This window comes from Canis lupus, chromosome 12 (genome assembly GCF_011100685.1).
Source record: "Canis lupus familiaris isolate Mischka breed German Shepherd chromosome 12, alternate assembly UU_Cfam_GSD_1.0, whole genome shotgun sequence".
Classification (NCBI taxonomy): domain Eukaryota; kingdom Metazoa; phylum Chordata; class Mammalia; order Carnivora; family Canidae; genus Canis; species Canis lupus.
Genome location: NC_049233.1, coordinates 54362764 through 54506942, shown reverse-complemented (window position 1 = coordinate 54506942; position 144179 = coordinate 54362764). Strand labels below are relative to the sequence as shown.

At 35.0% G+C, this 144179-nt stretch overlaps 1 protein-coding gene and 2 long non-coding RNA genes across 10 annotated transcripts; all 3 read right to left on the bottom strand.

Moving 5' to 3' along the window:
- Positions 1 to 22433: 22433 nt before the first annotated feature.
- LOC119874217 lies at positions 22434 to 24664 on the bottom strand. Its single transcript, XR_005368034.1, has 3 exons — positions 24545 to 24664; positions 23083 to 23211; positions 22434 to 22947 (listed from the first exon to the last, which is right to left on the bottom strand). It is a non-coding gene; the product is annotated as an uncharacterized LOC119874217 (long non-coding RNA).
- Positions 24665 to 52690: 28026 nt separating this feature from the next.
- On the bottom strand, positions 52691 to 59613 carry LOC111098367. The gene is made up of 3 exons (XR_005368033.1): positions 59561 to 59613; positions 54953 to 55015; positions 52691 to 53100 (listed from the first exon to the last, which is right to left on the bottom strand). It is a non-coding gene; the product is annotated as an uncharacterized LOC111098367 (long non-coding RNA).
- A 2634-nt stretch (positions 59614 to 62247) lies between these two features.
- Positions 62248 to 135804, bottom strand: MANEA (mannosidase endo-alpha). 8 transcript variants are annotated; one of them, XM_038554748.1, is made up of 6 exons: positions 135593 to 135803; positions 121477 to 121565; positions 111385 to 111963; positions 93504 to 93613; positions 68095 to 68171; positions 62248 to 67083 (listed from the first exon to the last, which is right to left on the bottom strand). In XM_038554748.1, the coding sequence occupies exons 3-6, from the start codon at positions 111923 to 111925 to the stop codon at positions 66426 to 66428; spliced, it is 1386 nt and encodes a 461-aa protein (XP_038410676.1). In that variant the 5' UTR covers positions 111926 to 111963; positions 121477 to 121565; positions 135593 to 135803; the 3' UTR covers positions 62248 to 66425. The 8 variants fall into 8 exon arrangements, with proteins under 8 accessions (XP_038410676.1, XP_038410680.1, XP_038410677.1 ...); XM_038554752.1 differs by lacking the exon at positions 135593 to 135803 and adding an exon at positions 125830 to 125955; XM_038554749.1 differs by lacking the exon at positions 135593 to 135803 and adding an exon at positions 125616 to 125686.
- Positions 135805 to 144179: the final 8375 nt, after the last annotated feature.

Genomic DNA, 144179 nt, shown 5'->3' with positions numbered 1-144179 from the left:
ATAATTCAGCCTATTATTGTGTTTTGTTTTTATTATATCAACCCATGCACAAAAATTTCAGGGTATATCCATTTGCTATAGATGTGCAGTAAGTCATTTGTAAACAACTTTAGATTATTTACATACTATCTATCCACTTTTGTGGTTAAAAAATTCCAGATTTGTCATTGTCCAGATTTGTTGTCATTAAAATTCCTAACCCCTTATATGTTTCTCAAACTGTTCAGAGCCTTTCTTGCGATATGTGTAAAGGTAATGCAAAGCCTCCTTAATCTTTATGTAAATCATAATTAGTAATATACATTTTCTGATTTCTGTAAAAGGTCATACTATTGATTCTAAACCCAAATGGAAATAATTTTATTTGGAGTGTCCCATTTATAGCTTATCTATTTTCTCCTGAGACTAAATAAAAAGAAAAATTCTTTCATTTCTCTTAAATAAATATTACTAAAATGCTGAAAGGCAAAAATTAGAAATTCAAAATAAACAACTTTTTCATGATAAAAAAATCCAAAGTTACTCTTTAAAAAGTTTATCAGTTTTAATTGACTTGAAGCCTTGAAGAACTGAAACCACTCCCTATTTCTCCTAACTTCATCCTCAATTCCTGTCCCTCTTTGTTTCTCTGCAGATACACTAAACATATATATGAGTGTGTAATTGGTATGTAGGACAGCATTGTTATTATAGACAGAACAAGATTACATATTAACTCAATGGACAAAAAAACATGCTCTGTACTTTCACTCATCCTCCAATAAACATTAAGTGTCCATATATGCCAAGTATTGTGCTAGATATTAGAGATAAGGAGAAAGAAAGGAATGCTCATAAGTGATATGGTGGAAAGGCACCAGGAGCAAGGGGGACAAATTATCTGAGTCTGTGCAGAGGGAATGAGGAAGCTACAATAGTGGTTTCATTGAAAAAGGGACTTAAATTGAGAGCTAAATGATCAATACAAGCTAGCTGCATGAAGAGGAGAATATTCAGGTAGGAGAAAAAGCAAGTAAAGAACAAAGGGAGGTAGGGGAGTAGCAGGAGAAAGGCTGGAGAAATAGGAGTCAGAGCTGGCAGGTGTGGTTTTCATCCCAGTGGCAATGAAAAAACACTTAGGAGGTTTTTTTTTGTTGTTGTTTGTTTGTTTGTTTTTAAAGATTTTATTTATTCATTCATGAGAGACAGAGACAGAGAGAGAGGCAGAGACACAGGCAGAGGGAGAAACAGGCTCCATGCAGGAAGCCTGACGTGGGACTTGATCCCTCCAGGATCACGCCCTGGGCTGAAGGCGACACTAAACCGCTGAGCCACTCAGGCTGCCCAACACTTAGGAGTTTAAGAAAATCGATGTAATAAAATGTTTTTAAAATTATTAGGATTCTTTGTGAAGAATCAGTGGGGCAATGTAGTACTGGGTATCAATGAAAGCAAGGCTGTTGTAGCAATTCAGTAAGAGCTGACAGTGGCTGTACTGAGTTCATGGTGCTAAAGGTAAAAATAAGTGAAAACATCCAGTATCTATTCAGAATCTTCCATGGACAGGAAATGGTGAATTTCTGTGATGGATTATTGGGGGAAAATGTGGTTGTTGATGGCATGAAGAATGACTGCCAGAAGTTTGATGTGGCTAACTATGGATATCATCTTTTTTCTTTGAAAGTAAATATTGAGATGAGGATAAAGAGACATATGTGTGTGTATGCATGTGTTGAGAAGTACAGTGATGGGTTCAGTTTTGGATATGTTGATTTGCAGGGCCAGCAAGACACTAAGGCATAAATGCTAAAAAGGTGGTTGGACAGTTGAGACATGAGTTTTGGAAAGTAGTTGGAGTAAGTCATTAGGACATAAGGAATAACTGGGCTTGAGAACAGGCAAAACCACAGGCAATGTAGAGTGGAGAGAGAAGAGAATCTGGCATAGAAGGCTGAGGGAAACTATCATTTAAGGGTTATATATATGAAGTGATGAAAGAAAAGAATAATGTGGTTTCATAAAACCACAACGAGAGTGTGCTTTCAGACAAAAAAGAATTTAAGAATTAGAATTGCAATTTGGATTTAGTAATAATGGGGTCATTAGTGCCTAATAAAATATTTGTAGCTCTAATAGGAAAATTCTCAGCAACAGAAAAATAACAAGAACGAAGTGAATGATGAGAAAATTAATGTCTTCAATAGTGACTACAATACATATTTATAAAAATAAACCCACTCCCTAGAAAGTATCAACAACGCTCTAAACATGAGGAAGTGGAGAAAAGTGTAGAGAGAAGTGTTTACAGAGACATCAGTTCTTAACAAACAGCACAGATAGGGCCTTTGAGCACCTCGTTTGCAGTGACATTTATCATTGTTATTGCTATTGTTTTTGTTATTGCTATTGTTTTTGTTATTGCTATTGCTCATGACCCGAGGCCTATACATGCTCAATTGTCTTCCTTCATGCTGTAGACAGTTTGAAACTCAGGGAAAGAGATTGGGTATGATGATTATGATCATAGCATTGTTGGGGAACTCCAAAGTGCATCTTAGAACTACCTCTTAGGAATTCATATTAGGACAACCTTCTACTCTGAGTAAGGTGAGAAGCAAATGTAAATAAAATATGAGATAGAGACTCAAATTTCCACTAGGCACATAATTTCACATTTCAGGGAATTTTTGGGAGACATCATATAGCACAAGCAGAGACCAAGGTTAGTAGTTTTAGGGGCCAAAAAATCATGCACTGCCTATCTGAGAGGAGCCAGGGATCCAACTGCAGTTTGCAATCTTGATTCTATGTGCATCATAGAGAATATTTCCAATTAGAATACAATGTACCTACTCCAGAAAAATGAACAGCAAAGCAGCCAAGGCCATTTGGAATAATTATGTGCATAACTTCTATGCATATCTATTTTCAAGTGTATAACAGTTGAATGAAGAGATATTTGTACATGGAGGGACTGTAGATAGAGACTGTCTTCTAAATATGCAGTAACTCACACAATAAAAGGTGATTCTGCCTTTTTTTGTCCACAAGTGTCCATTTCACATAGGCCCCAGCTTAAAGCTGAACTGTAATGCCTATCTAGTTTTCCTATATCCACAGGGTGAATTTTACTTAATTTTCTCTAGATAATTTTATTCTTTTGGTTGACAATTATACTATTTCACACTACTCTACTTTAAGTTTTTGGAAGGAAATATAACTAGGGACACAACAACCAAAGATTTTGCTCTATTTTTTTTTAATTTTTTTATTTATTTATGATAGTCACACAGAGAGAGAGAGAGAGAGAGGCAGAGACATAGGCAGAGGGAGAAGCAGGCTCCATGCAGGGAGCCCGACGTGGGACTCGATCCTGGGTCTCCAGGATCGCGCCCTGGGCCAAAGACAGGCGCTAAACCGCTGTGCCACCCAGGGATCCCTGCTCTATTTTTTTAAAAAAAGATTTTATTTAATTATTTCGGGGGGGAGAGAGAGAGAGAGAGCAAGAGCAAAGGGGAGGAGCAGAAAGAGGGAACCAGAGACTCCCTAATGAACAGGGAGCCCAATGCGGGGCTTGATCCCAGGACCCTGCCATCATGACTTGAGCTGAAGGCAGATGCTTAACTAACTGAGCCACCCAGGCACTCCTCTTGATTTAATTTTTTAAAACATATAAGGAGTATTACTTTTAAGAAAAGCAAAATAGTTATAAATAAATTTAAATCTGTTTCTCCTAGTGATGTGAATTGTTCATCTTAAGTTCAATTGTGGTTATAAATAAGATTTTCTCAAAGCTACCTTATGCTGTTATGTTTTTTAAATGGTTGCATATCTTTCATAGCTTTCTCCAGGCTCCTGCAACACAAAGTTAGATACTGCTCTATGTAACCACTTAGGAGAGGATTTTGTAGCAGATCTATATTTAGCACTGATTCCTCAGCACCATGGACAGCACACTCCAGTCTACTAGGACAACTCCAACTTCTGCAGAGAGTCATGACATCTAGAATAAGCTTGGGGTAGCATTGGTAGCCCCTCCAGCGACCTGGTCCTTCTTATGGAGCATGGCATACTTTAGGAAAAATGAAAAAGGAACAAATCTTGTTTTATCTATAGCACTATGTTATAAATAGCATCTCAAGTTTTGTCCTTCTTTCTTAACTTTTATATGACAATACGCATCAGAACTTGAGAAGAACTGATAGTCACAAAGGCAAGCCAGATTTAGAGGATGAGATCTGTTCTAGGCCACTCTCATTACACCTGTTTGGATGAACCTCTCTGTACTCCAGGTAGATTGAGTGATAAGGGGTTTGGGAAATGATTGCAGAAGAAGAAACAACTTATGTGAATATGGAAAGATTTTCCTAAGTCTTTGGAGTATTAATGCTATGTGATATGATGGAGGAGGCACTGAACTCATCCAAGATTCCTAGGAACCAAAAGATTAGATATTTATGTAACCTTTAGAGAGTCATTTAATCTCCTATATTTGATTCTTCATGAGAAAAATAAAGGACTAAATAATAATGATATTATCACATAGTTTTTAAAGGAATTTTATACATATATCATTCCATATCCACATAATTTTTAATGCATTGTCTGCTATATGTTTGTCAGATTTTATTCTCCCTTGAATGAGAGAAGAAAAAAAAATCACTATTAGGACAAAAAACTTAGATGACAAGCAATTAAACAACCAGAGAAAGAAATTACACTCAAAATTAAAAGCTTTAATTTTGCATATTTTTTTGCTATTAGACTGAATAACAATCTGTCATCTATCTGCATCTGTCCTATGATTTAGACATAGCAGCATCCTTAGAATTTATCATATATTCTGGGAACCAAATTTCATTGAAAAAATTAAGAAATAAACTTTGTCTCTCATTAGGCAGAAGAAGAAAATACCAGACTGTCTATAGTGTCTGACGTGCTCATGTGGGGGACTATGAACATTCATTTAGTAGTCACTCCTTACCAAAAGATTCCTCATTCAAACTTGTTCCTGGGGGGGGGGGGGCAGTGGGGGACAGTGAAGGATTTGGGACAATGGAAGAAGTATGCTTTAGAGAGGAGATTTTCTAAACAAAATTTGGAGCAAAGAGACCCCAAAGAGTAGAAAGAGGCTTTAATCCAGCAAGAGCATTTTTGACTGGGGTTTGATGACAGCAAACAAGGTTTCCAGTTTTTATGCCTAAATTTTTATGCATTTGTATTTTTATTCTCAAGTCTAGTAGCAAATGAAACACACGTGCAAGTCTTTAAACCCAGACTTACTAAATCAGAAGTTATAGTCTTAATGTCCTAGTGAAACTCCTTCTAAAAATCAAACCTGGTATAAAAGAATATGAAGAAATCAGAGTTTATGGGTATTTACTTGTTTCCTTTAAGAGAATACTCTCTTTAAAAGTCTAAGAAGTAGTAGCATAGTATGAACATAATCCTAAGTGGGAAGCCAACAACAATCAGCTCCTCCAGATGTCCTTCTTCCAGGATTTTTTGTTTTTGTTTTCTGTCAATTCCTGCCTAATATTTCTTAGATTCCTAGCTGGGCTTAGCTGCTGGCAGCACCATAAATGTTTTACCATTGTACATCTATGACTTTCTCCCTCTGATCTCATGACCACCCAAAATTAAGCAAAATCCTCTGATATTGAGGTTTGTTTTTCTTTTTTTTTAACTGCAAAATCATGCTGGAAAAGCACCTCAGGACAGATAATCTGTTAAAACACTAGCCCAAACCTATGTAGACATATTGCATATTAGAATAGGAAAGAAAACAAAATATTTCTAAAATTTAAGTTTTAGTTATCAAAATGTATTAACATTATCTCCGATTCCACTAATACCTATGGCAAATACTTTCAATTTTTCCAAAATCTTTATTTAAACTATTTTCCACCAAACACATATTATTTAAATTATTTTAGACATATTTTATTCATACAGCTTAAGGACTATAACGTGTCTTCTCACACTTTAATTCAAAAAACAAATGTAATGTCTTCTGTTTATGGAGATATGAGCTCAGCATGATAATTCAGTGTTCTATTCAGTGGCTAAAAATAGTGTCATATTATGTGTTGTTTACCAAAAACGCATGTTCAAGATCCCCTTCTGCTTAGCTCTGTCTGCGATAATAGTTAATGATTTCAAGTGAGCAATTTCTAGGCAGTCTAGTCAGGTCATAAACATGTTATACAAATTAATAAATAAATTAAACAAGGTTAAGAGTGTTCAAATGTGCCTTATGTCATTTCTTAAAATATGAAGAATTGAGCAAAAAGCTCTGTTAACACAGATAATGAAGTTATTATGAAGTTAAGTAAAATTTATTTTTAATTGAAGTATAATTAATATACAGTATTATATTAATTTCAAGTATACAATATAATGATCCAACAATTCTATATATCACTTAGGGCTCATCACCATAAGGGTACTTTTAATCCCCTTTATCTATTTCGCCCATTCTACCCACCTCCCCCTAAAAAGTAAAACTTATAACACATTTAATCCTCTTTTGGTAAGAATTCTCAGAAGAAACTACAGAAATCTTTTGATGGAATAGACTTAGGTTTTCCTAAATAATGACAATTTCCGGGTTTTACTTGATCCTTTTTTTCTCACCTGCTTCCCCTCTGATGTTCATCAGCAAAGTCAACAAAAACATTCTATATTTTTCTTATTCTTTTTCGTAATCTCTAAATGTACCCTAGTCCAAATAAAACTCATCTCTTATGTAAGGAATCAAATTGTCTCTCTTTCCTTTCACTCTTACCCTTAAATAGATTTTCCCTTTAAAAATAATCTTTTATAAAAGAATGTGCTGTTTACCTTTTTAAAATCCTCCAAAGCTCCCCATTACACATGAAAGCTAAACATCTTGAACTGTTCAAGTCCTTCATAATCCTGTGCCTGATTACAACCAAAATTCACCCTCTTCTCCTCTAGCCTGGGCCTATTCTGATTCCTCAAACATGCCATATTTATCCCATCTCATGGTCCTGGCATCAGCTCTTCTTTCTGCTTTAAGCACTGTTCCCTTCATGTTTGGTTTGCTGGCCCCTTGTGTTCCAGATCTCTCAGCTTAAACAGAAGAGTTTATCACCCAGCCTAAAGCAACTACCTCATTTTTTTTTTATTCAGCATGCATATTTTAATTCTCATCACAGCAGTTGTATGTGATCATTTGCAGAGAGATCTCTTGCTTGTCTATTTGTTTATTGTCCACCTTCCTCTATGTAATATTATAGCCCAAGACTGTTCTCTCCATGGGAGAAATGGTTACGGTGGCAGAGGGCAGTAATAGGCATCAAATGGCCAAGCTTTGAAGCTGGGGTTATAACTGTTCATATCTCTGGAAAGTTATTAAAATGTACTTTGCCTCAGTTTCTTACATATAAAATAGGGGTTACATTAGTATTTACCTCATAAAGCTCTTGTGAATATTAAATGAGTTAAATGGGGACTAGTGCATTTTAAAGATCTGAGAAATGCTATCTCTTATGCATCTCTGGACCTCAACACCTGGAACAGTACTTAGTTCAAGTGGAAATCTAATAAATATAAAACAAAAAAGAATGAAAAAAAGTGAGCACATATGCTCCCTTATTTATACTGAAGTGATTATTTTTTCTTTTAGAAAAGATTCATTATTTTATCTCTGTCCTAAGATATACATGGGAACTCAAATGGGAATTAATTTTTTAATTTGTAATCTAACTTATCATAGATGTTAATATTAGGTTACACTGAAGCTTCAGTGGTCTTATAAAATGAAACTAGTAATCCCTGGCCTTTAGCAGTTTATAGAAATGTAAAGCAAAAGAGAAATGAAATGGCAATAATTTACTAGTTGTTTGTTAATTTATCTGCTGTCTCTGGGTAACACCACAACTGCAATAAAGATAGTTTTGTTTGTAAACTGGGAAGAATATAAATTATGGCTAATTAAAAGTGCCAGGGAGATCTGAAATATGAAAGAATTCAATTACCCAAATTGAGCATCAGCCAGGCCAGTACTGGTATCTGCTCTTAGAAATAATGTGGAGTTTGTTTTTCTAAAATTTTTTAATTATTTTTTTAATGTGGAGTTTTATGTGATTAAAATAACTTCGTAAAATATGGCTGCTAGAATTCGCTAGTGTCCCACAGTTTCCCACTCTGTGCTCCTACCACTGTGTATTCCTGGGACAGGAGTTTATGGAAGCTTCTTTCTCACAAATGACCACATATTTGCATGGGTCTAACTTTATAGTGCCTAAAACCCAAGAGCATCCCTGGTTTCTTGATCTGGGATATCTGCTGTCCGTTTGGGATGATTTATCTCAGAAACCATAGGCTGTTAATTTGGTTTTAAGTTGGAAACTGTTGGTTTCTTAGTATTGGGGATTGAATAAAATGCAATTTGGTCCTCCCTTTAACCAAGAAGATGGAATTTAATATAATATTTTTCTTTTATGTATCCTTTATGTATCTTGGGCTTTAATTTCATGCATATAAAGAATACTTGCAAGATTTTTTTAATACTTTTTATTAGGTTTGCTTTCACTCTGAGCTGTGAGTATATGAGTTCATTAATTTATTTCAAAGGTGGAAGAAAAGTAGATTTCATTCTAATACCTACCTGCCTTATAGTAGTTTTCATTATTCCCACTTAATACAGTGTTAGGGAAGTTAAATTCATTCCACACAATCCTTCACCTTGTCCCTGACCAAGTCGAGATTCCAGCTCAGACCCAGGTGATAACAGAGCCACTACTCTTTTCTACAATACCTCACTGGTTTTCAAGGATGACTAAATGAAAAATTATAAAGAATGTTGAGAAAATGTATCTAACCTTACCCAAGACCTTAAAATTTTACCACTTGGTTATGGAAAATGCTATATAACTATATAGCATATAAATATATGAGGACACTCCTCCCTACTACATCTACCCTTTTCCTAGAGCCCAATCTATGATTTTTGCCAGGATTCATGCACAACTGGCAGTGTATATACACAGGTAAGTGAGCCTAAAGGAAGTCTGTGAGCATAAGGGGCTGAGTGGCTGGAAGAGGAGTTATTGTTTTGGGGAAAGAACCACACATGACAAATTAGCCTCCAGGAGGCAGAGCTGGTTTCAGCCTCCCTGCTACAAATGTACTTCTTGTTTTTCCACTAGAACACATTCCATATTGTGTGATATTTGCCAATTATTACATGATGTTTTTGCTAAGAGGCTGTTTCACTCATTTGTGTCAATAGTATGTTGCATAGGGCTTGAGGCAGGACCTGAAAAACTGTTGGTAGTGTATAGCTAGGAGCCTTCCCTAGCTCCGGGGCCAGTTCTATGTTCAGTTCTGCTTTACCACTTACTGTCTGTATGATCTTATACAAATTAAGCTTTCTATGCCTTGGGTATCTCATCTGTAAAATAGACATACTACCTGCTTTCAACCCCCAAATAAGAATGAAATGCATTAATATCTGTGAAGTGCATAGATGCAGTCAACCGGGTGTCTCAGTTGGTTAAGCATCTGCCTTCAGCTCAGGTCATGATCTCAGGGTCCTGAGATCCAGCTCTACCTCCAGCTCCGGCTCAGTGGAGAACCTGCTTCCTCCTCTCCCACTCTCCCTGCTTGTGCTCTTTCTATCAAATAAATCTTAAAAAAAAAAAAAAGATAGTAGAGGAGCACCGGGGTTGAGCATCAGTTAATTGAGCATCCAACTCTTGGTTTTGGCTCAAGTCATTATCTCATGAGTCCAGGGATTGAACCCTGCACTGGGCTCTGTGCTCAGAAGGGAATCTGCTTGAAGATTCTCTCTCTCTGCCCCTCTCTCCCCACTCATGCACCCTCTCTCTCTCATAAATAAAATGAATCTTTATAAGGTGGTAGTAGAAACATTTGAAAAGTTAAATATATTTTCATGTGAATAGATACTTATTTTTATTATCAATACTAGACTAAATCATATTCTATAATGTGCTGTCTCATAATTTAATCAGACTTTTTTTTAATGAACACTAAGTTATTCCAATTTTCATCATTATTTGAAACAATATTTTTGTAAAAACACTCATACATACATTTTAATGCTCATCTCAGATTATAGCCTTGGGATAAATTTCTAAAATGTTTTTGCTAGGATAAATGTTTTGCAGGTTTTGTGGCTTTCTACACATATAACCAAATTCCTTCTAGAAAACTAAACAAATATATACTCTATATAACAATGTGTGAGGGGCACCTGGGTGGCTCAATTTCTTAAGTGTCTGTCTTGGCTCAGGTCATGATCCTGGAGTCCTGGTATGGAAGCCCCTTACCAGGGAGTCTGCTTCTCCTTCTCCCTCTTCTGTCCCTTAGCTTGTATGCAAGTTTGTTTTTTGTTTTGTTTGTTTGCTTGCTTCTTACCTCTCTTTATGGTCATCTGCTCTTTGACTTCTAAGATTCAGTGTTCTCATGAATTATCTTCTCTACCTTTACCTTTAGAATCCTGCTTTTGTGGATGACAGCTGTCAGGTGTACTTTGCCATCAATAGTTCTCACTGATCTTTGTTGGTTATTTTATCTGTGAATATGGACAATTACTTCGTTTTAAGAAGGTAGTGTGGAAGTAGAAGGAAGAAAGATTAGTAATATCTATAGGGGAAGGAGAGCAGTATTTCTTCCCACAGAGTATTTTCTTATGAGTAGAAAGAAGCTGCAGATCCTTTATATACTGTTAAGCCCTGCATAAAGATGGCCAGTGACGAGCATTTACAGGAGTTGAAATTCATCCCTTTCCATCAACCAAGCCATGTGTTCTTCATCAGCTTGGATAAAGAATGCCTTTTGGCTGTTTGCACAACAGCGTTATATGTGCTAACAGTAGCCCAGTTTTTACTGTTTATCTACTATATATAAATAGGATCCTAATTATATAGACTTTTGTACCTGGCTTCTTTCAACATTATATTGTCATCTTCATTCATAATATTGTATGTGGTTGTAATTTATTCTTTCTCAGTGTTATACAGTGTTTATACAATTCATTTATGTATTTTATTATGAATGTTTGAGTAGTTTTCAGTTTGGAGCATATAAATATTTTTACTATGACAATTACAGTAGATGTTTTAGGGAAATATATTTGCTTATTTCTGTTAAATATATTCTTAGAGGTATAATTGCTAGATCATAGTATGTATGTTATATAGTTACATATAATTACATGTATAGTCATAGTTGTATTTATGCATATATATATTAGTTTTAGTAGTATGAGCATATAGTTCTCCAAAGTGTTTTACTAGTGGACGCTCCCATCATTTGTGTTTTAGGCTTCTGCTTATTTCATAATTTTCGCCATTACCTAGCCCTCTGATGGGTATGCAATGGGTTTTTATTAGGGTTTAATTATCAAGTCCCCAGTAATCAACAAAGTTGAGCATCTTTTAGGATATGTATTAACCTTTTGGATATGCTCTTTTATTAAGTGTTGATGCCTTTTACCAATTTTTCTATTTTTTAAAAAGATTTATTATTTATTTATTTGAGAGAGAGCATGATCAGGGAGCAGGGGCAAAGCGAGAAGGAGAAGCAGACTCCCCACTGAGCAGGGAGCTTGATGTGGGCTCTATCCCAGGATTCTGGGATCATGAGCTGAAGGTAGACACTTAACTGACTAAGCCACCCATATGCCCCCAATTTTTCTATTGAATGGTCTCTTTTTTCTTAGTTATAGGGGTTCTTTATACAATCTTTTGTTGAATATATGTTTTGTGAAAATGTTTTCTTATTTGAAGATTGTTTTAACACTCTCCTAAAGTTGGTTTTTGATAACAGAAATTCTTAATTTTACTCTAATACATTTTATTAAGTTTTTATTTTGTAAATACTACCTTGGGGGTCCCATTTAAGAAATCCTTGTATAGCCCAAGTTAACAAAGTTTTCTTTTGAACAAACTTTATTATTTTACCTTTAACTTTTATTTTTATTTTTTTTTACCTTTAACTTTTAGATATGTATTTTTGAACTGGTTATTTTTCTATGGTAGTTTGTCCAGACACATTTTTCTTACAGATACTCAATTGATCTCCCAACTCCTCTATTGAAAAATTCATCTTTTACCCACTGTAATAGAGTACTACCTTTCTCATAAATCCTAGGCAAATTTTAAAGTTGAAAACATTTTAAAAAATGACATGATGTGTACTAAGTGCACTATAAACGTCCATATTTGAAATGGCTTTTTCTTTTTCTGGAGTTAAAAGTATTTAAAAACATATTTGATTTTATTAACTTCTTATTTCTTTATTCAATTCAGTGAGAAGCAGTAACGATACTTCCTTGGGTAATCTGATTTTTATTAAGCTTTCTTGCCATGTGCAAATGACAAACATTTAAAAATAGGTGAGGTGTGCTTCTTCTCATAGCTATAGAGGTCACTCACTGTGACCTCTTACACATGCAGAGAAATGTCTATCTCCAAGTAACCTTAGACATATATTTATTTTAATATAAGAAAATTTTAGTTCCAGAAAAATGAAGTGACTTGTCACAGTACTGGTTAGAGAAGAAGCCTGGAATTTAAAACCAGAAATCCTAAGCTTTATTTTCTTAGAGCCTCTTTATTTTATTTTTTTTTAAGATTTATTTATTTATTTATTCATAGAGACACAGAGAGAGAGAGAGAGGCAGAGACACAGGCAGAGGGAGAAGCAGGCACCACGCAGAGAGCCCGACGTGGGACTCCTGGATCCAGGGTCTCCAGGATCACGCCCTAGGCTGCAGGCGGCGCTAAACCGCTGCGCTACCAGGGCTGCCCAGAGCCCCTTTATTAAAATAATAAAAAAAATAAAATAAAATAAAATAAAATAAAATAAAATAAAATAAATAAAATAAAATAAATAAATAGTAAAGTAAAATTAAATAAATAAATAAAATAAATAAAATAAAATAAAATAAAATAAAATAAAATAATAAAATAAAATATCCGACTTACCTAATCATTTTTGAAAACCTGGCAACTCAACATACAATTTTACTAGTTTCTTTGCTCTCCATATAATTGAAGATCATTGGGTCTCTGGACTTTGAGCTTGAAATAATGGAAGCCCTATACCAGTCTCCTGAGGATTCCTGTTACGGTCTGAATGTTGTGTTCCCCCAAAATTCACATGTTGAAATCCTACCCCCCAAAGATGGTGCTATTAAGAAGTAGGACTTTTGGGAGGTTCTTAAGTCATGGGGTCAGAGCCCTGTAGAATGCAGTTAAGAGAGGGGAAGTAGGAGGTGACTAAAATAGATAATGGGGATTAAAGATTGCACTTGCTGTGATGAGCACCAGGTGTTGTAGGGAAGTGTTGACTCACTATATTGTACCCCTGGAACTAATATTATACTGTATGCTAATTAATTGGAATTTAAATAAGAACCTAAAAAAAAAAAAAAAAAAAAGCTCCCTAGTCCCTTTTGCTGTGTAAGGACACAGAGAAGGCACTGGCTGTGAACCAGCAAGAGAACCTTTATCAAAATATGACCATGCTGACTGATGCCTTGATCTCAAACTTCCATCCTCCAAACTGAGAAATAAGTTTCAGTTGATTTAAGGCACCTAATCTGTAGTGTAGCCTGAACAGACTAAAACAACACTTAACCTCCTAGTGACAAATTAGGCAAGCAAGAGAAAATGGTATAAAGGGGGCTGCCTGTGTGAATTCTTGATAATACCCAGATTGATGACTCTAAACTACCATTCACTGTGTAGATTTTGGAAAATTATAAAACAATTTGTGAGGAAAACCAAGTTTCTCTTTCAATGTATCTGTGTATATATACGTGTGTGATTGGGTATTTCTAATTTCAGTACATTGTATAATCCTTCATTTATCTTTCTTGATCTTTTTACTTGGACTTTATATAAAGTAAAAAAAAAAAATACAGAGATGCCTGGGTGGGTCAGTCAGTTAAGTGTCTGCCTTCAGCTCAGGTCATGATCCTGGGTTCCTGGGATCGGCCCCCTTGTCATGCTCCCTGCTTGGTAGAGTCTGCTTTTCCTCTATCTGCCCTTCTTTAGTGCTCTCTCTTCCTCTCTCTCTCAAGTAAATCAATAAAATCTTTTTAAAAATACAAATTAAGTTTAATTGATAGTCATTCCATATTTTTTTTCATCCAGAGGTCAGTATCTAATGTAGCCACATATTTCCTCTTTTTGAAAATGGAGACATTTGCTCCTTTATGGTTGTCCTGCAGTTTTCCTTCCTGCATAATTAAAATATTTCTGGCAATGAATCTGAGATCATATTTGTACATTTCTACAGCTCCCTAGAGTATAAATCTTTACAGTTTCAAGACTTGGGTTAAAGTAACTAGGAGTGCCTCAGACCATTTACATATTACCTCAAGCAGCAATATCTTTTTTTATATTGTTCTTTTTTGGCTCAAAGGTCATTTTATTTGCTAGAAAAGATGGAATTCAAAGAATGTTTGGATAGTCTTCCTTCTTTCATTTGTAATAATAAATTTTCACTAGCAGTGTGTCTATTCTTCTCATCTCTCTACGAGTAAAACTTCAGAAGGGTATGGATTTTCTTCTTTTGAAATAGGGTGGCTTAATGGATTCAAGAAAGCAGGGATGTGAATTCTAATTTTGTTTCATTTATTAGTTTGGGCAAGTTTCTTAACTTTTAGAAGCTTTTTTCATATCTAATTCTGAAAAACGTATAAACACTCAAGATTTACGATAAAGACTTAAAGGACATGCAATATAAATATAAAATATTTAGCAGTACTTGGCATATAGTATACATACAAATTGTTAATTTCATTAAGTCATAACTTCAATTTATACTGTGTTTTTAGGAAAACATTATCACAGAGTGATGAAGAGTGATTGTGTATGAATTGTGTCTTGGGAAAGCAGACTGTGAGCTGGAGTTAAAAGTGCAGGGGTTTAATTAGGGACGGGGGCAAGAAGACATTCAGACTTCAATACAGATCTGTCTTTTGTGAAAAGAGAGTCTTAGACTAAAATGGAGATCTGTGACATTCTCATCTGGCCAAAGGAGCTTTGGAGCAAAATTATTCATTAGAGGAGACTCACAATAGGCAGAAATGCCAGACTTTAACATATCTGCTATACTCATCATTGCCTGGGAGAAAGCCTGAAGGTTGTAGCTTTGGTCCAAAAATTTAGACATTGTAGTTGGACACTGTCAGTCAACTGTGTTACTTGCAGCCAAACAGCAAGCTTTCTTGCAGGGAAATGCAAGCAGTGCCTCTCACGCTGCCCCATAGGGTTGTAGAGCAAGACTACCTGTGTTCATTCAATGTGTTCATTCAAATATGACTTCTCCCCTTACTAACTGGTGGGCTATAAGGGAACTCACTCCTCTGCCCTTGGTTTCTTCATCTGTAACATCAGGAAAGTAATGGTAGCTACTATAATGTTATTGTGAAAGTTACATAGTATGAATAGAGTACTTTGGATAGCATCTGGAAAAGAGCCTTAATAAATATTTATTATTATTGGCAAATTCCTACATATTTTATGACTTCCTTTGATTTATTTTTGCCTCTAGATTCCCCTCTTGCATCTTATGTACCTATTGTTAAAAAAAATATATAGGTTTTATTGTGAACTTAAAATTCCTCTAAAAAAAGAAAAACCTTTAAAAAGCTCTTCAAAGAGTATCCTGAGTAAATACTCATTGATTATGTGCTTTTCCTTCCTCTGGTTTCTCACTGTTGATTGTTGTCAGTCCAGGTAATTGCACTTATTAATATTTCATTTAAAAATCCCATTTGGTATAGGTAAAAAGAGAGTCTACATGAGATTTTCATGTAAAAAGCTTGCAAAGTCGATGTACTGGTTCCACAATATGAACAAAATAAGCTTCTCTGAGAGAAAGTCATAAGCGTTATGTGCTCTATCCTTCCCAGGTAAAACGGAGCTCTTTTATGTCCATCAAAGTTGAAATAAGGTTTAGTTTAGTGGACCAGAAAAATATTACCTGTTTTGAAATAAATACAATGGAACAATTCCAAAGAAATCCAATTTTGATCAGCATTGCATGCAAGGATTAGAAAGTTTCAGAAGATTTGGATATTCTGAATGCTCTTTGTTGTTTGAGGTGCTCTCCTGAGATTAACTGAGCATATTATGTAAAGATGAACGAGCTTTATGCCTGTGCTCTTTCAATCTCTTCAGAAATGAAAATTTAATAATGAGTCATCATATTCAGATTCTCATCCACTCCAAGAATCTGTTTTTTTTAAAAGCTGTAGCATATTTTATTTCTTAATTATTATAAAAATGTCTACATTAGTTGTTGAGATTTAAAACTATTTTGAAGTCATTTTTAAAAATATAGTTAACACAGGACACCTGAGTGGCTTAGCAGTTGAGCGTGTCTGCTTTTGGCTCAGGGCCTGATCCTGGAGTCCTGGGTTGAGTCCCACACTGGGCTTCCTGAAGAGAGCCTGCTTCTCCTTCTGCCTATGTCTCTGCCTCTCTCCCTGTGTCTCTCATGAATAAATAAATAAAATCTTTAAAAAAATAAAAATATAGTTAATACTAGTAAACCGATATGCCACTGTGAGCCCTGTTTTGACAAGGAAGTCCCATAAAAAGCCTTCAGCCTTTTTTCCCCCCATTAAATTGTCTTTTATGTAACAACACATAAAATGTCAACAAAGGTTGAAGTTTTTAGGTGTATCATTCTCTTAAGAAGATACTCCTTTACAGCTGTCCCAGGGCCACTGTTAGTACTCTTACTCAGAAATAGAAACTATAGGAATGCATGGGTGGCTCAATCAGTTAAGCATCTGACTCTTGATTCCACTCAGGTCATCTCAGGGCTGTGAGATCAAGCCCCACATCGGGCTCTGTGCTAGGCATGGAGCCTGCTGAAGAATTTCTCTCTCTCCCTTTGCCCCTCCCCTACATCTCTCTCCCTCTCTCTCTCTCTTAAAAAAAAAAAAAAAAAAACTATTAAATAAGATTGTAGAAAAGAAATTGGATTGTTTTGTTTTAGCTGGCTTAAATGATCATATATTTGTTTTCTTTTAAAATGTCATTTTTTTAAGTAATGTAATATGACATATGGAGAATGTAAGTAATGAATCTGAGCGCTCTTTTCATGATCCTTCAATCACCACTCTTCAAACACTGCCATAGGACTCATTTATCCACTGTAAATATTTATTGAGCAACTCCTTTGTGGCTGCCCTACTTCTCAGAAAAATGATATAGAAGTGAACAATTGACATAGGATTTATTCTTCAGCTTAAAATTCTCCATTATAATTAAAGTAAGAATTCTCACATTCCCTCAAGGCTAAATCAATACACAAGCCTCTATATCTATGAGCTTAAGTCATACAAGATTCCCTGAGCTTATTTTCCTATAAGCCACAATTTTCCACTACCCTTTTTGTTGTTTCTGAGTATGTCAAGCTTTTTCCTGCCTCAGGCCATTTGTACTAGCTGTTATCTTTATCTGGCATGCCCTTCCTTCAGATCCTGTGGTTTCTTTTCATTATCTCTGTCAAAAATTCAACCTCACAGGCCTAAGTAAAAGATCTTCCAGCCCCTCTCTCATCACTATCTATCCCTTAGTATTCCTTTTTCTTTTTCTTATCCAAAGTAAGAATTATTGGAAGTTATCTTACTTGTTTTTAAAAATATATTGACTGTTAGGGGCACTTGGGTGGCTAGGTGGTTGAGTGTCTGCCTTTACCTCAGGTCGTGATTCCCTGGAATCTTGGGATCAAGTCCCACAACAGGCTCCCCATGGGAGCTGCTTCTCCCTCTGCCATGTCTCTGCCTCTCTCTGTGTCTCTCATGAAAAAATAAATCAAATATTTGTATTGACCTTTATAAATTGTCCATGGTCTTTCCGATATTATGACTCCATTTGACAGCTACATCCCAAATTTTTGCCCTGTTTCTAAGAACCTACCATATGTTGTTCCTGGATCTCTTTGTTGTTAGTTTTATCATAGCGCTGAATTCTCTATTAGTGATCTTTATATTTGATTGCCCCTGGTGCTAATATGCAGGCTATTTGACAGTAGGAACTACAGCTTTACATTTATAGTTATAACTCTCAGAGCAATGCAGTATGCAGTGATTTCTCAAAAAAAAAATTTATTGAGAAAGTTAATTTTTAAATTTGCACAGTATTTGTCATTCAATTACTACATGCTGTTTCAACTGTTTCACATACACAAGGGAGAAAGGATGTAAGCTTAATATAGCTTATTTTTTAAAAAGTGTTGCAGTGTTACACTCACTCTTATCGTAAAACTCTCAGAGCTGTGTATTCTTACAAGCCACTTATGAGTTCTAGGGTATCAAATCTCTTTCTCATAAGAGGTCTACAGGATAGAAAGAAAGTAGCAAGAACTATGGAAGTTTGGGATACTATCATTTGGAATTTCTGTTGTAGGTCACATAATTCCCTTAAATTAACTATGGAGAAAATCTCTGACATTTCATAGGAAGGGATTCATTTGCATATATGGATGAGAGGATGAGGGAATTTTATGTACTAATATTGCAATTATTATCTGGATGTCTGACTTCTTTTTTTCTTTTTTAAAGATTTTATATATTTATTCATGGGAGACAGAGAGAGAAGCAGAGACAGGCAGAGGGAGAAGCAGGCTCCATGAAGGGAGCCCGATGCAGGACTCGATCCCAGGATCCCGGGATCACGACCTGAGTCAAAGGCAGATGCTCAATCACTGACCCACCCAAGTGCCCCTGTCAGACTTATTTCTATAACTACTTAAATATATGCCCCTTCTGTTAGCAAAGAACAGATGAATTTCTTCCAACAGTGACAACACTGTTGGAATTTCTTCCAACATTGATTATAGTTCTTCAGTATCATGAAACCCATTTATTTATTAATTTCTCAGAGAAGTGTGCTTGCTACTTATCACATCATAACAGGTAATTTCTCCTATGCAGATAGACTTCTGGAGTAGATATTAGATAAGAAAAAAACAGAATGCTTAATGATCTAATTATATGCAGAGAACAAAACATAAATCTATTATTTGATTATGGTTATTTTCATAAAAATTCTGTTTCAAAATGTAATTTAAGTCCTCAAATACTTATAAAAAAACAGAATAAAATAGAATACCAATTAATGCAGCTACAATCTGTATCACTGAAGTAACTTACTCATATATCACTAGAATTAGCCAGAATAGACACTATTGCTTAACTCGTTACCTTAACATTATACAAAGAAAAATAATTCAGCTTTATATTCATATATTATTCTTCCATATGTGGTTAGAAATACATATCAATGACATGAACATCAGAAATTTTATTAAATAAACAACTAAAGTAGGCCAAATATTAAGTAAAGCCATTACTTAACTCTCTAAGAACCTTATTCTAGAATCAAATTTTTGAGAAATATTAATCTAATTCCTCATAAAAGGACGCCTTTTATTGATTTTTCTAGAATGTCATTCTCCCCTACAATTTATTCTCAAGAGCATAGTAGTTTTTATGCTCTGGAAAAAGGCATGGGTTGGCATTGCTTTTGCTTTCTATCACTTTTACTGAAGCAGGCCAGGCAACCTGAACTGAAATTCATTCAAGAAGGAAAAATCAGCATCATTCAATGGAAATTTCTATGCACCATGGTCTGTGGTGTTCTTTGTAGCAATCTAGGGTGAAATGGGCAGTGATTTCCATTCTAAAAAGTTTTTTCAACATTGGTCCTTTGATAGTGCATGAAAAGATATATTCCAGTCACTGGCAGCCACACAGGCCCAAATATTCACAGTGATTACACCTTACATAGATTTATATGTCAAGGCTTTTGCACACTGAGATAGTCAAATTTATGTCCAGATTCCTCCAATGCAGAAAAAAAATTGTGCCAACTACATGCCAAATGGTTATGTATAATACCTCAACTTAAGGTAGCACTGCTTTAAAAGAAAGATGAACTCAAGAGCATACTGAAAAGAAATGAAAATGTGGTCTCCTGAAAAGGCCAGAGTAAGGGAAGGACAGTATGGATAAGGCTGTAGAATGCTGAAATGAGTAAAGGAGTAAAAAGGAAAAATGGTGGATGGGCCAGATTTTATCTTTGAGTCCTATAACAAATTTAGGTTCATTTTCTTATTACCTCCTCTAGCTCCCCACACATTTATCATACTCAATCCATATTGTTTACCAGATCATTTTATTTTCTTATTAAAACCAGTACAAGAATCAGTTCCAGAAAGAGGCATTTTGTTTTCACATAAGCAAAGATAGTACTTTAGGACAGCAAGTAATAATCTCTGGCATATCATGTAAAAGAATTCTAAATAGTAAAAAGTTTGGCAGAAATACTAATTTAGGGATAAGTGAGGACATCCAGTAAATGAGATAACAGCTCCATTTTCCCCTGCACATGAATGAAGCAAGTTATCATGAGAATAGGTAGGATGTGGCCAGCCTCCCCCACCTTGGTGAGAGAATTCCTCTCCCACAGTGTATCCTGGGACGTATTCTTGTTTTATAAAGCCTCCAAAGGTTTATGATCATGAGGAGAGCCATGTTGGATGAAAACAAACAACTGACGATGCTGGAACCATAATGTTTTTCCTATTTCAAGTCTATATACCGAAGATGATCCTTGAATTCTGTTCGGCTGATGTGTCCAATTATGGCCTAAATATGCAAGTATAACTGTTGGATAAAGTATGGCTTTGATGACAGAAGCATGTGGGATGAAACTGATCTGTATTAACAGTTATTATTTTACCTTCTATAATCCTAGGCCCTAGATTTTAATGTAATTTTTAATAAATAAAGACTCCTAATCTTGCACCTTTCCTATTACTCCATATTTTCCCATTAGAACCTTTAACCTATTAATCTTTAACTTTTCCTATTAGCCTATTTTTTTTTTTTTGAGGACATGGACCTTTAAAGTCAATAATAAAATTGCTTTTTCTAGACTAATTCATGTGCTTTTTATTCATGAAAATATGCCATACAATGTAGGGGATTGACAGTTCCCCACATTTTTGGGATGAATTCTGGATTCAAAATGAGACTTTCTCATGAGGAATCAAAATGAAGGTCTTATTTCTCTTCCTCTCTGGAGGCCAAGAAATAATAATTTTAAAACATGGTGTTGTATTCAGAAAGGAAGAAGGTGATAAATAAGGTTGATTTTAAGTGACTAAATAATAAACTGAAGGACAGCAACAACAGGAGCAATCATTGTGCTCTTTTGTGATTAGAACAGAGATTGTTTGATATACCTCCTCCTTTCAAAGATCTGCATTTTAAAATAATCATCTTCTGTTTAGCTAGCATAGTAATCTTTTGCTTTTCTGCTGTATTACTGACATTCTAAAAAATATTCTTTTATCCTCCTATTTCTCTTTTAGAAACTAGAATCTCAAAAGAAGGATTTAAACATGGATACATTTAGACAATACAATGTATAAAAATTTTACTTTTAGTTAATTCCTATACATGATGTGGGGCTTGAACTCACAATCCCAAGATCAAGAATCACTTTCTCTAGCAACTGAGTCAACCAGGTACCACTTCTTTAAATAAAAAAAATTTAAAGATTTTTAAGTAATACCGATGAGTAGTTTTAAAAAATGGAAAAAAATCCTTTTTCACCCATTGATCATCCTTTTCCCATCTCACCTGACCATCACATCAGTGAGCGCATGCATACCTTTATCTTAGAAACATACCAAGTTACAGCTTTTTCTCTCAGAATAGGTGGAGCAGTAGAGATGATAAAGAGATAAGAATGAGAAACATGAAATTATAAATTATGTATTACTATGTAAACATAAATATTGCCATTCTTTTCCCCATGATTATTATTATTGTTGATGCTGCAGCTACTACTACTACCACAGTTAATAGTTGGATTTTCTGGAATCTAAAGGAGCCTCAAAGATCCTATTTGTCCATGAGAGGAGACATAGTACCATCAATTGATAACAGGTCTTGTCACAGAATTCCATTTCTGAATTCTGGCTCAGTATTCAATATCTACATGATTTGAGGCAGATTATCTTAATTACCTGTGCCTCAAGTTGTTTATGTGTAAAATGGGAATAAATATTGTATCTGAGTTTCAATTTAAAAAATGTATCTGAGGGCAGCCCGGTGGCCCAGAGGTTTAGTGCTGCCATCAGCACAGGGCCTGATTCTGGAGACCTGGGATCAAGTCCCACATCGGGCTCCCTGCATGGGGCCTGCTTCTCCCTCTGCCTGTGTCTCTGACTCTCTCTCTTTGTGTCTCTCATGAATAAATAAAATCTTTAAAAAAAAATAAAAAATAAAAATAAATAAATAAATAAATAAATAAATAAATAAAGTATCTGAGTAATCCCACTTCTGGTCATGATGGAGTAAATATTACCAGACTTTCCTTCCTCTGTAAAGAACTAGATAAATACGTACAAATCACCTATATAAAACAACTGTTTCCAGACACTGATCCATGCCAAAAGCTGACTGCCCTTAAAGAAGGAAAAAAAATCATTTCAGCTTTCTGCCTGGATGCATGTTCCAAATTATGGAGCAGGGAGAGAGAATCTATGCACGGGTGACATTTTTGCTCAGTTGAGGAATTAGCAAGCAGAGATCAGGGAAGCTAAGGCAGCTGGAACTTTCAGGGCACAACTGTAGGTAAGGGAGCAACACGAGAAAAGAGCACTAAAATTTACAGAGGGGTTCCACTGGTGTTTAAATCTGAAACTGTCACATGTGATCAAACTCTATGAGGACATCAAAGAAAAGTTACTGAACAGGACAACTTCTGGGAACTATTCACAAAACAAAACAAAACAAAAAACCCACCTTTGAACAATTTAGCCTGTATTGCTTCTCTCCAAGGAGCCCCTTGTTGTTCCTGTTTCATTTTCTCAAGTTTGATGTGGGGATGGAGGTAAACTTTTCTAAAAGGGAAGTGGAGATATGACCGTCTTCTTAGAAGAGGAAAAAAAAGGAAAAGAAGGAGATAGAAAATACACATAGGATACACATGAATCTAAAAGGAATCTGACAAATTTCATAAAATAAGAGTTCAGAACCACTTTAACACTCATGACAAGTGCTCTTACCTCTCAGAACTATGGCCTAATAATGTTCTTCGATATGACTCCCGATGTTGCTTCTTCTTCTTAAGAGGTAGAATACAGAGGGCCTGAATTCAGCTGGCAAGACTGAAGTTTTCCATTAGTAATCATGGCCTGAACTCCAGTAATGGCAACATGGGGAAAAAAAAGGAAATAAATTGAGAGATGCTGCAGAGGGATAAATTAAAGATGGGAGTTTCAAGAATTAAAACGAAAGAAAATTGTGGCACCATTTATGGTATATGGAACTTATATATAATTGACAAGGATACAAAAATATGAAATGTCTTGGATGTGTGGAAATGGGTCTAATTTTGCATGTACTGAATTGGAAGTGCTACTGTAGCACTGAGGTGAAGTTGTGCAGCTGATAACAGAATAAAGAGACATATATTATGTGAGCTGTTGGAATGGAATATATAGATTTTAAAGTGATCTGCTTGAAGGTGACTATAGATATTTAGAAGGTAATCAATGAAGAGATTGACATTAAAGGAAACAAAAGAAAGCTTGAGATAAAATATGGAGTAAATTGGACAGCTGAGTCAAATGGAAGATGAGCTGGCCAACATAGATAAAGGGTGGTGAGAAGTGAGATTTCCAGTGTTCAGTGGGTAAATTAGCTTGCTTGTGTGATATTGATATTGTGATATATAGGAAATATATGTTTTTGACATCCTTTCAGCACAGAGCTCCTAAAACCCTTAGGTTTTCTCTAAGTGATGGGAGCAACAAATGTGTTTTCATTATGGTAATGAGATGGCTTTTGGAACACACCTAAAGAAGAGGGCTGGTTGCCAGGAGAACCAGGCAGAAGGTTAGAACTTTAAGTCCCACTCCCCAAAAAAACATCCTGGGAAGGGAGAGGGGCTGGAAATTGAGTTCAGTCACCAATGGCCAATGACTTAATCAAGCATGCCTATGTAATGAAGCCTCCAATAAAAACCCCCAAAAGATGGGGCTTGGAGACCTTCCAGGTTAATGAACATGATATTAGCAGAGTGGCAAAGCATGGTAGCTCCACATGCTTCCCCCATGCCTTGTCCTATGCATCTCTTTCATCTGTTTCTGAGTTATATTGCTTTATAACGATCCTGGTTATCTAGTAGGTAAGATATTTCTCTGAGTTCTGTGAGCCTGCCCTAGAAAATTGATCAAACCCAAGGGAGGGGGTCATGGGACTCTCCAATCTGTAGCCAGTGAGTCAGAACTCAGATGACAAGTGTCAGATGACACTGCGAGTTGGCACTGAAGCAAGCATGGGGGAGCAGGGCAATCTGGCAGGACTGAGCCCTTAACCTATGGAATATGATGCTATCTCTAGGTAGATAGTGTCAGAATTGAGTAGGACTCCTAGCTATTGTCAGAAAATTGGTGGTGGTATGGGGAATACACACACACACACACTAATTGGGTATAATACCCTTAGGCTGCTGTAACAACATACCATAGATAGGTGGCTTAAACAACAGACATTTGTTTTCTTAACCTTCTGGAGGCTAGAAGTCCAAGACTAGGGTGTCAGCCAAGTGTGAAATTCTTCTGAAGCCTCTGTCCTTGGTTTGCAGATGGCTGCCTTTTCACTGTCATTTAGGGGCTTTTCTCTGTGAAGGAAAATCCCCGCTGTGTCTCTGTATGTCCTAATAGCTCTTTCTTATAAAAACACCAGTCAGATTGGATTAGGGCCTACCCTAACAGCCTCATTTTTACTTAATTACATCTTTTAGGCCCTATCTTCAAATATAGGCTCATTCTGGGAACTAGGACTCAACATATAAATTTTGAGGGAATACAATCAGACCTTAACAGTGAGGGAGAAAAAAAGCATTTCAAGAAAAAAGCATTGAAGAAATATCTACAATTAATTATAGGGTGATCAAGGATGAAGGGATTATAAAATATAAGCTATGGAATTCATAAACAGAATAGTGTGATAGGGATAGAGCACAAAGTAAAGGGTTTATGGTTCAGTGGTTGAATGGGCAATGATGACATAGTTGTTGAAGTTTGAGACTAGAAGTACTATTTTTTCAAGTGCAAAGATTTGAGCATATTCTGTTGAACGGGGGGAAGTTGATGCTACACAACAAAATAGATATAGTTGGAAAAATTGTGAAGGACTTTGGAAGAAAATGGATTAAAAAGAAAGGGGTTGGGGCATTTAATTTGCATTATATATAATATAAAAAATATATATATTATATATATATATTTTCTGAGTTATGGGTGAGAGAAGTTGAATATGCCAGTTGGTCTCAACCTTCATTAAAATAGGTTGCTAAGCCATCTTGAAATAAAATGAAAAGTGTTTGTCTTTCTCTGACTAGCTTATTTCACTTAGCAACTTGTATGAGGTATCTAAAATAGTCAAATACAAAGAAACAGAGTAGAATGCTGGTTATCCAGAGGCTGGGGGAATGGGAAATGGGAAGTTGCTGTTCAACCAGGTATAAAGTTACCATTATATGAGATGATTATATTTTAAAGATCTGCTATACAACATTGTATTGATAGTTACAATACTGTTTTTTACACTTAAAAATTTAAGAGGTATTTTTCATTTTAAGTGCTCTAACAACAACAACAACAACAGCAGCAGCTCTACCTTACTGGTAATGCAAACAAGTAGGGAATGATGGAGAGAATATAAAAGTTAATATAATGTTGGCGTTGGGTAGGTTTAATAGGATGGAATGAATGGGAGGTTGAAAATAGGAAATTGTATCTAAAGATGTGTTCGGTGGAATGCTGGAGAAATCATAGGAATAGAATTTTTTCTCCTTCAGAAGAAACAATGCTAATACTATGGGTTTCAAGGATTTGGCAAATAAAGAAAAGTAGTTTAATTTTACTGAAGGATGGGTGAGAGATGAGCTAATATCAGGCAGCTGACATTAACAGAAGTAATCACTTTCTTTTTTTCTGTCTCTCTTAGTGGCTCTGCTCACTATAATAAAACCACATTAGGAGCTAAGGGGTTATTTTAATTCTGTAACAGTGCCTCATCTTTGAATTATCTGAGTGGTTTTCATTATAAACTTTTGTTGCAAATTTTAATAGGCTGAATATACAGAGCCTTAGGAAAGCTAATTTGTTTCTAAGGAATTCTTTAATAGCTATTACAAAAACTAAGAAAAAAAACAGGCCTTAAAAAAAGGATTAAAGTTGATTTATTTATGTCTCAGAAATTGCAAGCTAACTGAAAATACAACATGCCTCAATGCATGGAAATTGTTGTCATAAAAATAAATTATCTCAGTGGATATGCATTCAGAAAGTGGTAAATAATGCTATTCACTCATAGGAACACATTTTAAACTGGCAAAAATTACAGACATCTCCCATTAAGAAAGATAGCCTCTTATGTTCTTGTAATATAGACGCAGTAAATGGTATAAAATCACAACACAGTCAGCAAGTCTGGAAACTCATGAGGTCATATCTACATAATGATAGTACTAGGATCCAGGTTCAAAAATTATATTGTGCTCATGTTTGTTCTCATTCTAGAACAAAATAGTGTAGCTAAAATAGAAATAGATGAGCAGATTTTTTTATCTATGGTTTCCTAGGATCAGAAAAATTTGGTACATAATCACACTCACAAGGACATAAATTTGGCAGGGTAAAATATTCACTTCCATTGCAGTGCAAAAGCAAAAAGAGTGCATAAACCTTCTATTCTTTTTCTCTGATCTGTTCTTCCTTAGAAGCCCCGACCCCTCGCTGGGCAGGTGAAAGAAAGAAAACTAAATTTACCTAGTCCAGTAATCTTAGTTTGAGTCAATAATATCAAATGACTCTTCAAGTTATTCCATTTCTTTGGACCAAAAGGTTTTCTTTCAAATGGCCATCTCTTCCCTTTTGAGAGAAGGTGGCCATTTATGCACTCTCATGTCAGCAGAGGAGATTTAGGCTGTAAACTCACATGTTATATGTAGGAGTTCTGATAATACTAACTCCACTTTGTTCATGTCTCAACCATGACCTCCCTTGGGACTAAGTGTTCCAGGCTCTTTGGAGGTTGATGCATACCTGACCAGAATTCAGGAAGGCTTGTTCTGATCTTCCCTAAAGTTTAGATAACTAGTAGAGAGAACATAGTTTCTTCCCCTCTGGCACACAGACCGTGCCACTTTAGATAACTACCCTTTGACTTCACCATAATGCTCCTACTCTATAAAATCCGGATATTAAGGTCCAGACTTTGTGGAGAATAGCTGTGTACTGCCCTGCCCATTGTCCACCCAATCTTTCCGTAAGTTACCCTAAACAAAACTCTGTGTAAGTGGTATGGAGTGGCTTGATTACATTTTTTTTTTTTTTTTTTAATCTCAAAGTGACTTCTCAGTCTGGAGAATTTTTTACTCTCCCTTCTCTACCTTCTAACTGTGCCCCATGCATCCTCTCTGATCTTGGCTGTGGAGGGTCTTAGACTGGTCAACTCTCGAGTTCAGTAAAGTACGACTAATCATATATCACTCTATGTGTGTCGTGCTGGCACCCACTTTTGGATTATGGTGACAGATACTTGTTCTAGATCTCAAATTTTCAATCTGTAATAGCTCTGTCAGAAAACTGCAGGTTGGACACGACATATCCTATCCCCCTTTGCACATCTGCTTTCCCTTTCAAGGTATGTCTGAAGGCACAGAGCCTTAGTACAACAAATAAAAGCCTAGAGGAACATGTGCATGCACATCTTCAAGTCTGTCTACATACCTCTGGCCATCACCGTTGAACCAGTACTTTTATACCACCTTGACCCATTGGATCCAGGGCATTTTACCAGGGATTTACAGTTCCCATCACAATTCCTATGGAACTATGCCATTTGCTACAATGTTTCCAAATTCTAACTTACAGGAATGCATGTTTTTTAAAACCCTCACCTTAAAGTTTGGGTACTGAGTGATAAAGAAAGGAGTTTTGACCTCGAAACTACCTTATCTTCCTTAGGAAACTATCTTACCTTCCTATAAACTCAGTTTATAATGTTCAAAATAGTATTTTGATGAAAAACAATTATCTTCTCTGCAATATGAAAGAAAAATATGAATGGAGTCTATTAGGGTTATTGCTTAATATACTAAAAAGATTTAGAAAATTATGTCTCTCTGGAAAAGTTTAGATATCTAGATAATTGTTTTTCATCAAAATACTATTTTGAACATTATAAACTGAGTACAGCATTAATTCTTTAATTCCCTTTGCATTCCTGCTGCATCAACTATTACTCTCCACACATAAACTGAAAAGAATGCCTTGATATACTAGTGAGACAATTACAAACCTATTACAGAAAAAAATGGTGCCTTAATATATTTCAAAACATCAGATCCGGGATCCCTGGGTGGTGCAGCGGTTTGGCGCCTGCCTTTGCCCCAGGGCGTGATCCTGGAGACCCGGGATCAAATCCCACATTGGGCTCCCAGTGCATGGAGCCTGCTTCTCCCTCTGCCTGTGTCTCTGCCTCTCTCTCTCTCTCTGTATCTGTCATAAATAAATAAAATATTAAAAAAAAACAAAAACATCAGATCCACTACACTTGAAAGTGAAACTGTAGACTTAGGGTGGAACTGATTTGAATTTGGAATGTATTATCTACTAATTTCCTCCAGACTTTCCACTAACTTCTTTTGGATTGAGAGAACCATGCAAGTAGAATTCATATTTTATCATTTCCCTATTACCAAATCAGAAATTGACTCCCTTGCGTAGCATGAGCTATCCTTGAGAACCTGTAACTCTAAGATGATCCACTACCTGATGAAAAAACAAAATTTTAAGAATCCATTTTTTGATGTATGGTAGGATTCTATTAATGTCTATTAATTGTCTACCTTTGTTACTGTTCTTACAAAAACCTAGACCTCATTCGTCTCTCATATGGCTGTGTTTTCTTTATCACCTTCACCCTAAATTTGACCTTTATAACCTGTACCAGTCATACCTATTTGTATCTGTTCAAAATAATTTCTGTATTAGTTTTCAATAACTGAGTAACAAATTACCTCATAATTTAGTTCTTAAAACGAAAGACATTATCATACCACTCTGTGTATCAAGAACTGGAGAGCCCTTGAGGGTACTTCTGGCTCAAAGTTTCTCATGAAGTTGCCATCAAGATTTCAGCTAGGCTGCAGTTGTCTGGAGGATTTGCTGGAGCTGAAGGATTTGCTTGGAACCTCACTCATACAGCTGTTGGCAAGAAGCCTTAGTTTCCTTGCGGTTGTTTGTCAGAGGCCTCCATTCCTCAGGATAGGGGCCATAGGAAAGCTCTAGTGTTCTTATGACATGGAGAAAGCTGCATACCTTTTATGATCTAGTCTCAGAACTGTGACTGTCTATTACTTTCACTTTCAACATATTCTATTTGTCAGGAGCAAGTGATTAAATCCAGCCCACATTTAAGGAGAGGGGGAAGTAAGCTTTACTTCTCTAAAGGGGGGACATCAGATAATTTGTGGATATATTTTGAAACCACAACACCCTCCTCCAGAGAACTACTTTTCTGCCATAATAATGCATTTGATTTTCATAATGCTCTCCTGAACCCAGGAGTTATGTAATCAGATAAAGCCAGTGACTTCCATCCACTGGACAATGATGGTGCATTTTAGAGTTTATTGCAAAAGCTTTTCCACTCTTCAACCCAAGAGATGTGTCTATACTTACTTGTTATAATCCCCTTACCAATATGCTCTTTGCTTTCCCAAATCTATAGATTTGTCCACTAGATTCCTGCCTGAAGTACATTTCTAAATAATTTCTTCATCTTACTATATCTTCTTAATCTTTATGTATAAAATCCTAATATATCTCTGAATTCTAGTTCAAATACTACCTCATATTAAGGTGCTCTGTATTAAGAGTACCTTACCCCCCCTTTCTCATCCTCTTATATTCTCTCAGTCTACCCTTTGTTTCAGCCATTGCCACAGATTCACACAGGTACCCCCATGAGCTATACCAGTGATCTTTTACTTTCTGTCCCAAGCTTCTCTGACACAGAACACCTGTTGGAACCAATCTGGGCAACCTGGGAGTATGAGAGCATTAATGTCCCAATGGGCCACTATTAATAGAGAGGAAATAATTGTTATTAAGTTCTGACTTCTTTTGTCCTTCAGACAGGCAGTTCTGGGACATACCCTCCATGGCTCCACAGAAGGTCAAGGGAGAATCAAGCCAAGTTGCCATCAGTAGTGACTGATGTAAGAATGTACTCTGGGGTTAGCATTTCCTTCTTCCCTATTTCCCTCAGCCTGATCTGACACTCCTCTTCCCTGTGACTATTCCTGAAAATAAACTATCCTCTTAGCAATATTCTCTACTTCTGTTTCTAGGTCAGTAGCTTGAGGAAGACATTCTACTTGGTGATAATGAAAAGCAATCACTTCTTTCTTTTCTATCACAGTAGGTCTTCTATGTTGTCCTTATTATGCCCCCCTGTACTTGGCTGTAAAATTTTTTAAAGTGGAAACAGTATGCCATTTATCTTCACAGCCATGATGCTTACCCCAGTGTTTTTAACATCATAGGTTTTTAATCATTTCTTGAATGAAGACGTAACTCTTAAATTCCTTAAAAGGAGATGACATAGTGAATACATATGCATGTTGTCCACAAAACCAGATAAGTAACTTCGCTGAAATGTGCACTATAACATTTAGTCAATGAGACAAGTCAATTTCAACTTGTTTATATTCTCAAAACAGATGCAAACTCTGGCAGTTTGGATTTTGGGAGGCATCTCTTCTGGCAAATTATAGCTGTAGATTTATGGGGAACTTTCAGGGCTTTTAAGGACTTAATAAAGCCCAAACATCTTGGGAGAATCATCTGAGGCTGTGTTATATGACACACACACACACACACACACACAAAAGAAAGAAAATAACTTACAGCATAGCCAGATTAATATAAAATTGAAAAGCATTATTTTAACATAGAAACCAGCCCTATCATTTCCCTTTGCCTGTGTTTCACAATGTTCTGCTGTAATGAAGGAGATTTCTAGAAAAAAACTCCTTATCTTTTGGTTGGTCTGTTTTCTAAATCTTCACAAAGTCAACATCTTTCATTTTAAAGAGTTATAAGGTATAAATATTTTCCCTGTTCTCATTTGACTTAAAATTAATTTCCCACACACAGTGCCAAAATATTTTTGAAAATGCCTATCAGATCATGTCATCATCCTGCTTAAAAAAGGGAATGTTAGAATAAATCCACCTCTTACCCAAATTACATAGCTCTGTATCATCTGACTCTTGTCTCTCCCAGGTTTCATACCATTCTCACTGTTGATTATGGTGCTAGGCACACAGTCCAGTATTCTTTAACATTCCAGTTTTTTCTCATGTTGGGATCTTCACCTTACTTCCCTCTATCTGGAGTGCTCTTTTTGCATGTCTGAGTCCTTATTATCCATCAGTATCAGTTCAATGTTATCTTCTTAAGATAATTCTCCCCTATAATTGTATCTAATGAAACCATACTTGATCATTTCTTTCACAGCACCTTTTACAATCTAACATTAAATTACATGTTTATTTGATTATTATACATTTTCCATGTCTCTCTCCACCTCCATTAGGTCCATTAAAGCAGAAGTGTCTTTTGCTATATCCCTCTTGATCTTCCCATAGCAGGGGGTATTCAGTAATTCTATATTGAATAAATCAATGAAAATTAGTATATAGCATGGTAGGAAGAGGATGGGGTCTTAGAGTCAGACTGCCTGGTTTTGAATATCAGCCACACTGCCCACTAGCTATACACCATAAGCAATTTACTTGGTCTCATTATGCCTCAGCAATATGGAATTGATTAAAAAAACAAAAAAACTCAACATTATTGTGAAGATTAAATGCCTAGAACACAGCTCAGATTAACAAGCACTCAATGAACTTAGATTTGTCAAATTAGGGAGAAATATGGCCTTATTTTAAAAGATGAAAACTGCCTATATCTTTACTACTCATTTTCAAAATTAGGGATGCTAGTAATTAGAGGAAAAGAGAGTGGTGGTGGATATTCTTTGTTATCTTTACGTCGAAAGGGAAAATTTGAAATGTTTCTATCAGCAAGACCCCTGAAAAACTGGGCATAATCATGGGGTGATGTAGGCTTGCCTAAGAAAAATGTCTAGGAGGCAGTGATGATTCTTCATGGAGTACCACGCATAATGACATGAAAGATTCTCAGAAAGAAAGGTCAAGATGGGTAAATGCTAGAATTTCCTTAGACTAGCTTATGAAAAGACTGAATAATTTTCCGAAAGTGGTTTTGTACAAATGAAAAACACTATTTTGAACCAGAAGTAATGGATAAGCCAAATTCAAGGTTTGTTTTTTTACTTTATTTCAGTCTTTTGAAACTAGGGTTAGGATAGCATGATGAAATCAGTAATAGGAAATAAGATTACAGGATTTGTGAATGTATTATAACATATACATTTTGAAATTCTAGATGCACCCAATACACTCATTTTGAAGATTTTAAAAAATATTCTATGAAAAAATTCACCAATTATGCCATATCTAACACCAAGGAAAAGGTCCTCAAACTTCAATAGGTAAAATAATTGTATGGTAATATTATGCAGCTATAGATATGCAGTATTTAACTTCAAATAGTCTGATTCAGTAAGGTTGAGTAGGCTTGGAAATCCGTTTTAAAAAAAACTCTTTCAATGACCAGTCATATGACAGACAGGCTGCATGAGGACTAAACTTAAAACTCTTTGCGTTAAAGATCTGTCAAACTGGTAGTACCAACAAATTAAGAAGGCATTTTCACAGGGCTTATTCCACAAGGGAGTAACAAGCCCAGATTTTAGATGGTATGGAAAGAGGGGAATAAATCATTGAAAATATAAATGCCATCTGTTCACAATCTAAAAACCTGATAACTAACATTGGTTGTATTAACTGATAACCAGAAAAAGTTGAAATACTTTAGAGAATGCAAGCTCTGTATAATTACAAAGCTTACAAAGCTTACAAATTACAAAGCTTACAAAGCTTACAAATTACAAATTACAAAGAAATATTACAATGAAATGAAGACAAAATTTCATATCTTTCTTTCTTCTACCCTTCCTGAGTATTTAATTTCCAAATAGCTACATTATACCTGACGTAAATACGAGGTGTGCTAACTGCTCACATGTACCTTAATTTTATACCTATGAATGTGCATAATCAAGGGCAAATATGTTCCCATTGGAGCCTCAAGTGACATGAGCCAATTTGTCATTTCAAAAAGAATTTTCTTCCCACTGTGTGATTCTTTCTGTGTTTTACATTCAGCAACAGGTAAAACTAATCTATATTGTTAGAGGTCAGGATTGTGGTTGGAGGGGTAGAGACTGGGGTTGGAGGTCTGGGGAGAATGAGGAGGCTTTGGTGGTGCTTGTGATATTCTACTTCATGATCTGGGAGCTAGATACACGGGTACTTTCTAAAAAATGTTTTGTAAAATAACTTTTGTTGTTGTTTTAGAATAGTTTTAGATTTATAGAAAGATTATAAAGATAGTACTGAGAATTTCCATATACCTCACAACCAGTTTCCCCTATTAGTAACATCTTATATTTGCCATAATTAGTTTATTCAGATTTTCTGTTCCAGGATTCTATCCAGAATTCTACATTGAATTTAGACATCATGTCTCCTTAGCTGTAACAGTTTATCAACGTTTTTTGAGTTTTGATGACCTTGACAATTTCAAGAATATGGTCAAGTATTTTGCAAACTATCCCTCAATTAGAATTTGTCTCATTTTTCTCATTATAGATTGAGGTTATGGGTTTTTTGGGGAGAAAGTGCCATTCTCATCACATCATATCGAGAGTACATACTATCAACCTGATTTACCACAGTTGATGTTAACCATCTTTACTTGTCTAAGATAGTTATTGTCACTGTAAAGTCATCTTTTTTTCTTCCTTTCTCTACTGTGCTCTATGATGGAAGTCACTATGTGTACCCACACTTAATGAGTAGGAAGTTATGCTCTAACTACTTGAATTTAGGTATCCTAAATTATTATTTAGGTATTATTAGGTATACCTAAATTATTTTAGGTATCCTAAATAAATTATTTGGAATTCTTCCACACAGGAGTTTTATCTATTTTCTTCTGTTTATTTGTTTATTATGTTAATTATATCAACATAAACTCATAAATATTTATATTATACTTTGGATTGAACTAATATTACTTTGTTTATTATTTGCTCAAACTTTACCAGCTTTGGTCACTGGGACGCATTTTAGCTGATTCCAGTGCCCTTTATATGTATCCATACAGTGTACCTTTTTTTGTTTTGTTTTTGTTGCATTTGTTTATTTGTTTTGGTGAGCATTTCCTTCCTTCCTGGCATGACAAAAAGCTCCAGGCTCCTCATATATTTCCTGCCTCAGGTGTAGAATCAGCTATTTCTTCAAGGAGCAACTGGCTCTTTTTATTGGAGAAAAATAAAACCAAGATTTGAGAGCTAAACGTGATCACTATTACTAGGATGTCATTGATTCTAATCCTTTTCAGCTTACACAAAAACGTGTGTGTGTACCAGCTTTATGCATGTTTAAATATCCATAAATATTTCTATATGTCATCACCTATATCTACATTAATCTGAATATAAATATAACATAAATATAAGAAAACTCTATTCTATTACTCCATGAATCCTTCCAGCTCTTCTTCTTACCTGTAACCTCTCACTCTAATAATAAGAATCTTGGTTCACAATGTATGCAATCTATTAATTGGTCAGTTGAAGTATACATGTAAAACATTATCAGAATTATTAACCAGTTATGCTGTGTGAAACAGTTTTATCAATTAGGGTACAGTACTTACATGCAGTTTCTTTCGCCTTTTGTCTTACAGACTTCACACTTTTCCAAAGTCACTTCAGTCAGCGCCTGTCACTCCATCCCCTTTAGTGAAATTGTTTTATACATTTAACTCTGCATTCTATCCTATGGTATCCTTTTAAATATTTAAATGATTAAAAGTTTTCATACATAAAGGTTCATTCTTTTTGCTATAAAGTTCTATGGGTTCTGCTAAATATGCAGTTTCATATATCTATCATTACAGTATCATACCGAACAGTTTTGCCTCCCCTCAAAATTCCATCCCCCTCCCCTTCAAAATTCCATCCCCCATCATCTTCCCCCACAACCACTGAACCCCTAGAAGACACTGATCTGTTTATTGTCTTTATAATTTTGCCCTTTCCAGAATATTATATAATTGTAAGTATATGTATGTAGCCTTTCAGACTGGCTTCTTTTCTTTAGTAATATGCATTTTAGATCCAACTATGTGTTTGTGTGGCTTGATACTTTGCTCCTTTTTATTCTTGAGAGTATTCTGTTGTATGAACATAAAACAGCTTGTTTTCAATTTACCTATTGAAGAACATCTTAGTTGTTTCTAGTCTTTGGTGATTATATGTAAAGCTACTATAAAAAATTGTATGTGGGTTTTTTTGTGGATATACATTTTTAAATTATTTGAGCAAATGTCTAAGAGTTTGATTGCTGAATCACAAATTAAGGTTATGTTAGGCTTTGAAAGAAACTGAAATGTCTTCCAAAGTGGCTGTGCCATTTTGATTTCCCTTCAGTGATGAATGAGAGTTTCTGTTGTTGTATATCCTAACCAGCATTGGTAAATGTCACTTGTTTGGATTTTAGCCATTCTAATATGTGTATAGTGGTATCTCATTATAGTTTTAGTTTCTTTGTCTTAATGACATACAACATTGAGCATTTTTTCAGGTGCGTATTTGCTATTACTATATCTTCTTTGATGAGGTATTTGTTCAGCTCTTGTGCTCATTATGTACCAATTTAACTTAATTTTGTGTTTGAAGAGTTCTTGTATATTTGTCATTTGTTCTTTATCATATATGTGTTTTACAAACATTTTCTCCTAGTCTGTGGCTTGTCTTTCATTCTCTTAATATTATCTCTTGCAAAAGCTTTTTATTTTTTTAAAGATTTTATTTATTTATTCATGAGAGACAGAGAGAGAGAGAGAGAGAGAGAGAGGCAGAGACATAGGCAGAGGGAGAAGCAGGCTCCATGCAGGGAGCCTGACATGGGACTCAATCCCAGGTCTCCAGGATCACGCCCTGGGCTGAAGGTGGCTCTAAACTGCTGAGCCACCTGGGCTGCCCGAAAAGCTTTTCATTTTATTAAAGACCAGCTTACCATGTTTTTTCCTTTATAGATTGTGCTTTTAGTGTTGCATCAAAAATTAATCACCAAATTTAAGGTCACCCAGACTTTCTCATATATTTTCTTCCAACAGTTCTGTAATTTTTCATTTTACATTTGGTATCTACATTTTTTATGTAAGATATACATCAAGGAAAAAATCTTTTTGTTTTTTGTTGTTAGTTTTGTTAAGATGGATCTTCTATTCCAAAACATTTTTACCAAGGGCTCAGCCACCAGGGATTGAGCTGGATTAAAGAAAAGTTGTCTCCAGGAGTTGTCTGACCTCAATTACATGTACCAAAACTTCGGCAACATTTCCTCTAAGTGTGATAGCTGTGTTGGCTGCCAAGACCAAGCTCCAACTTGGTGCTATGAGACCCCAGAGTTCCAGTCCATTGCTCATTGTCCATGCTTCCATGCTTCTGGATGCGGATCTTCTCTGGCTTTAGGTGAACTTGAGGGCTCCTAAAATCTTAGGTTGAATTTTTAAGGCTGTATCATGGAGAAGGAAGGTAGAAGGTAGTGGTGTGTTCTACATGGCATACACTTGTATCCTTAGTTGCCATGTTTGAGGTTCAATCCTATAAATGGTTTTATGCTAAAGAAAAGACAAAATAGCTTGACCTGATTATATAAATGAAATTTACTTTGTTCTTGTGCAAATCTTACTTCAGCAATTGATACCAGGAGGTCAGATTGATAGACAGCTCTTTGGAAACCATAGCACAGTTAGAAACGCAGGTGGGTGGGCATGGCTGACATTTTAAAAACTAGATTTATTATACAGCTAATTCTAAGGTTCAAGTACTCTCCCTTAGGTTGGAATTCAGTTTTTTGTTAATTAAAAACCCATTTATTTAAATTGTATTAGGTTTCCCACAAATCTGAAATGTGAACACCTGCAAGTGATATTGACATTCTAAAGCTCTGGCTGCATAAGGGTGGGTGAGTTATTTTTCATTGTCAGAAATGCCCTTTTTCCAGATCTCTATATGAAGAAAATAAGTATGTAACAGAGAAAAAGAATGAAGCCCAGCATTATCCTCTGAGAAGATGGATATTTTTTAGAGGCAAGGGAATGTCACTATATTGATAAATCCTTATTCTGAATTATTTTGCAGTGGATATTTAGAAGTAGTAGAACATTATGATACATGAAAGCTCTGAAGCCAAACTACATGGGTTTGTATCCCAGGTCCAAAAATGACTGAATAGTTGATCTTGCACAAGTTACTTAATCTCAGTTTCTTAATGAAAATAGTATGTTAATTACATACATTATAATGAGTCTAATGTTACCTATGCTCACGGGGAAATATGCTGGCTTAACTTAGTGCTGCTTTGGTCAGGGGTAAGGGTCTTGCTTCGGCCCTGTTTCCATCAGGATGTCCAAATTTCCTACTATCATTTTAAGAGGGAGCTTACAAACATCCAAACTGTGAAAGAGCAAGTTGTTTACCGTTGATACATTGGTAGGAATAGGGGAAATTAATAACCAACCACAATTTCCATCTTAGAGGTCTCTCCAAACAATCCAGTCTCTCCTTTAGGTTTTAATGTCACATCATTTTTTATCTCTCGTTTCCACAGGCTATTTTATCTCATAAAAAGCCTGTTTCTGAAAAACAAAACAAACCAAAAAAACAAAAACATGTTTTTATATTTAGATTGGCAGTTTTTTTATTTTATTTTATTTATTTTATTTTATTTTATTTTTATTTATTTATGATAGTCACAGAGAGAGAAAGAGACATAGGCAGAGGGAGAAGCAGGCTCCATGCACCAGGAGCCCGATGTGGGACTCGATCCTGGGTCTCCAGGATCGCGCCCTGGGCCAAAGGCAGGCGCCAAACCGTTGCGCCACCCAGGGATCCCTGGCAGTTTTTTTATATTTCTTTTCCCTTTAGTGTAAGATAGACAGAAAGAAAATAACCCCTGGGTTACAGGTGTGAGAGAAGAGGGAAGAGAAGCATGGAAGATACCTATATTAATTAATACTTCAGGATATAATTTGACAATACATATAATGCCCAAAGTTCAGTGACTGGCACCAGTAAAAAGACTAGTAACAGACTTGTTATTATATAATCATATCACCACTATTAGGATGACTGTCTTAGTCAGTTTGGGCTGCTGTAACAAAATACCACAGATTGAGTAGCTTATAAACAACAGAAATTTAGTGCCAGCATGGTCAGGCAGGGTCCCTATCACAGACTTCTTATTGTATCTTCCTTTGGTGGAAGGGGCAAAGGTACTTCCTGAGGACTCTTTTTTAAGAACACTATCTCATTCATGAGGGCTCTACCTGCATGACCTAAGCAACTCCCAGTGTCCCCACTTCCTAATACCACCATTTTGAGGCTTTATATTTTTAACATATAAATTTGGATGGGTAGGTGGTGGATGGGACACAAACATTCAGACCATAGAAATAACCCAGAAAGTTTCCCTGACATAGGGTTTGGAAAAGGTTATAAATAAGAATTCCTGACTAGAGAGACTTTAAAAAAAAAGAAAGAAAGGAAGAAAGAAAGAAAGAAAGAAAGAAAGAAAGAAAGAAAGAAAGAAAGAAAGGAAGAAAGAAAGAGAAAAAAGAGAGAAAACTGTCCTGACCACTTCAAATAGCCACCAAACCAATAATAGAGACCAAAAAGAGAGTGACCCATCGGATGAAAGGAATCAGAATTGTCCTGAATGCTTTCTTTGACTAGTTTGTACATCACTCTCAATAGCACCTTGATCTCAGATCCAGGAAAGACAAAATCAGTCCTACTTAGGCACCCAAATACATTTTGGTAAGTGACAACAGATCATTGTGCAATGAACAGCAAGATAAGTAACACACATAACTTTCACATCAGTCTGGTCTTGAGTGTTGGTCGCCTCCGAGCCTCAGATGGTGCCAAGACCAGGGCTCACTACAAGGTCCAGGCTGGGTGACCCCTAATATTTTCCTTTTTTTTTTTCAGGACAAATGATTTCCAAGTCATTTGGAATAAAGCAAATTTAATAAATAGGAAACCCTTATGCAACTGGCTAATGTTTATTAACCAGAAATGGTGAGGTAGTTAGAAGATTGATCCTATATTAAGGGTTTAAACAATTTGAGAAATCATTTTTTTATTTCTTGGGTCACTTTTACATGTTGTAACCAGAAGCTAGCATTATTCCTGTTACTAGTCATCAAGCCTAGTCCTTTTTCTGACAGGATAGTCTCTGAAGCTACTCTGCAGCTACAATGACTTAATCATAATTTTTTATTTGTTTTCACTAAACATGCAGATTTTTAGCACTGAACCTCAACTTGACTTTTACATAATAATGGCCTATTTGCATATGTTTACATGTTAATTATTATGCTGCTAATCTCTTTGCTATAATTAAAGTTAGCACTTCATTATAAAAATCCTATTTTCTAAGTTTTATAGCATGACAGTAAATATTTCCTGAAGCTAATATTAACCTACCCACTTATTTGCAGTTACTTTTTATGTATTGAGATGGATGCATGTGTATGTGTGTGTGTGTGTGTGTGTGTGTGTGTGTTTACCCAAGTGTGAGGATGGTAAAGTTTAGAAAGTTTTGCATTTTTGTTGTTTTCATTACTTAACTTAGAGTTAGTTCACGTGTTTCACAGTGATTGCACATATTCATTAATAGTTGTTTTATCTTTATATTAGTTTGTGTTACATATATCTGATGCAATATTTCCTATATTCCATTTATATTCCTATAAAATAAAACCTTTTATTTTAAATCACTTCTACCATCATATGATTTGTGTGCGTTTTGAATAATCTAACTATTTGAGTGTCTTCTTCCAATGGAAATAGACTCTCCCAGAACTTTGCTAAGGGCTGACACCAATATTGACTCTGCCAGTCTTACTAAATTTAGAGACTCCAGGAGAAACACAAAGCACAGATATTATTTGCTTTCCATCTAATTTCCAAACATAAGCCATATCTATTGTCTCTTCAAATCCATCTTTACTAACTGAAGAAAATATTCTGAAAGGAATTTGTAACAATATGATTGGTTGTCAAGAGACCAAAGTTTTGTCTAGCAGTTTGACCAGCTACATGCCTCTTAACTTCTCTGGTATTTGGTTCAAAATATGAGGTTTTTGATGAGATCATTTATAGGATCTACATGCTTTAAAATTCTGAGATTCTGAGACTGAAATTTTAAAGGCCTATGCTCAAATCCCAAATCTACTCTGATAAGCTGTTAATTGGCCAATTGATCTCCCTGGGGTTAGGTTTCTCATCTGTGAAACAAAAGAAAGGGCAGCTTGGCTGGCTCCACGGTTTAGCACTGCCTTCCACCCAGGGTGTGATCCTGGAGACCCGGGATCAAGTCCCACATTGGACTCCCTGCATGGAGCCTGTTTCTCCCTCTGCCTGTGTCTCTGCCTCTCTCTCTCTGTGTCTCTCATGGATGGATGGATGGATGGATGGATAGATAGATAAATAAATAAATAAATAAATAAAATCTTAAAAAAAAGAAACAAAAGAAAGAAGCATCTGATATCTATAGGCTTTTTCAAATGTAACATTAAGGATTATAAATTACAAGTGCAGCAAAATAAAGAATGAAACCAGAAACAATGGCATGTTGAATGGATGTATTATGTTCTGCTTCTTCCTAAAATCCCATTAAATGACCCCAAAAGAATGTTTATAAGATTTGGAGATTTGAAGATTTGGAAAGAAAATCTTATAAGAAAATGACAAGAACAATGAGAATGGGAAAAGACACAATAGCAACAAAATTTGGAAGTTGGAAAATTACGGTGGAAGGAGCAAATGACTTGGTACACCCAAGAAAACTGAACCCTAAGCAATGGTAGGGAAAGCAGAACAGCAACTATATTTATACTGTGACCCTTGAAAAGGTTCCAGAATTCATTTTACTAGTTAATTCTGAAAATGGGGCAGATAGTAGGGCTATACAAGGTTGATCGGATATCTCTTTAAGATATTGGTAGACTTCCACATGCCCTTCTCAGTTTTACAACTGAACAATGCCTCCTCCTCTATCTAGAGAGTGACTGAAGTTCTGTTTAAGGATTGAATCATAGTGAGGGTTTCTGAACTGGGGGAGAGCAGACCAAGTTGAAAGTTAGATTCTATACAGAAAAGAGGCAGAAAATTAAAGTACACATATTGATTAAGTCCTCAAATTTTATCCCTCACTTGGTCCCTAGAATGCTAGCAGCCAAGTCAGGAGATAGAAAGAATCCAACTACTCTTGATCAATCAAGAGGAAAAACCTAATGATATTGACAGAAAATGTCTCAATAAATAAATAGTCCACATGAACATCCCACATTAAAGCTACACTCAATACAATCTTACCTAGATGTCCCTATCAGTGTGTTATTTTCTACTCTAAAACATAAATGGACAGCCAAGGATTAGTAATGTGACATTTTAGGGATGCATTTAATATGAAAGGGAAGGCCAAAAATAAACACAGAAACAGAATAAAAGGATAATTTGGAAAAAAACAATCTTTTTAAAAGCAACGTGATAAGGAATTACCAAAAAGATTTGAAAAGATGAGGGGGAAGTATAGGGATAGAGAGATGAAGAGCAGGAGGGGGAAGAGAAGCCATTCTCTGGATAACTGATGTAGTAAACTGAGCCGAATTTCAACCAATCAATACCCAGAAAGGAAACTTTCTAAGCTATTGACCAATTCATTCCTTTCTTTAATATGAAGAAATCAAGAGGTAAATTTCAAGCTTAAGGAGTATTCAAACATAAGATCCTAAAATAAGAACTTACAATGAACTTTTATTTAAAAGGCTGTTTTAGTCATGGTTATTTGGATTCATTGTCTCAATTTTCTACTCAATTCTCTTAGCTAAATTCTGGCTGCAGTGACACAAACATGCTGAATTCTTTCTCTGATTGTTTTGGAACTGATTCAGAGGGAAGTCTCTTTCATATCTCTAGAGGTCCTCTTGGGGACTAACAAGGGCAATCCCAGGTGTTTGAACCACACATACATTGGGGGACCCACTGATTTACTCCTGTCATTCTCAGAACATTGTGGTAAATGGGTGTATTAGAAGTATGAATTGGCAAGGACTGTGGCAGATCTGTCTGAAACAATGGCACAGTCACCAGATGGAGAGGAGGGACTCACTTAATGGTCTGGGACCCCAGTGGAGAGCATATGGCTGTGCTCATGAAAGGAAATCCACATGTACGTGGATCCATATGTTTCATCTCCTTCCCGTTATGAAAACCAGGGAAAACCAGGAGCCCAGGCCCAGCTTATCACTTTACGTGCTTACTCTAACACAGTGGCCTGCTTGGTATGTGCGATTCACAGGCTGAATTGCTCACTTTTCTTTCAACTTTGTAGGTGTCCAGTTTCTATATTTTAACCCAATGGTTGGCCTGGCCTAGGAGCTCCCAGCTAAGGGAGGAGGCTATGCTGCGTGAAGTAGCCCCTCTGTTTTGTGAAGTAGATTTGAGAGCAAGTGGAAGAGGCAGGACACAGCTATTCTAACCTATTTTGTGGGAAAGGAAACTAATATGCATCCTGTGTTTGTTTCTCTGCTACTGCTTTTTTTTTTATTAGTATGCAGGAGGGTAATTATTCTTAAAACACCAATTTTTAATTTGATTGGTATTTACTTTGTATTTTTAGGTGTGGAAATACTATTTAACTATATAGCATGCCAGTGATATCTCTTCTTGTTCCAATATTCCCTACTTACTTCACAGAGGTGAAAGAGATTGTCACACTTCAATGAAGGATCCTTCATAAACTGCAAGTGCTAGTTTGAGAAAGCTGACATTTGAGAAGTCATGCTGTGTTTCCATGGAAACTACTTGCAGTTTTAAGAAAAATTCTTAGAGCCAGATTTTAATCTCAAATGCAAGAAGCACAGAACTACACATTCTAAATGGAGAAGAGAGATGGAGGGATGGAAAAAAATGCTAATTTGAATGCACAAAATGATTGTTCTTTGCAAATTTAAAACCTCATCCTAAAGTTATATTTGTTGTATGTATATAGTTTGCTAATAGTGCATCCAAGTTTGATTTTGTCAGAGGTCCAAGCGCATTGATTTAAAATGAAGCATTTTAATACGAGACTCATCTTCAATTTTGGAGGGAATTTGAGAAAGCTATTTAAAAGGAAGAACTCTGTGAAGGGATACTTTTGCAGTAACCCACGATGAAGCTATGAAAGTTTGGCATAAACTCATCTCTGTGGAAATATAGCACCATTCTTAGGCACTAAATGACAAATTGGCTGTGTGTTAAAAATTTATTACAAGGATGGGCAGGGTGTGATAAATAAAGACTTAGAATAAAGGAGTAGGATTCTTTTGTAATATTAATAATGAAAAAGAAATGGGAAAAGGGAAAAGCTTTGTGATAGTCTCAAAAACATTCATACATATGTTGGCACATTTAAAAAGTAAGTTGGAAGGAGATATGAGGTATTGCTAGCTAAGACAAAATGTCTTTCAAAAGTTTTGAAAGGTCTTTTGAATGTTCTTGCCATCTGTGAAAGATCAAAGCCAACTAGAGGATTAGTGAATAGGTGATGAATGTTATAAAATGTCCTAAAAAAAAAAAAAAAAAAAAAAAAATAAAATAAAATAAAATAAAATGTCCTAAATAATTCTTTTTCCTAGTGAAGTTTTCAGAAAAGGATAAGTTAATGAGAATGTCTTAAAAGCCTAGATAAATACTGCTATGATAGTTGAAAAAGGAGAATGGAGAAAAGGTCCCTTATTTCCCAGAAGAAAAATAATGAATCTATCAGAAATGTGATAAATCATCAAAACCATGTATATAGCTACAAATAAATCATAACACTAGGTGATAGATCTATTGCATAACAAAATTCTTTATCAAGATATAAACATTTTAATGGAAAACTGTCTTTTTTACAACCCAACAAATGGTAGTATTTTGATATTTTAATTTTTATGATTTGCTGCTTTGCTAATGCTTCACCTAACCCCGAGAACTTCTATGCATTGAGATGTAGTAGTGAGTAAACAAATAGGGGACCTAACAGGACATGGAGCTTAAATTCTAGAAGGAATGACAGACTATAAAACAGCTATACAATATTGTCTTTTGGTAAAAGATCCTTGAAGCAAAGTGATATACTACAAGGAAATAGAAAGTGATATGGCTGCTATTTTAAATAGTATAGTCAGGGAAGGAATTTACAAATATCTTGGGGAAGATCATTCTGGACAAAAGAAACAGCAAGTACAGAGAAAGGAGGAGCCTGAGGAGCACACCCGTATAGAGCACTCTAGAGACAGCAAAAAAGGTCTGTGTGGCTAGGGTGGAGTGAGCAAAGTAAGACTGAAGTAAAGATGATCAGGACAGGCTAGATCATGTAGGGTTAGATGCCTACTAAATACTTTAGATTTTATTCCTAGTGTGAGGGGAGTCTTTGGATGGTTTTATGAAATATCATGATATAACTTAACATATTAAAAAGAATCACTCACTCAGCTACTAGGGAGGAGATAGACTGCATGCTTCCAGAAATAGAAACAAGGTGAGAAATTACATTCAGGAAAGAAAAGATGGTGCCTATCCAAAGTGGCCCTAGTAAATGAGTGAGAAAGGTTCATATTTGGGACATATTTTAAGACTGCATTGGCATATTCTCCATTAAAAAAAATGGATGTGGGATGTGAAGTAAAGATTGAGTCTAAGGATTTTGGTATGAAGAACAGAAAGTATGCTGGAAAAGCAAATGTTTGTGGGATGCGGGAAATTGAATTCAGTTTTTAAAAAGTTAAATTTAAGTTACCTATTAGACATCCAAAATCAGATTAGCTATATAAGCTTAGTCATTCAGGTGAAAAGTCAGGGCTTATAGATACAATTTTGGAAGTTATATCCTATAGATATAGTTTTGGACGTTATATGCATATCCATGAGATTTAAAGACATGGAACTAGACAAGTTTGCCTAGAAAAAGAATGTGGATAAAAAACAGAGATGTACAAGAACAGAGCCCGGAGCCTTGTAACTTTCATGAATATGCAGCAAGGTAGAATGCTAAAGAGCAATGATTGTTAGAAGGAAAACCAGAAGTGGATGATATCACGAAAACTAAGATAAGAAAGTTCTTTGGGGTGCCTTGGTGGCTCAGTTGGTTAAACATCTGCCTTCCGCTCTGGTCATGACCCCAGGGTCCTGGGATAGAGCCCCATGTCAGGTTCCCTGCTCAGCGGGGAGTCTGCTTCTGCTTCTTCCTCTGCTTCTGTTCCTTCTCTCTCCCTCTCTCTCTCTCTTTCTCCTTCAAATAAAATCTTTTTTAAAAAAAGTTCTTCAAGGAGGAGGAAGTGATTCACTGTGTCACTGCTGAATTTGAATAAGATGGAGACTGAGAATTACTTTTTAAATTTGGCAATTTGGAGGTCATTAAAAACTCTAATAAGAGCATTTTTAGTGGAAAGAAAGATTAATTGGATCTAAAAGAGAATATCAAGAGATGAACTATATAAGAGAGTATAAACAACTTCCTGAGTTATTTGCTATATAAAGGAACAGAGGGCTATAACTGGTAGGAAAGAAAGTCAAAGGAAAGTTTTATTGTTTTATGATGGGTATATTATATATTCTTTTATGAAAATAAGAACCATCCAATAGATTAAAAAAATGGAAGATAGGGTATAAATAATTCTGGAAGCAAAGTCTTTGAGGTGAAGAGAAGGAATTGGGTTAATTGCACAATTCAAAAGATGGCCTTAGGAGCATGGAAAGTTTATACATTGTAACAGGAAAGACAGTTGAATAATCAAGGAATAAAAAATTAGGTAGATTGGAATACTTGCTATTGGATGTAGAAATTCTCTTTAGACAGCCTCCGTTTCCTCAATGAATTCCAGAGGTCATGTACAAAGAGTTTTGGGGATTCAGGGGTGCATTAGTTGCATATTGCTGTATAACAATATTACAAATTTAGCAGCTGAAACAATGCAGATTTATCATCTTCCAATTTCTGTGGGTCAAGAGTCTAAGCATGGTTTATCTGATCCTTTAAAAGGTTGCAATAAGATAAAAATAAAAATAATAAACAAAAACAAACAAACAAACAAAAAGGGTTGCAATCAAGGTTCCAGCCAAAGTTGTGTTCTCAAGATTTGACTAGGGAAGGATTCACTTTCATACTCATGTAGCTGTTGGCAGGATTCAGATACTTGCAGGCTGATGGATTAAGGGCCTTAGTTTCTTGTTAGTCTCTCGCTTCTGTCAGGGGATTCCCTTCAGTTCTTTGTCATGTAGACTTTCCAAGTAAATCCGCTTGCTTCATCAAAACCAGCAAAGGGGAGTCTTCTAGCAAAGCAGAAATCATAACCTCATATCATAACCACGGAAATGAACATCTATTAACTTTTGCAGTATTTTCTTGGTTAGAAGCAAGTCCCAGGCCCCCACACACACTGAAGAGGAGATTATACAAAAATTTGAGTATCAGGAACTTGGGATAGCTGAGGTTGTCTTAGAGTATGTGGACCGCAGGAAAGAATGGGAGTTTGTGTCAGATTAAAAAATATTTAGTCCCATGTGCAGACAAATTGAGAGGGGATATGGGGTATGCACTTTTTGTCAGGGGGACTAAGATAAACAGGAAAAAGACACATGTTATTTATACTGATAGTATCTTATGAAGAGATGGATGATTAGGTCTAATTATAGACCTATCTAGGAACTGGGTCAAGGTTAGGTTTGGATAATTGGAGGATGGAAAGTTATGGTCATAGTGAAAGTTAAGCCAACTCTGTCATCTCCCCCCCTTACCCCGACAATACCTGATCTAATGGATGGTTCTTTCCAGCAGCAGTTAGCTTTTAGTATGTCATTATAGCACAATTAAGCACGGAAGCTCTAGAGTTGAGCATGTCTAGGTTTAAATCCTGGTCCTATAATTGTTAGCTCTAGAACCCTGTGCAGGTTACTGTGAATCATTTTCCTCAACTAATACACATACCTCCAGGAGGTAAGTGCTACTATTATTTGCATTTTTACAGATGAAGAAACTAAAACTGGAGTTAAATTTAGCTCCTTTAACCTCACACAAATGATTTGAAGCTTAAGGAGACAACAAACTTAAAATAGAGCCAGTAGATACTAAAAAACTACTAGTCATAAATGTTATTCTCATCCAAGATGGACCAACATGCTCTAATCAAATTACATGTAGGAAGAGTAATACAAGTTCAAATATTACCTAACTTAGAGTTTGTAACTTATGAAAAATATGATAGATCATTACCACTAAAACTTACTTTCAAAGACCACAAAGTTCAAGGCAGTTTATAACATGTGAAAGTTGCTTTGGTATTTATATTTAACAATTGAAAAGAGAATTTAAAAATGTGTGGCATCATACTTTGTATCCCAATAATTCTATCTATAAGAAAAAAATCTGATCTGGAGAGATGTTATTTGTAGCATTTAGTTTTTATTTTATTTTGTCTTATTTTATTTCATTTTATTTTTAGAAAGGAAGGAAGGAAGGAAACTGGGAAGGAAAAAAGAAGGAAGGGAGGAAGGGAGAGGGAAGGAAAAGGGAAAGACAGAAAGCAAGAAAGAAGTGAAGAGAAAAAAGAAGAAAAGAAGAGGAGACCCTAGAGAAATTTTTAAAACTTTGAAAATGAAGTACATGTAAGCTTATTTCCAACTTGATTATCAAGCTTTCAGTGAAAGTGTCACTATAAATTGTCAGCTCACTTGAAACTAGTTAGTTAAAATAGGTTTCTCAAATTCATAGTTGAAAACATTTTATTTCTTAGAACACAGTAATTACCACTAAGAAAGCATGATGCTTATAAATGGTGAATAAAAACACATTTCTCTGGAGTTCTTGGAAATCAGTGCACAATAAAGTAGAAATATTTCAGTTTATGAATTCTTGGATTGATGCCTGCAAAAGGCAAAAAGTCAAAAAGACTGAAATGTTCCAGGGTATCATTAAAGAAAATCAATATTTTCTCAGCTATCTTAATAATATATAATGCCATAATGCTGAGCAACAAAAGAACAGTTGTCAATTAGTGAAAGATACCTTAATTAAAGAAAAGTTTTGGGTGTTTCACTAATGATAGAGAGATTACTGAGATCAATCTCCATGACTTTATAATACATCTGCAGAATATCAGATATTACTTGAAGAAAGTGAATGTTTGAAAATGTGGAGAAAAGGGAACCCTTGCGCATTGTTGATGGGAATGTAAATTGGTATAGCCGTTACCGAAAACTGTATGGAGGCTCCTCAGAGAATTGAAAATAAAACTGCTATATGATCCAGTAATTCCACTTCTGGGTATTGGTTTGAAGAAAACAAAAGCACTAATTCAGAAAGATATTTGTACCCCTATATTCACTTCAGCATTATTTACAACAGACAAGATATGGATATATCCATAGTCTATACATAGATGAATATAGAAAGAAGATGTAATACACACACACACACACACACACACACACAATGGAGTATTAGTGATAAAAAAACAATGAAATCTTGCCATTTGATATGACATGAACCTAGAGGGTATTATGCTAAGTGAAATAAGTCAGAGAAAGACAAATACTATATGATTTGAAACAAAACAGAACAGGACTCACAGATACCAGAAACAAACTGATGTTTGAGGGAGATGGGGGGATGAGGAACAGGTGAAATAGTTAGGGGATTAAAATGTACAAACTTCTAGTTATAAGATAAATAAGTCATGTAAAGTACAGGATAGGGAATATAGTCAATTATAGTATAATAACTATATGGTAACAGATGGTAACTAGACTTAAACTCCATCATTTTCTAAAGTATTTAAATTACCTTAGTTAAGCCAAAGTTAGAACATTTGAAACTGCTATCATATTGTATATCATCTATATGTCAATGAAAGATTAAATTAAAATGAAATAAAATAGAATAAAATAAAACCATTTTTAAGTGAATCCAGGTCTCACTTAACCATAAAAGAAGGAATTTTAAGTTTATTCATACTTATGTAATGTAAGAAATCTAAGGATAAAGAAACTTATTATATGTGAAAATATCCATTATTAAATGTGTTTCATATAATTATCAAATACTATAATTATCAAATACTATAATCATGAAATTTCCCAAATATGAGTCTGTGGCAGCTGACACGGAGAAAAATATATAAAATAATGGGTTTTCAATTATTAGTCATCCCTGCATAAATGTATTTTCTTATTTTTTAAATTTTCTCAATTTATAAATTATTGAATGAAACTTTATAAAAACAGCTGACTTTATGTGGTTTTTTAATTATAACAAAACAATTTACAGCATCCTTTCTTGATTAAAACTCTTCACAGTGTAGGAATAGAAGGAACATACCTCAATATCATAAAGGTCATATGTGAAAAGCCCACAGTGAATATAATTCTCAATGGAAAAAAAACAGAGCTTTTCCCCTAAGGTCAGGAACATGACAGGGATGTCCATTATCTAGTATTATGTTCAACATACTAGAAGTTCTAGCCTCAGCAATCAAACAAAAAGAAATAAAAGGGATCTGAATTTGCAAAGAAGAAGTCAAGCTCTCACTCTTTGCAGATGACATGATAATATATATGGAAATCCCAAAGACTCCACCCCAAAATTGCTAGAACTCATACAGGAATTCAGCAAAGTGGCAGGATATAAAATCGATACACAAAAATCAGTTGCATTTCTATATATTAACAATGAGACAGAAGAAAGAGAAATTAAGGAGTCAATCCCATTTACAATTGTACCCAAAACATAAGATACCTAGGAATAAGCCTAACCAAAAAGGCAAAGGATCTGTACTCAGAAACTATAGAACCTTCATGAAAGAAATTGAGGAAGACACAAAGAAATGGAAAAATGTTCTATCTTCATGGATTGGAAGAACAAATACTGTTAAAAATGTCTATGCTACCTAGAGCAATCTACACATTCAATGCGATCTCTATCAAAATACCATCAATTTATTTCAGATTTGGAACAAATAATCCTAAAATTTGTATGGAACCAGGATAGACCCTGGATATCCAAAGGAATGTTGAAAAAGAAAACCAAAGCGGAGGCATCACAATTCCAGACTTCAAGCTCTATTACAAAGCTGTAATCAGCAAGATGGTATAGTACTGGCACAAAAACAAACACATAGATCAATGGAACAGAATAGAGAACCCAGAAACAGACCCTCAACTCTCTGGTTAACTAATCTTTTACAAAGCAGGAAAGAATATCCAATGGAAAAAAGACAGTTTCTTCAATTAACACAGATTTAAACAAAAGATCTGTGTGTATGTTTTTGTTATTCAGTCCTCCTTACTATTGAATTAATTTAATATTCATTAATAAGCACCCCTTTTAACATGGGCAGAAAATTATTGGGTTATATTGTAAATGTAGCATATTAAGAAATAATGTCCTTATTGAAGCTAAACAGGCCATGCTTACTTGAGGCAACAAAATCAACATACTTAATTTAAATGTTTTTTTCCTCTTTGTAAAAATATACAATGGTTAAATAAATAAATCATGAATAATTTACATATTAAGCTTAAAATGGATTTATAAGAAAAATATTCATAAGAGAAAAAGTTCAAGAAGCTGCAGCATGTAGAAAATTCTATATCACTTGGTGTTAGATGTTATTAGATTTTGTGAGCAAATCAATCTGAAGTTTTATCAAAACTGCCAATTCTTAGAGGATTATTCATGCATCCTCAAAAATACTTGCCACTTTTCCTTATAGAAATCAACATATTTTTGGTAAAAAGTATCTTGCTATTCTATTATTCAGAAATAAAGCGCTTTAAAACTGGCACACTTAAGTGTCTCAAACTCCTTTTTGCTTGACTAAGTTCACTCATGGAGGGAACACCCACTAACTCATCCAAGCAGTTGTCACCAACTCTACCTGACTCCGTGGTTCAACCACTGTAGGGCAAATACTTGATTACCATAAGAAGTTTTTCAAATTGTAGATGCTTAGAAATAACTGCTCCACCTAGGGATCAGCAGTCCACAGGTAGTAGACCACTAGCCAATAAACTCAGTTATTCTTCTTAAGCCCCATTTCTGTTTTATCTATCAGTCCTTAGTATATTAGTCACCTTAATTAAGCCAAAGTTGGATGGTTTCAGGGCTCAAATTATATACCCTTTACAGGAAATCCAATCCACAACAAATAAAGTTTTGTGTATTAATTTATAATTCTCAGAAGGTGGCAAAATGTCAAAAATTATATATAATAAAACTTGTTTTCCTAAAAGGTGCGCACAGTGGAATTTGGCTCTTGATTCAGTTATTTGATGTAAACTTGGGCAATTTATTAACTGCTTTCTCTCTCCATTAAGAAATTGATGCCAATAACAGAATCTATTTCCTAACGTATGTGATGTACTTCAGACAAAGCTGGCTCATAGTAAGAACTCAGAAATTCAATAAGGTATTTTCTTGGTTAGCCCATGTGTTGGGTTCTTAGGCTTTAAAACTTAAGAGTGACTCCTCTGTGAATGTTTCCTAGCCTTTCAGAGAGGATGTCTTTTTCCTTATCTACCTCTATGTTGAGACTTACAACAGTATATGCAGTTGTATTAATCAGAACTATTTCAGTTCCGTGAATGAAATCTAACTAAAATTAGCTTAATCATAAAGGAAGGTTTACTGGCTTATGGAATGAAGCCGAAAGGCAGACATAGATTAGGGTAGAATTTGAGAGTTCCAAATATGTTATCAAGGCTATTTTTTTCCACTTCTTGCATCCCTCTGCATATTTTTTTCTCAGATCAAAGACTTCCATGTAGGACAAAATATATCTATGGAGTGCTCCACGCCTATATTATTAGAGCACAACTGAGCTTGGTTCACATGCCTAGCCCTGGAGCAATCACTGAAGCAAAGAGAGTAGATTCATTTGCTAGTTTATACTAACCCAAAGATACAGGGATTAATAATACTGCCAGGACCACACAGAATAGGGAACGGTTGTCCCTCAAATACAAAGCCAGACCTTTTATCATAAGAGTCAAGGGACACTGGGCAGGCAGAAATGACAATTGTGAAGAAATTATTCTTTGGCTTCTAACATGTGAACTCCTTCGGCATGGAGATATTACCTTCATTTTATTTCCTCATTATCTAAAAGTAGGTACATTATATATGTGTTTGATGAAAATAATGGGTGTAATCTAAACTAAAATAGACTAGTCAAAGGCAGCCTGCCTGGAAAGCCCTCACTGATACTTCAGCAAATTGAAGAAGGTGAGGGACCACCATGGTATATTTGTCAAAACTAAGAAAGGAACACTGATTACTTCAGACTTTATTCAGGCTTTATTTATCAATTTATTCAGCAATTGTTCCCTTAATGTCCTTTTCTTGTTACAAGGTCCAGCCCCAGAAACCATTTGCATGTAGTTGCCAAGTTGACTCAGTCTCTGCTGGCCCAGGACAGCTAGCCTTTTTGTTTCATGACCTTGGGAGTTTTGTGGAGTAATGCTTAGATATTTTGTTGAAAGTCCCTCAGGACTAGACTGGGATTATTGTTTCTTGAAGAGGGGACCACAGAAGCAGTGTATTTTTTGAAGTCAGAAGAAAACAGATCCTATTTGCTGATGAAATGAGTCAGCAGAGAAGGGGAGATTTAATGCTGTTCAAGTGAGAAAGGACTACTTACTGTCAGAGTCGTGCCTTTGAGCACACAAGAAAAAATAGGATTTCGAACCTGGAGAGAGAAATTGGCCTTAGATGAAACAAGGATGGTTTATTCATAATTAAAAGAAGGTCTGATAGAGTTTATGAGCATAGCGGCTTGCAGGGCAGTGCACGTGGTGGCAGTAGCTTATGCGCATTTTCTTTTGATTGTGTGTTAGTTTTCCATGGCTATGTAACACATTATCACAAATTTAGCAGTCTAAGATGAATATTTTATGATCTTACAGTTTCTGTGAGTCAGGATACCTGGCATGGCCTACCTGGATTCTCAGCTCCAGGGTCTCATAGGGCTGTACTTAATATGTCAGCTGGTGCTGAGGCAAATGTAAAGCTGAGTCTTCCCAGCTCATGGGCTGTTAGGGGATTCATTTCCTTGTAGCTGTAGACAGGGCTCACCTGATTAGATTAGCCTACCAAGGATTAATTGCCTTTTGATTAACTTAAAATCAACTGAGTAGGTATCTCAATTATATCCTCAAAAATCCCTTCACCTTTGCCATATAATAATTGTGGGAATGGTAGCGCATTAACTGTGATGTATTCTGTTTAGAAATAAATTAGAGAGCCTGCTCACACTTATGGGGAGGGGATTATATAAGAGCATGGCTCATTGGGCATCATCTTCAATTGCTTCTACTTAGTTAAGTAGGAAGCAAGGTCACAAATTGGATAGAAAAGGTAGTGGAGGTTTCAGGAAATGGGAAAAAGGATGACCTACATCTAAAAATGTGTACCTTTTGACTAAACAATCTCTTCAATATTTCTCCAAAATGTGGTTTCCTTGGATAATGGCTTACTCAACCCAATTATCATACTTTTGTATGATAATTACTTAATATTATTAAGTAATTATTATTAATTACTTAATATTTTGAATGGTATTTCACAAATAGTTAAGAAAAAATTGACTCTACTGTCTTTCTTAAGGTTGAATGATCTATGAGGAATTATGATTAATGGAGAAATGAGGTTAATATTCAACACATGGTTTTCTTAATCTTAATATTGATTGAAAAGCATGTCAATATTTACTTTTAAAAAATTTCTGGTGCATGTTCTCTTTTAATAGCTGTGTTAAATTTAGCAAAACATTTAGTGGAAAGAGCACAGGGATTATGCAAATAGCTTAGAAGCTATGACTATCTCAAACATTATACTGTTAGGGTAAATGACTGATTACGAGTCTGTTTAATTGGGACACTTCTAGAATTTCTGCCACTAATGTGTTCAATCAACAAAATAGCTTTACTTTTACATAAGCAATGTAGTTTTTTTTTGTCTTTTTGGTTTTGTTTGCATTACACAACTTTCCTGAAATTGACTTCATAAAAAAAAAGGGTCAGAAAACAAACAAAAAATCTTATGAGACACAACTACAATCTTATTTCTAGTATTTTAGTTAATGAAGATAAAAAGAAATTGTATCTGCCAATATTATTTGGTTATAGCCATCAACTCATAGAACACATCTATAATTTTCTTGCCAGTAGCTCAAGGAATAGAATAACAATAATAAATGTTCATGAACAGAAGCTTCTGTGTAACACATTGTTTTATACATGCAAAGCTTCATATAAATCTGTCTTCAACAATAATTTAATTGGCATCTACTCTTTGTCAGACATTGTGAGTGTAAAGGTGGAAAAGACTCATTCCCTGAGGTTTCAAAGTTATAAAGAATGCTACATTTCATTACATTTAGTATTGGGCCTATGTCTGCCTTTTAAGAAAATGTATATGTCTATTATGTTATTTTTTCTATATGTGATATATTTATATTCTTAAAAAAGTGAAACCAAAGATATTTCCCACCCCCAGAAAGATAGTCATGAAGCTTATCTCAAAACAAAGTAGCAGAGTACCTGAACTGGGTGATTGCAGGGAAAGTGTTGGGTGTAGGGAAAATACTTCTAGATAAGTCGGCCCTATAGGAGAATGAGATAGTTTAGTCAGACTCACCTCTACTCAGCTGTGGGACATTGGCAACTTCTGTAATATACTTTATTTAACTATAAAGTAAATAAAAGCTACCTCAGGGTTGGATGCATATTACATTAAATAACATGTATAACACTTTAACACAACATTTGATAGATATTAGATATTTGTTAGAAATATTTATTTCCTTTCTTCCTTTGCTTTTCTGATCCAGTCTCATCCTTTTTTTTTCCAAGTAGGAGCAAATAAGTGAGGGACAATGAGAAAGACATCACACACACATGCACACATACACACTCATATGTTTCCATGGGTTAATGAAATAGCAAGTTGTGTTTAATAATCCCACTGAAGTAAAATAATATTGTCGCAACAATTTTGAGGGAAAAAAATTAACCAGGAGATGATGAGACTGTTGCTATATGAATAGAACAGTAATGAGGCATCTTCTATACCTTTGAAATTTGTGCTTTTATTCTACAGGAAATTAGCTGTCACTTAAAGGATTCAAAGCAAGAGAATGACCTAGATTCTGGGTCTGGAGATTGATTTGAATTAAGCAATACTCTAATTATGTAAACCAGTTGAGGAAATCTAACAGGCCAAGTGAAAAATGATGATGTCCTGGGTATGGTCAGAGGTTATACAGATAGAGAATGGCAGAGAATGGCATAAATATTTTGGAAATATCTAGGGGAAAAAAGGTAGCAGTACTTTAACTGGCTGATGTGATTTAGGGCACCGAGAGTGTGTAGTAGGGCAAAGAATGACTCTACATTTCTGGTTGTGTGGTATGAATGACAATGTTATGAATTGAGATAGGGAAGCAAAAATGAGGGAAGATGTGAAATTCTACTACTAGTGGAAGTGACATTCTTGGCCATAGTGTAAAGATATGTTTAACTTGGGATGCCTGGGTGGCTCAGTGGTTGAGCATCTGCCTTCGGCTCTGGGTGTGGTGCTAGATCCCAGGACCGAATCCCACATAAGGCTGCCTTGAGGAGCCTGCCTCTCCCTCTGCCTATGTCTTTGCCTCAATGGGTCTTTCATGAATAAATAAATAAAATCTTAGGGATCCCTGGGTGGCGCAGTGGTTTAGCGCCTGCCTTTGGCCCAGGGCGCGATCCTGGAGACCCGGGATCGAATCCCACGTCAGGCTCCCGGTGCATGGAGCCTGCTTCTCCCTCTGCCTGTGTCTCTGCCTCTCTCTCTCTCTCTCTGTGACTATCATAAAAAAATAAATAAAAAATAAAAAAAATTAAAAAAAAATAAATAAAATCTTAAAAAAAATGATATGTTTAACTTTATAAGAAATTATAAGTGTTTGAAAGTTGTGGAAATATTTTATACTAGCACCAGAAAAGTATGAGTCCTTTAGCATTGTTAAGTCTTTTTAATCTTAGTCATTTGTATGAGTGTAGTAGTACCACACTGTAGGCTTAAAGAACACTAAGATACAGACAATTCATCTCTCTCTCTCTCTCTCTCTCTCTCTCTCTCTCTTGCATATCTTTGTGTTGACTGAGAGGAGCTGTATAGCTCTGAATTTTGGCAAACGTATAGTGCTGTTGAGTAACCAAAAATAATTTTGTGCCGCTCCTTTGTAATGAAGGCCCTGTCTCCGAATCCTAGACCTCGGGGACCACCAATCTATTTTGCCTTTTCCAGAATATCATAGAAGGAGAATCATAAAGTATATACAGGCTTCCCCTGCTACCTGAGGGTTTGCTTTATGCCACTTTTCTTTCAGGAAAGACCTACATTAGTATCAATTTTTGCTAAACAGAAGAAATTCGAAGAGGATTTTCACTTTTGTGAAATGGTAATTGCTTCTTTCTTCACATGAGTTTAGCTCACAAAGGTTTCATAGGAACATTCTTTCAGATAAGTGGGGAAAACCTGTAATCCTTGGCAGCTGACTTCTTTCACTTAGCATAATGCACTGAGATTTATCTATGTGTATGTATCAGTTTTTTTTTTTTTACTACTGAACAATATTTTATTATATGAATGTATAACAGTTCATTTGTCCTTTTGCTTACTGACGGACATTTGGGTTGTCCTTATTTTGAGTATAAAAATGACAGGGGTGGCTGACATTTACTGATCATTAGCATGTTTCAGGACTATTTTAGGCACTTTATTTGTATTAACATATTTAATACCCACAATGATGTTATTTGAAAGGCAAACATTGGAGTAATAAAATCCAGGGTGGATGACAGATGTTAAATTTAAGGTTTATATGATTATATCAAATCTGCTTTTTTTCACATAGCTTATATATCTGTAGAAATGCAGGCTTTTACATGTTTGTTTTGATTTTTTTTTTAAAGATTTTAATTATTTATTCATGACAGACAGAGAGAGAGAGGCAGAGACATAGGCAGAGGGAGAAGCAGGCTTCCTGCAAGGAGCCTGATGTGAGACTCAATCCCAGGACCCGGGGATCACGCCCTGAGCCCCAGGTGACCCTTTTTTTTTTTTTTTTAACATATATACAATGGAATATTATTTTTTTAATTTTTATTTATTTGTGATAGTCACAGAGAGAGAGAGAGAATGAGGCAGAGACACAGGCAGAGGGAGAAGCAGGCTCCATGCACCGGGAGCCCGACGTGGGATTCGATCCCGGGTCTCCAGGATCACGCCCTGGGCCAAAGGCAGGCGCCAAACCGCTGCGCCACCCAGGGATCCCAGGTGACCCTTTTTCATTTTGATTTTGATGCTACTGATAACATAAAATATTAGTTCTAAATAGCAATCTTAGCTGTTATCCAACCCAATGCCTTCATTTTAAAGATAATGGAAACCCGGCAGATGAGTTATCAGTAAACATTTTATTTAGTCTCCTTTTTTGTAAATGAATGGTGATATACTACCAATTCAGCAAATATAAATCTTTTTCTGTATAAAATTGTAAGCAATATAATTTCTTTTCCCTTCTGGAACTAATATATATTTGACTCAGCCTTTCATTTTGATTATTTATAAGAAAACTTCTGTTATGAATATAGCTTATTGGGTATGAGGGATCAAAAAATGTTAACTGCATCACCTGAAACATAATGCTTTGTTAAACACTTTTAAGTATTCTGAAAGCAGAAGGCTAGCATCTTATTCATGTGTAATCCCCTTCACCATTATACACTCTGGCAAAAATTCAAGAAATATTAATTAATATTTTTTTAAAATGGGAAGAATTGCTTGAAAGATACATGGACTTTTTGAGACAAATGGATGGGTGTGTGGGTGGGTGGATAGATAGATATATAAATGCTTTTAATGATTGTGTTTTAGCATGATACTGCAATCACATAAAGATATTTAAGAAAAAACCTTATGAAATTTGGTCTTGACATATGATAATGTAGATTTTGATAAAGGTATCATTCATTATATTACAGTTTCCTTTATGAGAACTATCAAAAAGAAATTCCTTCCTTAATATTAAGACATATATATGTCAATTATATTATATATAATTGATATATATTTGATTATATTATATATATAATTGATATATATATAATTATATATATATATAAAATTGACATGTTACATCAGTTTCAGGTGTACAACATAGTGCTTTGACAAATCCATACATTATGCTATGTTTACCACAAGTATGGCTACCATCTTTCACCATACAACACTATTATAGTACCATTGACTATATTCTCTGTGCTGTACTTTTCATCCCTGTGGCTTTTTTATTCCAGAACTAGAAGCCTGTGTCTCCAAACCACTCCCCTTTACCCATTTTGCTCATTCTTCCACCCCTTCCCCTTCTGGAAACCACCACTTTTATTCATGTGTCTGCTTCTGCTTTTCTTGTTCACTTTTGTTTTTTAAATTCCACATATAAGTGAAATCATATGGCATTTGTCTTTCTCAGACTTACTTCACTTAGCATAGTACCCTCTATGTCCATCCATGTCTTTGCAAATGGCAATATCTCATTCTTTTTATAGATGAGTAATATTCCTTTGACTCTGTTTACCACATCTTCTTTACCCATTTATCTATAGATGGACACTTTGGTTGCTTCCTTTATCTTGGCTACTGTAAATAATACTGAATAAACAGGGATGCGTGTATCTTTTCAAACTAGTGTTTTCATTTTTGTGGGTAAATATTCAGTATTAGAATTACTGGATCTTATGGTGTTTCAACTTTTAATTTTGTACAAAACTCCCATAGTGGCTGTATCAATTTACATTCTCACTAATGGTCAATGAGAGTTCCCTTTTTCTCTGCATCCTTGCCAACACTTTTTTTTTTTTTTAATTCTAGCCATTCTGATAGGTATAAGGTGATATCTCATTGTGGTTTTAACATTTCTTGATGATTAGTTGATGTTGAGCATCTTTTCATGTCTTTGCTGGTCATCTGTATATCTTTTTTGGGAAAAAGTTTATTCATGTCCTTGGCCTATTTTTAAACCATATCTGTTTTATTGATGTTGAGTTGTGTAAGTTCTTATATATTTTGGATATTTACCCCTTATTGTATATATTATTTGCAAATACCTTCTCTCATTCAGTAGGCTGCCATTTCATTTTGGTGATGGTTTCCTCTGCTGTGCAAAAGCTTTTGATTTTGATGTAGTCCAATAGTTTAATTTTGATGTTTCTCTTCCCTAAGGAGACATATCCACAAATATGTTGCTAGAGTTGAGGTCAGAGATTACTACATATTTTCTTCTAGGAGTCTTATGGGTATAGGTCTCACAATTAGGTCTTTAATCCATTTTATTTTGGGGTATTGTGCAAGAAAGTCGTCCAGTTTCCCCAACGCCATTTATTGGAGACTTTTTCCAACTGAATTCATAGATTAGTTGACATATGAGCATGGGCTTATATCTGAGTTCTATTCTGTTCCATTGATATATGTCTATTTTTGTGCCAGTGTCATACTGTTTTGATTATACAGCTTTGTAGTATATTTTGAAATCTGGGAAAGTTTTGTTTTTCAAGATTGATTTGGCTATTTGGGACCTTTTGTGGTCCCATATATATCTTAATATTATTAAGATATATATATCTCATTCTATGAAAAATGCTGTTGGCATTCTGATAGAGATTGCATTGAATCCATAGATTGCTTTGGGTAGTATGGACGTTTTAGTAATATTATTCCAATTGGTGAGCCTGGTGTATCTTTCCATTTGTGTTATCTTCACAATTTCTTTCACCAATGTTTAAGAGTTTTCAGAATTCAGATCTTCCACCTCATTAGTTAAGCTTGTTCCTAGGTAATTTTCGATAGTTTTAAATGGGATTGTTTTCTTAATTTCTCTTTCTTGTCATTAGCATACAGAAGGACAACAAATTTCTATATATTGTTTGTATCCTGCACCTTTACTGAATTCACTTATTTCTAATAGTTTTTTAGTGGAATCTATAGAGTTTACTGTGTTTTGTACCAGGTCATCTGCAAATAGTTTTCGTTCTTTCTTACCAATTTGAAAAAATGTGGTAAGAGTAGACACCCTTAAGATATAAATAAGTTTTATCTTACTCTATGAACATTGCACAACATGTAGATGATGTTTGTTTCATATTGGCTACTCAAAAGCTTAAATTTGTAATCACCAGTATAGCAGTGTATTTCCCATAATATTGTTTTCCTTTTAATGCTGGGTTCAACATGTATTCCTATTCTTGTTCAACTGAGACTTTTTGTCATGCTATATATTCTAACAGATCACTAATATCCTCTTTGAAACAAAGCAGATAAGAAAGGCAGGTAAATAGAGAACAAGAAAGAAAGGTTGAATAGCAGCCCTCAAAAAGGCAGAAAATAGGTTGCAGAACTGGGGGCTATAATTAAATACGATTACGGGGTTCTCTACTTACTTTCCAGGCTTTAAACATGGATTCATATCTAGTAAGTAAAAGAATCAAAGGACTTCAAGTCCTTCTCAATAAATAAAATTAATTCAAATCAGCTATTCAAAAGCCAAATTAGGTTAAAGGGAGAATACTGGCTAAGAGATATGAACCTCATTGTTGGGGTACTTTATTTCTGATCTTCCATAAAATCTGGGAAGACATCATATACTCAGAACTCTCATGGATTCACTTTCACTGAGTTTTGTTACATACTTAGAATTTACTCAATAATCATCACCATAACTAGTCCCATGAAAAATCTTTGTAATTTTATAAATAATGTTCTCAATAGTTTTATATTCTTTATGTCAGAGGTCACAAATTAGTGACCCCAACCAGAAAATATTTTTAAAATCTTTTCTGATATTTGCCAAAATGCTATAATTATAAAAATTTATAGACACGTGGGCATGCATACTTCATTTCAGTGACCCATAACTACAAAATGAACATTGACAGAGCTAACTAGCAATTACTCCTTTTAGGTGAGAGTGGTCCAAAGTTCCTTGGACTCTCTAGGGTCTTCAACCTGATGCATTTATTTACATTACATTGCCTGACAGGTTCCTGTAGGTTTTTACATTTTTATTCTGAGGTATAATAATGCCAATGTGCGAAATTGTTTTTGAAGTATTTTTGTTTTTTTGTATAGTTAATATATGTTACATTAGTTTAGCTGTACAACATAGTGTTTCAACATTTCTATACATTATTGCTATGCTCACCATAAATCTAACTACCATTTGTCCCACACTATTACAGGACTGTTGACTATATTCCCTATGCTTTTTTACTTTAAATTGTGACGACAAGGTAAAGTTTACCTTGTAGAGGAAAGGAGGTGCTTCTTTCCTGGCAAAAAAAAAAAAAAAAAAAAAAAAAAAAAAGGCCATATAATATCTTGTATTAACTACTCAGAAGCTTGATACCAAATATGTAGTCAATCATATATGCTAGCATTGTATATATATTTTTTTCAAAATCCCATTTTTCATTGTTCATGTATTTTTAAGCTTTCTTTATGGAAACAATACTTTAATCCTGTCTTCAAATAGAGTACACATTTTATTTTATTTTATTTTTAAGTATTTTATTTATTTATTCATTGAGAGACATACAGAGAGAGGCAGAGACACAGGCAGAGGGAGAAGCAGGCTCCATGCGGGGAGCCTGACTCGATCCCGGGTCTCCAGGATAAGGCCCTGGGCTGAAGGCGCTAAATCGCTGAGCCACCCGGGCTGCCCGAGTACACATTTTAAAAAGAGAAAACATTACCTACACTTGATACAGGAGTGACTCAAGTAAAAAGAAAACAATGAAATAAAATATTAAACATTAAAATAATATTTTATTTGGGGATTATATTGTCTTTAGCTAAGAATACATAATATTCATGAGGAAAAATAGAATTTGAGCTCAGCTACTATTCATAAAATGATCGTCACTCAACATTTTTTTTACAAGACAGCTAAAAAGAGTGTAGTTTTCAAGAATGTACTTTAATTAAATATAACACCAAGTTTTCAAATAAGAATTCAGCAGCCTTGCAGTTAACTTTTTACAAGAAGCCAGAGATTAGATTGCTCTCTTTTAATATTAATGGCTTAATAGCCTGCCACATGGCTAATGAATCTAAGTAATTAAAAAACAATACATAGAATGGCAGCATTCAATAAATACAAACTTTGACTATAACAAATGTTCTGGCACGCTCTTCTTAGGTGACTATATAAATTTCTAAACTTTATTGCATTTATTACAATTGATTTCTTCTAAATATTTTTCTCTTTTGTATTTGATAGTTTCAAAATCAGGGTAAAGATCACATTAGACATTATCAAATTAATATAGTACTGTTTTCATAATGGCCTTTTGTAAAAAGCACTGAAATACTTTCATGCATGAACATAATTAATGCATCTTAAATGTGGCTGAATAGTTAAGTAGTTATCCCTTTATTTCATGTTGTTTACAACAATCTTTGGCCAGACTGACCAATTCTTTCAAAATGTCAAAAACAAACCATGATGATATAGTCATAAGTTGAGTTCTGTATATAGAATTATCAAACCATAGAAACTCATTGTCTTATTTCATGAAATATTTATTTAATGGGGTATTTTCTGAAAGTCTCTTTATGATTTATGATAATTTATGATTAAATTTATGGCTAATTTTTTAATATAAATTGAGAAACAAAGTAAGATGCTTTTAAATGAAATCTAGAACAAAGAAAGTAAAAAGTGCTGTTTTAACTTCACTAAATTTCATATCTGTTACCATATATAGTTATTTTTCTTTTGATACTATAAATTACGTAACAACAAAAACCACATTGAAAAAATGTTCCTCTCTTCATTGATGAAATCTAACAGCACTACTCTAAGTTCTTTGATCAGACTGGAATGAGTCTTTATGAAAGTAATTAAGCCAATGTAGTACTTGAATTCTCAAGAATGATGATCTTACAGGAAGCATACAATAACATTTAGACTTTGTTATGTATCCACATAAAGTCAGTACAAAATTTAATTTGAAGTACATTTTTTAAAAAGAAGTTCTGAGCCAAAAAAATTGTTTTGCTTGTGGCTAGGCCCATTTATCATTTTGAAATTGTAGATATTTATAAAAATAACTGAAATTTTGCTGGTCATAAAGTATTGCTATGCTATGGGACATAAAAGTGTTTGACTTTAATTCAATATCTAGACACAGACTTTCAAGAGCTGTTTCTGTAGGCACTGTAGAGTTCAGGAACAGTCTTCATGTTTAAACTGAGTAACTGATCAGTTTGAAAAAGTGTAGGGTTAGAAACTTGGTAGATTCTCTGGTGGTCTGTTAGAGCTAACATATGATTATGCCCAAAGAATAAAAAAAATACAACATCTCCAACCCACCCCCCAAAAAAACCCCATTTTTTTCTATGAATTTGTTAAACACACCCAGTGTTTAACAAATTCACAAAAAAAAAACACACACACACACAAAAAAAAAAAACAAATTCACAGATTTAAAATGTATATATAGTTAAAGACACACTTTGTGTTACATATTTAAATAGAAAAAATATACAGAGTGCTGAATATTACTTTTCATCTGTTAATCAGAAATTAAACATATTTCATAAATAGAAAGGAACACATTTTTATATCTAAGATACACGATTTCATGTATGCTTTTATTAAATGAAAAGTTAGTTACTACATATAACAAAATAGCCTTTTAATTACTTTTAAAACAGAAAAAAGTTAATGTATAACTTAAACATTAATAACAGCAGTTTTTGACAATATTAATCCTCAATGGAACAATGAAAAAAAGACTGTTTTCTATAGAGTCAAAACAGATTGATTAAACCATAAAAGAATTATGATTCATGCATTGCATATATTACACTGTTTGACAGTTATTTTAGTTTATTGAATTCAATCTAGATAGTTTAAATTAGGTAACCAGTTCTTTGCTTTTACTTGTGATCATAATGATCCAAACTGTGTTATAAGTCCAATGATAAAGGCAGCTGTAATGAATACCTGAGGAAGATTTTTGAGAGCATTCCTCCCTAAGAATAATGAAATTATTAAACAGGCAAAAAGACACAGGATAGTCATATAATTATAAATTCTTAAACCACTATGAGATCAGATTCCAAACATTTTCCCTTGAGAACAAATCTGTTTTGTTTTACTTTGAAATCTGATCATTACAGGCTAGTTTGAGTAATGTATTGGGAAGCACAACAAAGTTCAGAGGTAAAGAGTACTGCTGTACTAGATTATCTAGGCTTGCAAGGGGAGCAAGATAGAAAGTGGTGGTATTTGTGCTGAGGTTTTGTAGACCTTGGTTTTATAATTTCAGAACTATTTCAAAAATTTTTCTGTTACAGTAGGTTCAGATATGCAGTATAAGCAATGACAAAAATTCCTCTGTGGTAGTTATTTCTTGAAATTTAATAAAATATGGTAAAAGTTATTGTTAGACATATTTACAGTTTATCCTATGATAACATACAGTGGCTAACTGGATAGAAGAAAAAAAATCCACAGGTTAGGAAGAGGCTTCATTATATTGTTATAGTGATTTATTCTGATAATTTCTTCTAGAAAGTAGATTACTACTATTTGCATTTCCCATGGCCTGATCATTCTCTGAGAAATGGCAAATTGTTAAGGTTTAAATAAGTTTTATATTAATCATGCCTCTTTTCAAATAAAAGATATTTTATTTCAAAATTACTAACTAAAAGTAAATTTTACCACCTGATGGGCTATTTTATGATAAATTCTACTGTTACCTTATTTCTGAATGAGTATCTCTAAAACCTGAAGATTTATAGGTATTATTGTTTAGTACGCCCTACTGCTTCTCTTTAGTAAATTAAATATCTAAGGAATAATCATGTCATAGTATATATATATTTTATAGTTCTACTTAACTCTAAGAATTGAAGAATAACAATCTATTAAGGAGATTCATTTTTTAGCATATTGGTGGATTAATTTGTCATAAATGATTAACAACTGATCACAAATATTGAATATGATAGGTACTGTCAAAGTATAATGTTTTTACATGGGGATATTTTGTCTTTTAAATGAGATTATTCCCATCACTAAGTGTTAAACTTAAAAGTCAAACTTCAGGAATGAATTTAAGATATAAAAGAATTTTCATTTCTATGTCCTTAAAATGCAAAGTAATTTTTCTCTATTTTGTTAAAATAGCTTAAAATATTAAGAAGGAAAGCTAATGGTTGGTAAGTAAGAAAAAGATTGATACTAACAGTTGGTCTCTGATTAACATTAAAATAAAAACATGAATGACAAGGCAAAGATTGACAGGTATCCAAAAACTTGTATTTTGGTCATTCTATCTTCATAATAACTATAAACCAACTAGGTTTTCTTAACAGAGAAGCAATCATTAACTTCTATGACAGAATTTTTCATAGCTTTTAAAGCAGACACAGTAGACATGCAAAATACCTAGCATGCTATGTTATCAAAAAATATTCAAAGAATGATGCATATTGTGCTGCAGAAAGCAGGCCTTCCTAACACAATACGATTCACAGTAAGGCTTAAGTTAAGATTTTATTTTCCTTAAGAATTCTTATTGGAGACTGTACTGTATTAGTGAACAGACTCTGGATGAATGAATCTTTGGAAAAAAAAAAAAAACTAATGAAATATACACTATCTTGTAGATCTTATTTTCTTCACTAGACATATCAAATATACACATTCTCTCTCGTTGGGCCCAGAATACAATCAGGATTTAACTGTGCATTCTCTATGTAATCATGTCAAATAACATTATTGCACAACTTTTCTCTCAGATTTTTTTCAGTGCAGAATTGTGAAGGGTGACAATGATGATATTAGTTAGCATTTTTAAAAAATTACAAATTCTTTTTATTACATATATACTGATGGGATAACTGCCAAATAACACGAAAGGTGTTTACTGAAATTAGGTGATTTCTATAATTATTTATGCATTAGGAAAGAGGCAGCTTCTGATCAACTGTATAACCTGCTCTTTCCTTACTATATTTCTCAGACCACTTGCGAGTTAGTTCTAGATAAAGACTTGGTTTATGAGGCCGGTAATCCAGGTATACTGTATTACTGGTTCTTTTGGGAATAGCTTTTTCAATCTGAGTTCCTTCATGCCACTCATTAAAAGAGGTAATAGAAATTATACTGGGATGGGCATGGAGTGCAGCATCCAGAGCAGTTTCATAGTACTTCCCGTTGATTCGGTTCCGAGTGTTCTGAGCGTTCCATGGACGGATGCTGGTATCTATATATCCTGGGCCCACACTTGGGATAAACAGGAGGTTGAACTGATCACAAAAAAATCTTAGCCTTGCCCAATTCTCATATGATGAGCCATAAGTAAAGCCATTTGTGGCAAAATATGTGTAAATTCCATCAAAACCACCTTCAAGAATATCGTATCTGTGTTTGCTCTCTACTAGAAGTGCAATAAACAGTCCATCATAAGGAGAATTGCGGATGCTCTGAGATCCTGTGGGGGTTAACAAATTGGCCCATTTTTCAGGCTTTGTGATATAAGAATCATAGATATAAAACATAGGAAGAGCATTGCCAGTCCTAGTCTTGTACCTATAAAAGGCTGGATGATTTCCATATCTAGAATACAAAAATATGTAAAAGTGAAGTGAATATCTGCAACTCATTTTCCACAGACAGTAACTGTTTCTATATTGAAAATAGTTAAAACACGCTATTCACTTTCTTTGGGGGATCAGTTATATTAAGGGTAATCATTAAGAATGCATTTTCAATTTTGCAGATTGGAAAAATGAGACACTGGATACATCAAGACATTACCTAACAAGAAATTAATTATCTTATATTGAAGTTTACAAATGATGACCAATACTCTAAAAAGCCCATTTTCTATATGAATATGTCAACTGCTTTTTTTCTACCAGTGATAAATGTCTCACTGTTGCTGGTAGGTTTCCTTTTAAGAGTACAGTATCTGTCACAGGTTCCTATCAGTAAAAATCCTTGAACACAATGAAGCTGTAGAATTTTTTTTCTTGTTTTTTTTTTTTTTTTTTTTTTTTTTTAATTTTTTTTTTTTTTTTTTTTATTTATTTATGATAGTCACACAGAGAGAGAGAGAAAGGCAGAGACACAGGCAGAGGGAGAAGCAGGCTCCATGCACCGGGAGCCCGACGTGGGATTCGATCCCGGGTCTCCAGGATCGCGCCCTGGGCCAAAGGCAGGCGCTAAACCGCAGCGCCACCCAGGGATCCCTTTTTTCTTGTAATCAGACTAATTATAAATGAAAATAATGGATGTGGGCCCACAGACATAAAAGCAGTTCACATTTTATAATCTGAACCTTCTTTTGAAAAGGCAAAACTCTATATTAGTGATTTATGGAATACCAATTTAAAGTATCAGCCAACAAATCATAAATAAAGCTTAATAAACACAAAATCAGTAAATAGAATCTATACAAAAAGTGAATCATAAGGAATTTCAGAAATGTTCCTCAAAATGATTATTTATTATAAAATTTAGTATATCAGACCATAAGTCTTCAAACTCAAATATAATTTAAATGTACTCTTATAACTGTACATTATCATTGGATCATAAAACAGTAATGTAAACAAAGAAACTCACTTGTCTATAATATATTTGACATTTTTGTACATGTTTTGATCATCTCGATTGCTATATGGTTCAATGTGAAAAGTGACCTAAAACAAAACAAAACCAAAAAATCAATTAGAGAAAAAATTATCTATAATGTAAAAATAAAAGTATATATTTTTAATAGTGATTTAATAGCTTTAAGATAAATACTTATTGAACATAAATGTTATTAATAGAATTCTAGCAGAAAAAGCCCTTAGTCAATTTTGTTACTGTGAAATAATATGCTCAAGAGTCTACTTTTTAACTACTTTAGGGAACTATGTGAAGGGAGGTACTAAATGAGTTAGATGGTTGGAGGCAAAGTGGGCAATCTGAATTCAAAACTCAAATGTTTGACTACTATGCAATACTTCTTCCTATATGTTTATTTCTTATAAAGAATAAATAGGGATATACTCTACATCCAGAGAAGTTTCTTTAAAAAGAATATGGTACAGAAAAATCTGGATTCTATTCCCAGGTGTGATCAATAAAGTTTACATTTAAATGAAATCAATAGCAACTCTTTTTTTTTTTTTTTAAGATATGAGAGTAAGTGTATACCAGTGGGAGGAGGGAGAGCATCTCAATCAGACTCCCCACTGGGCTCAGAGGCTGCCTGCCTAGGAGCTAGTACCTACCATCCTGAGATCATGATCTGAGCCAAAATCAAGAGTCAATGAGCCAAGCAGGCACCCCATTAGCAAATATCTTAAAATGACAAAGTCCTCTATCATTAAAACATTTACAATTAATGTAATCAACATTTAAATAATCTACATTTAATGTGTACTATTACTCAAAGAATTTGTCATAAAATTACCGGAAAAATAACACCCACTAGTACTATGAATGCTTATTATTATGGTTTATAGATGTCTACCATAATTGTAGAAAGCAGTAATCAAAAGTATTTTTTTAAATACTGTGCACAGAAGATTCATTCTTTAAACTAAAAAACATTAGTTATATATAAATCAAGAAAAATTGGTTATGGCTAGTAAAACTATTTTGTATGAAACTTCTAACTAGTAGCGTAGATTGTCACTTAGATCTGTAAATCAAATTTTGACCAGTAGCCATTGAACATCTTTATGACAATCTAAAAAACTTCTTGATGTTACTCTGATTTAGGGTTTAGTCTCTATGAAGCATGTATGGAATTAAAAACTTCTATGCTAGTGCAACATAAAATGCTTTTGTTTTCGGGACACCATGGTGGCACAATTGGCTAAGTATCCCACTCTTGGTTTCTGCTTACGCTGTGATCTCAGGCCCACCTCAGCTGCGGCTGTGCACCGAGTTTGCTTGGGATTCTGTTTCACTTTCCTTGTGCCCCTCCCTCTCATGCTGTTTAAAATAAATAAATCTTTAAAATGCTTTTGTTTTCAATTACCCAATTAATGTAAATTGAATAAATAAGTAATATGAATACTATGAATAATAAAATGAATTTTACTACTTGTCACAGAATTTTAAAGTCAGACAGCATTTAGTGAAAATATTCTTAGTATTATTGAAATCCCATTTCTATTAAAAGGGAAGTTTTATCAGTAACGAAGGTTAAAAAAAATTCTGTGTATCGGAAGCATTGCTAGGACAGTCATGGTTTTCAGTAGCTCTGATATTTGCTTTTTAACTTCAAGTGAAGCAGATTGGCATGGGTATAGGTATTTTCGTGTTCTTATCTAATGTTACCTCGGGTAATTCTCCCTTTAGATGGAATGTTGTATTTTCTAAGCTTCCATTTTATATATAAAGGGTACTATATTTAAGCAAATAGTACCATGGCATTCTTACCTTCTTTTGCAAATTATAGATCAAAAAAAGCTGTTATTGAAATACAATATTTTAATTTTCCCTCATATAGTTCAAACTTATTATAATAAAATTATGATGTGATCTAGTTTCTAGTCCTCTTTCATTGGGAAAAACCAATTAGACCAATACTAAAGTAACCTTGTAAATGACAAAATATTCTCTATATAAAATCAAATGTTTGCATTAGCTTTAGATTAGGAAATGACAGTCATAAATATGCCCTCATTTCATGTTTCTACACTTTTGACCTTTTTAGCTCTTCCTCACCCTGCAGCCAAAGTGAACTTTCTAAAGTGAACATCTGATGATTCTGGAGAGTGGGGTCAAGCAACATGCTTGCCATAAAATGTTCCTATTTATCCTCCCACCAAAATCAAAGGATTAGACATTCATACATGAACAAAAGGACTCTCGTGGGTGTTTTTAGCCCTATTATCTTATACTCTAAGGAATCTGCCAGGAGTCTCAACCACCAGTCCAACCAGTAAGGGTCCTCTGTATGGGATGGGAACCACAGGAGCCAGCCAAACTTCCTAGACCCCTCTTGTACCTACAGGACAAAAATCAGGTAAGTGTAGAGGGAATAGCATCAGAAAGAGAACTTGCCAGAGTTTAGCCTTTTTTTTTGTTCTTTTTTTTATTTAATTTTTATTTATTTATGATAGTCACACAGAGAGAGAGAGAGAGAGGCAGAGACATAGGCAGAGGGAGAAGCAGGCCCCATGCACTGGAAGCCCGACGTGGGATTCGATCCCGGGTCTCCAGGATCGCGCCCTGGGCTAAAGGCAGGCGCTAAACCGCTGAGCCACCCAGGGATCCCAAGTTTAGCCTTTTCTAAGGGAGACTCTGGCACACCACTGTAAAGGGGAGAAAATAGAGGAGTTTGTCTGCCTGAGAGATAGTAAGAGAAACTTTCACTGGGCAGTGGGGTGGTTGCCAGGAAACACTGAAGAGTGCTAATTTATCTAGTGGTGGTGACCTCTCCTGCAGGGAAAAGAGAAAAGCAGTGAGTGCCTAGTTATGGCAACTGGAGAAATCCATTCTCTCCCTCACCACTGGAGTAGGTAGGAGATCTATAACTGGGGGTTGGGAGGATATTGGGAAAGCAGCAGATAAGAATTTCAAATGGAGTAAAAGGGATTGTGCTTAGCAGGGAATACTACTGCTGGGATCATCCTACTGGGTGTGAATGTACCGGATGCTAAAGCCACATCTCTCTCCTCATGCTCTGTTATTCCTTATGCAGGATCCCATGTGCCACTATGAGAGCAGTCTCCAGGAGATAAGAGAGCGGGCTCAGAAACCACAAACTTGAGCTATAGCATTACTTCTAGAAAACAAACAAACAAACAAACAAACAAAAAGATTTTTGGCCTGGTACATGATAAGAACCAGGTAAGACATATAAGCTTTAAAAAACTGCCACAAAGAAGGTACAAAACTGGAACAGGTGCATCTTCATAAACACAGAGGAAAAAGATGACAACAGCAGTACTATAGAACATAACACTCCATCTGCTGAAGACAATAAGAAGAATTAAAGAGGTATGTACTACTTCAAATGTGAAAGTACTAATGAATTTCTACAAAGGTTATGAAAAATCAAGGAAATATGGCACCACTAAAAGAAAATTATAATCTTCAGCAATCAAGCTCACTGGCACAGAGTAGTTTAACTGATAAAGAATTTTAAATAGTTGTAATAAAGAAACTCAACAATTTATAAGAAAATTCAGAAAGACAATTCAATTAAGTTAGGAATCAAAAACACAAATAAGGGCAGCCCAGGTGGTTCAGCGGTTTAGCGCCGCCTTCAGCCCAGGGCCTGATCCTGGAGACCCGGGATCGAGTCCCACATCAAGCTCCCTGCATGGAGCCTGCTTCTCCCTCTGCCTGTGTCTCTGCCTCTCTCTCTCTCTCTCTGTGTGTGTCTCTCATGAATAAATAAATAAAGTCTTAAAAAAAAAAAAAACACAAACAAAATGAGTTCTTTACCAAACAAATTCTGGATCTGAAAATCCAGTAAATGAGATCAAGAATGTAACAGAGAACATATATATGAGGCATACCACAAGGAAGAAAGAATAACTGACATGGAGTATAAGAATTTTGACATAACACAGAAGAGGGAACTTAGAGTTAAAAAAAAAAAAAGTGAAGAAAGCTTAATGAGTGCTGATTATCCTTAAAAAAGACAAATATCAGAATAAAAACAAAACAAAACAAACAGCGGAGGGTTTCCTAAACCTGAGAAAAGGCTTGCCTACTGAACTCATAGATTATCCTTTTATCTCTAAACAAAATGACCTTGTATAAGACATAAATTCTCACAAATCAGTATTAAAGAATCATAAAGGCATTCAGGTTAAAAAAAAAAAAAAAAGTAACCTACACAGGAATTCCCATTAGTCTATCAGATTGCTCTGTAGAATCTCTACAGGCCAATAGAGAATATAAGGATATTTGAAGTGTTGAAAGATATAAAATTGTCAGCCAACAATACTTATCTGGCAAAGTTTTCCTTCAGATGTGAAGAAATAAAGGCTTTTCCAGACCAACTAAATCTAAAAAAATTCACCACCACCAGACTTGCCTTGCAAGCAATGCAATAAGGGATTCTTCAAGCTAAAACAAAGACAGGCTCACCAGCCACATGAAAACAGAAAAGTACACAACACACTAGGTAAACGTAAAAAATATACCTTTCAGACTTAGAAAACTAACTGTAAATTAGGATGGTGTGTCAGCTATTCATCTATGGTATAAAAGTTAAAGGAAAAGTGAGAAAAATTACAAGTTGTTAATGTAACTCAAAAAAAAAGGTATACATACATTGTAACATCAATAATATAATATAGAGACTTTCTAGGCAGTCAGAAATAAGTTGTTCTCAGCCTGAAATGGTTTCATCTCTAAGATATTTTATGTTAGCCCCATGGTACATACAAGACTAAAAACCCACAGCCGATCTACAAAGAAGGGGAAAACAGAGCATACCACCATGGTAAATAACCAATTTACAAAGGTTTCTACCTAGAAAGAGAGGGAAAAAGGAAAAACTGAAATACAAAACCAGGAACCAATTAAAATAGCATTAGTAAGTCTCTACATATTAATCATTACTCTACATGGAAGTGGATTGAACTCACTAATCAAAAGGCACCCTGGTTGGCTGGACAAAAAATATGACCCAATCATTGGGTGCCAATAAGAGATGTACTTCAGCTTCAAGGATGTGTATAAGACTTGAAGGGATGGGAAAAAATACTCCATGCAAGTGGAAACTGCAATAGAACATCAAATATCAGCATATAAATTCAAAGAGGACTGAAAAATTAAGTGTTCAAGTGAAAAATCATTAACATTTTATGGGAATATTTTCATTAGCTGGGCAATGATGCTATATTTTAGTGTTGCTTCTGGTAATACTTTCCCCCAAAATATCAACAGATATAATTTATTGTACTTACACTAATTACTGCTAACTTTTGCCTTTACAAAATTGTGTCTCTGTGTCAAATAGTTTTGTTTCTTTGTAGTTTTACTTTATAATTTTGTTGAATAATAACTCTAGTAGGAAAAGAAAAAAAAAAACAGTTCCAATTCAAGATAGGGACCTAGGAAGAGCCTATAACTCATCTCACATGGACACACTGAGTCTATAGTTATCTACAGAACAATTTCCTCTGGAAAAAAAAAAAAACCCTAAAACCTGGTACAGTGACCTCTTCGCATGTGGTATGCAAGGGCAAAACCACATCAAAGTGGGCAGGAAAGGTGGAGGCACAATCTCACCATAAACCCCCACCCCCGACCCATAATCAGATAGGGTTTTAAAAGTTGGAGCCTCTCCCTGAGAAGCAAAGTGTTTGATCCCACATGGGGCATCGTAACGTTTAAGACTGGCACCTGAGAGATGAGACTCCCAAACACCTGGCTTTGAAAACCAGAGTTTACACCTACCAGATTAATGGGGATACAGTAAACTGAAAAATGGCTCTTCAAAGACTCGTGTGCAGATTCACTTGTCCCAGGGCCCAGTACGGAAGGAGTCCTTGGCAGGTGCCCAGACTTTAACATTAGCAAACGAATCCTTCAAATAAAGCAGTGGTCTGAAGGGCAGGTGTCTACTCTGGTGAGTGCCATCTTCCTGATCTCTCTTGGTTGTGCTCTAGAGTACTAGTATCTTCTGGAGGAGAGCTTTTATCCATGCCCAGGATCCTGGTTTTTATGTCTGGTGCTCCAGTTTTGCAGTTGCCACCCAGAAACACCCCTTGATCACCTGGCTCTAGAGAATGAGCAGCTTGTTTTTGTGGGCCCCAAAGGACTGTAACAATCAAAGGGGCAGTTTGGCAGACCAAGACTTCCAGGGCAGAGTATAGGTAGCAGACCGAATCTCACTCCCAGTCTGAGAAAGAGGCCCGTTTGCTAGTCCAAGAGCTCTGACCTGAGGGTTTGATCTGAGGTTCTTGGTTTGGCACATTTATAGACATCCACAGAATTGAGTTCAGTACACAGAGGCCAGTTGATGCAATGTTTACACTCTCCATCTGCCTTGCTCAAGCTTGCCCTTAAGAGAGGAACTTCTATTCTTGGCTGGTGCCTTGGTTTTTACAACTGCTTCTGGGGGATACCTCTACATCAACTGGCGCTGGAGGCCAGTGGAGACAATGCTCATAAATCCCACAGGATTATAACCAACAGAGAAAGAGTTCTTAAACAGCTATCACCCCCAGGGCACAGCAAGAGGTAGAGAACTAGGAGCTCAGTCTTTTTGTGAAAGAGGCCTATTAGTTTATCATCACAGCTGCAATCTGAGAAGCAGGCTTCTAATTAAACACACATTTAAGGGCTGACTGTAAACCTTTCCCTGAGCCCTGAGAGGGCAGGTATTATCTATCATTCTCCCTCTTTTGTACTCCAAAGTATCAGCATCTCTTAGGAGGGAGGTCTTACTTGTGTCTAGTGCCCTGATTTTTGTGGCTACAACCCAGAGGATAACCCTTCATTACCTGGCTCTGGTAGCAATTGAGCTTGAGTTCCTGAGTCTCCCAGAACTGTAATAATCAGACAGTTCTTGGGGTACCACACAGCAGACTGAAACACATCCCCATTCTGTTAAAAATGGTGACTTGCTTGTCTTGGAGCTTCAGCCCTAGGGACAGGCCTCAGGTTTGGCACCCAGCTAGAGCCTACAGAAGTGCTCTCAGGGAATGTAGGCCAGGGAATGCTATCTTTGTGCTCTCCTTCTGCCTCATTATAGCTTATGGAATCTTCAAGAAAGGAGCTTATAAATTTGCTTAGAGCCCTAATTATCACAACTACCACTCAGACAATGCCTCTAGATCACCTGGCTCTGAGGGCCAGTGGGTCTTATGTTTGTGGTCCCACTGGACTATATATATTTGCATTGTTTAAAAGCTACTGCCTAAGGGTCTGGCATCTAATCAGCCTGAATCTAGATGCTGAGGCCCTCCCCCACTTTGGGTTGCTAACTGGTACTGGAACACCTCAACTACAAGGATCTACTAGAAATAAGAAGATGCTTGAACAAACACAAAGAATTGAGAGACAATCAGAAGCTAGGGCAGGGTTGAATGTTAAAAAGTGAGAACTTGACAAAGGGATAGGGAACATAAGAAATAACCAAGCAGAAGTCAGTGCTAAAGAATAAAATAGCTGAACTGGAAAAAAATACAAGAGGGGTTCAATACCATAAACAGAGGAAAGGCTCAAACACAGGACAAAGAAACTCCTCAATCAGAGTAGCGATAGATAGATAGATAGATAGATAGATAGATAGATAGATAGATAGATAGATAGATAGAATGGAAAAACAGTGAAGCTCGATTAAGGGACTTACAGGATAAAATCAAGCAAACTAACATTTGCATGATAGGACTCCCAGAAGGAAAACAGAGAGAAAGGGGTAGAAAACTTATCTGAAGAAATAATGACTGGAAATTTCTCTGAGGAAGGAAAACACCTCCAGATCCAGGAAGCTCAGAGAATTCCTAGAAAGATGAACCCAGAAAGATGCACAGTTAGACATTATCAAATGTTTTCAAATGTAATTAAAATGTCAAAAGTTAGGAACAAGGAGAAAATCTTAAGAAGACTAAGAGAAAAAATAGTTGTTACCATACAAGGAAGCAGGCCAGAAGAAAGTGTCACAACTAAGAACACTCCACCTAGCAAAGTTATCATTCAGAACTGGAGAGATAAAGAGCTTTCCAGACAAGCAAAAGCCAAAGGAGTTTATCACCACAAACCTGCCTTACAAGAAATGTTAAAGGGACTGTTTTAAGTAGGAAAAAAAGTGTGCTAAATAGTAACAACTTGTGAAAGTATAAATTTCACTGGTAAAAAATAAATATATATTGAGGGTAGTGAATTAATCATAAAGCTAGCATGAAAGTTAAAAAATAAAGAATAAAAATGACTACAATAATTAAAAGATACACACAATAAAAAATATAAAATGTGATGTCAAAAACGTAAAACAGGATGTGAAGAGAGTAAAACTGCAGAGTTTTAGAATGCATTCAAACTCATCAGCTTAAAACAGATTGTTATAAATTGTTATATGTGAGCCTCATGGTAAACACAAAGCAAAAACCTATAGTAGATAAGCATATACAAAATAATGAGAAAAGAATCTAGAAACACCACTAGCAAGCCATCAAACCACAAAAGGAAGTAAAAGAAGACAAAAGAAACAGAGGAATGGAAAGAAAACCACTAACAAAACAGCAAGAAGTGCATAACTATCAAATTACTTTAAATGTAAACGGACTAAATTCTCTGATCAAAAGATAGGGCAAATGGGTTAAAAATAAAAAAAAAAAAGATTCTATGTGGTACCTATAAGAGTACTCAGATATAAGAATATGCAGTCTGAAAGTGAAGGGATGGGAAAAGATATTCCGTGCAAATGGAAACCAAAAGGAAATCTGGATTTGCTATATGTATACCCACAAAATAAGGTTTTTTAAAACAAAGACTATCATAAGAGATTAAAAGGGGGATTACATAATGATAAAAGGATCAATTCAATTAGAAGAAAAGCATTTGTAGATATTTATGCATTCAGCCACAGGAGCACCTAAATATATAAAGCAAATGTTAAAACATCTGAAGGGAGAAAAAGCAATTCAATAACAGTAAGGAATTTTAATACCCACTTACATCAATGGAAAAATCAATTAGTAAAAGGAATTATAGGCCTTAACATGTCAGAACAGATAAACTTAACAGATATTTACAGAAAATTTCATTCAAAGCAACAGATTGCACCTTCTTAAAGTGCATAGTCATTCTCCAGGATAGATTAGATGTTAGGCTATAAAACAAGTCTTAACAAATTTCATAAGAGGGCACCTGGTTGGCTTAGTGGTTGAGAGTTGTCTGCCTTTGGGTCAGGTCATGATCTCAGGGTCCTAGGATCAAGTCCCACATCAGGCTCCTCACAGGGAGTCTGCCCCTATCTCTGCCTCTCTCTCTCTCTCTCTCTCTCTCTCTCATAACACACACACACACACACACACACACACACACACACATACACACAAAACAAATAAACTCCAAATTTAATTTAATAAGATTGAAATCATATACTACATGGTCAGAAAAGATGTCTTATGAAACCAGAAAACAATTATAAGAAAACTGGGAAATTCACAAACAAGTGGGGATTAAATAACATGATACTGAACAACCAATATATCAAAGAAGAAATTAAAGGAAATTTAAAAATTCCTTGAGACAATGAAAATAGACCTAAAAAAATACAAAAACTTAAGAGGGGGAATTCTTAGCAATAAATGCCTACGTCCAGAAATAAGAAAAAATCTCAAGTAAACAACTAACTTTATGGGTCAAGGAACAGGAAAAAAAGATAGAGCCCAAAGTTAGTAGAAGGAAGGAGATAACAAATCTGAAGCTATATATATAAATATATATATATTAATTAAAAAGTTTGGAGTTCTTTATAGGAGACTAAATGACAATGGAAAAGAAACGAAGAGCTGTTTCTTTGAAAATACAAACGAAATTGACAAACCTTTAACTAGACTCACCAAGAAAGCTCAGAAAAAAAAAAAATTCAGAAATGAAAGGTATGTTACAAATTAACCACAGAAATACAAAGGATCATAAAGACTACAATGAACAATTATATGCTGATAAACTGAACAACCTTGAAGAAATAGATAAGTTGCTAGAAACATGCTACCTTCTGAGTCTGCATCAGGAAGAAAAAGAAAATCTGAACAAACCAATTACTGGTAAGGAGATTGAGTCAGTAACCGAAAACTTCCAATAAGCAAAAGTCCAGGACAGAATGCTTCATTTGTGAATTCTATCAAATATTCAAAGAATTAATAACAATCCACACTCTTCCAAAAAATAGAAAAGGAGAAAAGAGCAAACTCTTCTAAACTGTTTTTACAAAGCTAGCATTACCCTGATACTTAAACCAGACAAGGATGCCACAAGAAAAGAAAATTATAAGCCAATATTCATGATGAACATAGATGTAAAAATTATCAAAAAATATTACTAAACTCTATTAATTACAATAGCCAAGACAACAGAACCTAAATGTCCAGTGAAGGATGAATGGGTAAAGATGTAGCAGTATGTATGTATATATTCTCTCTCTCTTTCTCACACACACACACACAGACACACACACACACGGAATATTATTCAGCTATAATAAAGAATGAAGAATAAAATCTTGCCATTTCTGAGAACGTGGATAAGCCTTGAGGAATTTATGCTACGTGAAATATGTCAGATAGTAAAAGAGAAATGCTATATGATCTCACTTAAATGTGGAACAAACAAATCAAGCTAACAGCTACAAAGGCAGGGGGGTGGGAGGTTGAGACATTCACATGTATTCAAAATATTTCAAAAGTATTCAAAATGTACAAATTCCCAGTTATAAAAAATGTTAGTCATGGGGATGTAATATGCAGCATGGTGACTACAGTTCCTAATAGTTTCAAACTGCACATTTGAAAGTTGCTAAGAGAGGAAATCTTAAAAGTTTTTATCATGAGAAAACTTTATAATTACATGTAGCTTATGTTCACTAGCTTTATTGTGATTATTCCACAATATATATAAATATAAAATATTTACATTTTAAACCTGAAACTAATATAATGTTACATGTCAGTTATACCTAATTAAAAGAAAAGAAACAAAGAGTATCTCAAAATAAATGAAAATGGAAACACAACATACCAAAACCAATGGGATGCTGCGAAACTAATTTGAGACAGAAGTTTATAGTGATGAAAGCACATATTAAGAAATGAGAAAGACCTGAAATAAACAGCCTAACTTTACACCTCAAGGAACTAAAAAAAGAACAAACTAAGCCCAGAGTTAGAAGAAGGAAGGAAGTAATAAAGATCATTGTAAAAGTAAATGGAAACCAGAAAAGCAATATAAAAGACTAATGAAACTAAAAGCTGTTTTTTTTTTTTTTTGAAAGATTAGCAAAATTTACAACTCTTAAAGGAAGACTGAGAATATGGGACTGAAGACTCAAATAAAAAGAAATTACAGACACTACCAAAATAAATAGGATCATAAAAGACTACCATGAATAATTATATGCCAACAAATTAGATAACCTGGAAGAAATGGATAATTTCCTAGAAATACAGAAATAGGAAGTCTGAACAGTAGCAAGTAAGGGGACTGAATCACTATCAAAAACTTCCTGACAATGGAAAACCATGACCAGATGTCTTACCTAGAATTTGGGCAATTAGAATTTGGGCAATTCTACCAAATATTTAAAGAAGAATTAATGAAGCCATTTTATGAGGCCAGCATTACCCTGATGCCAAAGCCAGATAATGATGCTACACGGATGGAAAACTATAGACTCTATGAACAGAGAGGCAAATATTTTCAATATTAACAAACTGAATTCAGGAACTCATTAAAGGAATTATATACCATGACTAAATGGGATTTATCCCTGGGAATCAAAAATTGCTCATACTTAAATCAATGAGATATATCACATTAATAAAATGAAAGATAAAAAACAGGATCAACTCAACGGACACAGGAAAGACATTTGAAAAAATACATCCTTTCATGATAAAACCCTCAACACGTATGATATAGAAAAAACATACCTAATGATAATAAAGTTAAAATACAACAAACCCACAACTAACATTATAGTCAGGGAAAAATTGAAAATTTTTCCTCTAAGGTCAGGAATAAGACAAGTATGCTCACCTTACCACTCTTATTCAATATAATTGGTATAAGTCCTACGTAGAGTAATCAGGCAAGACAAAGTATCCAAATAGGAGAGGAATAAGTCATTACTTGCAGATGATAGGACCTTATATATTGAAAACCCTAAAGACTCAAAGTATTGGATCTAATCAGTGAATTCAGTAAAGTTGCACAAATTAAAACCAATCCATGGAAATCAGGTGTATTCTATATACTAAGACACATCTGAAAAGGAAAATAAAATCTATCTCATTCACAAAAGCATCAAAAACAGTAATAAATACAGAGGAATAAGCTGAGAAGTAAAAGATCTGTATATGACTTTGCTAAAAGAAATTGAAGACAACATAAACAAATGGAAAGATATCTTGTGTTCACAGATGCAAGAGATAATATTGTTAAAATATTCATGCTACCCAAAGCAATCTATAGATTCAGTGAAATCCCTATCCCAATCCAATGTAATTTTTCACAGAAATAGAAAAAAATATCTTGAATTTGTCTGGAACCACAGAAGACTCCAAATAGATAAAACAATCATGAAGAAAAAAACAAAATTAGAGCTATCACACTTCCTAATTTCAAACTATCTTATGACGCTATGGTAATTATAATAGCTTGGTACTGGCATAGGATAGACAAGACATATGGACCCACAGAACAAAATAAAGAGCCCAGAATTAAATCCCTGCATATAAGGTCAACAAGTACTTGCTTGGTAAAGGGATCAGGAATATCCAGTGAGGAAAGGATAATCTCTTCAAGAAATGATGCTGGGAAAACTGTATAACCACATGTAGAAAAAAAAAAAAAAAAAAAAAAAAAAAAAAAAGGAGCCTTATCTTATACAACTCACAAGAATTGCCTCAAGGGGGACTTAAAAGACTTAAATATAAGACCTGAAACTGTAAAACTCCTAGGAAAAAAACACAGGTAAGAACCTCTCTGACATCAGTCTTGACGTGATATTTTGTGTGACACCAAAAGTACAAAACAAAACAAAACACAAGAAAACTCCACAAAATGCAGTAAGTGGGACTATATCAAACTTAAAATCTCCTACACTGTAAAAGAAACAATAAAATGAAAAGAGAACTATGGAATGGTAAAAAAAAATTTGCAAACTATGTATTAGATAGGAGTTAATATCTAAAATTTATAAAGAACTCCTACAATTCAGTTAAAAAAATCTGATTAAAAAATGGGCAGAGGAACAACTGAGACATTGTGTCTAAATACACAGACACAATATCCAATGGCCAACAGGTACATGAAGAGGTGCTCAATATCACTAATCATCAGGAAAATCAAAATAAGATACTCATAATAAACAGATGTGAGGTGCTATCATCAAAAAGAAGTGTTGATGAGGATATGGAGAAAAGGAAACCCTTGTGTACTGTTGGTGGGATATGGAGTTTCCTCAAAAAATTAAAGATAGCACTATCATAATATAGAAATTTCACTTTATTTATTTAAAGGAAATGAAATCACTATCCCCAAAAGATACCTGCACCCTTCTGTTCCTTCCAGTATTATTTACAATAGGCAATATTATGGAAACAATATTAAGTGTCCAATGGATGAATGGATAAGGAAAATGTGGTATACATACACAATGGAATGCTATTCAGCCATGAGAAAAAAATAAATCCTGCTTTGTGTGGCAACATGGGTTGATCTTAGGTCATTAATCTAAGTGAGATAGGTCAGACGGAGACAGACAATGTAGGATATCTCTTATATGTGGAATCTAAAAGAAAATGAATGCAAAAAGCACAGTAGAAGGGTGGTTGCTAGGGCCTGGGGCCTGAAGGAATTGGGAGTGATTTTGTTTAAGGGTATATACTTACTTGTAACTAGCAGATAAAAATCATGGAGATCTAATAAACTGTAGTACAGTGGTTATACACAATAAAACTATTTTATAAACATTAAACTTGCTAAAAGACTAGATCTTAATTGTTCCCACCACTGGAGAAGATAATTATGTGACATGATAGAGGTATTAGCAAGTGCCACAGTGGCAATCATACTGTGGTAGTGTAAATTTTATCAGTGTGTTGTAAACCTCAAATTTTCATGTTATATGCCAGTCATAGCCCCCCAAAAGGAGCTAAAAGTCAGATCATGCCTCTTCCTCCAATTCTTCCATTCCCTACCTTTACTCCTTTATACCCTTCATCTCCCCCTAGAATACAAATGGGGTCTTCCTACACCGATATGGTGCTACAATACTTTGTCCTTTTCTTGCAGTTACTTGTGTTTGTCCCTGACCTCCACCAAACTGCAAAGTTCCTTAAGGTACAGAGGTTATATTATTTGTAATAGTGCCAGCATCTCGAACAGTACCTGCCAGGTAGCAGGCCCTGCATGAATGCACACATGAGTGAGTAACTTCCATGCAAAATTGGTAACAAATTGAAGTGCAGCTCTGCCATTAAATACCCCATTTATGTAAGATTTACCAAGTTTCACCACAAATCCACCCTATTAAAATAAGAACAAGGAGACAAAAAGGGGGAAAAAGGAGACCATGGATAGTATAACATCTTCCAAATGGAGCTAAAAAATAATCTTAAAGGGAATCACATACTATACACAACTTTTAACATAGCCAAAAATCTGTGTGAGCCTGCGAAACAGATCGAATGATGACTTGAGAGCCATAGGCCAAATAAATACTGGATGCTGATAAACCAACAGCATAAGAAATGGGATTTATATATAACATAGAACAACACTTGCTATTTTAAATACTAAAAATGTAAGACCATTGGTGGCTAAGTTGGTTCTTTCATTGAATCTGCTGATTTTCTTTTACCTAGATGGATGGGTTAATTCAGTCAGATTGTGATGTGATGATGTTGTATAATTAACCACTCACAATCTCAGTGGCTTTCAGAGACAAACATTTGTTGCACATAGTTATATGGACTGGCTATGTTGGCTCTGCTCCAGGCTGTGGATCAGTTTCAGATCTGCTCCATGTGCTTATCCTTCTGGGTCCTAGGAAGAAAGAGCACCTGGAGCATGCTGTTCTCACAGAAAAGAATAAAACCATGGAAGCATAGACATGTTTATGCTCAGACATGGTACATATTCTTTCACATCTCATTAGCTAAAGTAAGCCATGAGGCCAAGCCCCACATCAATGGGTCAGGAGGTACACTCATTCTTTTCCATGGAGGGAAAGGAGGAAAGGAATATCTACTAAACAATGACACAACCCATCAAAAATATGTCTCAAACACTGTTTCACTGTTGAGCTCTTTTTTTTTTTTTTTTCCTTTTAATTTAATTTGGAGAGAAGTACGAATGGGAGGTGGGGCAGACGGGCAAGGAGAGCAGCAGACTCCCCACTAGGCAGGGAGCCCCATAGGAGGCTCCATCTCAAGACTGTGAGATCAAGACCAGATCCAAAATCAAGAGTCTGATGCACAAGGAACTGAGCCGTCCAGGAGAGCCCCTCACTGCTGTGTTCTTAAAGATACAGAAAGATGGCAAAGATAGAGTGGAAAAGATCCAGCTCTGATTTTTATTATATGATTTCTACAAAACCGCCTACTGAGTGACAGTTAAAAGTACAACAGCAGCCCTTCTTCCAATGAATATGCTAACAAATATATCAAAGAGCAGATATCTAAATCTCTTTGAAAACTTCTAATTTATATTTTACTTTTATTCATTGACTCTGCCCCTCTAAGAAATTAATTGGTCCATGTTTGCTAAAGATGAAGCAAAACAAGTAACTAAAGTGTCAAACATTTTTGTTATTCTTGGTCATTTGACTTAAAGCACTCACCTAAAATTACTCTTGGTTGAAGGTAGTAAATAAAAGCTGCAATTACAAATTACTTAGTGACTAATACTAGTTAAACCATTATGTAATCAGAACTAATGAGGTGTGACAAAAGCTTTACTGTGAGACAAACTCATTCTTTAACAAACTCTCTATTCCTAAACCAAAAACAGAATGAGGATAAAAGGAAAAACATTTTCAGCTCAAAAAGTAGAAAGAGTATAACAAACCCAAAGAATGATTAATTCTATCAATCAAGATTGAACAGAACGAATACATTAAAACTATCAGAATATTTAATAAAAACTATTTGAATATTTTAAAAATAAAATTGATAAATTGAAGGGCTGCTTTTTTGGCAGGAAGGGGCTAAGCAACTCTGTACTAATCAAATTGTAGGAAAGGGGAGATTATTTCCTTGTGCTAAAAAATTAGCAAGGTAAAAAGTGTTGTTACTAATAAACCCACTTATTTTAAAGTTTCCGATGTGGGAAGTTATGCACATCGTAGGCCCCAGTCTATTAGCACAGAACTCACAATATTATTCATCTCTTCTATCATTGCCTTAGAACTTTAGTTTTAGTAAGTTACTGTCATTATTTAAGCATTAACTTTTCTTTGTATTAGCAGGCAAAGTTTCCATTCTTTATAAAAACAGGATATATTACACTTTATCTAATTATAAAAAAAATCTGTTCAACACTACAGAAATCACACAAAAATCCAATAAATAAAATCATCTTATGGTTTCATCCTGTCATTCTACAAATGAAGAAGATAAGCCAGGAAGATGAAGTAACTGAGATAACTCTAGTCTCTTCCTGGTCTATTTTTGTAAGCACTGCATAGTCTCTCGCCAGACACAAGGCCAAGAAATTATCCTAAACATTTTGTAAAATATTAGCCTGTCTGGTTCCAAGTGTTTCTGACCATTAGATATAAAAGCTAAAGTACAGAGAGACCAAGTATGTTGACAATTAGACACCTTTGCCACATTCTCCTAAACAGGAGAAAACCAAACCTATCCTCAAGCATCAGAACACCCTCATTTTACCTTTAAATTCCTGAAAGTACATACTAAAAAGCCAGCTTTCTTGAGTTGTGAAGGCCTTTTCCCTCTTATCTCCCAGGATTAAAGTACCTATAATTACATGGACAGAAGAGTGGTCTCTGGACCTGTTTTGTGGAAGATAAATCATATTATTTATCCAGTTTCAGACCTGGTGCCAGAATTTGCAAGGTCTGTGTATTTGCAGATTTCAAGTGCCAATGAGAGCTTACTGAATGGTACTGGGGGATATGGCAAATGACAGCTCTTTCCAGTCAGCTAATTTAGGAGATGCAGCCTTAAGAGCTTTAGGATTATAAAGTAGAAAAATAAGGCTTTATGGACAGGAATGGGGGGCGGGGAGAACCTGTCTATTTAGCTGATCCTGTTTCCCCAGAGTTCCAGTTCTACTCCCCAATAAATTACTGAATCCTTACGCTGCAAAAGAAGAATTAAAACTAATTTTTCATATTTTTATTTGGAAACAAATATTTCAACAGTGATCTATATCATCTCTTAAAGAACTCACTTAATTTACCTTGACTGGACAAACAAGCCTGTCTTCCATTAGGATATATAAACTGCAAGGCATTTCAGACAAAATAAAAACCCTCAGTGATTTTTAAGAGTAGTAACAACCTGAGAATTCAGAGTAAATAGTCTGTAGTGAAAAGACACTGAGTCACATTTTCATTAAGATTTGCTAACACACTACCTTAAAAAACAGGAATAAACTTGAAGAAAAATGAGCAATCTAAGAATTATCAGACATGAAAATTATTGCCTAAAACAGTAGAACAGATAATGCAAAAAAAACAAAACCAGTATCATAAAAATAAGATTATTAATAAACATTCCTTTTATATTTCATTCTAAGTGATTCTTGAATTATATACTATAATCTCATATAAAGTGGTTTGTTTCTGTACTATTATGTTTCATTGATCTTTCTGCATACTAGTACTAAAGCCATACTCCTAATATGTCATTTTATAGTACATGCAGTTATTTGGAAAAAGAAGTTTTCCCTTCATTAATAAACATTAAAAAATTTTTTAAAGATTTATGAGTGAGAGCATGTGGGAGGAAGCAAGAGCAGGGGAGGGGCAAAGTGAGAGGGAGAAGGAAAAGCAGACTCCTGCTGAGCACAAAGCCCAACAGAGCGCTCAATCTCAGGATAACCCTGAGATCATGACCTGAGCCAAGGTCAGACACTTAACTGACTGAGCCATGTGGACAGCCCTAAAAGTCTTACTTCTAACTTATTTATATACTTTAAGATTAAGTGGTTAAATTCCGCATTTAAAATCTCATCAGAATTTTTCATTGCACTTAAATTTTTAAATCATATTAAAATATAAAATACAGGTGTCCCTGTGTGGCTCCATCAGTTAAATATCTGCCTTCAGCTCAGGTCCATGATCCCAGGGCCCTGGAATCAAGCCCCCACACAGGGCTCCCTACTCAGTGGGGAGTCTGTTTCTCCCTCTGCCCCTCCCCCTGCTAGTGCACATTTTCTTGGTCTCAAATGATAAAATCTTAAAAAAAAAAGATGGCATTTGATAAGTGAAGTCTTTTAATAACCTATATCAAGTTGAACTCACATTATTAAAAGATGAATGAGTTTTTATTTCCTTGAAATTTCAGTATCCATTAAGATGATATTTTATCTTCAGCAAATAATTAAGTTTTACTTAACACTTATATAGTGCTATGTATGACATTGAGTACTTTTCAAATATTACCTCACTGTAAAGTACAGTTTCTTACTTCTTCCATTTGAGAAATGAGAGAACTGAGGCATAAGAGTTACATAGTTCTTGTAAGTGGTTGAGCTAGGACTGAATGCTGAGATACGGATGCAGATTTTATACTCTTAAAACTATTCTTAGATTCTTACTAATAAATGCTTCTTACCTAAGTATTCTTCAGAAATTTTGCATATATTTTCCTTAGTAAGATCAGTCTATAATCTTTTTTTTAAGATTACTTATTTATTTGAGAGAGAGAGAGCAAGCACTGGTGCGGTGGGGTGGGGAGGGAGAGGGAGAAGCAGACTCCCAACTGAGCAGAGAGCCCAACTTGGAACTCCATCCCAGGACCCTGACATCATGACCCAAGCTGAAGGAGACACTTAACTAAAGGAGCCACCCAGGCACCCCAGGATATAAATCTCTCTCATGCTATACTTGTTTGGTTGGAAACCAATAGAACAGGGCAAAAGTGAGCCACTTGTAAGATTAGGTCAAGAAAACACGGCAGCTTCTCCACTGGATTCTGTCCCAGATCATTCACTATGAGGAAACTAGCTTCCATGTCCTAAGGAGACTCAGGTAGCTGTGGAGAGGCTTAAAAGAACCAAAACTCCCATTTCAATAGCTGAAAGGAATGGACACCTGTTAACCTTCACATGAGGAAGCTTGGAAGTATCTATAGCCTTCAGATAACTGCAGTACCAGTAAAGAGATTGCCTATAACCTCTTGGGAGAGCCTGAACCAGACTCACCAGGGTAAGCCACTTGCAGATTCTCAGCTTTTAGACAATGTATTCCATAATACAGGCTTGTTGCTTTAAACTGCAGAATTTTAGGGTAATTTGTTATGCAGTAGTAGACAATATGGAAACTTCTTATTGTATTTCAGTATCATAAGAATCCACTGTTTCTCAAAGGTTGACTAGAAGTGCCAGGTGAAATCTGATGCTATGGGAAGATTCAATAAACTTTTAGAATTTTATAGGACACAATTAATTTAGATTATTTAAATTTCTTTCTGCACATAATTTTTTTTTTGTATTTTATAAGAAGATAGCCCATTTCTCATACAGTTTAAATATGGTGATATAAAATCTAAACTCTCTTTGTATGGGGTATTTTAATATTTGGCTTATAGTTTCTTTTTTTTTTTTTTTTTCCTTTTTAAATCTCACCAGTGACTTTTTTAGTTGTAAGTGAAAAAAATGATGGATTTATCCAGGATACTGTTTTGAAGGTTTTGTATTCTATTTAATTGCTTGCTTCATCCTTATTAATTCCTCTTCCCCTTTATTATCAATATCCCAGTAGTATTGGTAATGCAGTAATTTTATCAGGGCTATTTTTATTTTATTTTATTTATTTATTTATTTATTTTAAATTTTTATTTATTTATGATAGTCACAGAGAGAGAGAGAGAGGCAGAGACACAGGCAGAGGGAGAAGCAGGCTCCATGCACCGGGAGCCCGACGTGGGACTCGATCCCGGGTCTCCAGGATCGCGCCCTGGGCCAAAGGCAGGCGCCAAACCGCTGCACCACCCAGGGATCCCTATCAGGGCTATTTTTATATCTTAAATTTCGCTCTTGATTTTTCTTTTCAAGTAGTATTTTAACTAGAATTTTACAATTAATTTTTTTATTTGATAACTTTTAAATGGTTCATTTGGCCTTTTATTGTTTCATTATACTGAATATGGTCAAATAATACAGAATCTATGGTTATATTTCTTGTGAATTTATTAAGATTGATGTTGCCACCTACTACATATCCAATTTTTGAAAAGTATCTGTGTATAAATAAAAACAATGGTATTGTCTTGCTATTTAGTATAAAATTTTCCTTTGCGGTGCTACTGAAATCCTTTAAAACATCATTTGTTTCCATGATTCATTGATTTCCATAAGAAATAAAATCTTACACTGTGAAAAAATATCCATTTGTAACAGACTTTAATGCTACTACTGTGGGCAGCCCCGGTGGTGCAGCAGTTTAGTGCCGCCTGCAGCCTGGGGTGTGATCCTGGAGACCCAGGATCGTGTCTCACATCAGGCTTCCTGCATGGAGTCTACTTTTTCCTCTGCCTGTGTCTCTGCCTCTCTCTCTCTCTCTCTCTGTGTTTCTATGAATAAATAAAAAAAAACCAAAATCTAAAAAAATAAAAAATACTATTACTACTACTACTACTACTACTTCGTCTTACACCTGTCTTCAGACTTTCACCTGCTTTTTTTTTTTTTTTTTTTTTTTAAATTTTTATTTATTTATGATAGTCACAGAGAGAGAGAGAGGCACAGAGACACAGGCAGAGGGAGAAGCAGGCTCCATGCACCGGGAGCCCGACGTGGGATTCGATCCCGGGTCTCCAGGATCGCGCCCTGGGCCAAAGGCAGGCGCCAAACCGCTGCGCCACCCAGGGATCCCTCACCTGCTTTTATATGTAAGTAGATATGTGTGTGTAGAGGGTATACGTATTAAATACAGTTTAAATTACCAGATTGTGACAAATTTTTGAGCAGCAGTTTGTTTTCCAACTACTTTATAAATACTTAATTTCACACAGTTAACACTTATTTTTAGTATATCTTTGATATCTAGAGTTAAGAATATAAATCTACTTACTATATTATCTTCATAAAAGAACATTTCAATCCTTTTCTAAGTAAATAATATGTAAATGAAGGTAATATATGCATATAAAATAGTAATGGATCTTTAATAAATTATAATGTGTACAAGTTTTGGAATTCATGATAGGATTTTTTTTTACAAAAAATACAGTATTGGAAAAGATTCTCATTCATATTTTCACATACTTTTAATAAAAATAAATATTCCAGAAACTAATATCCTCATGTCCAAAATAATTAACTTATGAGTAGCTTGATAATAAAATGAAATATCTTCAGAGGGTCCAGCTTAAGATGGTGATATAGGAGGACCTTAATTCATTTCCTCCCATGAAAATACCAAATAAGTACAAGAGTACAAATACAACTAAGTACAGAGTAATTTCCTCTGTAAGAAATCCAAAAAGTAGCTGAGCTACTTCTATACAATCAGGCTAACAAGAGAAAACCCCATGTTGAAATGAATACGACAGGCTGAGACACAATCTAACCATAAACTCCAGTATCAGTGCAGCAACCCACAATCATGAGGGACATAGATGCAAAAATTTTCAACAAAATATTAAACTGAATACAACAACACATGAAAAAGATAACACACCATGATTAAATGGGGTTTATTACAGGAACACAAGAGTTATTTCATCAGCAAATCAGTCAATGTGAAACACAACATTAATAAATAAAAAGAATATCATCAATAGATGGAGAAAAAAAAAAAACATTTGACAAAATTCAACATCCATTTATGATAAAAGGTTCAACAAAGTGGGTATAGAGGAAATGTACCCAACATCATAAAGGCTGTATAGAACAAGCCCCCAGCTAACATCATACCTAATGGAGAAATGCTGAATTATTTTCCTCTAAGATCACAAATAAGACAAGGATGCCCACTCTCACCACTTTTTATCCAACAGAGTAATGGAATTCCCTACCAGAGCAACAATGAAAGAAAAAGAAATAAAAGAATGCAAATTAGGAAGGAAGAAGCAAAACTATCATTATTTACAGATGATATATGACATAGAAAACTCAAACTTCATCAAAAAACTGTTAGAATAAACAAAATTTAGTAAAGTTGCAGAATACAAAATCAGTATACAGAAATATGGTATTTTTATTCAATAGTAATGAACTATCAGAAAGAAAAGCTAAGAAGATCCCATTTATAGTTGCATCAAAAATAATAAAATACCACAGAATAAATTTAACCAAAAAGGCAAAAGATCTGGATGCTGAAAAGTGTAAGACATTAGTGAAAGAAAGGCAAGAAAATCAAATGGAAAGACATTCCGTGCAACAGAACTGTTAAAATGTCCATACTACACAAAGTAATGTATAGATTCAATACAATCCCTATGAATATTCCAATGGCATTTTCAAAAGAAATGTAGCAAATCCTAAAATTTGTAATGGAACCACTAGAGAGAACCAAAGCAATCTTGAGAAAGAAAAACAAACCTGGAAGCATCAATGTCCTTGATTTCAAATTGTATTATAAAACTATAGTAATCCAAACAGTAGGGTACTGGCAAAAACAAAACAAAACAAAACAAACAACTAGACACAGATCAATAGAACAAACAGAATCGAAAGCCTTCCTCTCCCCCAAAAACCACATGCAGATACGGTTAATCAATCTTCAACAATGGAGCCAAGAACACACAATGGGGAAAGGCCAGTCTCTGCAAATAAACTGTGTTGGGAAAACTACAGCTACAAGCAAAAAAAGAAAAACTGAATCACTAAATTATACCATATACAAAAGTAACTCAAAATGGATTAAAATTGGGACACCTGGCTAGCTCAGTTGGTTAAGCATCTGCCTTCAGCTCAGGTCATGATCTAAGGGTCCTGGGATGGAGCCCCTCATCAGGTTTTCTGCTCAGCAGGAAGTCTGCTTCTCCCTCTCTCTCTCTCTCTGCACCTCACTCTGCTCATGCTCTCGATAAGTAAAATCTTTTTAAAAATGGATTAAAATCTAAAACATAAGTCTAGAAAGTATAAAACTTCTGGAAGACAACACGGGTGGTAAACTCCTTCACACAGGTCTTAGTGATGGTTTTTTGGATCTGACACCATAAAGGAAAGACAAAAGCAAAAGTAAACAAGTGGGATTACATCAAACTAAAAAGCTTCTGCACAGCAAAGTGAAAGGCAAATAGCAAATGGGAGAAAATATTTACATAGTACATATTTAATAAGGGTTTAATATCCAAAATCAATTTAAAAAGTACAACCCAGGGTCATCTGGTTGGCTCAGTCAGTTAAGTGTCTCCTTTTGGCTCAAGTCATGATCTCAGAATCATGGGATCAAGTCCCACATGGGGCTCTCTGCTCAGTGGGGAGTCTGCTTCTCCCTCTCTCTCTATACCTCCCCCTGCTCAAATAAATAAAATCCTTAAAAAAAAAAAAAAAAAGGAAGTACAATCCAATTTAAAAAGGGGCAGTAGTTTAGACTATCTTTCCTAAGAATATATCCAGATGGTTAACAGGTACATAAAAAAGAGCTTATCATCACTTATTATCAGGGAAATGCAAATCAAATCACAATGAGACACACCTGTTAGTATGGCTATTATCAAAAATATAAGAAATAACAAATGTTGGGCACCTGGATGGCTCAGTCAGTTGAGCATCCAACACTTGGTTTCAGCTGAGGTCACGATCTCAGAGTTGTGGGATCAAGCCCGTGTTAGGCTCTGCACTCAGTGTGGAATCTGCTTGAGATTCTCTTTCTTTCCCTTTGCCCCTTGCCCTGCTCATGTGCAAGCCCCTTCCTCCCTAAAATAAATCAATCTTTAAGAAATAATAAGTGTTGGAGAGGATGTAGAGACAAGGGAACACTTGTGCACTATTGGTGGGAATATAAATTGATGAGGCCACTATAGAAAACTTTATGGAAGTTTTTTAAAAAATTAAAAATAAAACTACCATATGATCCAGTAATCTCCTTTCTGGTATTTATCCAAAGGAAACAAAAACAAGCTTGAAAAAATACCTATGCTTACTGTATCCTTACAACCATGCTTCAGAGACATTACGGGTTTGGTTCCAGACCATCATAATAAAATGAATATGGCAAAAAAAAAGTGAGCCAAATGAATTTTTTTTGGCTTCCCAGTGCATAAAAAAGTTATGCTTACACTACATTGTAGTCTAAGTTTACAATGGTATTAGGTCTAAAAAAACAATGTATGCGTCTTAATTAAAAAATATTTTAATGCTAAAAAGCACTAGCCATCATTTGATCTTTCAACAAGTCATAATCACTCATCGCAAATCACCTTAACCAATATAATGAAAAAGTTTGGAATACTGTAAGAATTACCAAAATGTGATGCAAAACATGAAGCAAATACTGTTGGAATATAGTGCTGATATATATATGCTATATGCAGCCTTGCCACAAAATGTCAATTTTTTAAAAAAATATAGTATCTGCAAAGCACAAAAAGCTAGGCACCACAAACAAGGTGTGCCTATATTTACAACAGCCAAGAAATGAAAATAACCTAAATGTCCATTAATGAAGAAAATTTATATAGACAAGGTGAATGTTATTTTACTACAAAAAGAAGGAAATCTTGTCATTTGTTACAACGTAGATGGACCTTGAGTTCATTATGCTACAAATAAGTCTGTCAGATAAAGACAGATATCGTATGATCTCACTTAAATGTAGAATTAAAAACAAAACAACAACAACCTCATAGATACAGAGAACAGATGTTCTAAGGTGAGAGGGGGTAGAGGATGAAATGAGTGAAGATGGTTAAAAGGTACAGATTTCCAGTTATAAAATAAAAATATACCTAGGTATATAATGTATAGCATGGTGACTATAATTAACATGGTATTATACATTTAAAAGCCAATAAGAATAGATCTTAAAAATTTGTATCACAAGAAAAAATAATTTGTAAAAATGTGATGATGAATGTTAACTAGGTTTTTGTGATGATCCTTTCACAAAATAAACATATCAAATCATTATGTTGAATACCTGAAACTGAATATGTCATGCCAATGATATCTCAAAAAAATATAAAATTAAATACCTTCAGATTATATTTATGAGCTTTATCCAAAATAGTTGGTACCAAGTCATCAGTATTTTCTCCATTCTCATCATTTGTACCAGGTGGGTACCAAGATAGGGCTAGTACACCTAATAGAAAAGGCCAAAAAGAAAAATAAATATAGGAACAGGAGTAACTAGAGGTATTCTAAAAAAAGTTTTTAAAAAGGTAGAATAAAGATCAAATTGTTAATAATAGAAAAGAAATACATTATCATATGAGTTGTTTTCTTACTTAGATACTATGTATGGTTATTTACTTTATATAGTCATATTTGTGAATTTTTTTATCAGGTATGAATATATTTTAGTTAATAGGTTCTACTTTCCAGAATAAGTTTAGGTTTACAGAAAAATTACACAGAAAGTAGTTTCCATATATTCTCCTCCTACACCCCTCTCCAACTCACATACAGGGTTCCTGTTATTAATATCTTGCAGTAATGTAGTATATTTGCCACACTTGAACCAATATTGATACATTATTAAGCAAAGTCCACAATTTACATTAGGGTTCACTCTTTATGATGTACAGTTGTATGGCTTCTGACAAAAGCATATGTGCCCACCATTACAGTATTATGCAGAATAGTTTTACCAACCTCAGAATCTTTTGGCATCTATTCATCCCTCCTTCCTCTCCCTCTCAATTCCCTGGATAATAACTGATCTTTTCAATATCTCTATTGCTTTGTCTTTTCCACAAGGTTACATAGGTGGAATCACACAGTAACTCTTTCAGTCAGCCATCTTAATTAAGGTTCATTTGTGTCTTTTTATGAATTTATAGAGCATTCTTTTTACTGCTGCATAATATCTCATTGCACAAATGTACCACAGTTTATCCATTTACATACTGGAAGATACTATGGATACTTACCATTTGGCACAATTATGAAAATTCAAGAAAAAAATTAGTTTCTCCTTGTATTACTTACTTACTTTTGAAATGATATATTACAAAATAAGTTTTAGAAACATAAGCTTGCAAAAAAAAAAAAAAACACTAACTTTGAAGGAATATTGGAAATCAACTAATTCAAAGCCTCACTAATATATAAAGAAATGAGAGGCCATTAATAAAATGCTACTTATTTCTAAATCAATCAAAATACTCTTCAAGGCATGGAGATAAATACAATGGTACCAAAAGAGAAGCATGTGGAAATACAGAAGTGCAAGATTAGAAACCGGCAGAGAACTAAATTATAAGCTTTAAACTTTATAGTAGAACCAGCAATGTACAGAGCAGTCCCATCTAGAGAAATAAAACAGAACTGTCATCAAAGTTTACAGAAAGAGATGTCTGTATCATCTATCTACTCTGAAAATAAAAATAGCAATAAGAACACAAGAAGTAGAAAAAATAATCTAAAATACATCAGATGCTTTAGGGAAGCTTATGGCTAGCCACAAAGGGAGTCCACCATATAGAGAAAAATGCTGGTAAGAAAGTGTCTGGAAACAATGGATCAAACATCTAAGCTGCCTACCAGCCTAGCTTATAAAAAGAACACTATCAGTGAAAAGTCACAATCAAAATATTCTCAACATGGAAATTATTAAAAAATCCTGCAAGAAATAAATGAAGAAAACAAAGTTGAGACAAAATAGTAAAGGAAGAATATACAAAAGAAAGAAAATGCCGTGAAGCCTAGGAAAATTGTAGGCATAGCATTCTTCCATGAAATACAAAAGATTCCTGTTTCTAGTAATAGATTAGGCTACACAGAACATTTCCAATGAAAAAAACTTATTAAATAAAATATGGATTACAAAAAACTTAAAGTCAAAGAGCTGGAGAGTAAGGAATTTCTTGTCCAAATTGAGGCAAAATCATGAAGAAGAGAAGTAAATGAGCAAGGAAATCAGTCTGCCCAAAAGAGTTGGCAGAAGTAAACCAATTCTCAAAACTGTGGATTAAGTCCCAGGTTGAAAACACTTGGGAAATTCTCTAGCTTTAAAGTGACGAGTATTTTCTACTGTATTGAACAGCACAGATATAGAACATTTTCATTATCAAGAAAGTTCTATTGGACAGCATTGCTAGATTATTGATTCTCCTGATACTCTAACCATTTCATTCTTCTCTACTGATTTTTCTTCTTCATTTTCCTCGTTGAAGTTATATACTAAGGCTTAAGAAGAATGTTCTTTGTTCCTCATTTTCTTTCAGATTTTTATTGTATCAAATTATCCTTTCCACATGTCTAATTCTATCCCCATACTGTGTTCCACAGTCTAATTTATCTTTGTACAGTGTCTCTTGAACTATATGACTCATGAGTTCTGAGTAAGTAATGGCCTGTGAAATAAGCCAATGATGATGGTCCTCCTCATGAGGAGGGTTGGACCACTTACAGAGGTAACGAATCATCACAGCAACCAGAAAACTTTCCCTAAACACATAAACTAAGTATCATTTACAAATATGATTACTGTGTATTTCTACTATTTCAACTGTTTAGTGACAAGAACTATTCTTTAAGGTCTATTCTTAGAATATTAGCAGTTTATTTTTTATTTTTTTAAGATATATCTATTTGAGAGACAGAGAGTGTGTGCCAAGCAGGGGGTGGGGCAGAGGGAGATAGTTTTCAAGCAGACTCCCTACTGAGCTCAGAGCCTGATGTGGGGCTTGATCTCATGACCTTTGAGATCGCAACCAGAACTGAAACCAAAAGTCAGACACTTAACCAACTGAGCCACCCAGGCACCCCTAGCATTTTATTAAATACAGATGTCCTATTGATTATGTTGTCCCTCCAAAGCACATATCACAGGGCCTTCAATATAAATGAAACTCAATTATGTTTTCTTCCAATGTAGTCAAATAATGAATCTAGACAGATAATAGTTAAGAACACAAGACATGAAATCAGACCTAGAGAATCAAGTTCCCATTCCATTATTTGATAGGTATTTTTTATTTTACTTAAATTTCCATTTGTAAATTGGATATAAGTTCAGTTCATTCTCTAAAAGTTATGTTTTAAAAAGTACAGAGAATGAATAAAATAAGACCCCCACATAATTACAAGGAAATAAAAAGACAATGACAAATAAAGTAGGATGCATTTAACTCCGCAAAGTTTATAATAGCTTCTCATATAATTTACTGTTTCTTTCTAACATATCAAACATTATTCCAAACTAAAGATTTAGAAGAAAGGCAAGCCCAGTTCTAGACATGAATACTATTGTCACTATATAAGATAACCTATGTTCAACAAAAAGCACCAGGCATATAAAAAAGCAAGAAAAAAATAACTGTCAAGAGCCAAAGCAGTCAAAAGAACTAGACTAAGATATGAAACAGAAATAATTAAACAATGAGTATAAAATTATTATGATTAAAACATTAAAAGGTCTAATGGGAAAGAGAGCCATCATATGTAGATCAGCTGAGATGAAAACTAAGAATCAAATAGAAATTCAGGAAAGATATGTAGGATGATCCCAAACTCACCTCCTCCCAAGATTATAGCCACATATATGTAAAATATATGAAAATAATCTGAAGACTGGCAGAGAAGACTTTCCACAGTTAAATCACAGACAGGTAGTCACATCAAAAAGGATAGAAGAGGTGGAGGCACAATTAGGAATCAAAACGCCAGGTGAGATTAACCACAAACAGGACTTATACCACAACTAAAGAAAAGGAAGAGGATTAAACCCTACACCAGCACGCAGGACACTGGGGAATGCACTGGGAAGATGAGTTCCCATAACATCAAGCCTTGAAAACCAATGGTACTTAACTTTAGGAACTTTATATCAGCAAGACTTAACTTCGCATACTTTAAAAATCAGCTGGGATTAACTTCAACAGGGTCAGATAACAATAGGGAACAGAGTCCTGCCTTTAAAAATCCAGCATAATTATTAACTCAACCAGAGACACAGCACAACAGCAGTCTGAAAAGTGCCTGGGGTATACATGAAGGAGATTTATTCAGTAATCTTAGAACATATGCCAGGGGGAGGGGGCGAGGGGGGAATCATCAGAAGACTTCTTTCGAAACAAAAGTATTGGTAAGGTGTCATTTCTCTTGCCCTCTCCCATCCTAGGTAGTCGGACACTTGCAGGAGCCAGTACTAACACTCTCTACCTATCTTGCTAGTACTATGTGCTCTGTCCCCACATTCACCTGCAGACCTACCATCCAACCCTCCTACCGCCCTGTCAGGCATTCCACCAAAGTGGTTCCTGCCCCACCATAACCCTCAAGCAACCCCAGCAGGGACCAGCATCACTCAAAAGTGATTCCTGCCCTGGGGAAAGGGGAAGATAATCCTACACTAGAATGCCCAAAGTTCCAGCATCAAAGCCTCTTTACTGGCTGAACAGAAAGAACGTTTGCTGTTTGGTATCCCACAGCTGTGGCAGAAAGGCTAAGGGCAAACAGCCTGATTGCTGACCCTACCCACCTACTAGCCTGCCAAGGCCTCAAATAGACTTCTCAATTGCACAAACTGCCTAGTGTGCCTACAATGGGTCACTGCAGTTGGCTGAGCTGAACACAAAAGCAGTTCCACCACAACATTAGGGCACACACCGCCTACAGAGGAGACACCCCAGGTGTACCTGTTTCTGGTGACCAGGGAGGATTGACAGGGTACCACAGGACCTCTTCTACAGGCCATTACTTTTAAAAAAGCAGGAGACATAAATGATCTCCCTAATACATGGACACAAACACAGAGTTAGACAAAATGAGGACATGGAGAAATATGTCCCAAATGAAACAAATCATAGCAAAAGAATTAAATGAAACTGAGATAAGCAAATATGCCTGACAGACAATTCAAAGTAATGATCATAAAGATAGTCACTGGACTTGAAAATAGAATGAATGAACTCAGAACTTCAACAAAGAGATGTATAAAAGAAGAGCCAGTTAGAGATAAAGAACTCAATTGCTTAGATTATGAAACAAAACAAAAAGCCAGAGACAATACACAGAAGATTAAAGGATGTAGAAGAACAGATCAGTGATCTGGAAGACAGGGTAATGGGAGGAAGCATCCAAGCTGAACAGCAAAGAGAGAAAGAGGTTAATGAAAAGAAGAGGAGGAAGAGGACGAGGAGGAGGAGGAAGAGGAGGAGGAGGAAGAGGAGGAGGAGGAGGAGAAGGAAGGAAGGAAGGAAGGAAGGAAGGAAGGAAGGAAGGAAGGAAGGAAGGGAGGGAGGAAGGAAGGAAGGAAGGAAAGAAGAGGAAGAGGAGGAGGAGGAAGAGGAGAAGATGATTAAAGAAACTCATCATCAAGTGTAGTAACATCCACATTATAGGGAAAACATAAAAAGGAAAGAGAGAAGGCAGGAGAAAATCTGAAAAAGTAAAGCTGAAAACTTCTAATCTGGGAAAGGAAATGGACATCAGATCCAGGAAGCACACACAGGCACCAACAAGATGAACCCAAGGTCCACACTAAGACACATAGTAAGTAAAATGGCAAAACATAACGATAAAAAGAATTTTAAAATCAGCAAGAGTAAAGAAAAAGTTATATACAAGGAAAACTCCCTAAGGCTATTAGCTGATTTCTCAGCAGAAACTGTAAAGGTCAGAAGAAAGTGGCATGATATATTCAAAAGGATGAAAGGGGGGCGGGGAATAAAACAAAACAAAACATAAAATTTGCTACCAAGAATGCCCAGCAAGTTTATCATTCAGAATAGAAATAGGATGTCTGAGTGGCTCAGTGATTGAGCATCTGCATTTGGTTCAGGTCATGATCCCGGGACTGAGTCCTGCATCGGGCTCCCCAAAGGGAGCCTACTTCTCCCTCTGTCTATGTCTCTGCTTCTCTCTCTGTGTCTCTGATGAGTAAGTAAAATATTAATAAAAGAAAAAGGAAAAGAAAAAGGAAAAGAAAAAGAAAAAGAAAAAGGAAAAGGAAAAGGAAAAGGAAAAGGAAAAGGAAAGGGAAAAGAAAAAGGAAAAGGAAAGGGAAAAGAAGTAGCTTCCCAAACAAAAGTTAAAGGAGTTCATCACCACTAAACCAGCCTTACATGATAAACAGAATTCTTCATATCAAAAGAAACCATAAGTACAAGTAAGAAAATTATAAAAGAAAAAAATTCACAGGTAAAAGCACACATACGGTAAAGGAAGTAAATGAATTACTTATAAAGCCAGTATGGAAGTTAAGACATAAAAGCAGTAAGATCAATTATACCTACAAAAGTCACTTGAAGCATATACAAACTAAGAAAACATAATATATATATTTAGTACTATTCAGAATGTGTTTGAACTTAAGCAATCATGAACCAAGACTGGTATGCACATTATATATAAATTAATGGAAACCAAAAATCAAAAACCTATACATGGATACACAGAGACACACACACAGAATCCAAGCATAACACTAAATAAAACCATCAAACGAAATTAAAAGAAAGATACAGAGAAAAGCTAAAACAACCAAAAAAGCATTAAGTACATACCTATCAATATTAAATATAAATGGACTAAATGCTCTTAAAAGACACAGGGCTACTGAATGGCTAACAGAACAAGACCCATCTATATCCTGCCCAAAAAACATTCACTTCAGACCTAAAGATACACACATTCTGAAAAGAAGGAGACCTGGAAAACCTAGACCATCCAACAACAACAACAAACTTTGTTATCAATACTAATGGGACAGAATAAACTTTAAAACAAAGACTGTAGCAAGAGACAAAAAAGGGCATTACATAATAATAAAGGGGTCAATCCAACAAGAAGATATAACAATTGTACATATCTATACACCCAAAATAGAAACACCTAAATATATAAAGCAACCATTGACAGCAATGGAGAAATTGACAGTATTATAATAATAGTAGAGGTGTTTATACCCCCACTTACATCAATGGAAAGACAATCCAGAGAGAAAAATACCAAGGAAAAAGTAGCTCCGAATGACACATTAGATAAGATGGAAATTAACAGATGTATTCAGAACATTCTATTCAAAAACAGAAAAAAATACATTCTTTCCAAATGCACATCGAACATTCTCCAAGACACATAATATGTTAGGACACAAAACAAGTGTCAATAAATTTAAGAAGATTAAGATCATATATAGGATCTTTTTGCCATGATAATGTGAAACTAGAAGTCAATTACAAGAAAAAAATCTGTAAAGATCATAAATACAGCAAGGCCAAACAACATGCTACTAAGCAGTGAGTAAGTCAATCATGAAATCAAAAAGAAAATTAAAAAGCACTTAGAGATAATGAAAATGAAAATATACTATCCAAAATCTTTGGGACACATAAAAAGCAGTTAAGCTCTAAGAGAGAAGTTATGGCAATACAGGCCTGTCTCAAGAAACAAGAAAAAATTTCAAATTACCAAACCCAGGCCTAAAAGAGCTAGAAAAAGAACAAACATAGTCCAAACACAATAATAAAGTTCAGAGCAGAAACAGAGATAGATAGATGATAGATAGATAGATAAGTAAATAAAGACCACCAAACAGAAAAAAAGAAAAAAAGATCAATGAAATCAGGACTGCTTCCTTGAAAAGAAAAACAAAATTGATAAAATTTTGGCCAGATTCATCAAGGAAAAAAAAAAAAAAAAGAGGACTCAAATAAATAAAATCAGAAATGAAGGAGAAATAACCACCAATACCACAGAAATGTGAAGATTTATAAAAGAATATAATGAAAAAATATGTTTCAACAAATTGGTGCAAGAGGCAGCTTGGTGGCTCAGTGGGTTAAGTACCCAACTTGATTTTGGTACAGGTCATATCAGGGTCATGAGATTAAGTCCCACTTGGGGTTCTGCACTGGGCATGGGGCCTGCTTAAGATTCTTCCTTTCCTCTCCCCTTCCCCACCACTTGCACATCCATAAAATTGGGATAACCTAGGAGAAAAGGATTAATTCCTAGAAATACATAATCTTCCAAAACTGAATCAGGACGAAATAGAAAATTTGAATAGGCCAATGACTAGTAATGAAATTGAACTGGTTATAAAAAAGCTCCCAACAAATAAACGTTCAAACCCAACAGATTTACAAGTGAATTCTACCAAACATTTAAAGAAGAGTTAATGTTTACTCTTATCAAACTATTCCCCAAAACAGAAGGAAAATTAACAAATTAATTCTATGAGGCCATCATTAGACTAATACCAAAACTAGACAAAGACAATACATGGAAAGAAAACTGGAGACCAGTATTTCTGATTAACATGTAGATATAAAATCCTCAACAAAATACCAGCAAACAGAATTCAACAATATACTAAAAGGATCATTCACCACAATCAAGTAGGATTATTCTAGGGATGCAAGGGTGTTTCAATATGTGCAAAACAATCAATGTGATATATCACAATAACAAGAGAAAGGATAAAAACCATATGATAAGCTCAATCGATGCAAAAATAGCAAATGACATAAACATACACCCATTTGTGATAAAGACTCTCAACAAAATGGGTTTTGAGGTAACATAATTCAAGATAATAAAAATCACATAGTAAAACCCCACAATTAACACCACAGTCAATGGTGAAAGATTGAAAGTGTTTCCTTTTTCAGGAATGAAGCAAGGATGTCCACTCTCACTATCTTTATTCAATATAGTACTGAAGTCCTAATTGCAGTAATCAGACAAGAAATAGAAGTTATCCAAATTGGTAAAGAAGTAAAATTGTCACTATTTGCAAATGACATGATACTATATATAGAACACCCTAAAGACTCCACCGAAAAACTACTAAGAACTGATCAATGAATTCAGTAAAGTTGCAAGATACAAAATTAATAAAAAGAAATCTGTTGCATTATCTATACATTACTGACAAAGTATAAGAGAAATAAAGAAAACAGCTTCATTTACAATCACACCAAAAATAATAAAATATCTGAGAATAAACTTAATAAAGAAGGTAAAAAAAATTATACTCTGAAAACTATAAAACACTGATGAAAAAAATTAAAGAACACTAATAAATGGAAAAATGTTCCATATTCATGGTTTGGAAAAATACTGTTGAAATGTCCATATTAACAAAAGTAATCTATAGACTCAATGCAAGCTCTATCAAAATACCAACAGCACTTTTCACAGAACTGAAACAAATAATCCTAAAATTTGTATAGAACCACTAGACCTCAGTCAAAGCAATCCTGTGAAAGAAGAATAAAGTTGGGTCACCTAGGTGGCTCAGTCAGTCAAGTGTCTGCCTTTGACTCAGATCATGATCTCAGGGCCCTGGGAGTCCTGCATTAGGCTCTCTGCTCAGCGGGAAGTTGGCTTCTCCTCTTTCTCTGCCTCTGCCTCTGTGATCTCTCTCTCTCTCTCTCTCTCTCTCTCTCTAATAAGTAATTTTTTTTTTTTAAAAGGAGTAAAGTTGAAGGTATCACAATCCCAGATTTCAAGGTACACTACACAAAGATGTAGTAATCAAAACCGTATTGTATTGGATAAAAAATAAGAAACATAAATCAATGGAACAGAACAGAGGGCTCAGAACTAAACCCATAGTCAATTAGTCTATAACAAAGGAAACAAGGATATACAATGGGATAAAGATAGACTTGTCAATAAAGGGTTCTGGTAAAGCTCTACAGCTACATGCAAAGAAGTGAAACTGGACAACTTTCTCCCAATATACAAAAAAAATAAACTCAAAAGGGATTAAAGACCTAAGTGTGAGACCTGCAACTCAATATCTCCCTAGAAGAAAACAGTAATGTCTTTTGACAATGGTCTTAGCAAAATTTTCCTAGTTTTGTCTCCTTTGACAAGGGAAACAAAAGCAAAAATAAACTATTGGGACTATCCCAAAATAAAAAGCTTTGCCCAGCAAAGGAATCCATGAACAAAATGAAAAGGCAACCTACTGAATGGGAGAAGGTATCTATAAATCATATGTCATATCATATAACTTAACACCAGTATCACCAATAAAAAAAGAAAAAACAAAAAATAATTTGATTTAAAAATGGGCAGAAGTCTTGAATATTTTTTCCAAAGAGGACATACAGACGACCAATAATCACATGAAAAGATGTTCAACACCACTGATCATCAGGGAAATGCAAATCAAAACCAAAATGAAATATTATCTTGTATCTGTTAGTATGGCTAGAATAAAAAAGACAGCAAATAACGAGTCTTGGCAAGAATATGGGAAAAAAGAAACCCTTATACAATGTTGGAAAGACTGTAAATAGGTGCAGCCACTGTGCAAAAAACAGTATAGAGGTTCCTCAAAAAACTAAAAATAGAAATACCTTATGATCGGGGGCACCAGGTGGTTAAGTGTCTGCCTTTGGCTCAGGTCACGATCTCAGGGTCCTGAGATCAAGCCCCACATTGGGATCCCTGCTCAGTTGGCAGTCTGTTCTCCCTCTCCCTCCATCTCCTCTCCACATTCATGCATGCTCACACTCTCACACAGATAAAGAGATGGTAGATAGATAGATAGATAGATAGATAGATAGATAGATAGATAGATAGATGATAGATAGATAGATCTTGAAAGCGTTCAGAAAGGAAGGAAGAAAAAGACCTTATGATCCAGTAATTCTACTACTGGAAATGAAAACACTTATTTTTTTCTACAGAAAATGAAAACACTAATTCAAAAAGATATATGCACCATTATTTACAATAGCCAAAATATAGAGGCAGACCAAGTACCCTTCCATAGATGAATTGCTAAATATGATGTGGTGTGTCTAAATACATGTATATACGTACACACACACAATGGAATATTACTTAGCCATAAAAAGAATGAAGTCTTGCCATTTGAAAAACATAGATGGACCCAGAGCGTATTAAGTGAAATAAGTCAGGGACACAAATATCATGGTATTTCATTTATATGTGGAACCTAAAAAATAAAACAAACAAAAAACAAAGCAGAAACAGACCCATAAATATGAAGAACAAATTGGTAGCTGCCTGAAGGGAGAACGGTGGGGGGATGGGTGAAATGGATAAAGGATATTAAGAAGTACAAACTTACAGTTAAGGAATAAATAAGTCAGAGAGATGAAAGGTATAGCATAGGGAATGTCATCAATAATATTGTAATAACATTGTATGGTGACAGATGGTGACTACACTTATAGTAGCACTAAGCCACATATGTTGAACAAGTATGTTGAGCACTTGATATCAATACAACACTGATGTTGTATACAATACAACATACTGTTGTAATGTTAGTTGTACCTCAATAAAAAGAATAAGAAATTTGGGTATGAAAAACATGTTAAAAGATGAAGAATACCTTCAACAAACTCATGAACAGAATGAACAGAGCTAAGGAGAGTAAATTCAAGCAAGTCACAAAAATTATAATAATTAAAATATAATAATAAAGTTTAAAACAAAACATCCAACATTTCTAGGATAAACATCAACATTCTACCATTCATCTCATTGTAAACTCTGAAGAGGCAGAAGGTATACATGTAAAGTAATTGCTAAGAATTATCTAAAGCAGATGACAGACAAAACGACAAATTCAAGAAGCTCAGAATACCTAGGATAAATACCAAAACCAACATATACAAATCTTTAAACTGCTAAAAATAAAAAACGAAGAAAAAAACATTTTAAGTCAATGCAAGAAGACAGAAACATTCAGAAAAGTAAAGATATGAAAAGATTTGTAAAAATTATAGTATACTTATCAGAAACCAGGATCGAAGATAATAGAGTAACATTTTTAAAGTTCCATAAGAACACAAAAACCTCTAAAATCTGCCCACTGAGAATTCTATAGCAGAAGAAACATCATTCAAAACAATATAAACAACACTTGAAAGAATTCCTCACAAGCAGATTAGTATTATAAGAACACTGGAAATATAAAAGATAAAATTAACATTTGTCTTTTAATTATTTATAAGATGAATGATTGTTTATTTTACTTTTTTTTTTGAATGATTGTTTAAAGCTGTCATCAACAAACTATGGCACACAAGCCAAATCTTCTCCTCTGTAAGTTTTCTATACATTTGTTTACATATGGCCACTTTTACATTTAATGGCTGAGTTGGGTAGTTGTAATAGACAATGTGGCCTGCAAAACCAAAAATATGGCTGGTCCTTTAAAGAAGATGTTAGCCAACCTCTGATCTATAAGAAAAAGAGTAATAATGTACAGTGTCTTATGTGACAGTTATGACAATAGCAAAAGATATGGGACGGAAAAATTTGGAATATATTGTGATGAGGTCCTTATACTATATACAAAGTATGTATTATTTGCAAGTGGACTGATCATATAAAGGTGTACTTGGTAAACCTTATGTCAACAACTAAAAAAAGAAAAAAGAAGCAAATAGTGAAGAGCATATGAATCATAAAAATTATTCAATTAATCCAAAGAACACAGAAAAAAAAAGAGGGGAACAAAGAAATGGAATAAATAGGGAGTGGCAAATGACAGACTGCAATCCATCTAATCCTATATCACACTGAGTACAAACAGTCTAAGCATACCATTTTAAGGACAAAATTTTCAAATTGGTTTAAAAAAAGCAAGACCTGATCAGACTGATTTCCTTGAACACAACTTAAGTATGAAGACATAGATGGGTTAAGAAAGAACAAAAAAAAAGATTTACCAGGTAAACACTAATTAAAGAGAGCTTGAGTTGTTATATTAACATCGAGGAAGACCTTAGAACAAAGAATATTTCCGGCACTAATAAGGGATATTTCAGACAGGCATGGGTGGCTCAGCAGTTAAGCGTCTACCTTCAGCTCAGGGCGTGATCCTGGAGTCCTGGGACCGAGTCCCATATCGGGCTCCCTACATGGAGCCTGCTTCTCCCTCTGCCTATGTCTCTGGTTCTCTCTTTCTGTGTCTCCCATGAATAAATAAATAAAATCTTTAAAAAAAAATAAGGGATACTTCATAATAAAGGACTCCATCCAAATGATATAGCAGTTCTCAATGTTCATGTACTTAACAAAAGACCTTCAAAATATAGAAAACAAAAAAAATGGCAGACCTGGGAGGGGAAACAGATTAAGTCCACAATTACACTTGAAGACATCAACACTGTTTTATCAATAATTGATAGAACAAGTAGACAACTGGCAAGCATAGAAAAGACCTGAACAATACTATCAAGAACTTCAACTGACATTTGTAAGATATAATTCCACAGCAATTAATATTTTTCCAGATAATGAAACCAAGTATTGGTTTCCTGAAAGGATCAGTAATATTAGATACACTTGACAAAATTAAAAAAAAAAAAAAAAAAAAAAAAGAGAGAGGGAAAAAAAACTATTAAAAGCACAGATGAAAGAGGTAAAACATTCAGAATATAAAGACCTCATATATTTTAAAAGCGTAATGGAGGCATAATATAAACAAATTTTTGTACATAAAACTGACAAATATGATGATACTGACCAGTTCTTTAAAAACTAAAAAAGGACCAAACTCACTCAAGAAGAAATAGATAACATGGATAGTCCTATTAATGAACTTGAATTTAAATGAAGTAAGAAACCGCCAGGCCAAAATGGTTTCACTGGAGAATTCTATCAAATACAGAATATGAAATACCACCAACTCTACTTAACCTCTTCCAGAAAAAAAGAGGGAAGTTTTAACTAGTTTTATCAGGCTAGCCTTTTTATTTTTGTTTTTTTTAACATTTTAATTATTTATTAGAAAGAGAGTACAAGTGTAAGTGAAGGGAGGGGCATAGGGAAAGGAAGAGAATATCAAGCAGATTCCACACTGAGTATGAAGCCTAATGTGAGGCTGGATCTCATGACTGTGAGATCATGATTTAAGCCAAAATCAAATGCTAGACACCTAACTGAGCACTTCACCAGCACTACTTTAATAACAAAAAGACAGATAAGAAAAGAAAAATTGCAGACCAATCTACAAGCTGAACATGGACATAGACAAATCTTTTAAAAAAGATTAGCAAACAGGATATACTATTATATAAACAAGATAATAAATTATCAACAAATGGGGTTTATTCCAGGAATGAAGAATAAGATTTAACATTAAAAAATAAAACCTCTCAAGTCTATATTTAATATACTATATTAAAGACTAAAGGATTAAACAACAGTAGATCAAAAAAGAAATCATAAGCCAAGTGTTTTCTAAACACTTAGAAAAAAATAAAACAAACATGACATATCAAAACTGGATATGGACGAGGTGATACTAGCTAAGGGGATAAACTGACAGCCATAAATGCTTACATCTAAAAAACAAGAATGATCTCAAAACCACCACCTAACTTTACAACTTAAGGAATTAGTACAAGAAGAAAAAAGTAGTAAGACTTCTAGAAGGAAGGAACTTATAGAGCACAGATAAGTGAAATAGGGAATTAAGAAACAGAAAAATCAATGAAAACAAAGGTTGGTTCTTTGAAGAAATCATCAAAACTAACAAACCTCTAGCCAGATGGGCTAAGAAAAAGGAAAGAAGATACAAAGTACTAAAATCAGAAAGACAAGTGGGGACATTACTAATAATTCTACAGAAATAATGATCAGAGAGTACTATGAAAAAATATAAGGCAAAAAATTGGACAACCATATTGAAATATACAAATTCCTAGAAGGCCCAAAGCTACCAACACTAAACCATGAAGAAATAAATAGAATGGACTTATAACTAGCAAGCAAAGTAAATCACTAATCAAAAATCTCCCAACAAGGAAAAGCCCTGGACCCAAAGGTTTCATAGGTGAGTTCTATCAATATACATTAAAGAAGAATTAAACCAATTCTTCTCAAACTATCCAAAACATTAAAGAGGAGGGAATACTTTTTAATTCTGAGGTCAGCATTACCTTAACACCAAAGCAAAGACATAATTAAACCATTATCCCAAACGAATATTGATGTAAAAATTCCTCAACAAAATACAGATGGTACCAGATATGAGATGGTTCAACTTAAGATTTTTCAACTTTATGATACTATGATAGTGTGAAAGTGATAGGCATTCAGTAGAAACCGTATTTTGAATTTTGATCTTTTCCTGGGCTAACAATATGTGGTACAATACTCCCTCCTGATGATGAGCAGCAGCAGTGAGCCACAGTTCCTAGTCAGCCAGGTGATCATGAAAGTGAACAAGCCATACATCTACAATCATTTTGTACCCATACAACTGTTCTGTTTTTCACCTGCAATATAGTATTCAATAAATTACATGAGATTTTTGACACCTTATTTATAAAAGAGGCTTCATATTAGATGATTTCCCAACTACTGGTGAATATAAGTGTCCTTAGAACCTTTAAGGTAGACTGAGCTATGTTAGGTTAGATGTATTAAATGTATTTTCAGGGCGCCTGGGTGGCTCAGTGGTTGAGTGTCTGCTTTTGGCTCAGGTCATAATCCTGTGGTCCTGGGATCGAGTCCTGCATCAGGCTCCTCACAGGGAGCCTAATTCCCCCTCTGCCTATGTCTCTGCCTCTCTTCTCTGCCTCTCATGAATAAGTAAAATCTCTAAAAAAAATTAAAATTTTAAAAAATGTATTTTTGACCTATGATATTTTCAACTTACTATGGATTTAACAGGACATAAACCCATCAGAAGACGAGGAAGATCTATCATTACTGAAAAAGTCAACTGTATAGTAAAAGGATTACAAACCTTGATTAAGTGGAATTTATTCCTGAATGCAAGGATGGTACAGTATGTGGAAATAAATAAATGTAGTATACCACAGAGTGAAGAAGGAAAAAAAAAAAAACCTACATTGATGAGAAAAAGGGCCTGACAAAATTCAACTCTTCCATGATAAAAATACTCAAAAACTGAGAAGGAAATTATCACAATGAAAGTTATATATAAAAATACCAGAGTGAACAGCTAAGAGTGAGACTAAGTTTTTCCTAGAGAATCAAGAACAAGGCAGAATGGTTACTTTCACCACTTCCATTTAACACATACACTAACACACTAACCATAAAACTTCTGAAAAGCATGGAAGAAAACTCCAATTCATAATACCATCAAAATAAAAAAAAGGTATTCACAAAATAACGCAGGCATAAAACTAAATATGAACTGAAAGTTTTCTTCCTAATCACGATTAGATAATAACATACAAAGTATGTCATTTACATATTATTTATTTATATGAACATATATGGGGGGAACACTCATTGCATAAAGTTCAGTTTGCACTTAAAAAAATCTGAAACTTTCATGGATATCCATTTTTTCGTAAAGCATAGCTTTATAGTTACAATCAACCTTGAAATAACAAAAATGACTTAAATGTGATATAAACTCTTTGTACAAATAAGAAAAGCCATTTGAAAGGTTTTTCTCCCCAAAAGTAAATTGTGAACACAGATGGTAGTCAATGCTGTCTGATATTTTATGTCTTTATCACAGACCATAGAAACTGGAGCTTTAAGTATATATTAGAAAGGTAGATTTTTTAAATAAGAATTACAGAAGAAAAACAAGTCATCTTACACATAGTTGATGTAGATTCATAAAATTCTACATTTTGTTCATGAGTAAGTCTTGCACACCTCTGATGTACATATCAGCTCAATAGTGAGTTTGTGCTTATAGTTTGTACAGCTATAAAAATGTGAGAATACTCAATTTGTTTTTATGGCCCTGGTGTTAGGGTCACTAATAAGACAGAGGAAACACAACAGAGGGTTTTTTTGTTTTGTTTTGTTTTTTGTTTTTTTAAAGTAGATTAACAAATTGAAGAATTCTCAGGGATATAATTATTTTTTTATTATTATTATTTTTTTTTTACTAATTACCGATGGGATAATATGGCTTTATGTAAACGTGTGCAATTGGAGTGCCAGAAGTTAGAGGGAAGAGAAAGTTAAGGGGAAAGGGGAACAAAAATAACGAGAGACTTCTGATCAGATAAAGTGCGTATTATAAATTTTAGAGCAATCATAAAATAACAAAGATGAAAATGTATGAGAAGAGAAAAAATGGAACAAGCCTATTTTATACAAGAGAAGGCAGAAAAAGAGGAAAAAAATAACAGATGGGATAAATACAAAACAGCAAACAAAACATTTAAAATAAACCATATCATTATTACATTAAATATAAATAAACACATATTTTAAAAGAGATCATTAGACTAGTTTTAAAAAAACAGAAAAACAAGACCAAATTATATACTACATGCCTAAAATTTGAGACAGCCCGGATGTCCATCAAGATGAATGCTGAAACAAATTGCTATAATCATATAATGGAATACTACTCAGCAATAATGACTAAACTACTGACACAGTTAACAACATGAGTAAACTTCAAAATGATGTGAACAAAGGACTACACACACACACACACACACACACACAAAATTCTAGATGATTCTATTTTCATACAATAAGAGAACACTCACAACTACTCTACAGTGATAGAATCAGTTTCCTGGGGAGGAATACGGGGTATATAAGTGAAGCATGAGGAAAGGTTTTGGGCTATAGAATGTTTTACTTCATGTTGGGGTAATATTTAAACAGGTGTATACTTTAGAGAAACATAATTGAGCTTTGTACTTCAAGTGGGAGAATTCATTGTATCTTATGTAAATAATAATTTAATATAATTAAGATATTAAATTAGAACCCAATAAAAATATATCCAGAAATGTTCCAAATATTAGAAATTAAACAATGTACTTTAAAGTAATGTTAAAAAGTGGTGTCCTGGGTGTTTAAGAATATATATACAGCTTAATTTGGTATTTATAAGTTTAAAATTATAATTAATAACAATGTGAAGAGTAATTAGCTATTTAAATGTTCTACATTTATATACACACACAATCACATACCTAAGCACACACATATAAAAATAATTACCAATTGAAGCTGAGTACATTTGTTTCATGTGACTTTCAATGACAGAAGGATCCCGAGAGCTGTAAATTCCCAATTCAGGGTAAAAGCTGGAGCCAATGTCATCCGGGGGACTGTGTTTCCCTTGTGGATAATTCTTGGTTATTCTAGGGTCCCAATGCTTCAAGATTGGATGGTTCCAATGTATATATTTACCATCAAATTGTGGATTTCCATACCAACTGTAATAAAATGCATGTAAATAATAATTCAGGGGTGGCAGCTCTTCCAGGTAAGGTTCAGAGGTTTTAGAAGGTTTCATAGTGATTTCAACACTTTTTAAGTTCTTGATATTTGTTTCACTGTTGACTTTGTCATTGTTTTGGGAATCAAAGCTTTTCCTTAAGTGAGTTTGTTGATGAAGTTCTGGAAGAAGTTCAAGTCCAAAAGGATCTCCGGAAGTAGCTTTATTTGGTCTCAGCATTTTTAAACCCATCATCAGGGAGAAAATAAATAGAATAATAAGTGACAAAATGATGCAAGTCCTTCTTCGAAACTTTGCCATGATGACATACTTTAAACTCCAAAATGGTAAATGTTTAGCTGTAATTTATTGAAAAATTGTAATTAGTAAATGGTATTGACAATATTTCTCAATGTATTTGAAATGAAAACTAAAATCCATAAATTTCATTACACTGAAGTTTTAAAAGTACATATTAGTTGTATCATCAATCAAGGTCTACAAAATATATGGCTAGACCAAATGGCAGTATTTACTTGGAGATACCACAATTATGTTTTGTCGGATAAACATCTTAGGAATTTTATTTAAGAAAGTGTTTTTTCATTATTTAAACAGATTTTGTGTATGCTGAATATATAAAATTAAAGGCTCATAGTTTAAAAAGGCAAATACTCATGAATTAGATTAAAAGCCTAGTCAATATATGAATTTTCAACAAACTTTTAACTAAAATAATGATTTTACAAGAGAGTAACCACACATTTTTGAAATGAAAAGAATGAGATAAATAATGATCACAAGTGAGAGATTCCTAATTTAAAAATATATTACTACTTTATAACTTTGAAAATCTTACTACTGAACAGAGGTTATAAATATGGACCTTACAACTTCTAAAATAGTATTGTGTTTGTATTTTTGTTTCAATAACTATGTATATAAACATATGTATAGGTATATGTTACGTATCTATGTACATATACAGATACATATACATACATAAGAATAAAATTTTTGTACAAATTTCTTATTAGGTATCTGAGGAAAAATTGACATTGACTATATTTACAAAATATGACTTTCTATAATAAATCATGCTGTTGTTATTCCAGAGAATTAAGTTACAACAAATTAACCCTAATAGAAAAAAACAAGTAAAACTTAATCTAACCAGCAAGTAATTGTGTCTCTCACATAGGCACACACAAATACTTTCTATAAATTGCTACTTCTATTATGCATATATGCAAGAATTACTAAGATGAGCCAACATATTTCTTTTAAGGCTAAAATAAGTCATAAATTTTTCTTGAAGTTAACCTTGTTTAATTGTGAAGCATATGACACCTTAAGATTAATATATAAGACTTAGATCTAGGTTGAAATACAAACATTGGCAAAGGAAATTGGCAGTTTAAAACCCATCTCCATCGTTTGTGCCCCTTGCCAATCACCAGCCCTTCCCCTTTGCCTTGCTTAAGAATGACTTGACTTTTGAATTTACCATTCTCACCTTTCTTTATAGTTTAAACAGTATAGTATAAACATAAACATACCTAACCAATATTAATTGTTTTGCCAGTTTCAAAGTTTTATTTAAGTATATATGGTATATCCATATAAACTACATACATACACATACACACATTACTAATATGCTTATTAATCTTATACATAGATTATGTATGCTTTACATATACTTACATGCTATAAATACATATAATCAGATATAATTAGATATACATAAAATACACAAAAATATTGGGAAACATTATTAAACCTTGACACTTTACTTTGTATCCTCTTTCTCATCCCTGCATTCCACCACATGAGTCCTTCTGCTCTTAATTTAAAAAGCCACGAAAGTGGAAAGGCATAGGTAGACAGGTCTGGAGAATTTTGTTTTACAACTCTATTAATTCACTAGTTTAATGGAAATGCTTTCATGTCAAATAGTTTCCTTCTTAAACTTTGGAAACAGAAAGTAACCCTTCCTCTACTGTCCCTAGACTCTAGTTTAGGGACCCCCCTCCCCCAAGTTTTATTACATGGATACATTGTGACCACACCAATAAACTAGACCCCTTAAAGTGTGTCATGTAACCAATCGATAACATTACACATGACCTAAGTATTATGAAAGTAGACATAGTTGACTTTAAGATGAGAAACAGCTAAATTCTTACTATTGTTCAACGAAAAAACAAAAATTTATTTCATTTGGTTGAAATATCAAAAAAAGTCTAAAAACTAAAACTAAAAAGATGTGTAACTCAGTTTAACTGAACAACTAAACTTGTGTAAAAACTAGTATGCTAAGCACCACATGAAATTGCTTGATTAGTAACACATAGTTCTTATGTTCAAGGTGCTTAGAGTCCATGAGGAAAGCAGAAGACATATACACAAATAACTATAATTCAAAGAAGAAAAGTCTCAGAAGTGAAAGACATAAATAAAACAACAAAATGCCTTATATAAATTAGGACGTTGAAAAAAAATAGTAAAAAAAAAAAAAAAAAGGTAAAATCTTAGAAGAAGGAGCACAATATGAATAAGCTGGTGTAAAAGGAAAGGAAAAAGAGAATGGCCACAGTGTCAGAGAAAGGATATGCCCAGAGATATATTTACTGGATATGAAAGATACTGTGAAACAAAAAGTCCTCTGTAGGCTGCAGCCAAGAAAACAAGATGAGGAGGAAAAATAAAGCTGTAGGGCCATGCTGGAGCCATACTGTACCAAAGAAAGAGGACTTTTCTGGTAAATAAGGTAACACTGAAGACTTGTAAATAAAATATTGGCATAATGAGAGTACAGATTAGAAGGATAGAGCCCTTATAAAGAATATTCAAGACATCAAATTTAACCAATTTCTCAATCTAATAATCTCCCATTCACTGATAATTTTAACTAATTTTCTCTTTTCCTACATTACTGTTTTTAGTGATTCTACCAACATGGATGATCCATTTAGTAGTTTAACGTCCTAATTCTTTGCCTCTCTTCTAAAGATTTGTTCTTCCATTCCCACTTCACCAATTCAGGTATCATACTCTTCCCTCTTGATTTTTTTATTAAATTACTTACCACTTCAAAATCTTTTTTCCCCATTTTCCAAACAATCTTTTGTGCTTCGAGGCCCTCTAATTCAGTATTCTCATTCTGGCACTTCCTGGACCTTATTGATATGTCCAATCTACTGAGTCCACTGTTTCTGTTATTTCTCCTTTTTGTCATGTTTTGTCTCTAGTATAACCCTTCACTTCTCGCCTTTCTTGACACATACCTGGTAAAACCTTAAATAAATGATGTGTGTCTTGATCTTGATTCAGAACCACAAAACTATACCAGACAAAAACATGCAACCATGACTTTTCCCTATGAATTCATGACCATAAATTTCAAATGAACACTCAATAATGCTTAACTATCCTGTTACCACACTCTAATATGTTCACTTTTCTAACCTCAGAATTTCATTTTCAGTTTTCATCAAACATACTGCTATGTCACCAACTTCCTTTATTATCTTCAGATAGTTATGTCGCATACAGTTGAATACTGAACAATGCTGCAATCAATTGTGCAGGTTCCTTCACATGTGGATTTTTTCAATAAATATGGTACAGTACTAAAAAATGCACATTTTTAGATTTTCTTAATCATTTTCTTTTCTCTAGCTTACTTTATTGTACAAATATAGATATAACATGTAGGACATACAAAACATTTTAATGAAGTGTTTGCTCTTGGTCAGGCTTCCAGTCAACAGTGGGTAATTAGTTATTGAGTTTTGGAGTCAAAACTTATATGCAGATTTCCAACTGCACAGGAGTCAGCACCCCTAACCTCCATAGTTTTCAAGGGTCAACAGTACTTCATAGAGAAAACATAAACAATCATACAGGAACTCCCTTATCTTCCCATTAAGAAATTAACCTATTGGCATCAACTTTGCCAACAAAATATTTCCAATTATAATTGTTTTAATATTTAATTAAATATTTAATATTTCAGTTTTTTTTTTTTTTAAGATTTATTTATTTGAGACACAGAGAGAGAGAGAGGCAGAGACATAGAGGGAGAAGGAGGCTCCATGTTAAGAAGCCTGATGTAGGGACTCGATCCCAGAACTCCGGGATCAAGCCCTGAGCCAAAGGCAGACACTCAATCACTGAGCCACCCAGGCGTCCCTCACTACTGCTTTTAATTTTACAAAAATTCTGTTTTCTTGAATTTTGCTCAATTTTTTCAATTGCATTTTCTTTTCAATTTTTTGTTTCTTTACCCTCCTTCTCATAAGGCATGATCTGTTGTGTTTATCTTGTAGTCATTTATGAAATAATTAGCTCATTTCTGATTTTTTCAGAGTTTAATTAGCTCATTTCTGATTTTTCATAGTTGTAATTTGCTTATTCATTCATATCTCCTAACTTTTAGTTCTATTTAAATATTAGGTTACAGTGGTCATATTTTGTAAACATGTCTCTCTGGCATGCCTTCAGTGCTTACAAGTATGTTTACTTTTTTGCCTATAATGACTTTGTATGGGATGTGGCTAATCTTTTTCTGTTGCTAAATATTGCATGAAATAATCTCAATTTTTAGAAGTGAGTGTTTTATCATGATAGTTTTTCTAACTTCATGCTCCAGAGAACTTCCATTGTTTTTGTGAAATCTTACTATGGACTTACTTTTTTTCTGAGATCAGCTGGATTTATCTCCATTCTCACATATATCCAGATGTTTTAATTTCCTTGGCTTCTATTTTGTTATCCTGCTCAACTTCAAAGTTATTTCCAAAAGTTAGTCTTCAATACGGGGTTTTGTCCTAAAAACCAAGATATTCTAGCACCTTCAGGCAGAAAACTTCAAAGTTCCCCCTCCTCGTCCTTGCAGCTATTATTCTCAGAGTGGGCTGTCACTCTTTCATATAAGTATATTTAGGAAGGTTCCTGTTCCAGTTGAAGCAGATGCATTATTGCTTTCCTCTCCTTCCTCCAGCAAAACAATTAGAACACAAGTCTTATAGCTGTTATTGAGCAGTCCCCTTCCACTCATACCTTGGGGGTCCATGGGGATAACTTGTCATTTTTTTGTTAGCTATTTGTTTGATTTCAGAATGATTCAAACACTATACTGTTGCTGTTGCCATGACCCCGAACTGTATACTTCCCTTAAAAATCTGTTAATACCATAATTTTACTGCTCAGTACATCTTTAACACTATCTTGTGAGTTTTAGACCCCTGTATCTCCACGGCCACTTAGTTCAAAATATATTCATATTTCCATCCTTTCTCCTAATGACTTATTTGTAAACATATTATATTTGGGAGACTTCCTAGTTTTTGTTATTGATTTATAGTGTGACTCCACTGAAAACATCCCCTATATGATTTCAGCCCTTTGAAATATGTTGAGACTTCCTTTAAGGCTTGACCTATAATTCTGTTAAGTGTACCATATACACCTGAGAATACATATTCCACAGCTAGTGGAATATATTTATAACATTTACACATGTCTACCAAACCAAATATGCTGTTTTGCTTCTATTTTTCATATCCTCACTTTCTTCCATGTTAAAAATCCCCCACTACCATATTTATCTCTATGTTTACATTACATAATTTTAATTGATATTATGTAGAGACAGATTTGAAGACTATTTTCCTAAAGCATTAAATCTTATAATGAAATTTCCTTTTCTACTGATTGGTTCTCTTACATTTTACTCCAATATTAATATAGCTACAATGGATTTCATTTGGTTCATGCTGGAAAGAGTATCATTTTCATCATTTCATCACCTTATATGGTTAGTTTTTTTAAAATATCACATTGTTTTATTATTGTTGCTGTTTTTAATCTAATCTATAGTCTGTCCAGAAATGGTATGATACAGTGCATTTACAGTTCTGCAAATATGGACATATAAATATACATCTTACCCATATTTTTCCTTTTTGGCCTTCTTACAAGCTCCATTTTTCTCTTATTTTTTTTTTAATTTTTCCCTACTTGTTAATTGTATATTTACATTCTCTTTGCCATTATTTTTATTATCTTTGTGATTATAGCAGGCATTCTTACTTGTCAAAATCCAGGATGAATTAGAATTTTTTTTTTACTAGATCTCAAACAATAAAAGCACACTTAGAAGACTTTAGTTCTCTATCCTTGGCCCAACTTTGTGCTCTGTTTTGTTGTATTTTACTTTTTAAAGTAAAATAAAGCACAAATCTTAAACCCCACCAGATAGGATTTTTACACACTCAACATTCATTGCATTTACCCTTTCTTTTGCTTTTCACTTCCTCCTGCATCCTACTTACATTCAAAGCAACTTTCCTTATGGTGAAGAAAGTATTCCCTTTAATGGGGCTTTTATTATCAGCCTGCTGCTGCTAAGTTCCTTATTTTTTTTGAAAATATATTTTGTCTTCACTGTAACATGCATCTCTATACTTCTATATTGGCAATTTTCTTTCAGCACAATCCATTATCTTCTGCCGTTGTTTCTGTTGAAAACTCAATTACTGTTTTGTGGGGTTTTTTCTTTGTTCTTTAAAGACTTCAAAGGATTTCTTTATTCTAGCTCCTTTTAATATTTATTATCTTTGGTTTTTCAGCATTTTCCTATGGAATATATACATGGAATATGGTCTTCTTAGTATTTATCCTGCTTTAGGTCAAAAGTGCTTCTTCAATCTGTGTGTTTACAGCTTTCCCTAGTTTTGTAAAATTCTTGACCACAGTCTCTTCAAATATTGCTTTTGCTCCATTATTGCCTTTTCGTTCATTCATTTCTCATCTTGAAATACAATACACATTAGAATTTTATTCCCGATGTTTTTAAGCATTTTAAAACTTCCCTCTTCTCCCCATGCCTCAGTCTGAGTACTTCTGAACTCATTTCCTAATGCTCTTCATCTGTGGTTTGTTATAACTTTACTCTTAAAACTTTCATTTGATTCTTTTCAAAGACATCAGTTCTTGGCTAAAATCTTCGATCTTCTAATTCCTTGAGTATGTTAATCCCACTTATTTAAAGTCCACTTCTACTAATCTGAATTGGATCTTAGGGATTCTGTTTCTATTGCCTGTATTTTTTTGGTTTGTTCTCTCAATATCTGGACACTTTTTTTGTATGCTGGGTAGAGTTTTTAATTGAATGCCAATCATTGTGTATGAAATTTTTTTAGAGACAATGAAGCTCTGTATATGATTTTCCTCCAGAGAAAACTTGTTTGCTTCTTAAAGATTGCTAGGGTGGAGAAGATTATCTTGATCTAATCAGAGTGGAATCTTCAAAACTAGTTAAAGTCCTTGTAAATATTTGAACTATTTCTGATTAATCCTATTCCCTTACAGGCATGGGTAATGAAACTAAAGCCATGGGTTTTATCAACATCCTACCACTTTCTATGTTCTACTTAGTTCTACTTAATGTTCTTAGCTTCTCCGCTACTTTTGAATCAGGGGTTTTAAACAACCCTTCCCTATTTCCTCCACAGTCTCCCAAAGAATAACATATGTTGCAGGTCTCAAAGCCACTGAAATGATTAATTCCACCCTTATAATCTGAATATAATGGAAAGCTTTATAACAATGACTTAAAATTCAGATGCAATAAATAAAAAGGCTTAAATTAACTGTATAAATATAGAATTATGTATATTGGAAAACACTATAAACAAAGGACAACTGATGAACAGTGAAAATATTGGCATATCTTCTACCTCACTCAAAATTTTTTAAAAATGTGAGTTAAAGAAGCTCCTGGGTAGCTCAGTAGGTTAAGAATTCAACTTTTGATTTTGGCTCAAGTGGTGACCTTAGGGTGATGAGTTCAAGCCTGCTTGAGATTTTCTCTGCCCTGTTTCCCCCTAAAGTTAGTAAATCTTCAAAATAATGCAAATTAAAGCTACATAAAGATATCATTTCTTATCTGTAAGACTAACAAAAACAAAAATATATTATATTGGCAAGATGATAGGAAATCAAGCACTTCCAAACACTGCTAGGTGAATGCAAACTGTACAGCCTTTTTGCAAATTTGGCAATATCTAACAAAATTACACATCCATTTATCTTTGGACTCAGAAGTCCTACTTCATGGAAATTACCTTAAAAATACAGAACCACATAAATAACACATAAATCCATATACAGCACTGTAATTTTAAAATACTGGGATATTCAGCTGAATAAAATGAGGAAGAGCTCTCTGAAATGACAAATTGATTTTCTAGATATACTGCGCTAAGTGAAAAAAGGAAAATGAAAATAAGGAAACATACATTTTCCCAAATGCACAAAAAAACAGTGGAAGAATAAACAAGACTCTTAAGGAGGTTATGTATAGGGGTAAGGAGAAACAAGACGGAGACTGTGGGGTGAGAATAGGTAAAAGGTTGGAGAATGGAAGGGACTCTTCTTTTTGTACAGTTTTGGGTTTTTGAGCCATGTCCTATTTCACATACTCCAAAATTCAAACATTAAATGTTAAACTCCAGTTAGTATGTTTTTGCAATGATACATATTAGCAATTCTTAACACTTAATGTGAATTCTACAGGTAAGCAAATAATGTATGTTGGAAACTGGGGCCCAGATTTTTCCATGGACAAAAAAGTGAGTTATGTATAAAGTGGGAGGCTGGAATGAAACTTTTGTTGTCAGATTGTAATTAGCAATATGAATATGTGGCTTTTTTCAGTAACAAGGGGTGTGTGTTTGTGTATGTATATGCATTAATATATTCACATTATTTCCTAGTTCTCTCCACTGACAGAGTCTACAAGCAAAGAAACCCCAGCAGCAATGAACACATCTGATGCCAAGATTTTTGTTTTTAAATATCCTTCTCTACTTAGAAATAGGTCCCTCGTTGAAATGTTGATTCTCAAACTGTGGCTGGGAAAGTACAAAATGAGCCTTGATCATCTTACCAGAAAGTAAGAAATACTCAAAAGGTGTTGGAGACATTTCCATTGGACAGAGAAGCTACTGTGAAGGTGCAACCACTGGCTAAATCCCGGACAATTTCAGCATCAAAACAGAGAGTAATAAATGACAGGTATTAAGATAAGAATTCATGAATCCATACTGATTTATTTTTTTATACTAGTATTTTTTGATGCAAAAATAAAAGGAATGAAGAAAACTCCTATTAGAATACCAACCAATAAAATTCAGATGGAATCATTCAGATGAATATCATTATTTGGCAACTACCATAATTGTCCTAGACAAAAATCATCAATGGGTATCAAATGAGGGAATAAAAGTCTCATGAGAAACAGAATAGCCATATATGGGCAAAGAATCTCCCCCAAAGACACCTGATTAACTACAAAAGGAACAATAATAACTCAGTGCCTAGCAGACACCACCTTAAATGAGTGATCAAAATGAACTTTGTCAGTTAATTTTGGTTAAGTATTATGAGTCTCCTGAGAGGATACCCTAACAAGGAACCAAAAGCACTGCTACGGTATTTCTGTCAAAATTTAACTTGGATCAAAACATGAGGAAACATCAAACAATATATTAGTCATTCACAAATATATCCAAAATACATTATCTAGGTACACATATACATATTACATGTAATATATATATATATATATATATACACACACACACACACACACACTGTAATACATAAGTGTGTGTACATCAGTATAATGATAAAGCAAATATGGTAAGATGTTACCATTTGGTGAATATACAGGAAAAATACACAGGAACTGAGTTGTTTGTACTATTTTTGGGACATTTTTAAGTCTAAAATTTGAAAATTTAAAAAAAAAATGAATACCACCAAAACTGGAGACATGAGCTGATAAACCTAATACTTACTTTTGGGAAGGGCCAACTCATATCATCTTTCAAGCTCTGCAATACATGACCCCTGGGAGTGAAATTCTCATGTATGGAATGTGGCAGCCCTACAGAGAAGAATAGAGATGATACAACAATTTTGGCCTGCCTCTACTATTTATTGTCCTGAAATTTCCAAGTTATCAAGATAAAAACAAATCCTTCCCTTAAGACAGTAAGAAATTTCACAAGCCATGAAATAGAAAAAAATAATTATTGATATATAGGATCTCAACTACATTAAAGATACACACATGAAAAAAGAAAAGTACTTAAACATGTAAAATTATTACCTCTGGGTGATAAAATCCAGTGGTATTTTCTAGTTCTACCTTCTAAAATTAGAATACTTCAAAAGTAACGTTTAGGAAATAGCAGCAATGAACACTATATAAGTCACAGAGCATGGGAACAATAACTTCATGATTTAGAAATTAGCAAGACCTTGTTTTTTGAGAGGCTGACCAGATGAGCGGTGAAATGTTGGAAGAGTCAGGATATATAACAGAATACTGGCCTTGCAATCTAAAAACCAAAATCCAAATCAGCTATATTTGCCTTCCTGTGGGACCCTAGGTCATGTAATCTCTTCTTTAAAAAACATTATCTGTTGTGTTTTCTGACAGTCTTTCTGTGAATCATACAAGCTAACATACGTGGAAGTCTGAAATGGTAGCTTTAATCTATGCTAAATAGCAACTGGATTTAAAAATAAAAAAATAAATAAATAAAATAAAAATAAAAATAAAAATAAAGGTGAAGTTAAAGGTGAAGAAATATAGAAAACACATAGTTCTGAATAGTTCTGAAACTTTCATGTTTGTTGGATTCATTTCTCAGATTCGTTTCTCATATCTACACAAGAATATGAAGCAAAATGGACATTTATGGAAAAGCCACCTTGTCCCCCGCAGTCCTTGCCCATAAATATAATTGAGGTCGATCCCTCTTCCTAACATTACTTAATTCACTAACTTAAAATGTTCATTTATTACCTCATTATAGATGATTCACTGGCTTTAGCCCAATTCTCACATCTCAATTAACAGTAAGTCACCTCAACCTAAAGTTAGAACACTGTGATTAAAAGCAAATAACCTCCAGCTGTGCCTTTTAGAAAGCTATTTCACCTATTCAAATGACCTCATCTTTCTCTGCTTTTCTCATCTTTACAATGAATTATTACCTCATTCACAGATTTTTGAGCATAAAATAAGTTATTATAAAACTTTTAGAATCACTTCCTGTTTAGGGTAACACTGAATAAAAATGAGTATTTATTATGAAGATGATTATTAAAGATGGGCATCTGGCAAGCAATTAATAACCAATTCATGGTTAATTTTCTCTAAATGTCTATTCTCTACATGACTAACTTTTAAAATGTTACTCATCCTTCAAGATAAAGCTGAAACGTTGCCTCTTCTTGATACCTTCCCTAGTGATTCCAGGGTGCAAAGTACTCATTTTCTCATTCATTCTATTGTTACAGTACTACCTACTTATTAAAATAGCATTTCTTTACATATTGCATTATGCTATTTACTTACATGCATTGTATCCACTATTACATTGTTCCTTAATGTCAAAAAATGGAGTCCTTGTCTTTACACTGCGGAAGAGCCCCATATATCTTATAGTCAGTGACCATCAAATATTCAGCTTAATGGATTTGAGGCCCTTTTGTTTTTAACATTGGTATATATTTGGGCAGTCTGTGTATAAACAGACTCTGACTGTACAAATGGTTGACCTTTCCATAATCTATACTGAATATTATTTAGGAGGAAATACAGATCCAATAATTATAAAAATTCATTTTAATAAAATTATCATGTTCAAGATAGCAAAACCACAATGAGCCCTGAGATGTGTAACAAGTCTAATGATGTAGCAAGAAAGGAGTGGAGGAATTATTTGGCTTCAACATAAGGAAGAAGTTTCAGAAGTCGCATGAGAAAATAAAATTATAATCGCAGATGTATGGGTTTCCAAAGTTGCAATCTACTCAAGATATTGGCTATTGAAGGCCTGTTTACTTCCAAAGACAGTTTTCATTACATAATAGGATACACAGAAGTTATACCAAACGGATTCTCTTGAAACTCTATGGTTTCTACTTTTGTGTTTTATGCTTTTAATCTTCAAAATGCTAGTTTTTGACTTGGAGGTCTAAGAGATCCAGAGCAGTGTAATATCAACTTATTTCGAGAAGTATTTGCTGTCGATCCAGTTAGGCCAAAAGATTTCACTTTTTAATTATTATTAAATTACATGGACTCCTAGTAATTTTTTAGCATCAACTTAGAAGCCACTGTAGATAAACACAACTAATAATAGAAGACACACCTGGGACTTTCAAAATCAGTTTCGATACCAAGGCTTCTGGCTCAGGGGGTTTGACACCTACAGACTCTGGTTAACAGAAATTCAGTTAGGCATAATCGCATCCTCCCATTTTCGCCTTCACAACTACCTACGAAGTACAACTTTTTAACACCATTTTATAGATAACATAACAGAGGTACAAAGCAATTAATTGTTAAGTTTTCAGTAGGCTAGTGAAGGGCTAAGCAATTTGCCTGAGGCTAGGAACTGGGAAGAAGCAGTGCTGTTTGGCTCTAGAACTGAAATTCCTGACTTCTATCTCACTGTCCTACAAGGAACGTAATATACAAATTAAGTTTAGAGATTTTTTTGTTTTCGGTGGCAGATGAAAACTGTGACACGTGGTCATGTTTTCATTTAAATAGGGGATCCCTGGGTGGCTCAGCGGTTTGGCGCCCGCCTTTGGCCCAGGGCCTGATCCTGGAGTCACGGGATCGAGTCCCACGTCGGGCTCCCTACATGGAGCCTGCTTCTCTCTCTGCCTGTGTCTCTGCCTCTGTGTGTGTGTGTGTGTGTGTGTGTGTGTCTCATGAATAAATAAATAAAATCTTTAAAAAATAAATAAATAGTATGGGCTTAGAAAAAAAGGATTATACTCCCTACTAATAAATTGCAGCTCAACTCTAATCTGAAGACCGTTTCTTTTCCGATCTTACACTTACTATTCATCACCTGACTACCAGAAACAGCTCTGGTGACGGTTTTATGCACAGGGCGTCAAAGTTTACAAGATTCACTGCGCCCCACCGGTTTTCTAAGCTTACATATAGTTCAAGGAGGAGGAACTGAACACTTTGTCACGAAAACGATTTGTAACGTGGCAGGATTACCAGACCTACATTTTGCTTTTCTTTCTTTCAAACTATTATCTAAAAATACCTAAACAACCCACTCCAGTCCTTTTTGTCCCTTTTAAAGTCCTATAATATTATCCTCCCTTGTTCGACTCATCTTTAAGTTACTTCCACGTTTTCTCTGAACATTTATCCATAGGGTCTTTACGGTCTTTAAAAGGAAATAATCTTTTATAGTCCTATAATGTCTTTTTTTTTTTTTTTCCATCTGCCACAGGAGCAAACTGAGATTCAGGCGTTTATCATAGTTTTCGTTTTATTACTGTAATAGTATCCTCCCTTGTTCGACTCCTCTTTAAATACTTCCACGTTTTCTCTGGACATTTATCCATAGGGTCTTACGGTCATAAAAGGAAAACTATCATCAACGCCTGAATTTGTTTGCTCCTGTGGCAGATGGAAAAAAAAAAAAGAAAGAAAAGAAAAAAAGACGTTAGTCCGGCAGAGCCGCATCCTGAAACTTCGCAAAAGGTTAAGTCTACGCTGACAGAGCCAAACGTGTTGACAAGTGAGCGGGGGGGAAAAATAAAGAAAGAAAGAAAAAACCAAAACAGCCAAGTCTGCGCGGCCTCGCCGTCCCGCTCTCCTCCGGGAGGCCCGAGGCGCTGTTGGCGGCGGCGGCCGCGACCCCCCCGCGACCCCCCGAGCGCGGGAGGCCTCGACCCTCCTCCTCTCCCCGCAGGCTCACGGCGCGGCTGCAGTTTGCACACAAAAGGACGCGGCGGTCGACGGCGTCCGTCCCTCGGGGAATTTCCAAGTTGCCGGGGAGAGGAGGGAAAACCGAGGCGACGGGAGGTTCCGCCCCACAGAAGCGGCGCACGCCAGGCCGCCAGGGTCGGGAGACAGCCGGCAACCGGAGAAGGCGGCCGGACTAACCGAGGCACAGAGGAGAGCGCGGCGCCGCCGGCAGGTACCCCCGGGTCCCGCGCGCCGCCCGCGCGCGCCTGTCGCCGGCCGGGGGGCGCGGGGTCAAAGGCCGCCCGCAGACGCTGCACGCGCATTGGCTGGCCGGCAGGCGCGCAGGCGCCGGGTGGGTCCGGCCGCGCCGCAGCCGCGTCTGCGGAGCTGAGGCCGCCGGCTACTCACTCACCCGGGTCTGCGAATCCGGCCACCAGCAGACGCTCCAGCCAGAGCCGCGGGGGGCGAGCCGGGCGCGGAGCGCGGGTACCGGATACCGGATGTGGAGCCCCGCCTCCCGGAGGGCGCGCGCTGAGCGTTCCCGCAGCCCCGGGGGCGGGGCCTGGCTCCGGCTCTAGGAGGGGGCGGGGCACCGGCTTTCCCCGCGCGGGCTCCGTCCTCTGTGAGCGTCGGGAGCGGCGCGGGGGGAAGGAGCGGAGAGCTCGTCGGGGCGTCCGCGGCGGGTGGAGCTCTGGCTGGACGCACACCCTCCCTCTCCGATTGGAGGTGACCCACCTCTCTTAAAAACTGTTTTTATTTTTTTTATATATAAATTTACTTTTTATTGGTGTTCAATTTGCCAACATATAGAATGACACCCAGTGCTCATCCCGTCAAGTGCCCCCCTCAGTGCCCGCCACCCAGTCACCCCCACCCCCCGCCCACCTCCCCTCCCACCACCCCTCGTTCGTTAAAACTGCTCTTCTCACGTTCCTCGGGGAAGCTCTCGCTGACAGAGGACAGCTGGCCTGCAAGGGGGAGGCCTTCCAAAGTTGCTGCAAACTCCACTTGTTTTCAGACTCTTGGAAGGGACCGTTTTATCATTAATAGAACACTGGAACTTCGCTTGAAGCCCCTAAGTAGATGAAGACGACATTGGATTTGCAAACGTATGAGATCACATTTGTAAGTGGAAGTACAGAAATAATCGGGAGCAATGAGGCAGATGTAAAGAACAAGAATTTTCGAAGGAGGGGTTACAGCTGAAGGTTTCCGTCTTACATCAGCCCGAGAAGCCAGAATTCTCTATTTTGTTTGGTTACGTAGTAACAAGGAAGTCGTGACTCACAGTCTAGAACTTGCTGACGTAAGCAATTTTGTAAAGGCTGGGCCTTAAAAATCACACTGGATTTTTAAGAGGAATTTTCGTTGTGAACTATGCGGATATGAATGTATCCCGTATGCGCACATTTTTAAGCATAATGAAAAGAATACCCTGGTATCCACTGCAGAGCTGAAGATGCAGAAGAATACCAATGTCTTTGAAGGCTTTTCCAAAGCCCTCTCCATCTCCTCCGCAGACAAAATAAACATTATGCTAAATATTGTATTACTTATTTCCTTGCATTTTGAACACAGTTATATATGTATGACTGCCTAAAAATATGTTATTCTGGTGGTGTATTTTTTCTTTTTAAGATTTTATTTATTTATTCATGAGAGACAGAGAAAGAGGTAGAGACACAGGCAGAGGGAGAAGCAGGCTCCATGCAGGGAGCCTGCGGGACTGGTTCCGGGGTCTCCAGGATCACGACCTGGGAGGAAGGCAGGCAATCAACCTTCATATATATATAATGAATCCTACAGCATATATATAACGAATCCTACAGCATTTTCCCCTCCCAGCCTCTTTTTTTTTTACTACACATTTGGGTTTTGAGATTCATCTATGCACAGATACATTTCCCATAAATAGATTAGGCTGGCGCATCATTATCCACAACACCTATTATTGTTAGATTTTAAAATTTTTGTTTGATAATAACATCTTTTAATTTGCTCTTTTATTTTTTTTAAGATTATATTTATTTATTCATGACAGATACACAGAGAGAGAGGGGGAGACACAGGCAGAGGGAGAAGCAGGCTCTATGCAGGGAGCCCGATGTGGGACTGGAGCCCAGGTCTTCAGGATCACGCCCTCCACCAAAGGCTGCGCCAAACCGCTGAGCCACTGGGGTTGCCCCTTACTCACTTTTTATAGGCTTGTTGCTTTTGGAAATTAATTTGTATATAATCTTTATATATTTTTTAAGTTTAAGTACTTTTCTCTTGGTTATATGTGTTTCAAATAGTTTCTCTCAGCTTATGGATTGTCCTTTAACTTTTTTTTTTCTTAATATTTAATTTATTTATTCATTTATTCATGAGAGACATCTAGAGAGAGAGAGGCAGAGACACAGGCAGAGGGAGAAGCAGGCTCCATGCAGGGAGCCCGATGCGGGACTCAATCCTGGGTCTCCAGAATCACGTCCTGGACTGAAGGCGCTCAACCGCCAAGCCGGGCTCCCCTCCTTTAACTTTCTATAGTACCTTTGATTACCAAAAGCTGCATATTTTAAGTACTGCTAGTTGAATTTAACAAATATTTTCATTATAGTTTCATGCATTTTGCTTTCTTTAAGATTTTATTTATTTATTCATGCGCGACACAGAGAGAGGCAGAGAGAGAAGCAGGCTCCATACAGGGAGCCTGATGTGGCACTCGGTCCTGGGACTCCAGGATCACGCCCTGGGCCTAAAGCAGGCGCCAAACCGCTCGGCCACCCGGCGATCCCTTCTTTCCTGTTTACAAGAGTCCCAAGCCATATTCTTTTTTATTTTCTAAAAGTTTTAAAGTTTAATTATGAAATATTTTTGGACACAGAAAAATAAATAACATGATGAACACCCATGCATTCAATTCTACATATTGAAAAATTTTGCAAGCTCCTCTTTCTTATGATTCTTCTCTTAAATTGTCTTTACTCTTGGCTCTTTTTATTTTCATACAAACTTTAGGATGAATCAGCCAAGATCCATAAAAAATCCTTTTTGGATTTTGTTTGGAATAGATTTGACTTTATAGATTAATTTAGCAAAAGTTGTTTCCTTATCAGTGAACATGGTAGAAATAGTCATTTATTTAGGTCTTTCATATTCTGCAATGCTTTATAAGTTACTAAAATTTTGAACAACTTTCATTACATAGCTCATAATTTTATTGCTAAAATTGAAGCTATCTTTCTTTATATTTTCTGATTGGCTATTAATGGTTTATTAAAAAAAGACCTAAGTTTGTACCAATTTTTGTATATTGGTCTCATATCCACAAAACTTTGCTGATTTTTTGTGTGTGTTTGCTTTGTTACCTCTCTGGATATTTTATATAAACAATCATATCATTTATAAATAAAAGTAATTCTTTCCTTCTTTTTTATTTCTTAAACCACCTATTCGTATTTCTTTGTTTTGTATTAACATACAATGTTAATGGAAGTAGTGATAGCATCTTTACCTTGTCCCTAACTTTACTGCTGTATTTTTAAAATTTTATTATAAAGTATAATGTTTGCTTTTGGTAGATACTTTACCAGGATTATTAAGGGTTCTATTTCTAGTTGCTTACTGTTTTAATCAGGAATGTTTTTTTTTTTTTGTTTTTTTTTTTGCATTTTTTGAAATAATCATTATTCCCTTCTTTAGTATGTTTACAGGAGTTGTATTAATAAATATTCTGATGTTGAATGAAAGGAAGGATATTTTATTTTATAAATATATCAGTGCATACCTACTTCTTAAAAACTATTTGATTACGCCTGCCAGCATAAATAAATTAGGACAAATATATTCTCTTTGCATGCCTTTTTCTATCCATCAGATTCAGTACATAATACTATTTATAAATTGGATTGGGATTGTAGATAATGCCCCATCCTATAACTCTGTTCTGTTGGTCCCTTGCTAATGGCAAGAAATGTTGAAATATCACTTATAGAGACAGCATTGTCATTGTTTTTTTTTTTCCACATTACATTTTCTTTTCAAAGTGTTTTTTTTTTTTTTGTGGATTAATTATTGGGAGGAATGGGAACGGTGTTTTGTTGTAATGATCATATATATTTTTACATACTAAATCCTGACATTTTCAAATATAGAATGGCTGGGATCCCTGGGTGGCGCAGCGGTTTTGTGCCTGCCTTTGGCCCAGGGCGCGATCCTGGAGACCCAGGATCGAATCCCACGTCAGGCTCCCGGTGCATGGAGCCTGCTTCTCCATCTGCCTGTGTCTCTGCCTCTCTCTCTCTCTCACTGTGTGCCTATCATAAAAAAAAAAAAAATATATATATATATAGAATGGCTGTAATTTCTACCAAGTTCAATTGTCTACTTTTCAGATGTTTTAACTGAAAAAGTAGCATTGGAGGAATATGCCATTCATCTAATAGATGAATTCCCAGAGGGAAAAAAGTGAGAGCTGCATATAAATTGATTTTATGTAATAAATAGACATTTTAAATGTGTTGTATCAGCGTGGTCACTGAGATCCCAAAGAAAAAAAATTATCCAAACAGGGAATAATGGAAGAAAAAATACAAATTTTGCTTCTTAAATTCTTGTTGAGAATTGTTCTAACGCATTAAACTAATATTAGCCTTTGGCTTCTCCTAATTACCATCTATTATTATAATAGTCTCTACTCCACGAGATCCTTGGGGTTGATCTCTTCTTGCTACTAGCTAAATAGCATCCCTTTTTCTTTTGGCATTATCAGTAAAGATCCTTCTTATTTTCCAGGCCTGTGCAAACTTTTATACCTACAGACATCCTTCTCACTCTATTTCAGTGAACCTCAGAAATATACAAAATATACAGTATGTAAGGAGGTACACCAGTTAGGATAAGCTTTAGTTGCATAAAACAATATTCAGCAGTTCACATTTTGTCAAACAGAGAATATTTATTTATTTATTTATTTATTTATTTATTTAATTTCATAAAATTGAGGCAAATAGCCGGCTTAGAGTGTATATAATGGGCTCTGTGGTTCTGACTATCCCAGCCTCTAAATGGTAAATTCTAGGGTGTCAAGGAGATCAATATCATGCATACCTGTAACACATTACTGGCACCCTGAATGGCAAACTCTTCCCTGGATAATTAATTTCAATTCATCACAGCACATCGCCATACAAAGAGAAACTGGGGCTCCAACAAGTGTGCCAGTGGGATTGATAGAAGACCACAGTGCATGCTACTGTGGCTTGTGGATGACATGGGAAGTCATCCATCTGGGGGAGAAGACTAGGTTCGGACAATCTCCTTATTAGTGCTGTATAAATAAGTCCCTGTGAGTCTTCCATAGATGAGGGTTATTACTTCACTCTGCATATTGTAATTATATCTTACAGACTAGTGCATGTCTTTCTAGCCCTTTACTTTCCTTGAAGCAACAAAGGGTATGGAAAAGAGTGAGATATCAACATCCTTTTGACTGTGACAGATAAATTTTGTCATATCCCTTTTCTGTTTGGCTAGTGAGTTTACACCACTTCATTCTTTAAACTCTGTATTCTATTTGATTAGAAAAGAGGACTATCAGAATTGTAGCAATAGAATTTAAATCCAGAATTTGTATCCTGAAAGCCTCGACTGCACTGTAAAAGATGAGTGTCTCCTTGACAGCATGGATTTTGCCCTTTTTATATGTCCAGAGCCATCAAAAGTTGTTGACATATAACAAGAATGCAACAAATAATTTATTCAGGGGATAAAAGAATAAAAGACTAAGAGGTTACTTACTCATTATTATTTAATCCTACTTTCTGATACGTACTATTTGCTCTAGTCCTACAACTGTCCTTACTGTCTGTCATCTGAATTCTTGATGTCTTTTTTCCTCTCCAGTCCCTGAAGTTTCATTAGAATTTCCTAGACATATTATGTCATTTTATACCTTTGTTCATCACTCCACTCACCTGACATGTCTTCTCAGTTCCTGTCTATATCATCTCCACTCATGTTAGAGAGTTCTTCTTTGTAAGCAATAGAAAACAATCTGGCACACTAAAGCCCAAATAGACCTCATGTAAAAGGTTATAGAGTATAGCAGGAAGGCAAAGCCTAGTAAATTAGACAATGGGCAGGAACCCAGAAGGACTGGACAATTGGGATCACAGCTTCATACAATGATATAGATTAAGGCACTGATATTTTCAAGTGTGTATTGAACTCTCAATGTTGTTGACACAACCATGAAGAATTTATCACTCTTGCCTGCAAGGTTTGCCTTATCCAAGATTCAAATCTTTGGTTGGAAAAATCTAATTACCTAAGCCTAAGTTATATGTCTGTATCTCCCAAGCTACCTTGAAATGGGAGTCAGTCCTTTTAGCTTCCTTCATGAGAAGTCAGGCAAAAACACACAGTCTGGTATTCCTCCAAAACCAGAAGGATTTTTGGATTCTAAATAGCCAAGAAACAACAAGTGCAATAAATCCCAAAACAAAAGTTCAGTTATCTATTACACTATGCTTCAATGTCAAGTCTACCTTCTCTAATGCTATGGTATTTCATACAACATAATTATTATTATATACATACATTGATCCCTATTTCTTATAGTCAGTACTGTGAAGTGCAGGAATAATTTCTTCATTAATTAAATTGTCATACCATTCTTTACATCAAATTTTCCTTGATAAAGGTGTAACTAGGCTATCTCTTGATATCATTTAGAATGCAAAGATATAACTCCCAAGAAATCCTCTGAATAGAATACCAGAGCCTCTACCAGTTGATAGCAACAGATAATTCAGAGATCCAAACTCTTACCCATCACCTAATGCTCTAATTTTCACCATGTATATCCAAAGACCATAAGTACCTACCAGTCTTGACAACAAAGAATCCACTCTATCCTTACATAAATTGATGAGTTGTGACACAGGTCAAAGAAGAAACTGGCCTTGGCAGATCATGTCTCTAACCCAGAGCTGTGTAATTCTCTGGTCTTGTGTGGCCACAGGAGCTAAGATGCCTTCTTTATTCGTTAGTAGAGGCTGATTTAGGATTGACTCAGCGTAGGTATTTCCCAACTACTATGGTCTCAATGTTCGCATCTCTTTAAAATATGCTTGTAACCAAACTCCTCAGGTCGTACTGTCGTACCAGGAGGTTGAGACTTTTGGAGGTGGGGACTCTGGAGGTGATTGGGTCACTAAAGCAAAGCCCTCATGAATGGGTACAGTGCTTTTATAAAAGAGGATCCAGAGAGATCCTAGCCTTTTTCTGCCATGTGAGGATAAAATAAGAAATCTATGACCCAAAAGAAGGCTTTAACCTGATGATGCTGGTCTTGATCTTGAACTTCCAGCCTCCAGAACTGTGAGAAATAGATGCTAAATGTTTATAAATCATCTGGTTATCATTATTTGATATAGTGTCCCTAAGCAGACTAAGAAATGAACTAAAAAGGCCATGTCCCTTGACAAAAGTTCATTTTTGATTCAAGCACTAGACCAGGTCATGGAATTCTAAGTGGATGGAGATGGGAGAGAGTTCCAGTATCATCTTCCTACACTTCTGGTTAATTGGCGCTGCTAGATTGAATGTACTGATGACTGGATATGGGCCATCTCTCCTGGCAAGACCCTGTTCCACATGGCAGTTGAGACAGAGTCTTGTCTTTAATTGAAAGCTGGGCCAGAAGAAGAATAAGGCCCTTCCTGAGTGGGGGAACTACTCCACAAGTTGATACAGAGCCTGACAGTGTTTTGAGGGAAGGAAGTTTCATGTGTTGTGACTGAGCATTAATTTCATATCCTAATTAGCAAACCTCCAAATGTTGTACTACCTATAGTCCAGATTTTACAGTTATTTTCCAAGGCATTAGGTTGTTTATTTGTTTGTTTTTCCTTTCCAGGATAACACAGATTGCTTAACCAAATCGACCTAACCTTTATTCTGCCATAAAATCACATCTCCTTATGTACAAAAAAAAAAAAAAAAGTTTGCAAAGTCACTAAAGAAAAAAAGGCTTATTGCTTAAGATAGATAAGCCCACTCATCCTCTATTTATGTAAGAGAGAACACAAGTAATTTTTCTCAACAGTGAGTGCTGCAAGGTGATTTTCTGTGCCTGCTTATTCTAAGAAGTAGCCGGCTAAAAGAGGAAAAGAAAGAACGTGCATTTTTTCTCTAATAAAATATTCCTCTATTATACAAACTAATTAAAAAACAGGTCTGTGCCTTGTACATCTTTTCTACCTCCCATAATATCAAGATCCATGAGCACAGATACAAAGATGTCTAATTCACTGCTGGGGCTCCTATATCCAGCATGTAGTAGGTGCTTGAAGTAGGATGAGTAATGGTCCCCAAAGAGAACTAGCTCCAAATCTTCGGAAAATGTGAATGTTACTTTACATGGCAAAAAAGACTTTGCAGATGTGATTAAGTATCTTGAGATTAAGATTGTCTGCGTGGGTCCTAACTATCATCACAAGTGTCCTTATCAGAGGCAGGGAAAGGGAAATTTGACAGAGAAGGCAATGGGGCTGCTGAAGCAAAATGCTATGCTTCTGACTTTGTAGATTGGGAAAGAGCTGCAGGAAAGGAATGAAAGGAATGCAGCTATAGAAGCTGGAAAAGGCAAAAAATGAAATTCTCCCCTAAGCCTCCAAAGGGAGAGCGACCAACCAAGCCAGCACCTCGATTCCAGCCCAGTGAAATTGACTTCAGCTTACTGAAACTGCAAGAAAATAAATGAATGTTTTTTTTTTTAAGCTATCAAGTTTGTACTAATTGGTTCCCACAACTAAAGGAGACTAATATGGTGCTCAAGAAATGTGTTGAATAAGTAAAGCAATGAGCAGTAGGGATTCAGTAAATGTTACATTACAAGACACCCAGGTTGGTCTAAAACTAATGTGTGAGAAGAGAAATGGTAGATGTATTGTTTACTCTTCTTTTTATTGTGGACATTAAAATGGCTTTTTGGATGTGAGAGAATTGTCTTTCAAATAAATGCATGGAGTTAAAATTAATCATGCTGATCTAACTTGGGGTTTTCCTTCATCAAGTCTTATTCTGGTTGTTTTGTTTGGTTGAGCTTGCTCAACATGGTAGTTTTATGATAATTGGTTTTATTTGATTATGCATTTATTCACAATTTTTTTTTTGGGGGGGCTGCCTCTGGTCAGAATACATCAGTTCAGAAGAAATACCTGCCTTCCGGGAGCTTGCTATCTACAAGGTACAGATATACACACTATGTGGTTTATATTAATTACCCACTTACCACTGTATGGGCTACTGCAATTATATTTGTAGATGTCTATATATGTTCAAGTTTGTGTTCCTGTAAGGTGGGTTTTTCTTCATTTTTTTTAAAGATTTTATTTATTCATGAGAGACACACAGAGAGAGGCAGAGACATAAGCAGAAGAAGAAGCAGCTTCCATTCAGGAAGCCCTATGTGGGACTTGATCCTGTGACTCCTGGATCATGCCCTGAGCCAAAGGCAGATGCTCAACTGCTGAGCCACCCAGGCGTCCCTCATCTTTATATTTTATAGCACCTAGCTCAATGCCTTTACATAGCAAGTCTTCAAATATGTTTCTTTAATTGAATGTACCTGGTGGGTAGAAATTTACTCTTTATTGACTAAATAAGGAATAAAGCACTGTGTGTGTGTGCATGTTTATTCACATGTGTGAAAACTTGGTGATAACATTTTTATGCTCCTGCTTCTTTCAAAATAAATTCTTTGAGTATGATGCTTAATAATCTTTTAGAATAAAAAATGCAACAATAAAAGCAGAACTTACCAAATTACTATTTATGATTCCACAGCAGAGAAAAGAAATACACATGTATTCTCTAAACACTCTCTTAATATTTTATGATTCATTAGAAAAATATAATACGCTACCAGAAAGATTAGAAATTGTTTTACCATGTAGTTGAACAGCTTTTGTATGTTTAAAACTTGTTTCAACGTCTGAAATAGCCTTATTTTGCAACATTAATTTTTCTATTTTGTACTTGTTCAGAAAAAGTATAGAACATATCAAAAGAATGAGAAAATATTGACTTCAAAAACTATTTTTCAACTATTTTTTTCAAGTGAATGTCAATAATATTGAGTCCATTTGAAAAAAAAATGAGATAAGGAAATTTTAGATTGAGTTTACCAAGGAACAGTACGTTGGCTTCCCCAAATTTTTCTCGAAAATCTCTCGTTCAGTTTTGATTTTCTCCTATGTATGTTCAGGCTCCCCAGATGATTCTTATCTTCCTAGTTCTGCCTGGGGTATCTTTAGCTCCAAGCCTGAGATTTCTTTTTCCTCCAGCTCTTACTGTGGGTGGCTCTGTGATATCCCTCACAGACTAATCTGTAGTCCTGAAAATTCTGACTGGAATTACCTAGCTTAGGCTCATTGGCTCCCCTTTGATTACATCAGGCTTGCATCTACTGGGGCTTTGTTGGAGTTATGGCAACTCACAGAATTTTAGAGTGTGAAGGAATATTAAGTTCAGCTGGACGGTATTTCTCTTGGTAGAACAATCTTTTCTACAACATTCCAAACACATGGTTACTATAGTTTGCTTGGAATAGTGAAGAATAGGCAACTGATGCCCACAAAGTCAGAACAACTTGCTGTAAATTTTCCTCGAACTAAGCCAAAACTAAGCCTATCCCTTAAATATATTGGTCCTAGCTCTTTTTATGGAGTTACAGAAAATGCTATGATCCCTCTTCTATAAGAAAGCCCTGAAAATAAATATGTTTCTAATTTTCTTTCCAAGTTTTTAGAGAGAAATATTTGACCTCTTTAACATTCTCTGTGACTTTGCAGCCAGAATAAAGAACTGAGTTGCCAGTGAAGAATATACTCTATTTTTTTTGTCAATTTAGTCCAAGATGTCAGTATCATAAAGAAAGAAAAAGCCCTAATTTTTCACATCAACTTACTTTAAATATCAAGTTCCTGGTGAACACAATGTTGGATGAATTAACCAATGTAGACAGCCCCCTTCTCACACACATAGAAATGCTCTGTAAAATGTAATACCAAACTGTTTGGTTTTAATAACAGAGCAGAGAAAGAGAAAGAGAAAACTTTTAAGTTTCAAAAACAAAGAGAATTTGAAGCCAAACAACAAAGGCAACAATTCAATTAATAATAGCAACAACCCATTAGTCACAGACTGTTTTAGAAGAGCTACTGAAAACTGTTCAAAGAAATAAGAAAACAAGATTGAAGAGTCAGGCAAATACAACTAAATTTTAAATGGATGGTAGAAAAGTAAGTAAGTAAATACATAAATAAATAAATAGATGGTACTTATATGCATTTCATATTTTTGAGCATATGGAAATATTTTATAATATAAAAAACTAAGGATATATGTTTAACATACTTAAAATATGAAATGCATGTACCCACAGTTTGCTGCCTCCTGCTCCCAAAGTTGTCTGGACAGGAGTGTTGCACTCATGGTAATTGTTACAAACTTTTTGTGGATAGTTGCTGGATATGTGCTGAGCAACCTGGACCAGTTCAGAGCAGAGAAAGTAAAAGAAGATGAAGAGCTGTTAATGTCCAACAAGCTTTCAGAGAAAGCCGTGGCTTCTTTAAATGAACAAAATGATTGGGCTAATGATGCAATCATTGTGGGTATTGAGTTTCATAATGATATATTTATGGTAAACATTTTGCACTTTTTTAGTATTATGTATTATAGGAACATGAGTTTGTATAGTCACTTAAAACATTAACTAGCCCCTCATCTGGCTCCCTGCTCAGCAGGGAGTCTGCTTCTGCCCCTCTTCCTTTCTCCTTCTCTCTCTCTCTCTCTCTCTCTCACTCACTCTCTCTGATAAATACATACATACATACATACATACATACATACATCAAAAAAAAATCTAAGCAGAATCTCAGAGGAATCTTGGGAATCTTGGTAAGCAAGTGTAATTTTGGTTTTTAAATTTTTTAAAATTTTAAATTATTTTTTAAGTTTTTAGCTTTAATTCCAGTATAGTTAAAAGACAGTATTATATTAGTTTCAGATGTACAATATAGTGATTCGACAACTCTATACATTACTCAGTGCTCAAAATGATAAATGTACTCTTAATCCCCTTCACCTAATTTACCCATCTCCACTCTGGCAACATCAGTTCTCTTTAGTTAAGTGTTTCCTGGTTTCCTTTTTTTTTTTTTCCTTTGCTCATTTGTTTTGTTTTTTAAATTCCACATATGAGTGAGATCATATGGTATTTGACTTTCTCTGACTGACTTATTTTACTTAGCATTATATTTGGTAGTTCCATTCCTATTGTTACAAATGTCAAGATGTCATTCTTTTTATGACAATAATATCCAATGGAATATTGGATATATATGCGTATATGCATATATAATTATACTTTCTTAAAAAAGATTTTATTTATTTATTCATGAGAGACACAGAGAGGGGGAGAGAGAGAGAGAGGCAGAGACATAGGCAGAGGGAGAAGCAGACAGAGAGGCAGAGGGAGCCCAACATGGGTCTTGATTCCGGGTCTCCAGAATCATGCCCTGGGCTGAAGGCAGCGCTAAACCGCTAAGCCATCCAGGCTGCCCATAATTATACTTTCTTTATCCACTCGTCTATCAATGAACACTTAGGCTGCTTCCATCACTTGGCTATTATAAATAAGGGTGCAATAAACATATATCACTTTGAGTTAGTGTTTTTGTATTTCAGGGGTAAATACCCAGTAGTGTGATTACTGGATCATAGTGGGAGTTCTATTTTTAACTTTCTCGGGGGACTCCACATGGTTTCCAACAGTGGCTCTACTAGTTTCTATTCCCACCAACAGTGCACAAGGGTTCCTATTTCTCCACTTGTCACCATCACTTGATGTTTCTTACGTTCTTGAGGTTAACCATTCTGACAGGTGTGAGATGATACTACATTGTGGCTTTGATCTGTACTTCCCCTACGATGAGTGATGTTGAGCTTTTTTTCATGCATCTGTTGACCATTAGTATGTCTTCTTTGGAGAAATGTCTGTTCACATCTTCTGTCCATTTTTAATTGGATTCTTTGTGTTTTGGGTGTTAAATATATTTTAAAATATTTTATTTATTTATTTATTTATTCATGAGAGACACAAAGAGAGGCAGAGGCATAGGCAGAGGGAGAAGCAGGCCCTCTGCTGGGAGCCTGATATGGAACTTGATCCCAGGACCCCAGAATCACAACCAGAACCTAAGGCAGACACTCAACTACTGAGCTACCCAAGTGCTCCTGGGTGTTAAATTATATAGGTTCTTTATATATTTTGGACACGAACCCTTTATCAGCTATGGCATTTGCATATATTTTCTCCCATTCAGTAGGCTGACTTTTAGTTTTATTTATAGTGTACTTTGCTGTACAGAAGCTATTTATTTTGATGTCATCCCAATACTTTATTTTTGTTTCCCTTGCCTCAGGAGACATGCCTAGAAAGATGCTGTTACAGCTAGTGTCAGAGAAATTATTGCCCATGATGCCTTCTGGGATTCTTATGGTTTTAGGTTTCACATTTAGGTCTTTAATCCAATTTGAGTTTATTTTTGTGCATGGCTTTAAAAACTGGTCCAGTTTCATTATTTTGCAGGTAAATGTCCAGTTTTCCCAACATCATTTGTTAAAGAGACTTTTTCCCATTGCATATTATCACCTCCTTTGTGAAAGATTAATTGATCATATATTTGTGGTTTACAACTGGGCTGTCTTTTATATTCTGTTGATCTATGTATGTATTTTGGTGCCAATAACATACTGTTTTTATTTTTATTTTTTTAATAATAAATTTATTTTTTATTAGTGTTCAATTTGCCAACATACAGAATAACACCCAGAGCTCATCCCGTCAAGTGCCCCCCTCAGTGCCCGTCACCCATTCACCCCCACCCCCCGCCCTCCTCCCCTTCCACCATCCCTAGTTTGTTTCCCAGAGTTAGGAGTCTTTATGTTCTGTCTCCCTTTCTGATATTTCCTACCCATTTCTTCTCCCTTCCCTTCTATTCCCTTTCACTATTATTTATATTCCCCAAACGAATGAGAACATACACTGTTTGTCCTTCTCTGATTGACTCATTTCACTCAGCATAATACCCTCCAGTTCCATCCATGTTGAAGCAAATGGTGGGTATTTGTCATTTCTAATGGCTGAGTAATATTCCATTGTATACATAAACCACATCTTCTTTATCCATTCATCTTTCGATGGACACCTAGGCTCTTTCCACAGTTTGGCTATTGTGGACATTGCTGCTATAAACATTGGGGTGCAGGTGTCCTGGCGTTTCATTGCATCTGCATCTTTGGGGTAAATCCCCAGCAGTGCAATTGCTGGGTCATAGGGCAGGTCTATTTTTAACTCTGAGGAACCTCCACACAGTTTTCCAGAGTGGCTGCACCAGTTCACATTCCCACCAACAGTGTAAGAGGGTTCCCTTTTCTCCGCATCCTCTCCCACATTTGTGGTTTCCTGCCTTGTTAATTTTCCCCATTCTCCCTGGTGTGAGGTTGTATCTCATTGTGGTTTTGATTTGTATTTCCCTGATGGCAAGTGATGCAGAGCATTTTCTCATCTGCGTGTTGGCCATGTCTATGTCTTCCTCTGTGAGATTTCTGTTCATGTCTTTTGCCCATTTCATGATTGGATTGTTTGTTTCTTTGCTGTTGAGTTTAATAAGTTCTTTATAGATCTTGGAAACTAGCCCTTTATCTGATACGTCATTCGCAAATATCTTCTCCCATTCTGTAGGTTGTCTTTTAGTTTTGTTGACTGTTTCTTTTGCTGTGCAAGAGCTTCTTATCTTGCTGAAGTCCCAATAGTTCATTTTTGCTTTTGTTTCTTTTGCCTTCGTGGATATATCTTGCAAGAAGTTACTGTGGCCGAGTTCAAAAAGGGTGTTGCCTGTGTTCTCCTCTAGGATTTTGATGAAATCTTGTCTCACATTTAGATATTTCATCCATTTTGAGTTTATCTTTGTGTATGGTGCAAGAGAGTGGTCTAGTTTCATTCTTCTGCATGTGGATGTCCAATTTTCCCAGCACCATTTATTGAAGAGACTGTCTTTCTTCCAGTGGGTAGTCTTTCCGGCTTTGTTGAATATTAGTTGACTATAAAGTTGAGGGTCCACTTCTGGATTCTCTATTCTGTTCCATTGATCTATGTGTCTGTTTTTGTGCCAGTACCACACTGTCTTGATGACCACAGCTTTGTAGTACAACCTGAAATCTGGCATTGTGATGCCCCTAGATATGGTTTTCTTTTTTAAAATTCCCCTGGCTATTCGGGGTCTTTTCTGATTCCACACAAATCTTAAAATAATTTGTTCTAACTCTCTGAAGAAAGTCCATGGTATTTTGATAGGGATTGCATTAAACGTGTAAATTGCCCTGGGTAACACTGACATTTTTACAATATTAATTCTGCCAATCCATGAGCATGGAATATTTTTCCATCTCTTTCTGTCTTCCTCAATTTCTTTCAGAAGTGTTCTATAGTTTTGAGGGTATAGATCCTTTACCTCTTTGGTGAGGTTTATTCCTAGGTATCTTATGCTTTTGGGTGCAATTGTAAATGGGATTGACTCCTTAATTTCTCTTTCTTCAGTCTCATTGTTAGTGTATAGAAATGCCACTGACTTCTGGGCATTGATTTTGTATCCTGCCATGCTACCAAATTGCTGTATGAGTTCTAGCAATCTTGGGGTGGAGGCTTTTGGGTTTTCTATGTAGAGTATCATGTCATCAGCGAAGAGGGAGAGTTTGTCTTCTTCTTTGCCAATTTGAATGCCTTTAATGTCTTTTTGTTGTCTGATTGCTGAGGCTAGAACTTCTAGTACTATGTTGACAGATCAACAAAACCAGGAGTTGGTTCTTTGAAAGAATTAATAAGATAGATAAACAATTCGCCAACCTTATTAAAAAGAAGAGAGAGAAGACTCAAATTAATAAAATCATGAATGAGAAAGGAGAGATCACTACCAACACCAAGGAAATACAAATGATTTTAAAAACATATTATGAACAGCTATACGCCAATAAATTAGGCAATCTAGGAGAAATGGACGCATTCCTGGAAAGCCACAAACTACCAAAACTGGAACAGGAAGAAATAGAAAACCTGAACAGGCCAATAACCAGGGAGGAAATTGAAGCAGTCATCAAAAACCTCCCAAGACACAAAAGTCCAGGGCCAGATGGCTTCCCAGGGGAATTCTATCAAACATTTAAAGAAGAAACCATACCTATTCTCCTAAAGCTGTTTGGAAAGATAGAAAGAGATGGAGTACTTCCAAATTCGTTCTATGAGGCCAGCATCACCTTAATTCCAAAACCAGACAAAGACCCCACCAAAAAAGGAGAATTACAGACCAATATCCCTGATGAACATGGATGCAAAAATTCTCAACAAGATACTGGCCAATAGGATCCAACAATACATTAAGAAAATTATTCACCATGACCAAGTAGGATTTATCCCTGGGACACAAGGCTGGTTCAGCACCCGTAAAACAATCAATGTGATTCATCATATCAGCAAGAGAAAAACCAAGAACCATATGATCCTCTCATTAGATGCAGAGAAAACATTTGACAAAATACAGCATCCATTTCTGATCAAAACTCTTCAGAGTGTAGGGATAGAGGGAACATTCCTCGACATCTTAAAAGCCATCTATGAAAAGCCCACAGCAAATATCATTCTCAATGGGGAAGCACTGGGAGCCTTTCCCCTAAGATCAGGAACAAGACAGGTATGTCCACTCTCACCACTGCATACTGTTTTGATTACTACAGCTTTGTAACATAGCTTGAAATCTGGAATTGTGATTATTTCCAGTTTTGCTTTTGTCTTTCAAAATTCCTTTATCTATTCAGGGTCTTCTGTGGTTTCATACACATTTTAGGATTATTTGTTCTAGTTTCATGAAAAAAATGTTATTAGTATTTTAATAAGTATTATATTAACTCTGTATATTACTTTGGGTAGTATAGACATTTTAACAATATTTTTTCTTCCAATCCATAAGCATGAAATATCTTTCCATTTCTTTGTGTGTTTTTCAATTTTTTTCATCATTGTTTTATAGTTTTCAGATTATAGGTCTTTCACCTCTTTGGTTAAGTTTATTCCTAAGTATTTTATTATTTTTGATATAATTATAAATGGGGTTGCTTTCTGAATTTCTTTCTGCTAATTCATTATTAGTATATAGGAATGCAACAGATTTCTGAACATTATTTTATATCCTGCAACAATTTTATATCCTGAATTCATTTAAGAGCCGTAGTAGTGTTTTGGTGTTTAGGGCTTTAGGGCTTTCTATACATAGTATCATGTCATGTACAAATAGTTTTACTATCTCCTTATTGATTTGGATGCCTTTTTATTTATTTTTGTTGTCTGTTGTGGCTTGGATTTACAGGACTATGTTAAATAAAAGCGGCAAGAGTGGACATCCTTATCATGTTCCCTACTTTAGGGGAAAGCTGTCAGTTTTTCCCCATTGAGGTTGATGCTAGCTATGGATTTTTCATATATGCCTATTATTATGTTGAGATATGCTCCCTTTAAGTCTAGCTAGCTGAGGGTTTTATCACAAATGGATGTTGTACATTGTCAAATGTTTTTTCTGCATCTATTAAAATAATCATATGGCTTTTATCATTTCTCCTGTTGATGTATCACACTGATTGATTTATGAAGATTAAGTCACCCTTGCATCACAGGAATAAATCCCACTTGATTGTAGTGAATAATTTTTTTAATGTATTGGATTTGTTCTGCTAGTCTTTTATTGAGGATTTTTGCATCTATGCTCATCAGACACATTGTCCTGTAGTTCTCTTTTTTGTGTTTGGTATCAGGGTAATAGTGGCTTCAGAGAAAAAATTAGGAAGTTTTCCTTCTCTTTTCTTGGGATAGTTTAAGAATAGGTATTAACTCTTCTTTAAATGTTTGGTAGAATTCGCCTGTGAAGCCCTCTAGTCCTGTACTTTTGGAGGTTTTTTGCTTATTGAATCAATTCCATTGCTGTTAATCAGTCTGTTTAAATTTTCTATTTCTTCCTGCTTCAGTTTTGGTAGGCTATATGCTAGGAATTTATGCATTCCTTCTAGGTTGTCCAATTTGTTGGCATATAGCTTTTCAAACTATTCTCTTACAATTGTTTGTATATCTGTGGTCGAGTTGTTATTTCTCCTCTTTCATTTGTGACTTTGTTTGAGTTCTCTCTCTCTCTTTCTTTCATGAGTCTGGCTAGACATTTATCAATTTTGTTGTTCTTTTCAAAGAACTAGCTCCTGGTTTCATTGATCAGTTATTTTTGTTTGTCTGTATATCATTTATTTCTGCTCTAATCTTTATTATTTCTTTCTTTCTGCTGCATTTGGATTTTTGTTTTGTTTTGTTTTGTTCTTTTTACTCCTATTGGGTAAGGTTAGATTGTTCATTTGAGATTTTTCTTGCTTTCTGAGGTAGGCCTGCATTGCTATAAACTTCCCTCTAACAACTGCTTTTGCTGTATCCCAAATATTTTGGATTGTTACGTTTTCATTTTCATTTCCATGTATTTTTTCTTTTGTTTCTTCTTTGACCCATTCATTGTTTAGGAGCATATTACTTAACTTTCATGTATTTGTGCTCTTTACATATTTTTTTCCTGGGGGATGATTTCTAGTTTCATGGCATTGTGGTCACAAAATTGAATGGTATGA

What these genes read in the sequence shown, in the direction of transcription:
- MANEA (XM_038554754.1), bottom strand. Translation starts at nt 111,925, where the DNA reads ATGGCAAAGTTTCGAAGAAGGACTTGCATCATTTTGTCACTTATTATT. An exon ending in AATGTACTCAGCTTCAATTG is followed by an intron (nt 93,614 to 111,384) that starts GTAATTATTTTT and finishes CTTTTCTATTAG; the next exon opens with GTGTACTAGCCCTATCTTGG. An exon ending in GTCAAATATATTATAGACAA is followed by an intron (nt 67,084 to 68,094) that starts GTGAGTTTCTTT and finishes TTTGTATTCTAG; the next exon opens with ATATGGAAATCATCCAGCCT.